At 34.8% G+C, this 111,917-nt stretch overlaps 4 protein-coding genes and 2 long non-coding RNA genes across 7 annotated transcripts; 2 read left to right on the forward strand and 4 right to left on the reverse strand.

Moving 5' to 3' along the window:
• The first annotated feature begins 11,086 nt into the window (after window positions 1–11,086).
• Window positions 11,087–51,632, forward strand: Asator (tau-tubulin kinase asator). Its single transcript, XM_090118467.1, is given in 31 exon segments — window positions 11,087–11,230; window positions 19,830–19,897; window positions 21,124–21,209; window positions 21,506–21,564; window positions 24,981–25,116; window positions 26,076–26,226; window positions 26,826–26,967; window positions 27,802–27,874; window positions 29,096–29,225; window positions 29,512–29,651; window positions 31,687–32,016; window positions 33,345–33,419; window positions 36,502–36,597; window positions 37,541–37,627; window positions 38,142–38,229; window positions 39,047–39,124; window positions 39,527–39,595; window positions 40,068–40,156; window positions 40,598–40,699; window positions 41,917–42,171; window positions 42,313–42,493; window positions 42,764–42,927; window positions 43,675–43,794; window positions 43,796–43,943; window positions 45,124–45,217; window positions 45,731–45,805; window positions 46,614–46,671; window positions 47,833–48,019; window positions 49,248–49,359; window positions 49,761–49,987; window positions 50,181–51,632. Coding segments are annotated over 30 exon segments (3,672 nt in total). The 5' UTR covers window positions 11,087–11,174; the 3' UTR covers window positions 49,984–49,987; window positions 50,181–51,632.
• LOC149895855 (uncharacterized) lies at window positions 15,132–15,771 on the reverse strand. Of its 2 annotated transcripts, none has more exons than XR_016458437.1 (2): window positions 15,589–15,771; window positions 15,132–15,416 (listed from the first exon to the last, which is right to left on the reverse strand). It is a non-coding gene; the product is annotated as an uncharacterized LOC149895855 (long non-coding RNA). The 2 variants fall into 2 exon arrangements; XR_016458438.1 differs by having other exon boundaries at window positions 15,487–15,771.
• LOC149895856 (uncharacterized) lies at window positions 22,956–23,428 on the reverse strand. The gene is made up of 2 exons (XR_016458417.1): window positions 23,249–23,428; window positions 22,956–23,048 (listed from the first exon to the last, which is right to left on the reverse strand). It is a non-coding gene; the product is annotated as an uncharacterized LOC149895856 (long non-coding RNA).
• Window positions 51,633–58,406: 6,774 nt separating the features above from the next.
• Fibp (acidic fibroblast growth factor intracellular-binding protein) lies at window positions 58,407–67,312 on the reverse strand. The gene is made up of 11 exons (XM_090118594.1): window positions 66,956–67,312; window positions 66,329–66,425; window positions 65,727–65,828; window positions 65,154–65,235; window positions 63,970–64,115; window positions 63,536–63,635; window positions 62,155–62,282; window positions 61,254–61,322; window positions 60,962–61,048; window positions 59,679–59,777; window positions 58,407–59,293 (listed from the first exon to the last, which is right to left on the reverse strand). Exons 1-11 carry the CDS (start codon window positions 67,038–67,040, stop codon window positions 59,215–59,217), a joined length of 1,074 nt encoding a protein of 357 aa, XP_089974720.1. The 5' UTR covers window positions 67,041–67,312; the 3' UTR covers window positions 58,407–59,214.
• Window positions 67,313–67,631: 319 nt separating this feature from the next.
• On the forward strand, window positions 67,632–72,040 carry LOC149895858 (uncharacterized). Its single transcript, XM_090118655.1, has 3 exons — window positions 67,632–67,849; window positions 70,092–70,240; window positions 70,551–72,040. The coding sequence occupies exons 2-3, from the start codon at window positions 70,095–70,097 to the stop codon at window positions 71,998–72,000; spliced, it is 1,596 nt and encodes a 531-aa protein (XP_089974781.1). The 5' UTR covers window positions 67,632–67,849; window positions 70,092–70,094; the 3' UTR covers window positions 72,001–72,040.
• Window positions 72,041–77,909: 5,869 nt separating this feature from the next.
• Window positions 77,910–104,623, reverse strand: LOC149895859 (choline/ethanolamine kinase). The gene is made up of 10 exons (XM_090118570.1): window positions 104,499–104,623; window positions 93,848–93,969; window positions 84,047–84,206; window positions 83,464–83,616; window positions 82,600–82,785; window positions 81,814–81,943; window positions 80,914–81,182; window positions 80,529–80,609; window positions 80,075–80,260; window positions 77,910–79,687 (listed from the first exon to the last, which is right to left on the reverse strand). Exons 1-10 carry the CDS (start codon window positions 104,505–104,507, stop codon window positions 79,577–79,579), a joined length of 1,407 nt encoding a protein of 468 aa, XP_089974696.1. The 5' UTR covers window positions 104,508–104,623; the 3' UTR covers window positions 77,910–79,576.
• Between the last annotated feature and the right edge of the window lie 7,294 nt (window positions 104,624–111,917).

Genomic DNA, 111,917 nt, shown 5'->3' on the forward strand with positions numbered 1-111,917 from the left:
CAGTTTTATATTACTAGTAAAGATGTACATATATACTTGCCTATTACAAAATCTTCTGAAAGGGCATATAAACATAATATTGTTGAGCTATTTACGAGATACATAGAGATATACATATAAAATGCATCTACCCCATACAAGGACCATGCTAGCCTGTGGATGGAGGTCATCGACCGCGTATTTATAGTAAATAGGCCAGAGCATATTTATCATTGATTTCTTGTAATGTCGTAATTGACATATTGCCAAAACACCTCGCCTGTTTGACGAGCTTTTCCAGGACACCTGTTTCTTGTGATTTTATGATTTGTTGGTCTGAAGTCTATTATTGTGATTCATATTTTTAGAGGCTAGGGTCTTGTATGAAACTATAGGTAGGTATGTATGTATTTGTAAATATAATTGAATAGTTGAACTTCTTTCGAAAAAATATAAATATACCTAAGTACAGCTTCTATGTAAAATCAGGAAATATTTTATGTATTTCTTATTGAGTTCAAAAAAACTTTCATAAATAGTTCGATATAAATAAATCAAAATTGATTTAAATTCGAACCAATAGAAACAAAAAAGTGCACTTCTAAATTCAAACAATTTTTTCATAGACAATTATAGAAGGTGGCATTTTGAGAGACCGAAAATTTGTAATTTAAATTGCAAACGCTCGTAAGTTGGTAAGTATAAATTATTATATAAAATATAGTTAATTTATAGATTAAAATTCAAATTTTATATGTTTTGTGTACCTACACAAGGAGGAAACTAAATTGCGTCAACGCTACGAGTTAAATTGGAATCATGGTTCTTTAATAATAGGTAATATGAATATTGTAACAATCTTAAATATATTATTACTATATATAATATATCCAACTAAATTTGTCGTTTTGCTTATTAATATACCTAAATTGTGCTCTCAAATGGTGCTTTATTTCTCTGATGGGCATATAAATATAGAATTCGGAATTACATTTTCTGTACAATTGTTTTCCGGTTTACGTTTTTAACGTCACGAGTATCAACGGCCATGCTGAATGTAGAACAATGAAATCGGAGCGAGTGAAGTCACATCAAATGTGTCGTCGACCGCGGAAGTTGCACCTGGATTTAGTGCGGGAGCTTCGAACTCAAACTCAAAGTCATACTCACACTTTAACTCAAACTTAAACTAAAATTGAAATTCGTTAAGCTCGAACTCAAGCTTACTTATTAATTCAAGTGAATTTTTCCCATAATAGTCATTTAAAAATAACCATACCACAGAGTAATAACTAGTAGCTAGCTAACCATACTCCATTTGTGCCGATTTTTTTACAGATACACTGTTTTTACACGAGACTAACAAACATACATCTGATCATGCATTTACAAAAACACTGAACGAATTTTGATGATACTAGGTAGTTGTAGCATATGTACCAGAACAACATTAGGTATAATCTATAGAAATACTTTCTTTTACCGTCGGGTTCGTCTGCAGGTCACACCGCACAGCACAGCTAGGTATTATAAAATACTAGCTGTATTCGGCGGTTTCACCCGCAGTGCACCGCTCCTGTTGATCTTAGCGAGATGATAATATATAGCCTATAGCCTTCCTCGATAAATGGGCTATCTAACGCCGAAATAATTTTTCAAATCGGACTAGTAGTTCCCGAGATTAGCGCGTTCAAACAAACAAAAAACAAAAAAATATTAGTAAGTATAGATAACTTTATTAGTAAGTATAGATAACTTACTGTTTAGTAACGTGGAAATACCACAGATTAGTAAATAGTTACTATCGACCGTAGTACAGTGACCGTAGTACGTAGACATGCGTCGAAAATCATTTCTACCTTGAATGCAAAGGGCCAGCGCTGCATTGCCAAAGGGCGCTATAGGCGCCACTGAGCTAGGGGCGCCAAAATGATAAAACACATCAGGAATAATATAACCTATATTTTCTAAGACGTAGTACATATTATACGTTATTCAGTAATTTAAATTTTATTATGATCATGTGTATGCTAGTATATCGTATTAAATACGGTTGAATATAAAAATGAAGTACCTACAGTGTCCTTCAAATAGACAGTGTTTTAATTTCATACCTGAACCTTATCTACTTACGAAGGAATTATCATTTAAAATCTCCCATCCCATTGCAAATATACTTACAAGCAACAAGTTAACAGTTTCTTCTATCGTTGAGACATCCTTTTAAGCATGAAGAAAACAGATTATCTTGCTCTTCCTTAGACATGAAATTAATTATTATTATCCAAAGGTTAAAAACTATCTAGGCATATAATGACGGAAAGTTGAAGAATAGCGATAAAAGCGGGTACAACAGGTGATGTTTTTCATAGTTTTCGCCTGCGAAAAGTTAGTACTCTATATTCTATACTTTCAGCTCAAGATCAATGATAAATAAAAATAGTTTTTATTTATATAACTCTGATTTATATAAGCGATCGCTTGAAGGTTGTGCAATATATCTTTCAGTGCCCCGTCTGTTTTCATTTATCAATTAATTTATTTTGCAAATGATTTTATGTTCTGATAGCGATATATTTATTTATTCTGCTATATGACCTTGGTACAATAGGGAACGTGAAAGAGGTTCTGGGTTTGATACCTACATGGGGATAGCAAAAAATGATCTATCTTATAAAGAAAAATTTGCACCTTGTCTTCACGAAGAACATCGATAGCGAATCAAAATATCAATGATATTATTTGTATTAACAAAATATAATATCATTGATATTTTGATTACTTATTACTTAGTTACCTATGCAAGCAGTTTGAATCGTAAAAATCAAACAAAAAAATTTAACTATCTTGAAAGCAATGAAAAATATTTCAAAGTTCATCACATTCGGTTCAACGGTTTGACCATGAGTGTAACAAACAAACAGATAGTTATTTTCGTATGCTACAATAATACTAACCTATTTTCTAAACAAAGACTTACCTACATCAGGTTTCGTTTCAGCTGAAGTGAGTGAATGAACTGAAGTATTATTTGGAACGAAGCCAGATGTATAATATGCTAGCTTTGTGCCATTATTCATAATTGTAACTATTAATTAATGTTTGAAAAAAGTTGTCTATAAATAGACGATTATTTTTGTACTTGTCTGTCTGTCTATACTACACTACAGATTACAGAAATATACCGTAGGTACTTACGTACTTACCATTATCTATACAGCTATTTACTAAAAACTTAACTAATCAATTAAAGGTAATTAATCTATCTGCAGGTTATTTCGCAGTAGATCTTGAGTGAAACAGTAACTGATCATCATCATAACCAAACTTTCGGTATAAATAAGTATTAAATTGTTATTTGGTCTTATAATAATTGAAAATATCGATTAGGAAACAAAGTATATCTACTTTATAAAAATAAGTTGGGTTTTCCTTCCTGACGCTATAACTCCAGAACGCACGAGCCGATTTCCACGGTTTTGCATTTGTTGGAAAGGTCTCGGGCTCCGTGAGGTTTATAGCAAAGAAAAGGTGTCTCTGGTGCTGAAAAGGAGTTCGCCCGGTTTGCTAGTCTCCTATAAATACATATTTTGAAACTTTAATATTCACACAATTCATTTATCAAGATCGGTTCTATAGTTTCTTCGAAATTGTTTTCAAACTTTTCAATAATTTACCTTCTGCTTCCATTACTATCATTTATACAAACCTATAGTATTATACTATCTGTAAAACGTAGGAAATGCTGCATCAGACTCCGGCCCTGTCAAAACGACGGATATTCGTGTAGGTATTTATGTGAGTTGTATTTAAGAAATCGTGTATTTATCACAAAAATAGCCGTCAGTTTATCTGTTGCCAACAACTTTACCTGCGTAATGATTTTTGTTTCCCTTAAAACGATGCCAAATATACAGATACTAGCTAAACCATACAAGTTTGTTCGCTCTAAAAATTAATATTTTTTTCGCGTATTTTCAACAATTTTCATTGCTGGTCCACATCTTATCGTATGATGATAATTTATATTCAACTTAAAACCTGACTGAACCTAAATGAACATTGCAATAGGGAGTTTATTCAATTCGAACCAGTAGTTTCTGATATCTAGAAATAAGTTTGATTAAACAAAAATATCATCTTTGTCATAATAATAGTATCTAAATAGATAATAGAAGCACTTGAATTGGGTTTTCCTCAAAATTAGAAGTAAATCATCATTGTTCATTTTGATAACCACGACACATTTCTACTCTCACGCTCACGCTGCTGCATCTGCTGCTGAACTTTATAGTTTATAGTCATCGAGATAATATATACTAAGTACATACTATCTCTATGTTTATAGTACTAATTTTCTTATGAAAAAATCCTAATCCTATAGGACTCTACAATGAAGTTTGGTATGTAGGTAGTTGAAGACCCAGAATAAGACATAGGCTACCTTTTATGATTTTACCGGAAAGCCCATCGGAACGGGAACTATGCGGGCTTTTCTCTCTAAATCTCTGCGGGAAATCTTGTTTAACATATTATTATTATTATAATCAAAATCGGTTCAGTGGATTAGGCGATAAAGCGGTACAAATAGACACAGTTACCGTCGCATTTATATTATTTGAAAGGCAGTGGTGATGATATTATCTTATATAGCATTAACCCAACTAATTTTCTAAAGATGTAAATTGTAATGTTATAATAGAAATAAAAAATGCAAGAAATATAAAAATATAAATTTTAATAAGTACGCATATACTTTTAGAAAAATGTGGGCTTATTACTAAAATGCAATTTTCATTGCCATAAATAAAAATCAAACAACAAAATAAGGCTAAAATATATTATAGTTCACGTGATTTCTCTAGGTCCTACGAAGCAGCGTAGGCGTCAAAATAGCGTTTTATTCAAACAGATAATATATTTTAATCAAAACAAAATTCCGCAAACCCTAGTCTTTGTTGTATATTTATGCGGAAGACTTCACGTGCACTGCAAGTTATTTTTAAGTTTTATTTATAGATTCGCTTACAAATATTTCGCACCTATTGAAGTCGAGATTGTTATTGCCATGGATAAAAAAGAAAAATAAATAGAGAAACATTATAAAGATTTAAGTACACAATATTTCTGAAAACTTAAATAAATTAAAATATGAGAATTAAATCCAAAAGCAGACCTTAATCATGGGTTGAAAGAAATAAAGGAGACAGTAATAATACGTATTCTGGACATACGAAATAAACTGGCATTTTTTCTTTTGCATATACATACATATTTTCTACACAAACGACCTTCAATGAAAATATCAGTCACTACATTAACAAGGAAGCCTCTGCATCATAATTTAACATATAATCCAATAATCTAAAGCACTCGTATTTATCTAAATGGCCATTATACTTGATGCTATGAATTACATAAGCCGGTGCGAGTATCCGAACGTCCACTTTTGACATTTGGCGGCATTCCAAAAAGGCGCGAGTGTTTCGCATTTAATTCTCAAAGTTTTGAAGTTGTATTGGATAGTAAAATATTTATAATAATTAGTTTGATGCGTGATTGATGAATGTTTATTACCTTTTCTTAACAAAGTACTTGAAATTTATTAATGAAACTTTTCATCTAATAGTATGCATCTTACGATAATATGTACTTCATAACCAAAGCTCTTTTATGGAAAAAGGAACTAAGAATTTTTATTAAGTACATGTTAAGTACAACACTTTTATGAAGATTCCTAATATGTAAATTTTTGTAAACCTTTTAGTTTTTAATGCATATGCACGGACATCGGTTTTAAACTTAATTTTCTTGCCGGTATATTGTATAAGTCTAATTTACAATAAATATTAACACAATTACCTATAATATACTAGCTTTCTGCCCGCGGCTTCGCCCGCGTTTTCAAGGAAAAACCCTTTCCCGTAGGATTTCCAGGATAAAACCTATCCTATGTCCTTTCTCGGGTATCAAAATATCTATATGTATACCAAATTTCATGCAAATTGGTTCAGTAGTTAAGGCGTGATTGAGTAACAGACAGACAGACAGAGTTACTTTCGCATTTATAATATTAGTATGGATTAGGTATTTAATATACTTTTAAATTAATAAATCTCGTCTTTCGTCTCGTTTACTTAAAATAGTTAAATTTTTAGTGCTAGAATAACCAATCTATAATATCTTTGCCAAACATCCCGATGCGATCTGATCAACCATTTTAGCATATATCATCTTTTACTCTATTTTAATTATTTTCTTAATTTATTGAAGTGAAACTTCTTTATCGGGGTTGGAAAAAAATTTAGTGTAACATTTTTTCGTTACGCGTGACATTTTACCGTTACGCGCCATCTTTTTCTTGTCCCTACCACGCGTGATTCGACGTATATACTATGTAGTAACATAACAACTTATCTCTGTCTGTACTAAAAACTTGCATTACTTTATACATAATAGATTAAAAACGTTATTACTGTGCGTGTAACATTATTTTACACCATAAAAGTTTGAGAAACACTGGCGTTACAAAATAGTTTATTTTCATTGTAATGTATACTCACGCTGAGTGCAAAACTCTGTCGTTACGTTTGAGCGATGTTCACACTTCACACTACAAATAAATGAAATCGAAGTGCCTGTTTGTAATACTAGAATAAAAAAATTTAATTGAATGCACATGAATTATGTACGAGTTGTCGTTGAAAAAAAAATATGCACATTGAAAAAATTGGCGCCAAAATCTTCTTTCTTTTTTTTTGTTGTTGTATTGCCAGTATCGCAATCAGTAGGTATCACAATAAATTTAACGATATCTTTCAAGCTAAATCCATCAAAAGTCAAAACGTTTACGCTACTAAAAAATATATGGGTACATGCACTCGACAATAAAATAACGTCTTTTTTGCACAGTCAAAAATTCATAAATGCAAAACACATAGGTATACTTAGGTATTTCCTTGCAAACCTGATTTATTTATTTTAATAGAATCGTGGGTGTATTTGTATAGTTTAGTTTGAACGTATCGTTTTATCCGATGTTTGGATTTGGTAATCACAACAGATTCTACTGATATCTAACTGAGATGTGCTGTGAATTGTGATGTAAGCTATGGGAATTTCTTTGCCCGCGAGTGAAACCGCGCGGCGCAGCATCATATTAATATAATATTTATTTACGTAAAAGAAAATTCAGCAAAGAACGTGAGGTACTTCTTTGATCTCGATACATTTGCTTATAATATTATTACGATTAATGTCGGTTTTATGGCGCTACCGAGAAACGAGCGCATCAGATGTATTGAACATTTAAATGTTTAGAAGTTTATTGACCTTATCAATTACTAGCGGTCCGCCCCGGCTTCGCCCGTGGTACATATTTCGCAATAAAAGGTAGCCTTTGTTCTTTCTCAGGGTCTAAAGATTATCTGTGCCAAATTTCATCAAAATCGGTCCAGTAGTTTATGCGTGAAAACCATACATACATACCTACAAACCTTTCCTCTTTATAATATTAATATAGAAGTATAGATAAGAACAAAATTTAAGGATGAACTTTTACCTTGTTGCTTCAAAATACACTACTAGAAAAATTGATAGAAAGCACAAAACAATACCTTTTTCTTTAAACTACCTACATTTTAGTTTTTTATGTAATATGTTTACGTGTTTAATATTGTTCCAGTTTTCAAAATAACACCGAAGTTGGTTCATTTGCAACTTTATAAAAGACACTCCTAGGAGTGCGTTAGCTGTGTGGTTAGCTGCTTCTTCTTTTTCAACTCGAATCTCGATAATTGTATAATATGTAGCATGTATGTAGCTTATAAGACTTTTACACAAAAGTTTCAAATAATATTTTAACCGCGGCGTTTCTACCACAGACAAATATTATAATACCATAGATAATATAATTTACTAGTCTAATATTATATTATCTGTGTTAATAGACCGTAGGTAATATCCGTGGTAGATATTTTTCTAAATTTGGAACTAGATGACACTGCGTACGTATCAAACCAAAGTATCAAGAATTCATGGAATTTTAAATATAAAAAAATACAAAGCATACTAAATTAAAAGCTTCTAAGTATCTAACTGCTAACATATTACGTCTTATCGTCTATGATAAATTTTTGTACTGAATTTTTTTTATTTTCATCGCTTCTAGAAGAAACTATAGATGGCGTTATGGTCCGGGAGCCAGCAGCAGATTTTATGACCAAGTTCCTCTCAAGCGGTAATTAGTAAAATGCATCAAAGTATAGTATTATGAAGCCTCGTGAACGTCAGCTGGAGCTCGGTTGGGGGGAAGAGCGGTTGTAGCCTCCCGTATCAGCTGACGGTTTTTCCACCAAGATACAGCCAGCTGACATATATATTTATCCACAGTTACATATAAGCTATCATCAGGTAAATTTTTGTTTGAGAGGAAATAACGGAAAATAAATTTTTCTTTAAATTTAACTTTCATGTTCGAGACACCAGCTGACGTATAATACACCATGTTGTAACCAGCTGACTATTTTTTTTCGTTGAGATATTGGGTTAGCTACAATTTGACAAATTTTTAGCTGAGAGGAAATGAATGAATGAATGTATTTTTTTTCCTATGTGCGTGGGAGGCTCACCCCCCAACCGAGCGCCAGCTGACGTTCACGAGGCTTTATAATACTATACTCTCATGCGTCTGACGAATTATCTCTTGAGAGGAAATAGTTAACCAAATTTGCACCTGGCTCCCTAACCATTACGTGAAGGCATATTATGTATTTGAAATTGAAATTAAAACAGTTCGTTAAAAAATTATAAATAGACTGTGAATTGTGATTTAAACATAGTCTTTGATAATTTACATAATCAATATCTATAAACATTCATAGATAACAAAATTGTACAATTCGTATGCTAAGAATCGATAACCGCGGTTATTCTAAGATATTTTAAACCCGGGTTAAAATCAACGCGGGTTTAAAATTACCTTAGACCTGTAAAGAATCAAAAGTTAATATCAGCTATTAACTGACAGACAGGCAATAAATAACATTTATTTAGTAACTGAGCTATAAGCGTTGTTGTAAACAAAACACGCAGAGCATTCTTTAACAGCTATTTTTAGAAACTACGGATTAAAAGAAAATCAGTGAATTTTGCACGCCTCTCGTTTGTATATTCAATCATACATATTTATAAATAACATGATTTCCGATTTAAATGTGATATAATGAAAACCACTATAATACTATAAGCAAAATCGCGATTAAAGCCGCGGGTAAAAGTTGCTTAACTATTTTGAAAATTTAAAGAAAACTACCAATCGGTCTAGACCATTGAGTTACTAATTGAGTATTTGAATAAAAAAAAATTATTGATTTTTTTTATGTATTTTGAAACTTTATTATTAATAATATTGATATTTAATGCAAATAACTTACAAAAATTTTTTTTTCCGTTAATTATAAGCAATTAAAAATTGATGAAATTTAAGTTAGAATCACGTGACTAAAAACGCGCCATGACTGTTCACCACAGTTGTGACGTCATAATGTTATAGCTATTATTAACTGCAGTACATAGCGTTTACATACGATTTGTTAGTTGGTCCCGAATTAGTTAGTTAGTTACGAATAATATTCTTGATGTTGATATATTTATGATCACCGATTTTTGTCAGGAGTTGCCTTTGTAGTATTCGTACATAATGGTAAAAAACGATAACTTTTGAGGTTCGCCATTTTTAATATAAATTTAAATAATATAATTAACAATTAATATAATTAATATGTAATTTAATAATGACAACAAAATTAAATAGATCAAAACACTGTATTTATTATTAACACGCTTTTATTAGCTTCACCTGTATGTTTGTATGTAACCGACTCCTTTCGAAGTTTCGACTCGATTTTGACCCACTTAAAACCGACGGATTTTGTTCAAATTTTGAACACTTATCAAGGTCTGATGACAATACAATAATATCATAAATTTATCCTGATAAGGATCGCCAGGATCAGCTTAAAACATATGTTTGTATGTAACCAATTCTCCTTTCGATTCGATTTAGACCCACTATAAACCGACGGATTTAATTTAAATTTTGTATACTTATAAAAACCCGGTAACAATACAATAATTTCATGAATTTATCTTTTTATCCTGTTTATAGTTTTTCAAACTATGTATATTTAATTTTCTATCAACTGCAATGAGTGAAAACTAACATTATGACGTCACACGCGCTCGGGTGACGCTTCGGGAGTTGTCGGCGTGTCTTCGGTACTGGATTCAAAGACTAATTTTTATTTTGAAATAACTTTTGAATTATTGCAAAAAAAATAAAAATAAAAACAGTTTTGTTATAAAACTAATATATAATCTTTCCATTTATCACAAAAAAAAAATTAATTCAAATACTCAATTATGTACTACGTACTAGAGAGGACATCGCTACTACCCTATTTGTAACACGAGTTATAAATATTTTTTAATAAGATAAACAATATTTATTTGTTACATTGATTGGTTTTAATTTATAAGTAATAAGAGGCAAAATATCTACAAAGTGTATGACTCACTAGCCGGCCCGCGCCGCGCCGCCGCGCTTGTTGCACAGATTTTGTTCGTGGTGTCCTCTCCATAATAATACCTCAATGGTCTAGAGTCTAGACCAAGGTCTAGACTATCTGATAATTTAAACCGTGAAAGCGTTACTTACATAGGCTTTTGTTTTTAAGATAAATTAGTACCTATTTTATAAGTTTGAATTTCCAATCTGTGTATATTATTGCAATGTTCATTACACTACACATATTAATTATTAACTAACAATTATTAAGTGAGTACTTACCTATTTTTATTTTGTTTCAGGTGGAAATCAACAACCAATATCTTCTAAAGTAGAGAACATCAAAAAGTCCCTTATATTTATTTCACTTACGAAATAAATAAATTATTAAATGAAGTATTTTCTAATATCGAAAATTTCTACTTGCTCAAAAATACTCTAGAAATAAAATCAAATACAACTCAAAATTTATTATGTCCTTTTTCATAAGCTATACATCGTTTTTGTATATAAATAAACAAATGTATAAAACTGCCAATACAATTTATTATTAGTAAATCGAATTGTTCAGTTATTGAAAAGAGATAGCTATACATATATACCTATAGTGGCTGAGGGAAAGAAAGAGATGTCGCTAGTGGCACCGCGAAGGGTCCAGCTAGACTGGGCCCACTCTATACCATGGTAAGTAATTTGTTTAGAACTTTAGATTATTTAATACATTAATTTGTGCTTTTCCACCATTAGGTAACGTGCGAGTATGTGTAGCTAGGAATGTGTAAAAATTCACTCATAATTAAATATAATATTATTATCTGTGGACTATTTTTTTTTACTAGCTCCGTGGTCTTTTAGAAATTCCACGGGAAGATCATTAATTATTGAATTGTGATTTGAATCAGTCCAAAATTTACAAATTCCGATAGATGGCGTTATATAATGTGATCACATTATGGTGATCACAGACATAATCAGCTTGAAGGTAGCTACAAATTAATTTTTATTACACGCATTTTATATTAGTAAGTAGGTACCTACTTCCATATTCTTATCAACCAAAATATTTTTTGTTAATTATTATAGTTCATAAGCATAAAAATAGCCTCTATTTCATAAATGAAAATTGCTAATATAAGTACCTATTAAAATTTTAATTTTTTCATTAATTTATGATTAATAATTAATAATAAGTATACAATCAAAATATTCAATGCTAATGCACAAAAATGCACAACTACATTAGGTACAATGGGTGTTATTCACCCTCCATCAAACTCGGCTACGTTATAAGGGGTAGAAACTATTATCATGGCAAAAGCGTATCGTAGCCTCGTAGGGGCAAAGGTTTATTAATTTTCAATACAGTAATCGATGCAGAACATGGAAATACCATTTTCTAGACTTTTAGTGTTATATATTTTCTACTTTTTATTTCATAATCGATCATCAAATAGGTACCACAATTTAAAAATACGCTTGAGAAATAGTTAAAGGCAAATACCTAAGTCTATTCTACATGAAAGAAAATATTATTTAGTTTATAAACATTTTACTTTACGGCATAAAATGCTAAATAAATCAATTCTGTGAAAAAGAAAGTAACGTTACTTACCTAATCTTTTATCAACAAAAAAAAGTATCAAGAAAAAGTGATCCGCTAAGGTCGTTACCCTTTATCATACAAACTTCACTTGACATAACGAAAAATCAGGTTCCGTCAGCTGAGCGAACGCAGCCAACTTCACAATAGTGAAAATATCTGTCATGGTTTCCCGATCGATGTGTCTCCCGTGCAAAAATCGCGAAAAATGCGAATAATATGTCGCATTCAGAGGTAAAACACGCCATTAACACAGTGCGAGTGCTCTCAAGCGTAAGACAATAAAAATTAGCGGAGTTGATTTCTAGTGCAGTGTATTTTGAGTGAGATTTCAACGTATCTAAATTTATTCACGGAGCGACCGACTAACTCAATTTTCTCGGTGAGTTTTGTATTTTCTTTTCGCTCGCTGTCCATTAGCGTGTTCATAAATCACGCTTTTTAATTAACTGCGTAATTTTATATTGTTTTATCGAGAATTTTCACTGTGAATTACTAAAAATCGATTGGATGTGGGTGGGATAGGACGGGCTATGGCCATCTCGCTCGCGTATAACCCGGTCATGTTAGAAAGTGACGTAATACAAGCGCAGTGCATAATGTCATAGTGTTGAAAATTCGGTCGGTTTTTATGTTTTTTCTCTTTCTAACGTGGCCCACAATTTTCCTATTTAGTATTGAAGATATTTTTATTTTCCGACGATTGCAGAAAAATCTATTGGGAAATAATATTATGGTCGATAAATTGGGTTACAGTATGCACGAAACTATATTACCAATAATTCGCGATATAGAGTATTATTTATATTATTTTATTAATTAAAAACATAGCAATATACTTACAAATAGTTATATTCAATAATTTTATTGATCTACACACCGTTACACGTAATAATTGGAACATTATTTCAATTTGTGGTACAAATCACGTAGTGCGAAATAATCACGATTAACGATTCAACAAATTAATAACACCAAAAGAAATATAATTTCACACCATTATAGAAAAATTTTATTGGTCTGAGCTTAGAGGGTCTGAGGTAGGTAATCTGAAAATTATAATTTATTTTATTATATTTGTTCAGTTAATTTATGCAAAAAAAATTAATAAATAATTATAAAATTTTATAAAGAAATAAGCATACATGGGTTCAGAGAAAACGACTTTGCTCTATAGTGTGTAGTGATTCGATAAGCAACATACTTTCCAATTAAAAAAGCTTCCCCCTTTACTGTTTCTTTTTCTATGCAACCTTACTTTTGCTTTAAAAAGAATATTAAAAACATGAATTGATTGAGTGGTTCTCGAGTTTTACGCTTTGCAACACATTTAGTATTTTCAGTAAGAAGAAAAATTTAGTATTTTCAGTAAGAAGAAAAGAATATTCTTTTCTATCAATGGTTATATAAATTTATAATTTAAACACTTTTTTATTGAGATCAGATGCCAATTGCCACACTCGCTATTGTATAAGAATTTATAAGATAATATGATACCAGCCCCCCTAGTCAAGTGGCTTTCTGTTAGCGTAGCGTTCAATCGAATAGACTACGAATGTATGAGATTGACGTAGGCTGTAGATAAACGTATCTACAGGTTACGTCAATCTCATACATTCGTAGTCTATTCTATTGAACGCTACGCTAACAGAAAGCCACTTGACTAGGGGGGCTGATGCATTAAGGCTTAAGCTATAATATTACTTAATATATTATATTACTATTGTTTTAAGTATTATTAGCGGACCTACAAAATCTTTGGTCTGCCAGAACACCCTAGAAAGTTTACCACTTATTATCAAATGTATGGAATATACACAATAATAACAGAAACTGGTTAATCTTTTCTGGAGATGTATTGTCTGGCTAACGAAAGATGAGACTGGAAAAAGGCGGCAAATTCAAAAAATCAACATATGGCAACTTAGGTTATAGTTGGAAATATAGTTTTAATACTTTTATTTATTACTAGCAATGCCCTGCGGTTTCACCCGCATAGATAGCGATATCGTTACAGTGAAAAGTCTACTATAGGTCGGACTATAGGTTTAATTTTTAATCACATGAAAATCACCTTTACCCCGTCCCGCACTACGGCCTTTTTTTTTTGTTTTAGTGGGGAAATCTTTCATAGATACCCACGGCCTCCGGGGGAGGGGCCGTGGGTTATGTCGGATTCCTACCGACCAAAACCCCACTGTGTTCCGTCAAGACACATATTGGTAGAATTCCTCCGTGACCCCCGCACTACGGCCTGCTCGAACAGTATACCTACTATTTTCTGTAGATTGACACTTTTAAAAATTCGTTATATCTTTTGAATGGAATATCCAATTCTTTTCATTTAAAAAGTATTTTGCTGGTATTGTCTATAATAAAACATCATTTAATGGGATAAGGATTAATATATGTGTAATGTGTATGGATAACATGGTTTGATTACTGTCGGCACTTCTATTTACTTTGAAAACGTAAAAAAGTTGTTGTAGTAACATAACTAATGAAGATGGACATATGAAATCGCGGACTTTCTTGTAGATATCGATCCATTCTATAATACCGTAGAACATTTTTTTGTTCTATCTTTAATAGATTCCGCAGCGCACGCGATGACAGAAGTTTTATTGAGGATTTTTTTACACCTTGGGTTACATTATTGCATTTTTGGTAAGGATCTCTAATTTTTTTGAAAATGCAATATAGCCTATGTTGCTCAGTAAAGATGCAGCTTTCTAATGGTGAAAGAATTTTTGAAATCGGTCCAGTAGTTTATGCGTGAAAACCATACATACATACATACATACATACATACTTACAAACTTTTCCTCTTTATAATATTAGTATAGATTTTCCCTTACGAGCAAAAAAAAACAACAAACTCTTCATCTTTATAATATTGTTTTATGTAATATACGTAGTACAGTTAAGTGATACAGATAGACAAAAAAGAACACCGAATGAAAGCAAGAAAAAACACAATAAAAATACAATTAAAGTTTGTTTAATCAATCTAAAAATTCAACCGCGAGTGAATAGTAAGAATCACTATCATTATCTCTGACTCTTATTATGAACCCTTCCATTTCTGCAGTTATTCCATCTCGTTTTTTATACTATCTTCAACACGAATAACATGGTCCGGTCATAGAAGAAATCTCCACAAGATACTGATTTTGTGTCTTTAAACATTTTGAACGAAACAGATCATTCAATTTTTTTTATTGTTGCTTGAATAGTTTATAACTGGACTATTGGTATCATCCATGTTACCTGCAAAATAATAAATATTAAACAATGCAATCAAAATGAATAGTATCAAAATATCAAAGTCACACTTAACAATGCATTGAGATATTTCACGTAAACACTCTTGTTTTTCCTTGAAAACTACATCTCTTTCAACTTGTTTCTTTTCAAATTTACTAATCATAGTAAAAAGAACCTTTTTTAAGTCGCATTTCAATGTTTTCGTCTCGTTTTCAATTAGAAATCACTAAAATCGCGGAAATAATTTTCACTTTGACACATCAACAACTCAGGTTTTAATGACAATTACGTAATTATAAGTGTTGCCATATAAATTTTCGAAATAAAAAGCCAGTCTCATCTTTCGTTAGCCAAACTCTATATAACAGTAACTGTAACATAAGAGACTAACTAACTAACCCAAATATTTATTTATTCAACTACACTTGCTTAGGAAGCACTTTGAATAGTCAAAATTCAAAAATTCAAAATTCAAAATTGAAAATTATTTACTACTGGTGCGGAAAACAGTTTTTACAAATCATTGTTATGCCTCCTCTACACTACTCGCGAAGTTCCTCGGCGAAGTACTCGGCCGAAGTCCGCGGTGCTACACTACACACTCGTTCAACTTCGCGAGAGCGCATACATTTATATTCAGAACGAACTTCAGGTAACTTCGTGCCCTTTGACTCGGGCGCAAAAACCGACAACAAACGGAAGTCGGCCGAGGCGAGGTAAAGTTGGACGAAGTAAGCCGAAGTGCCTCTCTACATTATTCTATTCGTCTAACCTCGTTCAACTTCGCGAGTAGTGTAGAGGGGGTGTTAGACTGGGGTAGAAGCCTTTGAAAATAATGAAAAGATAAAAAAAATCGCAGTCGGATGAAACCCATTAGAAAAGGAGGGGAATATGATAAAAATGTAAGGAAAAATAAATTACGGTCAATCCGAGTTCGGGAAGCGGGAGGGGGGAGCTTTTAAGAGAAAAAAATAGTTTCTCTCGATTTCCGACAAAACTACAAGTCCTATAAAAAAAAGTTCAATGGCAAAGTTGTAGGTAATTAAAAGTTCTACAACTTTGGATTCACAATTTTTTCACATAACCTAAAAATTTAGGTGAAAAATTCAAAAAACCAAGTTTTTGGTCTTTTATTTCTATCTACTTCAAAATTTATTTTTTTTCTACAAAATTTGGTGGAAACTTACTTTATTATGTCCCAAATACACTGTAATTTATTTGATTGAAAATATTTATTTTTTCGCCTTATTTTGAATTAATACCAAAAAAACAACCTAATTTTCAATCGAAAAGTCACCCGTCAAAATATTAGTTTTTTTCAAAAACTTGGGGTGCCTTTTATTTATTGAAATCTCTACTTTCATATGGTGTAAAAAAAAATAAACACCACTATAGTAAATGTTCTCAGGAAATGCATACAAACAGTGTGATAATGAGCTTTTACTAAATCAGGCACACTTCTTGAACTCTATATCTTCTCTTGTATCGGCTTTTCGGTAATATTTCAAAAGAAAAATAATTATCTGTTCTAAGTTTAATATTTTACAGCATATTCAAAAGCAAAATGATGTCGATAAAAACATTTCAGGTAGTTCGAGAAGTGTGCCTGATTTAGTAAAAGCTAATTTTCAGACTGTTTGTATGCATTTCCTGAGAACATTTACTATGGTGGTGTTTATTTTTTTTACACCATATGAAAGTAGAGATTTCAATGAATAAAAGGCACCCCAAGTTTTTGAAAAAAGCTGATATTTTGACGGGTGACTTTTCGATTGAAAATTAGGTTGTTTTTTTGGTATTAATTCAAAATAAGGCGAAAAAATAAATATTTTCAATCAAATAAATTACAGTGTATTTGGGACATAATGAAGTAAGTTTCCACCAAATTTCGTACAAAAAAAAATAAATTTTGAAGTAGATAGAAATAAAAGACCAAAAACTTGGTTTTTTGAATTTTTCACCTAAATTTTTAGGTTATGTGAAAAAATTGTGAATACAAAAGTTGTAGAACTTTTAATTACCTACACTTTTGCCATTGAACTTTTTTCTATAGGACTTATAGTTTTGTCGGAAATCGAGAGAAACCATTTTTTTCTCTTAAAAGCTCCCCCCTCCCGCTTCCCGAACTCGGATTGACCGTAATTTATTTTTCCTTACATTTTTATCATATTCCCCTCCTTTTCTAATGGGTTTCATCCGACTGCGATTTTTTTTTGTTTCAAAAATTATCTACTCTAGTCTATGTATCAACTAGTGATGAACTCACTTGTTAATGATTCTACATACTAGCTGTTCGCCCTGTCTCCGCCTGAGTATCTGTTTCTATCTATAGTTTTTCCAATTTTAGTATCCAATTAGAGAAACCAAATATCATTAACAATTACACTTAAACTACTATGGGCCGAGCAATGTGGGTAAAACTGCAGGACACATCTAGTTCATATACAGAATAAGACTTTTACAATATAACTATGAATACAAATGTGTATACTGTATAGTCTCTCATATCAATTGGTTTGATTGGACGTTTATTGACCAGAGAATTCTTGGAACTGTCAATTTATTATCTTCTAGCAATTTATTATTTGCAATTGTTGTATGTTTATATTGTTGTAAGTTAATATTCTTTAAACTGTTGTCAGATTAGTATAATATACCTCAAGTGTTGAGTTTCCAGTGCCTTGATTATTATTTGACATACTTTTACTATAAATCCACTAAAAATGTATAAATGTTGAGTTTTCTAATAAGACTTTCCACAATTACTGGATTATTTATAAAAAAAAACTTTATTATATTAGTAAGGATATAGTGAAATTGCAAGGTCGGTAATGGCAATACCGTCACGTCATGGAGGCGACGAGGTTGGTATCAAAGAAGTTTCACTTCTGACACCTGTGCTCCGCACACACGCTCTTTTTTTTGCGACACTAGTGCGATCAAATGTTTGCTGCAGTAGCATGTCACAAGCCAACAAAGTTAATTCGAATTATCGAATATCGATAGAACATAAACATTGACTAAGATGCTATCGCTCCCCCCGCGTACCGTCAGCACGATAGATAAGATTTATTGTTTATTTATACACGATTATTGCTTGTTTACAGTTGTTTTGTCGATATCACGATGTGTTTACGACTTTGGGAAGATTTTAAAATTACATAGTCTCAACATTATTTGGCCGTGCTGAAGTAAGGCGCAAGTCAATGCGTAAAACGTAAAATAGCGACTGGACAAGACATATAAAAAACCTATAAAAAAATTAAGTGATCAAATTTTTTGCGAGCTTAAACGTACTGTATAAAATTTATGTGGCAGTCATCTGGTTGAATCTTCTACTTTTTTGAATGACTAGCGCGTTCATTGAATGACGACATTTAATTGAAAGTCATAGAAAAACCCGCATAGTTCTTATATAATAAAACCCAAAAACCTAATCTATGTCCTTTTTCAAGTGTCATTCTATCTGTGAACCACATTTCATCCGAATCAGATAGCTTAGGCGTGTAAAAGAAACAAATAGATGGACAGATTATTAGGGATTAATTTCTGTAAAAAACAGATACGTACATAATCCAGTGGTGGGCTCTTGCACTATTTCGGTATAAGGGGGCTTTTTCACCAATAAAGGATGTGTAGAGAGGAATGTGTTTGAAATAACCAATCATATCGCTTGTTTGAAGTTTGAAGTTAGAAGTTTGAATCGATACTAACTATTGGTTATTTACAAACACATGGCTCGCTACACATCCTCGCACATTATTATCGGTGGAAAAGCACCATAACGCGGTAACCGTTTATTGAATTTGTCATGTTCCCGAGCTCTGACATTTTATAATTGTATTACGTTGATTAAAATGTTACGAGCGTAATATTATGAATAATATAAACTGCGACGTTACGGGTCAGCCGGGTTTTTAAGGTGAATCTATGTTGATATTATGGAAGAGTTCGTTTGTTTGATCGAGATAATCTCGGTAACTGCTGAATGCTGAAAAAGGGAGATCAATAACTTTATTGACGCATTTAGAAGTTAATATAAGCCTTTTAAATTGTAATACTCAATAACTAATTATTTAAAAGAAAGGAAGAAAAAAACATTTATTTCAAAGACTCAATATAATTTGCAGAACATATTTTTTAGGTTTTTATTACAATTACAGCAATCTCTATTCCTTTCCAGTTTCCACATAAAGATTTAAACTACAGGAGATAATTAATTAAGCATTAGATAAGGATCTCAATAAAACGTCTAATAAAATGTGTAATAAAGAAAGCTAGAGCTTTTATAGTTTAAGAGACAGTGTACAATATTATAGAATGTAATGATTTTACAAAACAACTATTTTATTATTATTATCATTTACCTAGATCTATTTAAAAGGGTATAAAAGTAATAAATTGTAATGTTTACAGGGAGCAGGCGGGGTGCGAACCATCGTACGGCGATATAGCGCCGCGCCCTACGCATCGATCTAGTAAGGGTTTGTTTTATTATATTTAGATATAGAAATGTATGAAATTGTTGGTAAAATTATTAAAAAGACACTGTTAACGAAATACGTCTTACGGTGCATATCAAACTAACATAGAGCTAGAGCGAGAGCATTCTTTCGTGATCTTTTAGTGTAAACGAAAGCTCGTATTCAGAGTTGTTCAGTATTATAACATTGCATACAAATTTTCGAACGCACTAAGAACAACGAAAGAATGCTCCACGCCTGTTTACACTAAAAGAATTTGACATATATAGTGGGGTTAGAATGTGCAATCGCTCGTTTGATGTAAATGCACCGTTAAAACATGATGAGTATGGTATATGATAAACTAGTGGTCCGCCCCGGCTTCGCCCGTGGTACATATTTCGCAATAAAAGGTAGCCTATGTCCTTTCTCGGGTATCAAAATATCTCCATACCAAATTTCATGCAAATTGGTTCAGTAGTGTAGGCGTGATTGAGTAACAGACAGACAGACAGAGTTACTTTCGCATTTATAATATTAGTATGGATTTTTCATAATTATATGTAACCTTTTAACGTATTTGTATGATGAGTACTTATTTAATAAAAATTGATAATTTTGACTACCAAAAAATAATCAAAAAACAGCTACATAATCTTACTACAATATAAAAGTGATTACAAATTAATACTACGATACTTTTCTAGTTATATTCGGCCTGTTTTCCTTGCTCTATAATATCCCGATTTTTCGGTTGATTTCATTTTATACCTGAGCTGCGGTCTCCAATATACTACCCTTTCAGAGACCCTCAGTCAAAGCATATCTATAAATAACGTTGTAATAAATTATGCTTCAATAATTTTACTTTTATTGAGAGGCACATATCTTTAATGTAAATCACGTTATGATCATAATAATGTCTCTATTTATAATTTTCTACCATTTAAGCCTGTCTGTTACGATTTTACAACACCAATTTGCTCGACATTTTCATACAAATAGATCATAGTTTTTTGAAACATCATATAAAGTAGATACCTAAGTAAATAAAAAATACAAAAAATACGCTAATACATCCATTGAATATAGACCCATTCAAGTAATAGATCATAATTTACTTGCTATACAAAAAAATTGCGCCCTAGAGATCAGGGTAAAATATTGTCCATTCTTTTCACAGGTTGTAGGTACTTTGCTCTAACTTCATAAAGCCTATTTCTAATGCTCTCGTCATCTCGTTGCAGAATCTTCGTCGTCGTCAGCGGACACAGCATCCCAGGGCTCAGAGTCTGCGGAGCAAGCGCCGAAACAGAAGAAAAATGAACAGCAGGTAATTATTATTCGATTATTGTTGTGTCAGTTAAAAAAAATTAAAAAAGGCTTCTTAATGTTTAAATTATTGATTAATAATTTTTCTTTCTTATATGAAATTTGAATAAAATTGAGATTTCAAAGTTCTAATTCAATTGAAAAAATATCTATATTCCGTCAGTCCTCGGATCACAGACACAATAGAAAATCTATTGTGTCTCGGCCCGATCGGGCCGCTCGGTGGTCAATGGGATATAAATCACTTTTATTTATATATTTATTATAATATTTAATATTATTTATGTAATTTTACAGAGAGAGGTGCGTCGGCCGCAGCCGGCAGCGCCCCGCGTTCAGACCAACCCATTGTTGAGGTGAGATGCCATTTTAATCTGATTCATTCTATCTACCAGACAAATAAATTAGTGAAACTTAAAAATAAATATTCTTAGGTTGGTAACTGGTAACTGGTTCTGTAAAACGATAAACATGTAAATTGTTTGTTTATATAATTGTAGACATAATAATATAATGAGTGTTTGACATAACATGTAAATACTCTGATTAGAGAGCAAAATCTTTTTCCAGTACCTCAGATAGATTATATTCTCTCTGGGTTAACGATCAGAGACACTAACCATTGTATTAATGAATCTTTTTATTATTTTAATCCTAGAATAAACTTTAGAAAAAGAGGAAACATTTTGAATGACATGGAAAAAATTGTAGTCTTGAAAAGTAGAAAGATACGTTAATAGATTATATTATTTACAATAAACCTATGATATAAAAAAATTTCAAGTCCATATTCCTTTTTATTACCTACTAGCAATGCCCTGCGGTTTCACCCGCATAGATAGCGATATCGTGACAGTGAAAAGTCTAATATAGGTCGGACTATAGGTTTAATTTTTAATCACATGAAAATCACCTTTACCCCGTCCCGCACTACGGCCTGCTCGAACAGTATACCTACTATTTTCTGTAGATTGACACTTTTAAAAATTCGTTATATCTTTTGAATGGAATATCCAATTCTTTTCATTTAAAAAGTATTTTGCTGGCATTGAAACAGTCTATAATAAAACATCATTTAATGGGATAAGGATTAATATATGTGTATGGATAACATGGTTTGAATACTGTCGGCACTTCTATTTACTTTGAAAACGTAAAAAAGTTGTTGTAGTAACATAACTACTGAAGATGGACTGTACGGGCTAGCCGTACATCCTGACTCAGCGCTTTCCACGATCCTATTTCATTATGGTGACAAGAACATCTTCACCCAGTTTGTCTGCGCTCGCGGCTCGTGTAAAGCGCTCGGGGTGTACGCGCTATATCAATTAATCTCATTATCAATCATCAACTATCAAATATATCAATATATCAATCATATCATATTATAGGTAAACCAGAATCTGATGGCAAATAGGGAAATCAAAATTTTGAGTGTGCAACCCTAGGGAAAATGGACTGAACGATCTTGATACTGTGTATTTTTTATTTTGTCCTCAATATCATTAGTCACATTACACAAGTGGATAATACTTTATTTAATATTGAGATATCTGCGTAATAATTATTATGTAGGTACTTATTACATGTATAATATACATATTACTTTTCTAAAGGTAATACATAATATTATGTATTTACACATACCTATATTTGACATGTGAAAATATGGATGTAATGATAATGCAGATCAAAACTTATTTATATTTAACGAGTATTTATATTTTTTTATAAAATAAAACAATAATAAAATAAAATCATGTTTATTTTCGTAAGTATTAACACATTATAAAATTGACTTGTACACCTTGGACTTGACAAATAGCCGAATTGGAAACTCCTGTAATAAGTTTTCATAAAATTATATTTTAATCAACAAACAATATTATAGTTACCTATTTATAACATTTTTAATTTAAAGTATCAAAACGGGTAAGTCCAATTTAGCAATATAATCTTTCACGCGCTTTAAAATTGAAAATTGTGATGTGTTTGACCCTTCTTCATCGAATATTTTTCTATGCACATTGTAAACAACACCTCTTGCTTGTGATCGCAGCGGTTTTATCGACATTTCGAAGATTTTGAAGACAAAATCCTAAAAATTAATCATCAACACAAATAATTTGACAACCAATTTGATAGTTGTCAAATAAAGTTGCCACATGAAAATCTTTTATTTTTTAAATATAAATATGCCATCAGATTCTGGTAGACCTATATCATCATTAGTTTATAGCAATCAACAATAAAGTGATCAAAGGCAATAACTTGTTTTACATCATCAAACTATCAAACTATCAATTTATCAGCTAAAGGAGTGTATGGGATATCATATCATATCAATCAGCAGCCCATACATGGACATATTATGGTATCGCGGACTTTCTTGTAGATATTGATCCATTCTATAATACCGTAGAACATTTTTTTGTTCTATCTTCCGTAGATTCCGCAGCGCACGCGATGACAGAACTTTTATTGAGGATTTTTTTACACCTTGGGTTACATTATTGCATTTTTGGTAAGGATCTCTATTTTTTTTCAAAATGCAATATAGCCTATGTTGCTCAGTGAAGATGCAGCTTTCTAATGGTGAAAGAATTTTTGAAATCGGTCCAGTAGTTTATGCGTGAATACCATACATACATACATACATAATTACAAACTTTTCCTCTTTATAATATTAGTATAGACAAAGATCTATCTGTCATTCTGTTTGTTTATAATGCATTAATATGCATTATAAACAAACAGCTATCGTAATTAATTACAATCAAAGCTAACAGCGCGCGGTCACTTAGCCTTGATGTAACTCAATACTTTGCAGATTGATTTCATATATCTTGTTGTGGTTGAGTCGCTTGGTGTAAATTAAACCTTATTAAATTACTAGCTGTGCCGCGCGGTTTGTTTCTGTACTTCTACAAATCTCCTCTATATTTGACATTTGTATCTATTGGTACCTATGTTTCCATCAACAATTTTATCTCTGAATATGTCTGTACCTATATCTTTGATACGTTAGTTAATATGTAAATGTTTTCATCGACATCTTTGTTTCGATCTGTATTATTTATGTCAGAGCAAGCTAAGGGGCACGGTGGGCCTCCTGGTGTTAAGTGGTGGACAGTGGCGACTTTGCTTTGCCTGCCTTTTAAGTAAAGTTTATGAGGACAGATGGGTGGATCGATGTTTGTTACTCTTTCACGCAAATGCTTCTGAACCGATTGCAATGAAATTTTATTCTGGGTCTTCTACCTATGTAGGTACCCGGAATAATACATAGGCTATCCCGTAAATAGCACAGGAACGTTAACTATCTTCTTAATATATATAAATCTCGTGTCACAATGTTTGTCCTCAATGGACTCCTAAACCACTTAACCGATTATAATAAAATTCGCACACCATGTGCAGTTCGATCCAACTTGAGAGATAGGATAGTTTAAACATGTAGGTACCACGGGCGAAGCCGGGGCGGACCACTAGTCTATACATCTATACATCTATACATCTATACATCTATACAAATATTATAAAGAGGAAAGGTTTGATTTTTTTGTTTGTTTGTATGAATTGAATAGGCTCCGAAACTACTTGGCAGATTTGAAAAATTCTTTCACTGTTGGAAAGCTACATCATTTCTGAGTGACATAGGCTAGGTTTTATCCCGGAAATCCCACGGGAACGGGAACTATGCGGGTTTTTTTTTGAAAACGCGGGCGAAGCCGCAGGCGGAAAGCTAGTAGATCTATAAGTTAACCTGCAGGTCCCGCACGCTCCCGAACTTCGGCAACCGCTCGAAGGAGGCGTCCCGCTGCGACACGTCGCGGCGCGCGCACCACATCACCATGGCGACGGAGGACCTGCTGCAGCCCGGACACGTGGTCAAGGAGCGGTGGAAGGTATGTGCAGATTGGTGGTGGATAGTATAATATAAATGTAAAGAGGGAAATTTATTTATTTTTATTTTAGGAGAATCTACACCTGTATTCTTAAAAATAGTCTCATGATACAATCACAATAAGCCATTTACAGATTGTCAAGGATAGAAAAACATTACGATTTTCTATGTAAAATATAACTGCATAGGATTTTTAGAAATTCTTAGCCAGGTATCGAACTCAATGATTTTTATAAAAAGAACACTATTATTGCATCAGTAGAGATGTCGTCAATAAATACGATTATTTTATTATAGGTTGATCAATTATTTCATTAATATAAGTTAAAAACAATAGTGGCCCCAATACATTGCCTTGAGGTACACCAAAATTCTTAATAATATAGTCAAATTGATATGCTTAGTTTTTATGAAATTTGTTGCTTTTTATGATTGTAGCACATTGTTAACTGTGAACATACGATTGAAACCAATCCACAATGTCTAACATTCCATATTTTTTTGATTTATTCAATAGTGGTACACAGTCAAATGCTTTAGACTTGTCAAAAAATATCAAAGTCGTATTTTTTTATCATCAAATCATATTAGGATATAATTTATAAATAGTAATGTATATGGGAGTAGGATTTGTTTTTCTGTAAAGCATATTGCTTTATAAATGACAAAAGTTTGTTAAAATTAATTCAAGTGTAACTACACACATTTTCTAATACTTTTGCTAATATCGGTACAAATGTAATATCTAAAGATGCATTTCTTACCATTCATGTTGGTAAAAATCTGTGCTGTTAATTCTCGGTTCTACTACTACTGCTAGTCGTCTATATGACCAAATAATTAAATTTAAGTTTTATACATATAAATTTCCAACTTATGTATTCAACTTAAAGTTACATACATAAATTAAAGAAAATTACACGTTCGAATACTTCAGAGGTAAGTTATTTCAACTTCCAGGTAATAAAGAAGATAGGCGGCGGTGGTTTCGGCGAGATATACGAAGGTCTAGACTTGGTGACGCAGGAACAGGTCGCGCTGAAGGTGGAATCTGCGCGGCAAGCGAAGCAGGTGCTGAAGATGGAAGTGGCCGTGCTGAAGAAGCTGCAGGGTGAGTTGGGGGTTGTAGTGGTTGGCAGTGTGGGGTGATATGGTGGTAGTGAATGGAGATACAATTTTATGACATTCAAGAATTTCTTACATTGCGGAATCTGAGACAATGAAGAATTAGTTTGGTGACGTCTAAGAATTTGTGACAAATAAATGTAATTTGAATTTTAATTTGCATTGTTGAGGGTTTTGGACGTGCAAGATTTGATGTGGTTTTCGATTTATTAAAAAATTTTATAATTTATGATGCTTTGATTGAGAAAATAATGGAAATGGTATTCGACGACTTATGTCACCTGATAAAATGTAGAGTTGTGGTCTAAACTGTCGTCGAAGACCTTTTAGCTGCTCTGGGAACAAAATTGACTGATGATGACGATAAGTTTGTTTTTGGTTCCACATCTCAGCTTACCATCAGGCGAGACCGTGGCCAAGCGCTCCCCTATTGCAGCGTAAAAAAAAAACATTGGTAGATACGCAATTTGTGGTCGATTCGATTGTAACTGCACTTTTTACACGTTTCTTGCTGTTATCCTTTCTTTACGCCCTTCCATAATTGAAATTGTGGTTTTATTCATTAATTCCATCGTCGGTCGTCAGGCAAGGAGCACGTGTGCCGGTTCATAGGGTGCGGTCGGAACGCGCGGTTCAACTACGTGGTGATGCAGCTGCAGGGCCGCAACCTCGCCGAGCTGCGGCGCGCGCAGCCGCGCGGCGCCTTCTCGCTCTCCACCACGCTAAGGTGAGACACACACACGCAAATATAAATTCAAACTTACACACACATGTATGTACATACACACGCACGTACGCACACATTAACGCACGCGCATACACACATTCACACAATGACATGAATGAAATGAGCTGTTAGCTCACTAGTATACGTGAGACAATGTATATGTCTATTTCATAGATACACTAAATATACAAAAACACGTAGCACACACACGTCCAACACGTACACGCCGACCATGTGACGTTTTTAACAGATTGAAACAAATTCGCACACTTTAAACACGAAAAAGTCATCTGAAGATTATGATAGAAATATACTCACACTTGCACATAAAATGATAAAAATTAGGGATGTAACCATACCGATACCGATATATCGGCCGATATAATCGACAAGCCGTTAAATCGGTATCGCCGATTATAAAACAACCGATACCGATATCAAACAATTCAAAAAACCGCGCCCAATGAACGATGCGGGAGGCCGCCCGCGCGTGCGCACTTTGTTTTTTGAAAAAACTCTACCAATAGTAAACTTTTATTAGGAACTGATTGTATGTGCATAACTTAAAGTTTTACTGACTTTGCAAAATAATAATACTAAAATAAATGGTTTTCTTGTTTTTTGATTTTTCATTGTTATTTAAAATAATACGATTTACAGTTGAGTCTCTTTTAAATGTTGGTAACTTTTATGCATAATTCACTATTTATTTTTCTACCAAGCCATCGATATCGGTATCGCCGATATTTGATTACAAATATCGGTATCGGTATCGTATCGGCAAAATCATGTATCGTTACATCCCTAATAATTTTTTTTTTCTTTTTGTTCCAGATTGGGTATTCAAATTTTAAAAGCAATAGATTCAATACATTCGGTGGGATTCCTGCACCGAGATATAAAACCTGTAAGTACAACGTCTAATTTAATAAAAAAATTATTCATGCGTGTTTAAGTAAAATCTTATTTACAAAACTAGATAGACTACAGGCCCATGTTGAAAAAATTATGGGTCATTTGACCCACCACCTGACCTATCTAGAATGATATAAGAGCATAAAATAATAAAATTCAGCACTATGACGACACTCGTAAGCTGTCCACCTGAGTGCAGATGAGAATTCGAAGGTTCAGGTAGAGATTTTCTCCCCTTGTCTCCATGATTTTTGTACGGCGTTGCGGAATAATGGCTTAAAAGCAGTATAGAAATAGTATGACACAGATGCCGTACAAAAATGGTGGTCCACAAAGTCGGAATTTATTTTTATTTTTCGACAGTTGCCAGGGTAAATTTGGTCATTTGATTTTGTACGGCATCTGTGTCATACTATTTCTATACTATATATATTTAATCAATTATTCCGCAACGCCGTACAAAAATCATGGAGACAAGGGGAGCAAATCTCTACCTGAACCTTCGAATTCTCATCTGCACTCAGGTGGACAGCTTACAAGTGATGTCATAGTGCTGAATCTTATTATTTTATGCTCTTATATCGTTCTAGATAGGTCACCTGGTGGGTCAAATGACCCATAATTTTTTCAACACGGGCCTGTAGTCTAAGAGCTATTTCGCAATAGCTCTAGTTTTGTAACGATATCGCTATCGTTAGCATTCAAATAGAAAAGGAAATTAAAATTTCTATAAACGAAATTCGTTATTCAAAATACTTTTCGGGTTTCTGTATTATACGAAATTCTTTATTCGAAATTAGACATTTGAAATTCTATTTCAAAGTTTAACATTCGAGTTTTGACATTGCAAATTCGAGATTTGAAATTCTACATTTATAGTTTGACATTGGAAATTCTTTAATCGAATTTTGACGTTAGAAATTCTTTATTCTAAATTTGGCATTTGAAATTCTGTTTTAGAAGTTCAACATTGGATATTATTTATAAAATAATTGACGTACCAAATTTAATATTAGAAACTCTTGTGAATAAACGTCCGTTTGACATTCGAAATTCTTTATTATAAATGTTCTTATTCGAAGTTCGACAACCGTCATTCGCCATTAAAATACTTTATTCCAAGTTCGATATTAGAAATTTGAAATTAGTTGTTCGAAATTCGACATTCTTTGTTCGAAATTCGAAATTCTTTATTCGAATCTTCCGTGCCTAGAGCAACTTCAGCATCGGCCGTCACCCATCCAACTGCCGGCGCGTGTACATGCTCGACTTCGGGCTCGCGCGCCAGTACACCACCAGCACGGGGGCCGTGCGCCCGCCGCGAGCTGCCGCTGGGTTCAGAGGTGCGTACAGACAGACTGACGAACATATTACGTGTGCAGATATATGCAGACACATGCAAACGCACACATCAAGCTCACAGCTTCACAGCATCGAGCTTGATGTATCTAGAAAATAAACAACTGTTTTATCTGTTATATCCTGACGAATATGATGAAATGATGCAAGAGAATTAAAAATGATGAAAAAGAAGAAAAAAAAAATTCGAAGAGGATAGAAATTTATAGTGTTCAAATTTCAAAATAATATAAAAAAGGCATGATATAAATTTCTCTTCAATAATTCCAGGCACAGTTCGCTACGCGTCAATAAACGCCCACAAAAACAAGGAAATGGGAAGACATGATGATCTGTGGTCCTTGTTCTACATGCTCGTCGAGTTTGTGAACGGACAGCTGCCGTGGAGGAAGATAAAGGATAAGGAACAGGTTTGTGGAGATCATTTTTTTGTTCCAGATTTTTATATTGTCTATATTGAATATTTGCAACAAGTTTGTAATATTGTAAAACTTGAAAAAAAAAACGTTTATCCCTCATAGTCTAGTTATGACTATTTGGTATTGTTTGCTATAAATGTGTTTTCACTTGCCTTGGGCACTATTAAATACGTGGTTATTGCATATAAGAATTCTAATTATTTATGTTATGATTTTTGTGGAAAAATAGATTATTCGAATGCTTATTAAATCCTTTTCCATCGGAATCCGGCTCGAAGGACCATTATTACAGAATCCGCAATGTAATGTGTGTAATAAAAATTTGTCACTTGCATGCTGTATTGAACTATTTTCGACTGTTTAGTTAGCTAAAAAGTGCGTGTATGCCGAGCACACGGGTCAGAAGTCAAACTTCTTTGGCAAATTTCAAAGATACCAAACTCGTTGCCTTACTGACGATATTGTCATGACGTGACCTTGAAATTTTACTCAAAGTACCCACTTCAATTAAAAGTATATTTATATACATACTGCTCTGTTTTCTAAACTAGGTTATTTGCTATTCATTGCTGAAAATTTGATATTTCCCTTCCTTAAGATATTATTTAATAAATGGTTATTGCATGCATGAATGTGAAAGAATATGGGTGCAATTCGGATTGCTTTTCATTATTGATTTTTTAAAGAAACCGGCTCGAAGGACCATTTGTACAGAATCCGCAATTTGCTTGAGTCGTGTTAACAGTGTTTGATGACACGTTTTTGTTCGATGTTTTGCATTATAAGAAAAATTGCGTCACTTTCGCGTTGTATTGAATTATTTTCGACCGTTGCGTTAATTAAATATAAGTTTGTGTGATTAAAAAAAAAACAATTATTTTAATGAAACTTTTTTTACCTTATAGGATGTTAGTTGATCTTTTGAAATAACAATAAATTAATGAATAATCGCAATATAACATATAATAACAAACTGTCTGATCCGTTTAAGCCAGAGAAGGAATTTGTTAAATGGTCCTTCGAGCCGGATTATTTTCAAGTGTTTATGTTAATTATGGTAGTAGTGTTTATTTTTGTCAATGCTTATTTGGTACATTGTTTAAACAGACTTCATAACACGCCGAGCGCAAGGTTAGAAAGAAAACACAGCGCTAGGTGGGTGTGACATACCCAGATAGTGATTACGTATTTTTAAAGGAATTTTATTTTAAATACTTATTTCCGCGAATGCCAAACCGATATTAACTTCTTTGTGAACTAATTAAAAGTGAAGTCCCGTGTCCCCGTAGTGGGGTAGGGGGCAGATGCATTATTCATACATCTGTTTCACTGATCGATTTTTCTTTAGGGACAAGTAGGTGATCAGCCTTCTGTGTCCTGCCAGACCGAGACATTTTTTTTTTCGTCTCCACCGGGAATCGAACCCAGGACCCCTCGGTTCTACGCTCACGCGTCAACCACTGTACCGAGGAGGCGGTCAAACGAAACGAACTTGTGAACTAATTAATGTAAAGAATTAGTTAAAAAAGTTATGACTGATATTTATTTATGAATATACATTGCGGAGTCTGTGACAAGGAAGAATTAGTCACGTTTAACTATTGTGACGCGAAGAATTAGTGTTGTGTAATTTAACTTATTTCCATTTAAATATTTGCACACCCAGATAGTGGGTAGAATGTATAGCGCCTTAACATTGTAATAACACCTTTTTTGTAACTACATTCTTGTAAATAAATGTAATTTGAATTTGAATAAAAAAAATTAACAATTCGAACATACATTTATTATTGAAGGCAAGTGTTTGTCACTTCTTGTCAAAATTCGATCGAGTCGGTTGTCGTATATTCGTAGGTCTGGGTGTATCACACCCAACCTTGCGCTCGCCGGGTTAAAATTGTCATTTGTTGTTATTATGTTATAATAACGTGTCGCATTCTTTCTATCAGCTATATCACATCTATTTTGCCGCGGGTTAATCCCGTACACTTTTGGTAATACGTAACGGTGGTGATTGCGCGTGCAGGTCGGGCTCATGAAAGAGAAGTACGACCACCGTCTCTTACTCAAGCACCTGCCGTCCGAGCTGCGGCAGTTCCTCGAGCACGTGCAGGCGCTCGAGTACGCGGACGCGCCGGACTACGCGCTGCTCGGCGCGCTGCTCGAGCGCTGCTGCCGGCGGCGCGGCGTGCGGGACGCCGACCCGTACGACTGGGAGAAGGACGCGCCGGTGGGTCGCACACACCGCACACACACACACACACACACACTACGCGCTGCTCGGCGCGCTGCTCGAGCGCTGCTGCCGGCGGCGCGGCGTGCGGGACGCCGACCCGTACGACTGGGAGAAGGACGCGCCGGTGGGTCGCACACACCCGCACAAACACACACACACACGCGCGCACACACACACACACACAACAAACAAAAACAATTAAACGCAAAAACTCATGTCGAAATTCTTCACCACACGACTCTACATGTAACAACACTCGCCATCAAACACTACAACACATAAAACACGTCAGAACACGCTACAAGACGTCATCATACGATAAAACACGTTAATTGACGCAATCACACGCTATCACAGCCCACAAAGTTACAACATTGCATTGGCATTGAAATTCTTCAGTGACATTAATTTATTTATACAAAAACTAAATTTCCGCCCGCGGCTTCGCCCGCGTTTTCAAAGGAAAACCCGCATAGTTCTCTTTCCCGTGGGATTTCCGGGATAAACCGTATCCTATGTGTTAATCCAAGTGACTCTCTATATGTGTGCTAAATTTAATTGTAATCGGTTCAGTAGTATTTGCGGGAAAGAGTAACAAACACATTTACACACACACACATCCTCGCAAACTTTCGCATTTATAATATTAGTATAAACATATAAGTGCTAAGTGTGTTTCACAAAAGCCTATTTACAAACATTGAAATATACATAATATGGTGACGACACCGCCTACATCACATATGTTCCGCTCAACATAAGCCATATGGCTTAATTGCACTCAGTCGCTTTAGTGCGATGGTCGCGTTCATGTCTTGTTTGTTTTAAAGCAAAAAACCAAGAAACTCATCAAATATGCCCTCGAGTGTGTTGCGATATTGCACTTATAATTCAAGTAATGCGGCAAAGTGCAAAGAAATAACTTTTCATCGGTAATTAATAAGATAATCATTGTTAAAACTTGGTTCGAGCAAAATTTTTGGCGGGCGCCATTTTGCGTCATTTGTCATAGACTAAAATTTTAACAAACTGCATTGGGTATGAAAGATCTTTAGATAGTAATATTAGATGACGTAAATTTTTTTAGTGGAAAAAAATAATTTTACACATTTAAAAAATATTGTACTGTGGATATTATTTGAAAAAAAGTTAAATCATGAAAGATGAAAATAAATTACCTTTGTATCAATTTTTTTTTGTCCCATTGATTGTTCTTAATTGATAAGTAATAAGCAAAATATTTACAAAGTTTCGCCTCTATAGCGGTGAGTCGATGACATCGCTTAATCTATGACTCACAAGCCGCCCCGCGCCGCCGCGCTTGCAGCACAGATTTTGTTCGCGGTGTCTCCTCTATACGTAGTAATAATAGCTCAATGTTTACAAACAAGAAAATTCCTATTAAAACTATAGCCCATTAATTTGTATAACTGTTATTCTGTGTGCAGAGTTTGCCGGCGTCCCGCACGCGTGTGGCGCTGCAACCGGCGCCCGAGCCCGCACAGCCCGACGTGCCTGAAGTCGTGAGTTATATTTATATATGCTACAGTCAAAACTCTGAACCAGTCAATAACCTTATTGACCGGTAAAGTTAGTTAATAAGGTTATTGACTAAGGGCGTCGGTCAAAATCCTTATTGACTGATATTATCTGACTATTTATATACTAGTAAAAAGAGCGTGTGTGTCGAGCACACGTGTCAGAAGTGAAACTTTTTTGAATATTCAAAGATAACGTATTGTCGTTAACATGACGTGGTATTGTTATGACGTGACCTTGCGAGTTTACTTTCAACGCGCCTAAGGTAATTTCACTTCAAAAAGTTTTGTGTGATTTTGTGAAACCACGATAAAACACTTTATGAACATTTAACAATATTCCATTAACCCATTGACCACCGTAAGGCCCGATCGGGGCGCGACACAATAGATTTTCTATTGTGTCTGTGATTCCGAGGACTGATGGATTAATATATAATCTTAATACTATTATAAAGGCGAAAGTTTGTAAGGATGTATGGATGTATGGATGTATGGATGTTTGTTACTCTTTTACGTAAAAACTACTGAACCGATTACAATGAAATTTAGCACACATATAGAGGGTATCTTGGATTAACACATAGGATAGTTTTTATCCCGGAAATCCCACGGGATCGAGAACTATGCGGGTTTTCCTTTGCAAACGCGGGCGAAGCCGCGGGCGGAAATCTAGTTATGTTATATAACAATTGCTTTTAGCCCTACTCCGCGGCCGACCGTCGCGCGACATGCAATATTTAGACGAAAAAGTTTGAGATGATACAGTAAAAGTTTCACTTTACAGTTAAATTTACGGTTAACTGTCAACTTTAGTTTAAAGTTACTTTTTTGTATATTTACATACAGTGGTGGACGTTTAATTAGAAACACGTAACACGATGAAGTAGTCATCAAATTTATTTACTTTTGTGTATTAACCTATTAGAGATTAAGCACTATTTCATATGTAATAGAGCACCCGTTTATCTAGTTGTATAAGAAATTGCTTAATTTTAATCAAACGTTAGCTTAAATTAATAAAATTTATTGTTAATACATAAATGTTAAATGAATTTGATGACTACTTCATCGAGTTACGTGTTTCTAATTAAGAAAGAAAGAAAGAAAAAATATTTATTGCCACATGTTACACACACTTAATAACTACTTATATTACTAAAAAAAAAATACACAATAGTTTACATGGCAATCGGGTCAGACTCAGCCATGCTGTCGGGCTTGACCTAACACCTGAACAGCGCTGATTTTCAGTCTGCCCGTAAGTTTTTATTTCCGAGGCTCACTAAGTTTACATGTAAATACAAATACCAACCAAAAAACATTATTTACAGTTCTAAAAATCTTTTGCCTTGTTATTATTGATAATTAATTACAAATACAGGTAAATTAGCTTGGAGAAATTTTTGCGTTTGTAGTAGTGTATGGTCAGCAAATAAAATAAAACAACATTTTATTTTTAGTTTTTATTTTATACAGGGTTACTTGTAAAACACCAGCAACCTCGCAGGACAAGATAGCTAACATCATAAGTAACAACATTTGTTCTACGACTTTTGGCATAACGCAATAAATTATTTTTAAATGATTTTTTAAACTTTTATTGTACTCTCCTTACATTTGTAAGTCTATGTTCTATTAATTATCGGATGGACGACGCGACGCCCCCTTCCCCCTCTCGTTCGCTTTTTGTTTACGTAATTTTTGGGAGGCGTAGAGTTTATAATATTCAGACGGAAAATTAAATGAATATTTATTTTTGTATGAAAATAAAATCTAACAAATTATCAAAAGTCGTAGAACAAATGTTGTTACTTATGATGTTAGCTATCTTGTCCTGCGAGGTTGCCGGTGTTTTACAAGTAACCCTGTATATATAAGGGATTTTAAATTAAACTATATGTGTTTCTCCTCTGAAAAAGATGAGACTTTATTTTAATATTTGCACATTTAACATACATATAACTTTTACATTAACAATGTTACTAAAATGAAAAATTTACTAACCTGAAAAAGAAACGACATTTAAAGTTTAATTCTTTAGTTTGAGAAGTCAAAGGCTTGCCTCGACCATGTTTTAACACTGGAGCCATATTGAATTAACAATATAAAGTTACAACACTTACACACAAATTAAACACTAGTTATGGCCCTGCCTTCATACAAAACTGCTGAATACGCCGTTCGCACGGGAATAGAATGTGGATGCGATTTCCCTTAGTTAGCATCCAAGCTTACGTCTTTATAATTATTAAACTGTATAAATTCATTCTTTAACTCCGGTCTGCATCGTGCAGACATGGGTGTAAAAGTCTCATTTTAGCTATTAAATGTAGTTTTTAAGTACATCTGAGTTTTCATTTGGGGCCTCCGGCTGCGGGACATGTAATTCACTTCAACAAATATTATAACAATAATAACAAATAATAACAACAATCAACAAATACAAAATTTATCAATTAAACTACGTACATAATAATTATAATTTTTGAATGAAATGTGCTTTATGTTCTAACGGTACCAAACGACTGCACGTGGCACCTGCGGACAGCGTAAACTGGTTTATTCTGGTTTTGTGCGTGTTTCCACTTTCCACTATCAAGTGACGATTTATTTATTTGTTTTGTTTCGTAATTATTATGGTCAAATATTAATTATGAAACAAATTATTATGGACACGATATTTTATTGTTTCACGGTAGTCGCCTTGTCGTTTGCTCAAGGACGTAAAATTGAATGATATATTTTTTTTTATAAAGTCAAAACCATTTTCTTTCAAATAAAAACTTGTTTTTATTGAAAACAAAAGTGTTGCTAGGAATAAGTATAAAATTAAATAGTAATGTTAGGATATCGAAACATTTTTGTATAGGCCAGAACGATATAGTGGAAACGCGCTCTAAGATCTGAGTAATATACACACCACTACATATGCAAAAATTTCTCCAAGCTAATTTACCTGTAATATATATTTTAATATACAGGGTGTCACACTATTGTTATTAAACGTCCACCACTGTATATGCATTCAGGAAATATATATATTTCGTTTATTTATTTCCAACAGCAAGCCCGTCGCCGTCTGGAGGCGGAGACAGTAGCGGCGACGGAGACGCACAGCCACGTGCTCGCCGAGCGCAGGCACGCGCAGATCAACGGATATGTGAGTTTGTTTGCTTGTTTACGGTCAAAGTATTATTATTTATTTATTTAAACACACTCTGTGCACACTGCAGCTGTCAATTGTAACTAATTATACACAACAAGTGGTCCGCCCCGGCTTCGCCCGTGGTACATAATATTTAGTATCCTATGTCCTTCTCCTGGCTCTAAACTACCTTCCTGCCAATTTTCAGCTAAATCGGTTCAGCCGTTCTTGAGTTATAAGTGGAGTAACTAACACGACTTTCTTTTATTTATATAGATTTTACATTAATTAAAACATATGTTGCGGTAAAATGCACACAGCGTAGTTGAGAGAAAAAATAAAATAAAAATTACATTATACAATAACATTATTTAGCACAAATTCATAGTTCAAGTAAAATAATTTTAAAACACATGTCGTAAAATAAATAAAATCGTCCACATACATATAAGTAAAAGGTTCCCATTTCCCAATTTTAACCACACAATTTCCATTATCCATGCCGTACAAAAATTGTGTCAAAACAAATGAACAGATCAGATCAGAAAAAAATATCTTTTTCGAATCTTTTCGAACGCTATTAAATATGTTACGTCATTAAATTTATATATATCGTTCAAAATTATAAGAATATATCGAAAAAAATTGGTTGTCTGTAGTTGAACGTGACAACGTCCGATTGTGCTTCTTTGTCACTCGTTCCGCTCTCGCTTGCACTTCAAGCCTTACATGGAACGCCTCAGAGCGAGGTTACGCCGCATGAGTCATGTTTTTTCGTGCGTGCAGCCGGCTCTATCGAATTATAAGACGTTGTCACGTCAAAAAATATTTATAAATACAGAGACATAATATGCAATATTTTCTTAAATAACATCGATAATTTTTTTAATAATGAACAGAAAATGTTCGAATTACATAAAATAACTATTTTTATCTTTAAAACAATATGTTTCCACAGCAATCGACAACAACAGAGAAGCAGGAGAAAGAGAAAGAGCCGGAACAGAGGACTACACCCGCGCCATCGCCTGATAGACATGCTAAGGTAATATTATTTTTTCAACTACCCGCATTTTATATTAATTATTGTATATCGAATTTTTATTGCTTAATCTACCCGCATTTTAAAATAATTATATCGAATTTTTATTGCTTAATCTACCCGCATTTTAAAATAATTATATAGAATATTTATTTCTTGAACTACCCGCATTGTAAAACAAATATTGTAACTGCAATTTTTAATTTATTTTTTCTTGGAATTTGTGCCACGTATAAAGCCGGGGTGGACCGATAGTATTAAATAAATAAAAAAATGTGTGCGTGTACTAGTGTACACACGTAAGAAGTGAAACTTCTTTGTGACCTTATTTTTCAAAAAATAATTTACTATAATATGCAACATTACAGAAATACGTCGAATCACGCGTGGTAGGGATAAGAAAAAGTTGGCCCGTAACGGAATAATGTCACGCGTAACGAAAAAATGTTACACTAAATTTTTTTCCAACCCCGATAAAGAAGTTTCACTTCAATAATAATTGTGTGTATGTTAGCAGGAAACGAGTACCTCAGCGTTGGGCAGCAACACGGCAACGAGACCGGAACGACAGAGCGTGCCGCCCTGCAAGCCCAGACCTAACGCTGGTGAGGTTTTGTGATTTTGTTTATCTATACTAATCCGTACTATAATATTATAAATGCGAAAGTAACTCTGTCTGTCTGTCTGTTACTCAATCACGCCTAGACTACTGAACCAATTTGCATGAAATTTGGTATGGAGATATTTTGATACCCGAGAAAGGACATAGGCTACCTTTTATTGCGAAATACAACGGGCGGGTACCACGGGCGAAGCCGGGGCGGACGGTGAGACGGCGGAGCGGAAAATAAAATTATTGACATTATTCAGTTATATAAAGTGTGTCTGTGTTGAAACTCAAAAATAGTTTAACTGTTAAAAAGCTACATTATTTCCTAGTATTTACTTGAACAATTTTAATTATTAAAATATAACTACTGGTCCGATTTCAAAAAAATATTTCGGTGTTAGATATTTATCGAGGAAGGTTATGGCCGAACAGGAGCGAAGCACTGCGGGTAAAACCGCACAGCACAGCTAGTAAATACTTGTGTTATAAATGCGAAAGTTTGCCAGGATGGATGGATGTTTGTTAGTCTTTCATGCAAATACCACTGACCCAGAATAAGATATAGGATATACTGTCTAATAACTTTATAGTAAAAATAAATGTCCAACTGTAAAACAATTTTCCTAGCACATATTATTATCTTCAAAATTTTACTCCCTATTTTAATAAGTGTAAGGCATACAAATAAATTAAAATTCACTCAAAATTGATAGTAAAAATGTAAATTACATCTTTTCACTTTAATTGTATCACTTTACCTGCACAATATGAACGTGTAAAGTGAAAGTGTAACTTAGACTTTGACTTTACAGGCGGTCCGACGTTGGCACGACTCCGCGTGGTCACAGCGCCGCCCACTTGTGTGCAGGAACTACAACCTTCGCCGGCCGGTGTGTATATTGTTTATTATATTCATAACATTTTATTTAAATATTTATTGTACTGCTTTATTTACGAATGCCAAAAATAATGGATGAATTTTCAATTTAAATCACTTCAACTAACTTCAATTTAAAATTACTTTTAGATTTTTCTGATATAAAGCACTGAATTCACTACCTCCACTTTTTCAATTTATTAAATTAAATTGTTGATCAAAAAACTACGCCCGATTTCGTAACATAATAATTGTCAGGTATAGTAATTTTATAAGATTAAAAGATGATGATATAAAACTAAAACTATAAGAATTTTATAGTTTCAGGAACTGCATTAAATGCTTTATTTCAAAGTATAAATTAAAAATTCATTTTACTAATAATCCATTTAAATTTCTATATTTGTTATTGCAGGCGAATCCAGCAGTCCCCGTATAGTTGCCGATGTGGACAGTGTACACTCCGACACGCACTTCAAACGTGGTAAGTCGCTTTTATTTCATTGTATAAATAATATTGTTTTTTTTTTGTTTCCCGTGTTGTTTATCAAAGACGAAAATTATTGAGAAGATATATGGAGATATGGAAAATGATCTATTTATGTATATGAACTTACAAAATACTTATGTTGTATTGGTATTGATACAAATTCTCCTCATAAACTTGAACGTACGTTACATTCGAGTTAATGAGGAGAATTTTTATTTTATTTGAACATTTACAAATGAAATGAAATGATAATTTATTTGTCAAATGTTTGTGAATATTCCTTTTTTTATCTATAACATTTAATATTTATCATTTTACCTTCACTAAATCACTTTAACACATTACTCTTAACACGAACCACTTTAACTTTACCCGTACACTTTTATTTTACACCTTACACTTTAACTTTACACCTTACACGTTTACTTTACACGTTACACTTTAACTTTACGTTTACACGTTACAGGCGCCCGTCGCGGTCGCGGTGCGCGCGGTGAGCAGAGCTACACACAGTTCGCGGTTATGGACGACGATAATGTCTCCGCTTTGCAACAGGTCAGTATTTTTGTTGTTTATGTGTTTTTCCACCAATCATGTGCGAGGATGTGTTTGTAAATAACCAATAGTATCGCTTCAAACGTTAAACCCTTCTATCTTCAAACTAAATTAAGCGATATTGTTGGTTCTTACAAACACATTGTCTTGTCGTTCAAATTTATTCTCAATTGTTCGATTCCCGGTTGAAGCTAGTGAATTTTCGAAAATCTTTGAATGCAGTTCCATTTATTTTAGAAAATAAAGGATATTTTTTTTTTCTGAAAAATTTGCTATCTCCAATTACTTTCCCTCCAGGGCCCATTGAAAATTTCCACACTGTATATAATATGTTTATCAGCCATTTGGTTTTCATAGCACAAGTGAAAGCTTACTATGGGATCAGATCGTCCCGTGTGTAGAAAATGTCCTGAAATATTTATTTTAAGTTGAATTCTACAGGTGACGCGAGGCGGGGCGCTAACACTAGTGTCGCTGTGGAAGTCGCAGTTCGACGACTCGTCCGATACTACCGATAACGAGTGGAGACATGAACATGCGCAGGTCAGTGGGGCAAAGGGGCAGGGGAAAATATAGAAAAAATGTGATAAGAGATAGGTTTATGATGTAAATTAGTGGAGATATGCGGCAAGGGGAAAAATATAGAAAAAAATCAGACAAATAAATTGTAATTATGATATAAATTTATAGGGAGTGGGGCATGGGCCAGGGAAAAATGGTAAAAAATTTCTTAACATAAAAAATATATTTACAAGCAAAGCGATAAAAGTACATATCCTTTTTTGCAGTATATAAATCGGATATGGTGCAAGGGGCAAAGAAAAAAATATTATATACAATTAATAGGCAAAGAGATTAGTAATAATCTTTGTGTGCAGAATATATGATGGGGCATGGGGCGAAAAGATGATCTATATATACAATATAAAAGCCAATAAATAGATAATAATAAGGCTCTTTTTCCAGTTAATATGATATGATATGAAGGGATAATAGGCAAAGAAAAATTATAGTAAAAAATGCAATATACAGGCAAAGAGATAACAATTAATCTTTGTTTGCAGTGCAGTAAATATAAAATAAAATGATGGTGTCAAGGGAATGTGTTATGTGTTTCGGCATCAGCGCATCTTTATTTTGTACGTAGTGTTGAGTCAGCGCGTAAGAACTGTGCAATAAATAAATAAATTCAGTTTATATTTAATTAATCTTTTATTCGAGTCATAGTAAATCATCCCCAACACGCTCACAATTACTGAAGTCATTATAAAATATATTTACATAGCATCAACTGTCTTTATAAGATAAAAATGAAAATGAGAAATAATATTTTATGCACACAATTTTTAAATGACAGGAAATAGATAAATTATAATTATCAATTAATATCAATACATTAGTATTGGAATTTAGAGAGAGAGAGGAATTTATGAGAAATTTGTTTACTACCACACGTACGTACTACGTACCACATAAAAAATTATAATACATGACACAGGCTATGAACAAGATCGTGTATCAAAAATAACAAACAAGTACATTGTGAGACACCTAATACTCATTCACCATGATCACTCAATACATATAAGAGCTATTTCATATATACTATAACATTCTGTGAAGTAGTTTACTTACATAAAGCAAATTCTACCATCGGAGCCACACATTACCAAATGCTATGACACTGATAACCTTAACATTCAAGCTATCGTAATTTTTATATAGAATCCTCATAAAAGAAATGTTTCGTACATTTCCAGTCTCCAGAACATCGTGCGAACCGCGCGTCCGGCATTTCCTCCAGCTCGAAGGAACCGCGCACTCAACTACCGCTCACATCGCAACAACACACGCAACACACGTCGCTACAACACACGCAACACACGCAACACACGTCGCAACCAACACAGGCGACGCAAGCAACACAACCAACACCGACGCAACACACGCAGATCAGCGTGCACGTGCCGAGCGTCAAGGAGGTGGTCAAGGAACGAGTGTCGCCCGTGCAGCAGGTGGGTTTGTAGTAGTAAAAATAATGAAGTTATAGCTGCAGCAGTAGTAGAAGTGAATGACGCAATAGCTGCAGCAGTAGTAGAAGTGAATGACGCAATAGCTGCAGCAGTTTTGTTTAATCTGTATATTTTGTGTTGCAGGCAGCAGACAGAGACAGCAAGGAGGGCGAGCGGGAGCGGGACGGCACGCGGTCGGCGCGCAGTCGGCCGCGGGACGGCGCGCGGGGCGCACGTGCGCGCTGCTGCGTGCGCGGCGCCGGCGCCGAGCGGTTCGCGCGCGTGCTGCCCGCGCTGCCGCGCAGCTGGTCGCTGCCGGCCATCGGTAAGTGCCGTTAATGCGTGCTACATCAATTCTAAACCACTACAGGAGCTGAGAAAGTGCTAAAAAAGTGACTGACGAGTGCTAGAATCGACATTTCGTATTAATTTAAAATTGATTCAGACGGTCAAAACCTGTCTATCGCGTCATCGTTAATCAAGTAATGATCCAAATGCGTAATCACGCCATTCTTCAATGCCACAATGCATCATTGATTATTAAAAACAAACACAATTTGTGATGCATCTCTTATGTTAACCACACTACCCCCAGGCACCCACATCCGCGCGCTGCAGCCCCCCCTCCTGCAGCAGGCGTCGTTCGACGACGGTGTGGGCGCCCCGCTCCGCTACCGCGTGGACGCGGCGCGCGGGGTCGCGGCGCGCGTGCTAGCGAGCGAGGCGGAGCCCGCACCGCACCGCGCGAGGAGCCTGCCCGTGAGTGCATACACGCATATAGATAATTATACACAATATAGAAAGATACATGGGGCATTTCACGCAAAACGGACACAGATTTCAGCGTCAAGTTTCAGATTTCGGTTATATTTTAATAATATGTTACACCTGTATGTATGCCAAGTATACATACGAAATATTTTTGCATTTAGAAACTTAGTTTTCAAAATATAGGTATTTGAAGATGTCAATAAGCGCGAGGCATGCACGACTTCAAATGTCTTGAAATTAAATAAATTAATATACCCCACTAAATAACACACATACACACACTGATGTATTCATAGAAATAAACTCAGTTGACATACATAAAGGTTATAGAAATAGACACATTTACCGAATTGACATATTTCTTATTTGCCAGGATCAGTTATTAAAAGACACAGTTATAAAAACGGACACAGTTTTAGAAATGGACACAGTTATATAAACGGACACAGTTTAAAAAAAAACAGACGCATTTATAAAAACGGCCACAGTTATAGAAAAATACAGATTTAGAAACGGACACAGTTATAAAAAAACAGACACAGTTATAAAAACGGCCACAGTTATTAAAAATACAGACACAGTTATAAAAACGGCCATAGTTATAAAAACGCACACCATTATAAAAACACGTTCGTTTTTATAAGTATAAATACGAACACAGTTATAACGAACATACCAGACACTCCAAAACAACCACCCAAAATACCCCGTATAACGTCATCATCTCCCCCACAGAGCGTGTCCCGGTCGAGCGGGTCCGGGTCCCCGCCCCGCGCGCCGCCCCCCCGCGAGACCACTGTGTCCAGCCGCCTCGAGATACGCGTGCGCCCCGCGCCCGGCAACGCTGAGCCCACACACTCGGGTACGTACCACACAGAGCGTGTCCCGGTCGAGCGGGTCCGGGTCCCCGCCCCGCGCGCCGCCCCCCCGCGAGACCACTGTGTCCAGCCGCCTCGAGATACGCGTGCGCCCCGCGCCCGGCAACGCTGAGCCCACACACTCGGGTACGTACCACACAGAGCGTGTCCCGGTCGAGCGGGTCCGGGTCCCCGCCCCGCGCGCCGCCCCCCCGCGAGACCACTGTGTCCAGCCGCCTCGAGATACGCGTGCGCCCCGCGCCCGGCAACGCTGAGCCCACACACTCGGGTACGTACCACACAGAGCGTGTCCCGGTCGAGCGGGTCCGGGTCCCCGCCCCGCGCGCCGCCCCCCCGCGAGACCACTGTGTCCAGCCGCCTCGAGATACGCGTGCGCCCCGCGCCCGGCAACGCTGAGCCCACACACTCGGGTACGTACCACACAGAGCGTGTCCCGGTCGAGCGGGTCCGGGTCCCCGCCCCGCGCGCCGCCCCCCCGCGAGACCACTGTGTCCAGCCGCCTCGAGATACGCGTGCGCCCCGCGCCCGGCAACGCTGAGCCCACACACTCGGGTACGTACCACACAGAGCGTGTCCCGGTCGAGCGGGTCCGGGTCCCCGCCCCGCGCGCCGCCCCCCCGCGAGACCACTGTGTCCAGCCGCCTCGAGATACGCGTGCGCCCCGCGCCCGGCAACGCTGAGCCCACACACTCGGGTACGTACCACACAGAGCGTGTCCCGGTCGAGCGGGTCCGGGTCCCCGCCCCGCGCGCCGCCCCCCCGCGAGACCACTGTGTCCAGCCGCCTCGAGATACGCGTGCGCCCCGCGCCCGGCACTACTGAACCTACACACTCGGGTACGTACTAGATAACTCTACAAACAAACATACTTTTCATTTGCCAACGTGAAAAAACAATGTATTTTTTATAAAAAAAAAACTTAAGAGATGGAACGAAGTTACTAAAACTGGCTTGTTTTCTATAAGAGAGACAGATGTATAGCACTATATTTTGACCTTTTTAATGTGTGCGTATGTAGTAAAGTAACACACATAATTTATTTATATGCCTACTAGGCACTATTCTGATTACAGAATTTATGAACTAAAAACGTGCGTTCAACGTCGCTCAGAACTACTTTCCAATTATTCATATTTCATATAAAAAGAGCTTGCTTCTTTGACAAGTTTCAAAGATAACAAAATCGTCACTTACTGCATGACGTGAAAATATTGTCATGACGCAACCTTGAAATTTTCTTCTCAACACGCCTAAAGAAGTTTTAAAAATATCAAGAAGTCATAATAAAACAATGTATAATTGTTAGTGCGCATCCAGTCCGTGGTGAGCGGCGCGGGCGAGGCTCGTGCCGAGGACGCGTCCATTTATTACGACGCGACGGACCACCAGAGGGACAAGCGGTGAGATATATACACACACACAATTATAAATGTCACATTAACATGTACACTTATTATACAAACTTATATAGCTGTGCAAACACACACATACACAGATTTATATTAGGTATATACGCTTTGACATTTACACTAACACTTTGACATGCACAATTATATGTTAACATGTACACTTATACATTATATACACACTTACACTTTGACATAATTAATATGTACACTTTCACATGCGAGCTTATAGTTTGACATGTAAACTTTCACTTAACATGTACATGTACACTTCGACGTGTATATTTACACTTTGACATCAAATATTTAGTACTAATTTTATAAAGAGTACTACTACTTTTAAAATTCTCCACCGTCTTTTTACTGCCATAGACAGCACGACTAAAATCTATTCATATTAAATTCTGTGTTATATACAATTTTGTATTAATAGAACATAAGAATACAAGTCACATTGAGATTTAAATAACATTTTTTTATACATATAAATATATAACATTGATGCAGTTCATCGACTCGCAGTGTGGAAAAGAGCCACAGCCCGGCCGTAGAGAGAACCAGACTTGATGCTATACAAGATAGGTGAGTTTTATTCGTTAATATCTATAAAATAATAAATAATATTCCCCAATACGTACTCGAGCACCTACTGGAGAATAATGTTGCTTCAAAATCAGTTCAGTAGTTGAATTTGAAAACAATTATGAGTATAGGGACCTTATATAACTAAAGCATGTCAATAATTTTATTTTATGTAATAAAATTCTCATAAATAAATCTTGTATGTTTTTTTTTCTTTTTTCCACTATGATATTATGACGTTGACATTATCTCATATTATACAGAGTGTCCCACTATCGGTATACTAAGCGCGAAGGGACTTGTAGTTTTGCATACACTAATCACGTTAAAAATACCTAAACAACAAAATTATGTCAAAAATTTTTTGCAAAATTTTTTCCTTAAAATCCATGTTTTCTTCTCTAGCTTCGCGCAGCCGACATATACAGCTTCACTAATGTGAGCATTTTGTCTATGAAAACATAATTTTAAACGATAGCTCACGTGTGGGTGTAAAATTAAGGCGGGTTGCTTGTTAGGGGTGTACACAAAGAGTTTTAAGAATTCATCTATTTGAAAAAAAAATGTATCTGGAATTTTTTAAGTATTTTTACGTACTCAGCGTATGCAAAACTATAACCTCCTTTGAGCTTAGTATACCGACGGTGGGACACCCTGTATAGTAATGATATAATGTCATTGATCATGCAAGTGTACAACTATTTTTCTCTACACATTATTGTTGTTTGATAATATTGTATTTATAACTTTCATTAGCACATAAAAACATATTTTTAAGTACTATAATATGATTAATTGTATATTTCAGAAGCAGTTCATTACGACGCGACGGCAGCGCCGCGGGAGATGCGTCGAGTCTCAGAGATGTGAGTATTTTGTTGTAATTTTTTTATCTTTAGTCATTTTACATCTCTTTATATAAAAATGTAATCTATTGGTTAGGGAGCCAGGTGCAAATTTGGTTAACTATTTCCTCTCAAGAGATAATTCGTCAGACGCATGAGAGTATAGTATTATAAAGCCTCGTGAACGTCAGCTGGCGCTCGGTTGGGGGGGTGAGCGGTTGTAGCCTCCCACGCACATAGGAAAAAAAAATACATTCATTCATTCATTTCCTCTCAGCTAAAAATTTGTCAAATTGTAGCTAACCCAATATCTCAACGAAAAAAAATAGTCAGCTGGTTACAACATGGTGTATTATACGTCAGCTGGTGTCTCGAACATGAAAGTTAAATTTAAAGAAAAATTTATTTTCCGTTATTTCCTCTCAAACAAAAATTTACCTGATGATAGCTTATATGTAACTGTGGATAAATATATATGTCAGCTGGCTGTATCTTGGTGGAAAAACCGTCAGCTGATACGGGAGGCTACAACCGCTCTTCCCCCCAACCGAGCTCCAGCTGACGTTCACGAGGCTTCATAATACTATACTTTGATGCATTTTACTAATTACCGCTTGAGAGGAACTTGGTCATAAAATCTGCTGCTGGCTCCCGGACCATATTAATTTTTGATTTTCGAATATTTTTCAAACTATGATGAAATTTAATAATAAATGTTATGGTGACGTAAAAAAAGGACATCAATTATTTTCATACATTTTGTATAACGGTTGTATGACTTGAAATATGTTTTCAAGAATTTTATTGTGTGCTAGTGTTATTTTGGCAAGAAAAAAAAAATTGATTTTAATAAGGATTTCAATCCTATCATAAAAATATCAAGACGTAACATACATATCAATTGTTTAAAAACGACTTATGTCACATCACACATACTTGTCCGTAATGAAAATGGAACAGTGAAACATAATTCATTTATTTTATTTTTATTTTTATTTTATTTATCTTTGGGAAACAAACAATACAATATATCTTATAAATAAAAGATAACAAACGATACACATATCAGTAAAGTTTCCACTAAAAGTTTAATTCTTAAAAAAAAAATACACATTCATTAGTCCCTTACCGCACTAGGGACACGGGACTTCCCCCTCTTTCATGTATTATACTGATTCACAGCGCTCATCGGGCAGCGGCTCCCGTATACCAGTAGCGCGTGGTACCGGTACCACTGGGACTGGTACCACTGGTATCGGTACCGGTGGGAGTGGGGGTAGTGGGGGTGAGAACAGACTGGCCAAGTGTGCGTCGTGGGCTGGGGCACCACATGGTGGGGATAGCCATAGAGTGGACGATCTGACGCCCGGTGAGTTTCATGTAATAATAATAATTGTTATTGACATGAGTTTGAGGAAAAGCACTCTTATTCGTCTTTATCAAATAAAATAGGCAGAAATAGCATATGAGTAAATAAATATTAATAATAAAATTCTTACCTATTTTAATAGATTGGTTACGAATAAAATAAAATTTATTTACTTACCTATTGGAATCTTTTTGATGATTCAATTATTATATACAAAATACAAAAAAATACAAAAATCTTTATTGTTGCATAAACATTTTGTAGATAATACAATGCACTAATCTCCACACTAGGATTCCCTGTGTTGTGGAGAATAGTCTCTTCCAGCTTACGTCTATTTACACAGTTTATACAGAGGTAAATTCTTAACTACGAAAATACATGCAATATGCTAGTTGAATAAATTTCTGAGAGTGAATGAGATAGGATGGATGTCTTGAGTGAGTTTGTAGAATTATTTTAATGGTCTGAGGAAGTTTTCGGTGTGTTCGTAGTCCAAACCACAAAGGAAATTTTTTATATGTTTTTTGCATTGCCTCTTGGTCAGGGGTAGGAGGTTAGTTGCTAAATTTAGTTTTTCGTAAATAAAAGGACCCATGTATAGATATGATTTTTTGCCAAAATTTAGTTTAGTTTTAGGTCTATTCCATTTTCTACATCTTTGGGAACGAGAAGTGACATACATATTTGATGGTGCAGTTTTGTGAATATATATATATTTGCATCATGTTTTTCCTTAAATATAATATACAAAGTTGCAACTGAAAATACAATCGGCCATGACATTGTTCAACTGGCAAACTGTCAGTTGTCGTGACGTGTCGATTTTTTTTATTATGACCCACAAAATGAAAATATTTTTTTTAGGTTTGGAATTGTAAATATGTACATTTAGAAATATTTGATTGTCGTCATATTATAGAATCCAAACCTGAAATAAATATATATTACTACTAGATTTCTGCCCGCGGCTTCGCCCGCGTTTTCAAAGAAAAACTTGCATAGTTCCAATTCCCGTGGGATTATGTGTTAATCCAAGTTACCCTCTATATGTGTGCTAAATTTCAATGTAATCGGTTCAGTAGTAAAGAGTAACAAACACGCACACACATCCTCACAAACTTTCGCATTTATAATATTAGTAGGATAACGCAACATATTCACCATACATTACCAACCACATACACAAAAAAAACAATTTTCCTCATGCTTTCCTATACATTGTCAGCACTACGTCGTCGGCGGCAGAACGCGGACAAGTACGCGGTGGATCCGGCGAGAGAACTCAACTTGCGGTTCGCGAGACCGAGACACAGACAGACCGCACACGCGCAGAATACGTGAGCATTTTATATATATTTTATAACTGGGGTATTATAAATAGTGGGGTATATTGATTTGGTATTTAAGTAATGTCAACATTTAGTAAAAACTATGACATTTGTTTGCGTTATGTCATGGAATCACATGTCAGGACTTTTTACTTAAAAATTACGTTATGTGTACGCAATTATGCTGTAAAACATAATGTTAATCAAGTAAATTATAAGAAATAATATAACTCAATACAAATTCTGCTAAAGTTGTTGAAAATTTATTGTCATACTCTTACACATTTACTTTCTAGTACCATCGGAATTTTAAACAAGATTTATCCTACATAATGATCACATTATCATTATCCCTTGTACACACGATTCAAATAAATAATTTAGCCTAAATAAACAATAATGATTTGCAGCACGAGCCGCGCGAACAGCGCCCCCCGCGAGCCCGCCCCCTCCCGCTCCGACTCGTCGTCCTCCCCCTCGCCCCCGCCGCCCCCCGCCAACGGGGGGACTGGGGCCAGTGGGGGCAGTGGGGCGAGTGGGGCAGGCGCGGTGCCCCCCGCCCCGGGGGCAGCCCCGCCGGCACACAACGCGGCGAGGGCCCGGCGGTTCCGACCGCTGTCTATTGCGCCCTAGCTCAGTGAGTATAGCTTGTATTGGGGCAAGTGGGGGCAATGGGGCAAGTGGGCCATTCAGTTAGGTAAATCTAAATAATTCTATTCAATATTTCTAAATGTAAATCAACAATTTAGTACAAACGATTTAACTAACATTAATTATTATATCAAAAAAATATACAAAAATATATATAACTTTAAAATTTTGTTTCACAGGATCTGACGAGCAAGTGTGACGGCGAAACATACGTACCTCAATGTGTAATATGTAACTATACATATTGTTACACCTGACTATATCCATACTTTTCCCTTACTATTTGTGTACAGTGTACAAATGACGTCACGATTTTCTTAACGTTTGTCATAGATGTCAAAGTGATTACGCATGTCAAAGTGGAATTGTTTGACATAAAAATGTCATGGCGTCTGTTAAATTATGAAAGTTTCAGATGTTGTTTCTAATATGATTTTAAATGTAAAATTTCTGGATAGTGGTTTAAAAATATTTTACATTTACGTAAAATGAATTGTTTTATACTTTTTATGAAGGATTATTTGTGATTAAAGAAGAATAATTTGGTTGTGAATACAAATTGGTGGTCTTTAGTTAATGGCGGTTAACGGTAGTGCACAAATAAGTAGATGTTATTTTGAAATTACATATATTTTTTATAATTTTTTAATTTGGAAGACCTCGCGGGATAATACTTTTCGCTTTTTCGTAAGAAATTGAGGGGTTTTGGATTTGATTGCAAAAATTATTTTAATTAAAATGTGTCGTGACGTCATTTGACATTAATCTCGGTACTATTTTTGGTAAAATTTTAATTTTAATAATAATTGTATTGCTATTGAGAGGCTTTTGTTTCGGGAATTCTAAAATGTTTAAGATATTTATTTTTCTATATTATGTAATGTTTAGAGTTATGCAATTTTAAATCTTTATTTGAATAACATAAGAACGGATGTAGCTTGATAAAATAAGAATTTATAGTTACTTGAAATAATAAATACAAAAAATTATTGTACTAAAGCAAAAATACCATCTTTTTTGGCACAACATGACATTTATCTTTCTTATAGTGTTTCAAGTAATTATAAATTCTGTGTCTAAATTTAAACTCCTAGAAGCTATATCTTAAGGCTACACCATTGCTAAGAGTTACAAAATATATCCTCGAAAGTGACATGTTTGGAAAATAATGAAATGTTTTCAATACGTATACTATTACCTCGTTTTGACAGATAATAAAAAGTATCCACGTTTTTAAAATGTAAACAAAATATGATTAGTGCTCTGGTTTTTTTTTAATATTTTATCTATAATAACTGTGTTGTAACCTTTAAAATCTTTAGATTACATGATTAGTGAAACAGCACGGCAGGACGCAAAATTGTGCAAAATGGAGGACATATTTGATTTGACAGATTTGATTGTCTTAGTGCATTTATGTGTGTCAATAAATTCAATATAGCTAACTATAAGATGGTTTACATTGTGTCAAATCGATTCATACCGTTTGACATTGATTTATCCGTCGTGTCAAATCGATTCATACCGTTTGACATTGATTTATCTGTCGTGTCAAATCGATTCATACCGTTTGACATTATTTGACATTATCTCAGACACTTTGACATGTAATTTTAATACCTAGATCTCTTAGATAGTAGTCCGGGATACATCGCCCATTTTTGCAAGTGATTACTATCAAGCTAATTTTTCGTGAGTAGCTTTATTTTGATGAGATGCCCAATAATTTCATGTACAAAACTCTCGATTGTGGTAGCTACCAGAGGAAACAAGGATAAAATATTTTGGTATGATGGTTCTCAAATATTAATTACTAACTGAATGTTTTTTTTTGTTCAATCTCAAGATAATTATCTAAATTATTCGAAAAAATATTTGTCCTACAAAATCTATGGTTTGATCAAAGAGTCCCCCTTTCCAATGTGTATCGATAACGAAGTCATCATAAATGATTACTAACCAGCTGATTTTTTTATTTTCACTTATTTAATACTTAAATAATTCAACAGACATATTGTCCTACAAATTGCGTAATAAATATTTGAGAACCGTCAAATCAAAAATTTTTATCCTTGTTACCTCTGTAAGCTACCACAATCGAGAGTTGCGTACATGAAATTATTGGGCATCTCATCAAAATAAAGCTACTCATGAAAAATTAGCTTGATAGTAATCACTTGCAAAAATGGGCGATGTATCCCGGACTATAGGACATTCGCCTTCGCTATCGTTAGGTAAGAACTGTTGATCGGTTTGTGAGCTTCGTTTAATAATAAAGAAAAATTATTAAAATGTAAAAAATATTACGATTTTTTCGGTGCATAATGTATTGGCGAGTTTTTGAACGATTCTCAATCCCATGTGCTAAAAATATCAATTATGAGACAAATAAACTTATTAATCATTTTTATGACGTAAAACAGTTTCTGTAACTACTACTTACATAAGAAAAAAAACAAACATTAAGAATAAAAAAATAATTTGTAGGTATCACATCTCAAAAACTCGCTAATACACGGATCCGAGTATGTTAAGCTTATCTTCTGAAATTATACGGACTTATTTATAGAATAGGACAATTATAAAAACAAAAATATATCTTTATTATAACATTATTTTACAATTTTGCGGCGTGTGATTTAAATAATAATACGGATTCGTCTAAATTTGGTGTTAATTTTTAATTTTGGATTATTAAAATTTAGTTTTTATGGTTTTATTTTGATGACGCGCGGTAGATTAAATATATTTAAGACGCCAATGATCCAATTTTTAATTTATATTAATTATTTTGAAGACTTAAACGCTCACTATTTTAGTTTCTCCTTAATATATTTATAATTTAATTACTCTAAGGCTCGAATTCAGCGAAAGAAACATACTCAAATGAAAAATATAAAAAAAGTAATTGCCTCGAAATTTTTATGGATTGAAAAATAATTATAAAAAAATATAGATACAAGAAATGGTGCGTTAGAATGCTATAGATTATTTTCCAAGCTTTCCGCTAACGCTGATATTTTTATTAGATTCCATCGAATTTTTAACGTAAATCATCAAAAATTGGTGATTTAATATACCTTCATATCAATGTTTTCCTTCGGGTTAGTATTTTAAAGAGTCACGTACGATATAGAGAGAAAAATAAATAAAAAAAAAGCATTTCCTTAATGTTGTAATGACGCGTGAAATATTTGCGTTCGGTGCGTTTTTGAGATTTTAGTGATGTGTCCCTTTGAATGTTTCGAATGAATAATTCTTTATCTATAATATTTTTTTATGGTAAACTAAAAACCCATATTAATACATCTTTTACAGTTAAATATTCAGAAAATAATTCATATTCTTACAAATAATGACATATTGTGATCATGAGTACATTAATTAGATTATTTTGATAAAAAATTCCCGGTAACTTTTCTAATATAGAATTTAATACAAAGAACGGTTTATTAATATGGGTTGTCTTAGATTTAACGCATTTTTTAAAAAAGGTCGCTAGGATTGACTGAAATGAAAAAAATGTCATTTGTGTTGACATTTTATGACATGATTGTATTGGATTGTAATTTCATGTCATTGGCTGCATTTGTAAATCGTTTCTCGATTAGCAAGTGCGTCAAACCCGTTTATTCGTGCAGGCGATGACATAAAGCTGCGTGCACACTGCGCCACTAATATCTTCAGTGTTCACATTTTAAATATATTTATCGCGGAAATAATTTTGGTGGCGTAGTGTGTACGCGGCTTTTAATTTTTAATGTGAAGGAAACGCTTGTAAGGTAATTTGCAAGCGTTTTTGAGGGCACAAGTAGAAGGTACTTCGGTGTCTCTTGAAGTATATTGACTGTATGCGAGGTTGGACTGAGACTCCAAGGTGTAAAATTTTTAATATTTAATTATTATTAATCTGTTTTCTTAATTATTATTAGTGTTGCACGGGAATCTCGACGATATTAGAATATTTATTTTGCGGCGACATTCGACAACGATGGTTCATACGTTTCATTTTATATCCCCGATAGTCTAATATCTTCGAGTTCTATACATATGTATAAATTATATTATTATTATATTATATATATACGTTACGTAGACGCCATTCAACTCTAGTCTCCGCTGCTTAGAATAGAGAAATGTATGTAATAATTAAAAAGTATCTAGCGGTAAGGTTTATTGGTAATTTTTGGGCGGTTTCTGTGACTGTCAGGCGCGAGTCTGACAGCTGTCAGCGAGTGTGACGTCTGTCAGCGATCTGACGGCTGTCAGCGATCTGACGGCTGTCAGCGATCTGACGGCTGTCAGCGTTGCGTCTGACGGAGGTGAGCTGATACATCGCTTGGAACGTGGGTTCCGGAACACATTCTAGTCTACGAACAGCTTCCGTCTCATAGTTATATCGGTGACAGATTAAAAAAGTCGAGAAAATTATTTTTGACAAATAAAAATTATGTATAAAGTTGTTGTTATATTATACTTAGGCCCTTTTTTAAATGAGCATGTTGAGGCGATGCGCTGAATTTGTCTTATGTTACAAGGATGCACGCTCGGTTACGTTTTGTTTTGCGATATTTTTTTTTATATTTACCGAAATATGCACAATGAAATTTAAATAAAAGGTATTTGTCCTTATATTGTTGTTTTATTTTACTGGCCATCAAAATGATACTGGTCGCTATCCTTAATCCTAACTACCACTGAAAAATTATTATTAGCAAACGTTGTCCTGAAAACACCTTTATCACATAGAAGTATAAAAAATTGTTTTCGAAATCAGATTTACGAATACACAGCTACACATAGAAATTCATACAGATAGGTCAAGTCGTCAACTACATCAATTTCTATTCATTTACTATTGGAAAGAAATTAAATTAAAGCTATCATTATAAATTAAAGATTTTAAACGCGATTTATTCATTATATTATTTTCCCAGCGTTTCGCACATTTTGCAGCGAGCGTGTGCGAAACGTCTTAAAATCCGTTAAAATCTTTAATGTAAAATACTCGCTTAAAATCAAAAACTAGAAAATACTTTATACTACCTAAGTTTTTATAGTAGTTACATAACAACTAGTTATTTAAGATGAATCTAACATTTCTCAAGCTAACATCCATCAAGCTGTTAAAGAGCGTATGAAAAAACCTACATACATATTTTCGATTACAATTTATATACCTACTTATATCGACGGTACGTTCATCACATACATTCGAAAATCGTAGATTCCGAGGGCCGAGGCATAGGTAATTATTAGGTTATTATTAGTTACGAAATCAGCATTTGAAACCAGCAACCTTTTCAGTAAGTAGGTTACTTCCATTTCTAATCCAGTCTAGAAAATTTGACAATTTGACACCTATTTTAGGCATATTATAATTATGTTCCTATATCCTAAGTATGTAGGAACATTTATCCATGATTTTGAAAATCCTAAATAATTTAACACGCTTTTTTCATTCGAAATTATTTTTCCTCTATATTGTTTATTGTAATGAACTTACAAAATAATGATCATAAAATCCTATAAATGTTTAAATAACTGATATCTATTTAAAACAGAAATTTTGTTTCCGTACTTTTTTCGCTCCTCAACTTTCAACCTCTCTGGAGCCTTAGTCTATAATATCTTTTTCCGAAAGCCGAAAACGAAAACTTAACTTTGGGCTAAACGTAGTATAAATCTAGATAGAATATCTATAGACTTCAAGTTTATTTCAGAATAGAAATGTTTGCTTTCTATTATGGAAGTAGGTTTCATGTGATTTCGGAATTATGCATGATGGCACAGACTAATAACAACGGGTCACCATGAAATTTGACTTTGATTGCAAAGCATTAAATTTCGTAGTTTAGGTCGTAATTAGACGGAAAAAAAATATATGGCATGAAAAACTTTGCTTTTGTGCTTAGAAGACTGATTGAAGGAAATTTTTAAAAATCTCGGATTTTAATTTTTTATTGAAAATAAAACTATTGAAATAAAAATGTTTATTATTTTTATTAAGTTTTACTATCAAATTAGCTTACAGAGAAGTGGAAAATAACTTAAAAGTGCACACTTTTACTTTTTCTTTTATGTTCATAGCTACTTTCTCTCTATAAACCCCAAATATAGTCGCCCATCATGTTTTCATTGTATTGGCCTTGATAGCGTTGTTCAAAATTCATGATGTCCTGATGGAAACGTTCTCTTTGCTCTTCGGAATAGGCTCCCATATTGTTTTTAAATTTATCCAAATGAGCATGCAGCATATGTACTTTTAATGACATCCTGCAGCCCATGGCCTTAAAATTTGTAATTGGAATTTGCCTTTCCTTCCAAACACCTTTTACAATATCTACAAGCAACATGTGGAGCCCATGGCTTATCTTGATTCCGTACAGGACAGTCAAAATATGCTTCATAGGCTTCACAGAGAACGTGAGATGTCTTTAGTTCATATTTCACGTCTCGAACTTTAATAAATTGACCACATATAAAACAAAATGCATCAGAATCGTATTTGCACTTTCGTGACGACATTTTAAGTTATTCTGGGCTTGTAAATAATACCTGATGGTTGTTTACCACTCGGGTGCCATCTAGCGGCACAGTGTAAACGTTAATATCCCACTCTCACCGCGCGGTCTTTTTAAAAAATTAAAATTTATGAAAAAATTGAAAAATTAGTATTATTATTATAACTATCACAAAAGCAAACTTTATACCGAAAAAAGGTATTTTCTTTTCGTTTTTGTGCATAACTAACTGGAAAATAATAGTATAAACTTTAGGACAAAGAACGAAAATTTTTTTGTCGAGTCGTGTAATAATATACTACGTATACAAATGATGGTAAAATTTAAAAATTCGGACAATATGTACTCATGTGTCCAACAAATCTTTCAACAGATTATTTAAATTTATCTTACAACCATATAAAGATTTCCGTAACCCCTTATATTTTAAGTCGCATAGTTATAGGTACACGTAGCAAACTTGAATAATAATTAAGTATGAATTTAGATTTTCCATCCGAATTCCGCATCATAAATTCCATACAAAAGATTTTTTTAGTTCCACAACGCATCGAAATCGAATAGCAAATCGGGCACGAATTTCGCAGCCTTTTCATAACAACATTAACAGTATCTTTTACTGTAGTCACAATGCGTTTTGAGCAATTTATTCGCTATAATCTATATATGAGCGGTCTTTGAGCATATAATCAGTACTTGAGTATTTTATTCATACTAGTTTAAAGTTTTACTTGTAAGTACCTACTTTTTGTATGCATCATATTGCAAACAATAGAAATAAAAAAATGATCTTAAGTCGGGATTAGATTCTACTATTTTTTGGTTTTATGTGCCTATTCTTGAAACATGTATGTTTGTCGTGGCAATATCGTAGATTTGCTCACTTCATGAAATGATAAACCAGAAGCGAATAGCTTTCAGAAAACAAATAATATAGTAGAATATATAAATATAGTTATAGGATTTTAGACACATTTATTCTTGAACATAAGATATCCGCAGTTTCCACAGTACTCGTACTTCGTCGTAAATTCTTTGCTATGACCAGCTAGGTATGACTTTCTTCAATGTAATTGAACGATTTATGAAGTTTTTTACTGCGAGAAATAAAATTTTCGCCTGCGCCATCTTCACACATAAACACAGCGCTTGCATCGCCTCTACCAATAATTACTGTAACTACTTTAGGATTGCACATTTCATGAAAAAATCGCGTGTTTAGTTGCCCATATCGAGAAACGATTTCTTATCATTGATATGCTCAAACCAAATCATGTTGTGGCCGATAGACATTCAGCCATGTCAGCCATGTCAGCCATGTCAGCAAGAAATGCGGCCATTTCATGAAGTGAGCAAATCTTCGATATGGCCACGACATGTATATGTGTGTAAAATCCAATATAGACCACGATCTACATAGTATAAATTGGTGCTATATATACTGACTATTTGTATAACTAGCAACCCGCCCGCGGCTTCGCCTGCTTTGTTTAAACCCCTTAATGGAAACCTCTGTCGAGAATCACTATATCTAATAAAAAAACCGCACCAAAATCGGTTGCTTAATTTTGTAAGATTTAAGCACATGTAGAGATATAAGGCCAGGGAAAGCGACTTAGTTTTATACTATGTAGTGATTAATGAGACATCTTTCTGCAACGTGATCAAAAACGTTCAGCTGTTAAGACTACAACGACGAGTAGAAAGAAATGCCTACCTGCAGAAAATTACACTACTACTACATGGATAATTATGTAGCAGTCAATCTAATAATTCATTGTTGAAATTTAATGTGTAAACGTAACTAGTTTTAAAAATTTCTAAGGTTGAGAAATGACAGAGGAAATAAAACAACATTATAAACAATCAAAATATATTTTTAATAGGAACACAATAAATAATTATTACAATCCACAAAAACCACATTATCTTATACATTTTAAAAGATTTAATTTTATTAGAATTTTAAAAGCTTAAACTACTTGGCTTATTTACACAGTATAGGTAGTCTAGGTATTATATAGTATAAAATAATATAAGAAAATCTTTATAAGTAGTTTAGATGGAAAATATTAAGATTAATTTAAATTCATCGACATCAGAACTAATAAAATCGGTAAGTTTTATTATAAACTAGCGATCCGGCCCGACTTCGCCCGTAGTACATGTTTACGTTTTCTCTACATAAGAACCGTCCTCGTACTACAAAAACAAGTATCGAAATCGGTCCACCCGTTCACGCGTGATGCCGTGACCAAGGAAAACGGGTTTCATTTTTATATTTTATTATAAATTTTATTGCTCATTGAACATTATTGACGTAATGGTCATCACATGTAGGCGATTATGATAGTGATGTTTATTACAAAAAGATAGGTGATACTAAAAATACTTCCAATAACATTTTTAACCAAACCGAACCTAACAATAACATTGAAATTATTGACTGTCAATTGTCTGTCAACCTATTGACTGTCAATAGTCATGAGACATACTTATTTTAAATAATTTTTCATAATCTATTTTTCAACGTTTAATGTAAATAAACATATTTTCTTGCTATTTCGTTGTTTTCGTTAGGTTCGGTCAATGAAATTCACAACAAAATCATCCATACACGCGACACAAATACAAACCACACAAATCCATTACTTTACACCTGTCTGTCTGTCTGTCTGTGTATTTAACACTACGAGTGATACATCGTGAGTAAGCACTGACTCACTACACGCATGTAACGCTCCCACACCGACTTCAGGTCTGCTTCCCTGGTGACATATATATTTGTTAAAAACCTTATGTTAGATCCAATGTGATTTTTTAATACAAATCCATCCATAAACGACTTGCTGATAAATGATAATGTCTTAGGTTATAAATCAATGTTTTCATATTCGAGATATTTTGATAATTGTAAAAATTTCATCGTCAAACAGGATTAGAATTTGCGTCTTTCGAAAAAACATGTCTTTAATAAATCATAATGTGTAAAACAGTGGGGTTAATTACTTCCCTTATAATTCAAGAGCGACACAAGAGATTTTAATGATATTTGGTAGTTTTGTCTCCACGTGCATTGGCATACAAGAAACACCTCCTACTATGCAGACGACCCTAAATAAAAGAATAATAATTAATACACTATCTACATACCTAAGCACATCCATCTGCAGAGCGCACTGTTCGTACGCGCAGAGGAACTGCGCCAGGTCGGTCTTCGGCCAACTGCCCAGACGCAGCGGCTCTATGCATCTGTTATTGTATTGTACATTTTATTTATTTCCATAGTATTAAATGAATTTTTAAATAAACGACCAGTGTTTTATTTTTTAATTATTTTTTGTTGTATTGTTTAAGATAGATGGAAAGATAAGCGTTTTTTTTTCATGACTACAAAGGAAAACATTAATACAAACAAAAATCAAACCAATTAAACCAATAAAAATATATAAAAATTAAAATATTCTTGTGACAACTATTCGTGAGTGAAAATGCTTTTTCAGGCTACTACGGAACAGATTAGATAAAAATTAGAGATGAAACGGATATCCGGTAACTATCCGGTATCCGGCCGCCATAATACTATCCGGCCGAATACCAGGTAGCTACATTTACCTTTACAGATTAAAAAAAATAGCTGGATAAAAGAAACATATTTTTGAGTAATTTTTGCTTTATTTAGCAAGAATCACATTTCCCCGAAATCAATAATTATTGAATATGTTACGAAACTTGCAAGATATTATTTTACTTTATAATAATAATAATTCATTTATTTATTCAAGTAACCAGGACTCATTTTGTTAGTAACAATTATTATCTTAAAAATTATGTTAGTAAAAAATAAAACTTACTTTATAGGTATGTATTAAAATTATTGCAATTAGATTATTTATTATTAGATACATTACCTGCTTTTTTCGCTTCGCCGCCACGAGAAATATTAACATTGCATAATAAACAAAGAGCTAACTTTTTATTTTCACTGCTTATGTCAAAGTATTCCCATAAAGACGATCTTTTCTTCACCGATGCCATTTCTCGTTGCTAAATCTTTTAGACCTATGTATATATGTATGTACTTAAAATAATAAGAGCACAAATAAAATTATAACCTAAAAACGATCACGCACGTGTCTGCCCTGCATGCAATCAACACAATAATAAAATTGTACAATTGTTAGATTCACTCATCAACGAAAAGAACCGAATCGAACCGAGTCCATCCTATCGTTCGCGCGACGCCTACGCAAACGGCTAAGTTTCGCCGGATATTCGGCGGCCGGATATTCGGCTATCCGGCCATTTGGTCGGCCGAATATCCGGTATCCGGTATCCGGCCAAACTGCTATCCGTTTCATCTCTAATAAAAATCCGCTAAATTATTGTTTGGAATAAAATAACTTATCCATTTAAACTTATATTGACTGACTCACCTCTCAAGCAAGTCCACAAACAGCGAGCGCAGTTCCCTCGCGCGATGCAAGTTCACCGCAACACCCACCAGTGCGCGTGTGTACAATCTGTTAAACACAATTTATTATACAGGGTGTCCCTAGAAGTAGTGATATACTGAAGTTGGGATGTAGAGCGATTTGTCGTATTTTCGGAGTTATGACGCTTTTTTTAATTTTTCATCTATCGCCGAGTACGATGAGATTTTTACTCATGGTTATTGCGGTAGATGCTTGATTTCTGTATATATGATAATTATTAACATAATGTTACCTAAAATTAAGTTCGAGTTCCTGGTATGACTTTTCCAACAGCTTCGGTTTCAACCGCATGCAGATTAAACTGAAAATTACAAATATATGTTTAGAGGTTTACTATAGTGTCTGGTTTAAAAAAAAATATAAAATACATTTAGTTTAATTATTTTTACTAACATGCTGACTTGGGGACCAAAACATCATGCATTTATGAATTTTGTAAACGTTGCTATTGTAATCAATGATCATAACTTATATTCATTTTCTATTCTATTAGTTCTGTCGACTGTCACTATTCTATTCGTCAGTCAGTCAGTCAGTCAGTCGGTCAGTCAGTGAGCGGCACGTACTGCTTGTGCTCCTTCTCCTTGTCGAGCAGTATGCGCAGGTCGCGCAGCTCGAGCAGGAACTCGCGGTCCATCTCCGTGTCGTAGTACTCCGGGCTCGTGCAACTGTACGTCCAGCTGCCCATTATCGCCTGTTTACCAAGATGCCAGTCAGTCAGTCAGTCAGTCGGTCAGTGAGTGAGTGGTACGTACTGCTTGTGCTCCTTCTCCTTGTCGAGCAGTATGCGCAGGTCTCGCAGCTCGAGCAGGAACTCGCGGTCCATCTCCGTGTCGTAGTACTCCGGGCCCGTGCAACTGTACGTCCAGCTGCCCATTATCGCCTGTTTACCAAGATGCCAGTCAGTCAGTCAGTCAGTCGGTCAGTGAGTGAGTGGTACGTACTGCTTGTGCTCCTTCTCCTTGTCGAGCAGTATGCGCAGGTCTCGCAGCTCGAGCAGGAACTCGCGGTCCATCTCCGTGTCGTAGTACTCCGGGCTCGTGCAACTGTACGTCCAGCTGCCCATTATCGCCTGTTTACCAAGATGCCAGTCAGTCAGTCAGTCAGTCGGTCAGTGAGTGAGTGGTACGTACTGCTTGTGCTCCTTCTCCTTGTCGAGCAGTATGCGCAGGTCTCGCAGCTCGAGCAGGAACTCGCGGTCCATCTCCGTGTCGTAGTACTCCGGGCCCGTGCAACTGTACGTCCAGCTGCCCATTATCGCCTGTTTACGTTATTTTTTAGATAAAATATGCGATAAAAATAATAATACGAATGTCAAATTTCATTTGAGTAAGTGTAAGCGCAAACGGGCCACGGACCACGGCTACTGGTGACCGAAAACATATGAAAAAATTAGTCAAGTGGCTGTCGCTGGCCACTAGTAAACGATTCAATGGCTACTAAAATACTTTTTAAATGTTAACATTAAGATTGAGATCATAGCAAATTACGAACGCAATGTACATGTAACATACAATATAATCAATATTCATTATTCAGTTAGATTTTAAACAAGTAACCAGAGGCGGCTCGCCCTAAGGAGCGCTGGTGCAGTGAACTCCCATAAATAATTATAATAAAATCATACTCCTTAATTTCATTATACTAATATTAATTATTACTATTTAAAATCAATCGTAATCGTAAAAATCTACTGTCAATACCAATGAATATATTATGCATCATTCCATCATTCCATACACTTGAATAATACTGTATTTATACAGTAACGCGCGAAGGGGAGCGCTCACGATTGCGCTCCAATGAAAAAATATTTAGTACATTTCCTAATACGAAATCCAATAGGAGTGAAAGAGATGGTTTGCCAGTGCCCTGCGCGCGTGAAACAGAAGATTTTCTATGGAAAGATAGCAAAATTCGGTGCGCCGCTCCCGCAAACGTTGCCGGTTCGTTTTTACCGCCGCGCGCGACATTGCCACTCTCTATATTATAAACAAACACTCGACTCTCGAGTCAACTTCAATGCACGCGCGCGAATGCAAATTCGGGAATTTTCTAATTAAAATCATAAGATACGTGTTGAAATAGTCTGTAGTTATCAGTATTACTTGTGAGTGTGAAAATGAAAATTATAATGTGGCGTTCATTAAAAAGTGTGTTAAAACATTACAAATTCGGCTTGAATTGAAAGCAGGGACTGCCACGGCCTGAACTTGACCTTACGCAAAAATGTACGACAAAAACGAAAACATATACGCGTGTGTTTAAATCCGAACAATATTATGTGAAAACACCGTGGTTGTGTGGTTGTGATGAAAGCAACAACAGACATTTACGAATGTCTTGTCGCTTTAAGTTATAGATATTTTTGCACACCAAAAAGAAAGACGTATGTATTTCCTTTATAAGTAATTTTTTGATAAATGTACTGCTTTACACCATGTATTTTCAGTGTTTTATTTCAAGTGAACACCCATAAAATTTTGTCACGAGCCGCCTCTGCAAGTAACTAACCTGTGCACAATGGAAGAAATCGTTGAAGGACAAATACTGCAGTTTCCTCTTGGTCGTCTCGAAGCGCATACACGCCAGGAACACCACGGCGCCGTACTTTCTGCACACGTTTTATATATCCATGTAATATTAATGGTAATATTTCTATTGTTATGCGCGGTCGAGTAACAGACAGATAAACAGTTATTTCAAAGCATAATATTAAGGTTGTGTTGATTTGACATTTTTTTACTATACAGTCCTCGTTGATACATAAGGCTATAAAGTATAAAGCTGTTAACACATCTTTTTTGGCTTTTAGTTGTTGTATATATAAATGAATGTGTGTGCGTCTGCCATCTGTACGTGTTGTATTGTATGTATGTGTATGTGTGCGGCACCTAGAGTGTGTTAGCGTGCGTGCGTGTGTCTGTGTGTGTGTGTGTGTGTGTCACCTGGCGAGCGGCTCCGATATAAGGAAGGTGGCTCGCACGTTGGCGACGACGCTGCCGGGCATCTCCTCGACCGCCTTGAACACGCGCCGCACGTTGTCGAACTGCCGCCGGCAGCAGCGCAGCGGCGCGCCAGAACGGTCCGATACCTACGCGCGAGTTTGTTGCTTTTTATTTTACTTTTACGTGTTACGACTTTGCAATCAGTGTCATACATTTTATACTGCAAGCATTTAAATGCCTTAAGGATGTATTAATAACTAGAAAAACTTTAAAATAAAATGGTTAGTGATTTTTTTATACGTGGTATAGTATGTACTGTAGGGCGATATACCCAGCGGTGGGCTATGTGGCTAGTGTTGGAGGGATTTGTTGTAAAATCAAACTAAAATTTACACTAATTAATTTATTTCTAAAATCACTGCTATTATAACACTTTTACACTGTTATATAATTGTAACACTGTTACCGGCTAATGTTTAACTGTTAATGCTATTGTTAATAATTGTTATATTATATGTTAATTATTCTGTTAAATAAATGTTATGTTATGTTATATGTTTAATGTTAAAATGTTACGCGTCGCGACGGTAATATGTTATTTTAATAAATAATAAAAATATGAATTTAGTTTCAATATTGGCAGTCAGCTCCTAGTTATTTTGAAATGATTAGATTACACCATCGGCTGTAAAAACATCTCCGATTTTCATTCGATATTGCAATATTCATAGATAAATGTCATAATTGCACCGAAAAACCGTTGTAATGATATATCATGAAAATATATGAAATATTAAAATTGACCTAGAACAGAACCTGTGGGACACCCATTTGTAAAACTGTACCCGGCGAGGTTTGTTCTTCAAATAAAACCTTTGAATTCGGTTGGGTAAATAAGAGGCTATTGGATCTTGAGAATTACTATAGCTACCATAAAAATATAAGTTACTCAATAATTATTTAAGTTCTACTTAATCGAAAGCTTTAAACAGATCTGTTTAATCATTATTATGTAAATGATAGAAATAATATAACAAAATTCAATACAGCTAATTAAAACATTTTGTATGTACATATTTACTAAAATACATATTTAGTAATCTGTGTGGTACAAAAATTGTTAAATAAATAAATGAACATTTACAAAAGGAATAAACAACACTATAAAACTAAATTCCGCTCACCTCGTCTAAATCCTTTCTGTGCCGCGACGATAGCTTCCTTCCGAGCAGTTCTCGTATCACAGCATCGTCCAATTCATAGTATCTGGAAATTCATACAATAAAATGGATTATAAAAATAATAGATTTGAGCCCGCCGCTTTGCCCGCGTTTTTAAAGGAAAACCCGCATAGTTACCGTTCCCGTGAGATTTCCGGGACCTATCCTATGTGTTAAATTGTTAATCCAAGTTACCTCTCTCTCTCTCTCTCTCTCTATATGTGTGCTAAATTTCATTACAATCATTTCAGTAGAATTTGCGTGAAAGAGTAACAAACACACACACACATCCTCACAAATTGGGAATCATCCTGTCGATCACAAAGACGTTGCGTCTAAAGTATCTTCTGAATAATCCGAAGCTAGTCCTAAACTGGGTTTAAAAAAATTATTGCATTTTATACATTCCATACAGGTAAGTATTGCCATAGCAACATCTCGAGTAAGAGAACACCTCTTACTTGCGAAGTAGGAATAAAGGGAAGACTGCATTCCAATATCTCATTTATATATTTTTCAACTATTATTATAACTTACTTCTCAATAAGCATCTGTTTGGTTGGCTCGTCTATCTGGAAGATCATCTGCTCTGACAGTTTCGAAGGTACTGTGAGTAGACGCTCCATCAACGCAAATGTTCTGTGAACAATAAATTTGTATAAGTATTCAAAAATCAAGATTTTAACTAAATTAGATATTGCTGTTTGTTACCAAAACTCTATGACAGTTTTTGCATTGTAATTCTTTAAAAGTATGTCTTAGTAACATGGTAAGATTTGAACCCAATAAATTCAGATATTTTTGAGTATTTCAACTGATTATCACTACATAGTATTAAACAAAGTCGCTTTCTCTGTCCCTATGTATGTTTAAATCTTTAAAACTATGCAACGGATTTTGATGCGTTTTTTAATAGATAGATTCAAGAGGATGGTTTTCGTATATAATTTATTATAAGACATAGTGGGCGAAGCCACGGGTGGAAAGCTAGTAAATTATAAACTATAAAAAATTACCATACACTTACTCAACTGTGGAAAAATGTTTCAAAATGAGTATTTAATCACACAAATATAATTGTTATAGTACAGTACAATAGATTTCATCAAACCACAAATTCATTAGTCTCGTACACATACCTATAATGGTCAAGCACATCGCTAGCTATAAGCTCCACTGTGGCGCCGGTCTGCTTCGCCGCGGCGCGCTGGTGGAGCGTCGACACTGCTTCACTTGCTGCAAATTACATTATTATACATGTTATCAGGACTTTATATGTCAAGCTATGTACATAATATACAGTTTAAGATTCATAATTTATAATAAAGGTATGAAAATAAAACAAGTTTAAGTAGGCTATGGACTATGGTCAAATAAGTTTATTTTATTTTATTTTATTTATTTGGTCAACCAACATTTGTTTACAATGATTCTTAAATATAAATTTTACATAACATATTATAGTTCTTGCGATAAAGTAACAAATAATTAGAGGTTGACACAGCATGCGCCAATTATACAGAGTTAGTTCTTAAAAATAGGATACTAATAATATATATAATAGGAAGTTTGAGAATCTCTGTCCTATTGCAAAGATATTTAATATTTATCTACTAATAATAACATTGTATTGAATTAAGATCTAGCAAATAAATCTATTTCAATCGAGTGATTGATAAATCTTTGAATACAAATAAGAATATCATTACGAAAGTTAAGTTAATTGCAACTTATCTTTATAAGATAAAATCTGAAAAATAACTTACATGAACATCCCTCTATCCACAATTGATATATCTCTGGGTCTATAAGTGTGTAGTTCGACACAAAAACATCCACTTCGGTATACATTTTATATTATTTCTCTTTTTATTTATTCCAGATTTATTTATTTACAATTGAGCAGTGAGCAATAAAATTGACAACAGACTTATCACTCATAACAGCTGTTCCGCTTTGTTGACATTTGAAAAATGATACAGATACAGATTACAGATAATTTATCTAATAATATTATACATATTGTTTCGATAGGTAATTCGCACCTTTTATTTTATAAATTGAATTGCAATCTAGAATATAATTTAATTACTATCAAATAATCTGTACATTATGTTTAAAGCAAATTCTAACCACAATTTTTATGAACTGAAATTTTATACATTTTGACATATTTTTGACATTTGCGAAGATGTGTTCCTGAGTGTGTTCCAATTTCGGATAAAGTGTCGGAAATTTCAACACATCCCGCTCAAAATATATATTTATTCTCTCAAAGTAAACGAAATTAAATATATTATTAATATCACAGTTATCATATATTTTTCTTTTTATTAATTACAAAAATATAATTGATGACATATAAACAAAAATAATATAGTGTTTGTAATCCACTCAATGGTCATCATTCAGAACGCATCATAGCTATGATTGATTTTTTTCACAAAATAAATTCATTGGAATTTGAGTGGGAATCTACATTATCTACCTACTTTTATCTTTTTGTTTTGTAAATAACCTATAGATGAAGCTTTTTATTTTGCGTGGTTGTATCTCAAACGTCTGCCAACGAATTGGGAAACCAAAAAACACCTTGAAACGACTCAGTTGATGGATAAATGTTACGATAAAATTATTTAGTTTACGCCGACTGTAGACAGGTAATTTCATAAACATAATAAAGATATTCAAAATTAAGATTCAGCATGCTTATTAGATATAACAATTTATTCAAATTCGTCCTTCACTACGCTCAAGTTACAGAAATTCATTGAAATAACAAAGCAACCAATTTATCAAATAGGTATCCTATAATATGAAAATATTATAGGAATTACTAAGTACATACTTAAATACTTCATAATCGGCACTGGTATAAGTATCTACACTCTACAGTATTTTAAAGCACAAATAATATATGTAAAAGTATATAATTCCTGGATGTCTATATAAGTTAACTTTGTTATTATAAATAAGGTAAAAATGTACTTTAAGGGCCGTTGAGGGAGGGGGGTAAAGGGGGGGAGGAGGTGAGGAGGGGGGGAGAGGAACCCCCTCTGTGAAGGGGGAGGTGCGGAACCCCCCCCCCCTTTTCGAGAAAAATGCAAAACAATTTTTGAGGTTATGTTACGAAATGTAATAGGAAAAAGGGGGTAATGGAGAGGAGATTTGGCAGGGAGGGTTGGAAAAAGGAGGGGGGATAAGAATACAACATAAAATACAGTAATTTTTGACATTTTTTTTAATGGTTTCGGGAGAAAATGTAAACTTTTTTAAGGAGGGGGAAACGAGTGGGCTTCGCCAGAAGACTCACTTCGTCGCCCCCTCGCTTTACAAAAACACTCTAGTTGTGTGACAGACAAGACCACGTGGGATCGGGGTGCTCCGATTCGGATCTGCTACTCGAAGTGACCTAACTCGACTCAAGTCGGGGTGCTCTGATCCAGATCTGCTACTCAAAGTGACCTAATTTGACTCAAGTCAGGGTGCTCCGATTCAGATCTGCTACTCAAAGCGGGCTAACCCAATTGGTGTGCTCGATCTCAAATCGACTTTCGATTTTTTCTTTTATGGTAAAAAAAAATATTTAGAATTAACTGAATGTACTCACAATATTATCGAATTCCCTGAACTAAAAAAAATTCCTGATTTTACTGATAAGAGATCCCAGAGATTGTTTATTATGGTACCATTCTTGGGCTACATAAAAATGGATTTATATTTACATTGCAAATACAAATTTGAAAAAAATCGATTTTTCAGAAATCGATTTTTATATTGTGTCAGACACTGCCTTAGCTCCGGCGCTACGGGAAGTGCAGCCCTTCCGCCCTTGCGTGACAAAGCACGGTCGCCCGTACTCCGCACGGCTCCCGAGCTTTGTCACGGCGGGCGAGGGCTGCTCTCCCTCCGCGCCTCCGGCTTTTTACATACACTCTAGGGGTAGGGCAGACAAGACCACGTGGAATTCGGGGTTGACAGCTTCGGTTCTGTGGCAAGTCTAATGATAATGCAATGCTTATTTTAGCGTAACGTTTTTTAGCTAGATTCGGACTTTCGCAGCTTAATATTGAATACATAATATTCCATCATTGAAAAAAATTACATTTTACAAGAATTGTACTTGCAAAAACGAAACGCAACAAAAAAAACAAATGTCAAGATGGTTGCTCGAAATTGTATGAAAAATTATGAAACTTTGATAATTAATATCTAAAAAACTATAAATCTCCGCCGGTTAAGATTTTACGGGTCAGTTACTCAGGCATAGACCTTTCTCCAAAAAAATTTTGGTTGCCCAACTCGATGGCCCTTAAGGTACATTTTAGCCGTGATTTCTTTCATACTTTCTTCAATACTTACTCCTTAGAGCTTTTTATCTACAAGGTCACATTACTTTATCTGTAAAATAAAATCATGCTCACAATAATAATGACCTACACAAAACCAGATTCTATGATGTTATACTAGAAGTTTGAACAAGTTTCTCAGATGTTGAAAAGAATTATCATTCTTACTGGATTTTAATGTATACTTGATTATTTTCTCTACAGCATTAGATGTAGGTTCAAATCCTACTTCACAATCAATGTTTTTCAAATATTTGTAAATTCTTAACTAATAATAATTGTAATCCATTTACATAAGAAAACATCTCTACATTTTTTTATTAAGCTATTGCATAGCTTCTATTGCGGGCCTTGAGCGCGGGGACCGAATCGAGAAATTCCGTAACGAAAAAACCTCACGCTCCCTACTCCGAAAGGCTCGGAGGTGTGGCTTGAGGCATGCTATGCAATAGCTTTACCGCGGCAGTCCCCGAGTGCCACACGTCTTTTTTTAAACAATGTAACATTCATGTTTTCTTTCACAATTTCCAATAAAATTCATCTATTGTTCCAGAAAATGTCAGATTGTGATGAGCATAACCTCATAACAAGTGAGCCAGAGGGGGGGGTCACCAACATGTTTGCGAGTGTGTGGGTGAAGGTGGAGGTGGGGGAGGGGGAGGGGGGGCAGTCGAGCGCCGAGAACCATGCAGAGCCTGTTGTGTGAGTACGCTACTGATTATGAACTTTATTTTGGGGGTAAATTCATAGGGCCAGTAGGCCACTAGTCTTGTTTACAATAATTTCAAAAACTATATGCACCGCTGCTTATTGCAAACTTTATTAGATTGTGATTACTTATCGTATTCTTTTTATCCATTCCTAGTATGTATTATAAATTTTGATGTGAAAATTTATTAAAATCATTTTAAAACCGTTACATGTAATCCATTCAAATATTGGTCCTTATAGCTATTATTGAATATTTTTAATTTAAAGAATAATTAATAATGAAACACTATTTCATTTTCAGGAAGGTAAAGAAGCGATCCAAAAAGAATAAAAAGCAACTATTATCATGTGAAGAATGTGACTACACAACGCAACATAAAAACTGTCTGAAATTTCACATAATAAGTCACAGAGACGAAAACCCTCTCAGTTGTGATCACTGCGGTTACACCACGAAATACCCTACAGCACTTAACCGACATCGTAAAATGAGGCACCAACTATCTGCCGAAGAGAAACGTGCCATAGCCACATACAAGTGTGATTTCGAAGATTGTGAATATGTTACATTTTACCGATGGAATTTAAATGCACATAAACGTAAGCACAAGCTCGAGAAACAGCACAAATGTCCCAAGTGTGACTATCAGACAGCGTACAGGCATAACTTCATAAAGCATGGGAAAATACACAACGAAGGCATTTACTTCAAGTGTGATAAGTGTCCCTTTGTTACAAAGTTCGAGGGACACATTACAAGGCACTTAGCAAAAATACATAATGAAGTATCAGAAGGTGCTAATAAATGTGATTTGTGCGATTTTTCAACTAAGATAAAGTGGCGGTTGAACACGCACAAGCAGAGGAGCTTGCAGAATGACATAATAAAGTGTGATTACTGTGAATTCGAAACTATGTACATGTGCGAATCGAAGAAACACAGACAGAGGCATTTCGGTGAGATCTATAAAAACAAGTCGCTACAAATCGAACAAGAAACGCCTAAAGCTCCGCCTCACACTGAAATCGACCATGAAATGCCATACCAAGAAGACCACGAAACCTCGAAGGACCAGTATTTAATAGATCCCAACTGTCTCGACTGGAACAGCATTCAAGTGTTAGAGTCAGATGATAAAGAGCGGCCATTCATGTGCTTAATGTGTAACTATACGTCCAAATTCAAAGCAGCTGTCCAACGTCACTTTCAACGACATCACACGGGCAGTCAGAACCGTCCATACAAGTGTTGTAACTGTGATTTTTCCACCAAAACTAAGGACCAAATCGCTCTTCACAACAAAAGAAGTAAATCGGATAAAGTATTAACGTGTACCGCATGTGATTTTGTTACGTTCTTCAAGTGCCAACACGCCATGCACCAGAAATGCCACTACACGTTCAAATGCTCCATGTGTACATACTCTTGCAAGCAAAAGTACGACTTACAGAAGCATTATTCAGTAATGCACATGGGTAAAGGCTTGAAATGCAGTTACTGTGATTATAAAGCTGCGAGGAAAGAAAGTTTATTGTGCCACGAAGCGATACATACAGGGAATAAACCTTTCAAGTGTGCATATTGCAAATATATGTCGGTGAGACGCTCGTTACTCGATATTCATGTGAAACGGTACCACAGTGAAATTAAAACTGATGTGACTATTGTTAGTGATGACAAAATTGAATCGTTGAAAGTTCCCTTGCCGATGTTACTGGACACAATTAAAATGAGTGAGAATTTGCAGTGACGAGTGGGGTGTACGTAGCATTGTAAATATTATATAGAAATTTATAAGCAATATGTTGAATATTAGTTTATGTTGCTACATGAAATAAATTGCTCTCTAATTGAAAAAAATATACTGAAAGTCGCATTTTCGTTCATTACCAGTTTATTTGTTGCTTTTCACATGTTTGGTTTTATATTTTATATTCACTTTGGTATAACAACAATTATTTTTGATACGAAATCGCGAAAATAACAAAATAATTGTAATGAAGAGATATGAAAATATACCACATATCCCTCTAAGAGCGAGCGCGCACGAGCAACTTTGTCTCCGCAACTATTTTGTCTCTCCACCCATGGGCTAGTATGAAAGTGCGCGCACGTAGCGACGCAACTCCCCATACAAATTGATGGGAGAGACAAAATAGTTGCGGAGACAAAGTTGCTTGTGCGCGCTGGCTCTAAATTTACTCTTTTATGCAATGAAGTCAAACTCATCCATATTTTTACGAAGTCATAATTTTAACCGACAAAACTTATATTTAGTTTTATAGTTGATTTAATTTTTATTGTGATCTATAATTTAAATAAAGCCATGCTGTTACTGTTTGATCATACAGTGTAAAAACGAAATACAAAGTCGAAAGTAGGTATATAATTAATTTTAATATTAAAGCTGTGAGTGATTCATTGTACATAATAGACAATAAATATATTATGTAAAAAAAAATGTTGTGTGGTTTTATGAAACCACGGTAAAAGTGAAACTGTTCGAACGGTTCCGAACACTGCTTTGTGTAGCGCATGTCGCGTGACGGTCGGCTGCCGAGTAGGTATACACGCGACATGCGCTACACAGACCAAAAAGTTTGAGACGATGTAATAAAAGTTTCACTTTAAAAATCTTTAATTTGGCGCTATATATAGCCCAAATTAAAGGTATAAGTACCTCCTATACAATCTTTGTGTTATTTTATGTTTAAAACTTTAAAAAGAAAAGGTAAAAACAACGTAATTTTAATATTCTCTTATTGAGTATTGTTTTATTTCTCATCACATTTATTTTTTGTTTAAAAATTATTAATTGTTGCCATTTTATATTTTTAACTCATTACAATGTGTAATTTGTAAATAAATAACATAGAAAGTATGTTTTGTGTAAATAATAAAATTTTACTTAAAACTGGTTATTTTTATTGTACACCCATTGTTCATATTATAACATTAGTAGCCATTAATTTTTATGTTTCGATCTCTCTGTCTGTCTTTCTAAAAGCACTTAAAATATTCATCATTGACATTTAGTTTTAGGGTGCACTCACACACATCAGTCACCGTCACGGCACGTCACCGGACAGGATTAAAAAAAAATATGTATCAATAGTTCTAGTATGACTCTGTTCCCACACGACAGTCGCCGGCACGAAATCTATCAGTGACGTCACCGGTCAGGCACGTCAAATAATCTTTCCATACATGTATCATACTTTTATCCCCACTCACCCGGTGCCGTCACGTCTCAGTTCAGTCAGCGTCGTGCTACCGTCAATTGCTACATGTTCTCTAGCGTGACACACGTCTAATCACTGACTAACCTGATGTATGTGTTCAATGATTCAGTCAAACCGGCGACGTGACTGACGGACAACATGACGGTGACTGGTGTTTGTGGATACGTACACGAACCGTCACCGATCAGTCATCGGTGACTTGACGGTGACTGATGTGTGTGAGTGCACCCTTATAGCATTCAAACCTGTGATTCAAACGCTTTAGAAATGTTTTGGGGTGTCCCTTATAAAACCGAATGAGTAAAATAAATCCAATTGCTCTGACACGTCAACACGTGTGCTCGGCACACGCCTTTTTTTATTGTTGTAACTTTAAATTTATGCTTACAATAATTTTCCTTTACGTGTGCTGACGTTACTTTTTAGCAAATTTCAAGCTATTTATTTATTTATCTTTGACTTCCATTTCATGAAATGCGACCATTTCGTGAAATGATCAATTATTTGTAATCATTTCATGAAATGAGCGAATCTAAGATATTATGGCCACGACAAATCCATTCCAACCATCCCCGTAAGGCCGTAACATACAAGGACGGATATAAGTAGGGATATATCCATACATCTTCCGGAAAAGGCATCTTGAAAATTTGCGTTGAATTTTCTCTAAACTAACCATAAACTAACGTGTAATTTTTTTCATGTGGGCTCCACACGATAGCATTATTCGAGCTTACTTACTACGTACAATACAAATGCATAATAAAGGCTAAATAAATCCGAGAGCTTTATATGCATTCTGGCGTATTTATCATTTATATGCTCATTACAACTTAAGAAGACTCTCTAGCTACAATCTTACCCGAAACTTTATATATCTATAAAGATGTGGGGATTTACTTACTCCTAGTAAAAGGTCATTACATTTTGCCTCATTAACATCTAAACGGTTAATTTACTCAATTCGCAGACGCTATTTATATCGTTTTGTAATGCCTGACAATCCTCAATACTTCCTATAGCCATGTATAATTTTCGATCGTCGGCAAACATAAGACACTGGGAAGAACTAATAACATCTGGAAGATCGTTGATCATTACCAGAAATTGAGTAGGACCGAGGGAACTGCCTTGACTGATACCTACCAGAATTGATTGCATATGGATCTGAACGATAACTTGTACAAATGTCCACGGGAAGTACTCTGTACCTTTTAATTTCCTTGCTTATGTTGAAATTTGCGAAAATTTACAGTAAATGGCTGTATCATTTGATTGCGTTGGTTTATAAGAGTGATTTTTCACAGCTATATAAGCAGCTATGAAAGGGACTTGACCGACAGATAGACGGACAAGGAAGGGTTCCTTTTAGGGTTCGGAATCTTTAAAAACAATTGTTTTTTTACAGGGAGTCTCAGGGTATTTCTGTCGTAGTATAGATGATAATCTTAGAAATGAAACATCATTAGGTAATTTAAAACAATTTATTATATTCCATAACTTATACAAAAGTCGCGTCTCACAAACTATCACAAACATAAGTACTCTGTACAGTCACTTCTCAACACTATATTTATTACTTCATCATGATTTACAAGTACATATTATATTATGTATAAATTATTGCATTAAAAGTAAAATTTCAAAATGTAGGTAGGTACGTATTCTTTACTAAATAAAATAAATAATAATTCATCCATCTAGTAACAAAATTAAGAGACAGACAATTATTATTTTAATAAAAATGTACTATGATTATGGTTGAAAAAATAATCTTAAGTAGGTATAAAATATTGCAGAATATCAAAACATACACGATTAAATTGTTACAATTTTAACATATATATTTTATATTCAAAAATAATACGCCATTTCAATAAGGGGTATTACCACAGTATTACCATTATTTCCTACAGTAGTGCGACGAATGTACTTGTGCAGAGAAACGGAGGGGAACTGGCGGGGGTCGGGCGACGCGGGCCGCGTAAAGCAAACACGCTTAGTTTGCTTTACCTAGCGCGAAAGGATGACGCAGTCGTATTTTTTGTGTAATAATTTTATTATACATAGGTACTTACATATTCTATTATGGCGCGCACAAACTGTTCGGTTTACGGATGTAAATCTACATTGAAATCCCAGAAGGAAACAATATTTCAGAAAGATTGTATTAATTGTATCTGTTGAATTAAAATCAAATCTATGTATATATGTTGTCCTCATTATTTTCTAATCAGATTGTACATCCCAGTGCGAATGCATTACTTAGTTAAATGTTATAAATTATAATATACAATTAAAAACATCCAAAAATAAAGTGTCCACGTAAATAATATTTAGCAGTGCAATATCTGTAATTATATATTTATGAACAAATAATTACATCAGATTTAATAATCGCAATTATTTTGAATGTACATATGAATACAGATTTCATCATAATATTAATAATCACAATTGTTTTATTTCCCATTTGTTGTAACCCTAGCGTATTTTCGTGTGGCAGCGTCATTACCTACGCTGGCGGCGGCATCGCGCGACATCAAAGGCGATTCCTTACTGTAGGAAATAATGGTAATACTGTGGTATTACTCAGAGATTGAGAAATAACCTTTTTTTAATTAAAAATACACTATTAAGTATTGGGCTTCTATAGTTATTATTACATTTTTCCACACACAAACGACAACTTTTGGAAACACATTCTCGACGAAAATTTACGAATAGAGTATTGTCACTAAACTTAAAAAATATTTAATTCATAATATAGGAAAACTCTAATTAGGTAATAATAATAATCTAACGTAGGGTTGACACCAATTGGAACAAAAATCGCTATAAATATAATGACATAATAATTTAATATAAAATACTATATTCTCGTACATTGTAAAATACATAATATGTAAACAAATATATTAAGCACAAATTGACAACCCTCTTTGGAAAACCAACACCATTGTTAAATAAATAGCTGCTTCTAAATAAGTACTAATGACTAAAATGCGGACGCAAATATAAACAAATTTAAGCCAAATAAAAAAAAAAAATATAACGCCTTTTTATAAGTCTAAATAATTTCATGTTCATTGAAACAAAATATGTTTTTAATTTGTCAAGTATTATTATTGTAGAGATATATTTTTCTTCTAATTAATGCGGTTATTTTTTAATATTATCGTAATATTGTGATGTTGGCGCCAATAATTTTAAAATGGCCGCACGACATGATGCGAGCGAGATAGCATGCGACCTACCGCCTACGTGCAAGCGAGACGAATGCAGGCCTCCGAATTTTAACGTTTTTGGCGCTAGTCTAGGTTTGTAATTGAAAATTTTCATTCGATTATAATAAATGCTGCTAATTGAAATTATGGCTAATCCGCAAAATATGTTTATCATATTGTACCGTAGCTTATATAATCTATTTTTCCAAGCAGGTTAGCTATTAGGGGATATTAAAAATTTGTACAAACTATTAAAAAAGCGAATAACTATATACCTATAATATTACAATTACTATTTAGTTACCTAACTATCTTCACTCGACTTTTTGGCAAACATTTCATTTTCAATAAATAATCGAGATTACACAACAAATAGAATTTGCGGAAGCTATTCGAGGTCTAAATGTTTTTACGAGAAATCTATGGTTTATAAAATTGATGTCTTCAATAATTTCAAGGTATTCCTTCATACAGAGTGAAATGTCGTAAGATATAGTGTGTAAAGCGAGAGATTAAATAATAAGCAATAGACTATACTTCTGGACGCATAGATAAACTTGATTGTTGAACTTGGACAAAATAAATTGTCTATGGTCTTTACTTGTCTACATTTTTGTATACTTTTTGTATGAAGTAAATATGCGTCCAGCGTAAAAAATGATTTGTAGATAAACCGTATTTATAGTAGAGCCATTTTAATAGGCGACATTTGACAGTTCAACAAAATTCAACAACGTAACCTAGTAACGACGACATAGAATAACATGATATTTCGTTTTGTTAGAACTGCACATTTGCTTAACTTTTTTTCAATTACGATTACATATTTATAACAATAATGACCGATACAAGTAATTTTAGGATTTGATTTTACTGATAAACCATTCTAAACATAATAAACAATTTCTGATTTAAAGATCTGACGTCGCTACAATTTTGTGTCATTAAACGTTTTTTCTATTTAAATACCAGAGACGTTACTCTAAAAATCGAAAACTGACATCTAGAATCGAATGCATTGATTACTTGGGAATAAAAATCATCATAAATTATTATTGACATGTGTTTCAAGTTCGATTGACAAATATTTCAATTCCGTATCGATTAATTCACTTTAATCGATGTTTTTAAGCAGGTTAGGTATTGATAGACGTCAAATGTTGCCTATTAAATTGGCTCAACAATAGTTCTACCTAACTACTTTACGTCATCTATTATTAATTCCACCCAAAGGCACTCATTTCTCTCCCGCGTATAAAGGTTAAAAACAGTCGTTCTGAAATCATGCCTTCCCGCTCTATCCAAGGCGCTTATACATAAGCGAGAGCGAGACAAATAGACAATCACAAGGAATGTTTGTGCGAATACTGAAGCAGTGAGATTTTAAAACGAGTTCTCACACAAAACTCGATCGCGATATTTTTACATTTATTATTTTAACGTTACATATACGAGCTTAATTTATTTCCCAGACTCTTCCATATTGGTCACTTACAACATTTTTTTTAAATAAAAAAAAATTATCGAAATCAGCTCCCTGAGTCAGAAATAACACACCAAAAAATATAAAGTCTACTAGAGAACCTACTTTTTTCCAAAGCTTTTAAAAATGTCCATTGATTTCGAAGTGACATTGCAAACATATACTGTCGAATAATTATAAATACATATTATGTACAAGGTGTTATATAACATAACAACTTACATATTTTACTATTTACAGTATATCTCTCTTATTGGAGATATAGCCGTCTCTGTCTAACTCGCAACGCTAGAGCGAGACGAATGTACAAAATTACGAAAAGCTGTGATGTGCCGTCCTTGTCTACCGTATGGAGTTAGACAGAGACAGCTGTAAGGCGATTGACTTCCTACAAATCTATTTGAACAAACAGCACAAGGAAGTTTTTATTTTTGTGATTTTTTTTGTATTTTATTTTTATACAGATGCGTGAGGAATTTATGTATTAAAATTTTAAAACGAGATATTTTTATAGTCCGTGAAATTTATTTACAAATAAATACAACCAGTAGTATTTTGACTGTTTGGCAGTAATTGGAAAAAAAAGAGTGATAAAAAACTTTCAATAATCACTGATAACTAATTTTTGTCAAAAAATGACAAATGAAACACACTGTATATCGTGTGAGTACAGACAATATCCGACTCTCGTGACCAAAACATAAAGCTCAAAATTATTGCTTGACTATAACATAAACTATTTTTTTTAATATTTTTTAAATGCGTCAAAAGCAGTTCACCAATTCACTGACATTCGAAAGAACACAAAATGATATAAATAATTTTAAATCACATTAAATAATTTTCAATAGTTCAATTAATACTGAAACCAACAAATTATGTTTATCATATTTAGATAATATTTGGTTTTGTAATAATATTTTAGGTACATCGAGGAACAGACAGATTTCTATACATAGTTGAGACAAAAATACTTACACAGTATACTATGTACACAGCACAGTACAGTGCACTATATACAGTATAGTATATTACACTATAGATTACAATACTACATAACAATGTAATCTACTACAGTGGCATATAGTGCAGCATACTACAGCACATTGAACTGCTCTGTTCATTATATTATAGCACAGTACAGTACAATATACAGTACAGTATCTCACACTATGCAAAGGTGCTTACCTTATACACCGCAGAACACCATACAGTACAGTAAGTAACACTAGAGTACGTCGCACTGCAGTACCTCCCACTATACAGAACATTACCCTATACACCGTAGTACAGTACATACACTACGCTGCAGTACACTACAGTACACTACACTATACAGTACAGTACACACCGCAGTGCTCAGTCGCTCGCGGCTCAAATGTCCACTTCGCAGATTTTCCTCTTCTGCGGGAAACCGTACTTGTCCTTCTTGATCAGCTCCTGTTTTAGACGCAAGTACGTTTCCAGGCGCGATAGACCGTATTCCTGGAAAAATTAACATGACGAGATTAATAAATAAACGGTCTTCTTTCGGTAAAACAAAGTCAAATAAACATAAACATAACTTAACCCATTGAGCCCCGGACGGCCCGATCGGTCCACGACACAATAGATTTTCTATTGTGTGTGGTTCCGGGGCCTGAGTTAATAAAGGGTATATCTAATTGTTTGGGAAAGAAATTACAACATTCAACATAATAATATTGAATATGTATATGAATAAGAGGCAAATTCGCTTCAAAACACAAAAAAATGCAACATAAATTTTCGCAACATGACTGTTTCACGCCAGTTATTTATCTATGACAAAATACCCAAAATCTTTTTTATTATATTATTTTTTAAAATTATTTATTGATATGTATGGCTCACCCAATAACCGAAGGGTATCTGGCTCTTGCTGGCGTTGACGATGGACCACAGGCTCCAGAACAGATGGCTGGCGAGCGCAAACGCGTCGATCTCGTCTAACAGCCGGTTGATCTCGTCGATGCTGTCCGCGCCCGCGCCTTGCGCGTCGCCGCTCACGTGCTTCAGGTACTCCTTGATGAAGATCTCCTGCGGTCGCCATGGCAACGCGTCAATATACTACTTTATCAACACAATGCAAAGAGCCGTAATAAAGAGATTCTATGGTCACTCCAAAGTAATTTTGTGATAGAACCTACCAATTTAGTAACAAAGATAAAAATTAATTTCACTTCGAGTTCACCTGAATGAGAATACATATTTGTAACTTCAATATTATTTTTTAAGTCTAATATAACTATAACTAATTACGTAAACATATCAATATCATTAACCAAATAAATTACGAAAAACTCACTTTCTGCTCGAGCGTGGGCGCGTTCTCGTAGTTCTCGTAGTAGAACGGGTGCTCCGGGTTCGTGTAGTCGTAGCACCACTCCTGCAAGCCATTCAGTGTTTATACATGATGTACACATATTAAATAAAATAAAATCAAATATCTTATATTGCTCGTATATGGCTAGTTAGGTGTTAGGTTACAATATTTTTTCATATATACTGTCATTTTAAATCGCGTACAATATTTTTTTTACAAATTAATATATATAACAATAGAACAATTAATATGGATTAAGTTGATGTACTATCCGACTAAATTACCTAGACTCAATACAAAACTTATTAAATAACACAATTAATTAAAAATACAAATATTTATCAACAAATTCACCATTCCCACTAACCTGCAAGTGATTAGCAATATCGAAGGCCCTATAATTGTACGCGCAGTACTCAAAGTCGATGAGCACTAGTCTCGGCTCGCCCAGCTCAGCGGAGGACACCGAGGCCGAGTCCGCCTCCTTGTACGCGTACTCCCCCCCCACCCCCTCCCCGTCCTCCCCCTCCTCCCCGACCCCCGCGCCGACCCCCCCGACCCCCTCCACCCCGGAGCTCTCCACACCGGACCCCTCGCCGCCCGTTTCTACTTCGTCTTCAAAGATGAGGATGTTTCCTGGAATTGAATATAACATAATTAGGTAATGAAATATGATTTATTGAAAATTTGTAAGTAAAAATTGCTTTTTATATGCGAATGTAATAGAGACTATTCAAATGCGGAAATTGTAAAAACCTAATAGCAGAAATACAGCTAATAGCGCGCAATGACAACGACGCAATTGCAAATTGAATTTTAGAAATATTTACAATCTGTCGCGCGTTTGTGCGTTATATGCAAATGCGTGGTGTGTTTGTTTATGTTTTTATTAGCGCTTGTGCGCGTATGCGTGTCTATGTGTCATGTATTCGCATGTTTATCTGTGCGTACGTGCGTGTGGCGCATATTTGCCTTTTCAATGGGTATCTACATTTGTGCGTGTGTGTCCGCATGTGAATCTGTGTGCGTGTGTGTTATGTATCCGCATGTTATTTACGTGTATGTGTACATGTGTGTGTGTATGTCTGTGAGTGCGAGTGTTATATCCGTATGTGTGTGTTGTGTCCGCATGTGTATCTATTTGCGTGCATGTGTACATGTGTGTGTGTATGTCTGTGCGTGCGAGTGTTATATCCGTATGTGTGTGTTGTGTCCGCATGTGTATCTATTAGCGTGCATGTGTACATGCGTGTGTGTCTGTGCGTACCCTCCTGCATGTCGTTGTGGCAGAAGACGACGGGCGAGGCGAGTGCAGCGGTGAGCCGCTTGAGCCACTCGATCTCCGCCTCCCACTGCACCGCGCGCAAGCGTTCCGCCACCTGACGCTCTTCGTCACGCTGCAAATAATAAATAAATAAATAATAAATAAATATTATAGGACATTATTACACAAATCGACCTAGTCCCACAGTAAGCTCAATTAAGGCTTGTGTTGTGGGTATTAGGCGACGATAAATATAATATTATTTTAATAAATACATATATATAGATAATAACACCCAGACCACCAGAGGGTGGAAACAACACTTACAGCTTATATAAAGCTCTACGTCGAGTTCTAAACATAGCCCTTAACTTAATTCGATTTCACACCCGCCAAGTATTTAGTTTAACACGCAAGAATCTGTTAATTTCACACGCGTCAGTCAACTGGAATCACACACGTCAGACAGTTAATTCTTCATGCGTTAGTAGCCAGCTTTCACAAGAGTCGCTTAGTTACTTATAAACGTCAGTCGTTTAGTTTTACACGCGTCTGTCACCCAGTTTCACATGCATCAGTCACCAAGTTTTACATACGACATTCAAACCCGTGTCCATCAACTTGTTTCACACGCGTCAGTCAGCTAGTTTCACAAAATATAAATGAGTCAATTTCACAGACGCTAGTCATCCAATATCACACGCGACAGTCACTATGTATTACACACATCAGTCAACATGTTTTCCACCGTTAGCCATGTTGGTCAGGTTAGTCCCGTGAGTGACTCACCATGTCGTGGGGCAAGGCAGCCAGGCGCTCCTCCTTGACGGTGCGCAGCCACTTGGCCATGGTCTTCCACAGCCAGTTGGGCTCCTTGGACAGCGGCACGTCCATCGAGTGTATGGCGGCCATCTTCTCCGCGATCTTCATCGACATCGCCGGCTCCGACAGCTCCTTTGTGAGCAGCGGCCGCGCCTGGAGGTTTATACAGACTCATTTTATATGTAGATAAATAAGTTTTTTTTTGTAAATTTCTATTTATTACAGTCTGTTATTAATTGCTTACAATTTATATTTATGTAAAACCTACATTCATTTCTATGCGCACTGTGCGGTCTGCGGTAGCCGCATCGCAGTGCGCATAGAAATGAATATTACGTACATAATTGTGCTTGCGGTCAGCCGGACGGCTACCCGCAATGCGGCTACCCGCATAGTGCGTATACGCTCTAAGGCTCGTAGATAGTGGTCCTTCGAGCCGGATCTGTAAGCGAACGTGTGATGTAGCAGTGTTACCGGTATGTACTGCTCGATGCGTCCGCCGGAGAACACGCCGTGCAGCTTGGGCCCGAGGCGCCGCTCCGACAGCAGCGTGAAGATCACCGACTCCGTCACGTGTGATGTAGCAGTGTTACCGGTATGTACTGCTCGATGCGTCCGCCGGAGAACACGCCGTGCAGCTTGGGCCCGAGGCGCCGCTCCGACAGCAGCGTGAAGATCACCGACTCCGTCACGTGTGATGTAGCAGTGTTACCGGTATGTACTGCTCGATGCGTCCGCCGGAGAACACGCCGTGCAGCTTGGGCCCGAGGCGCCGCTCCGACAGCAGCGTGAAGATCACCGACTCCGTCACGTGTGATGTAGCAGTGTTACCGGTATGTACTGCTCGATGCGTCCGCCGGAGAACACGCCGTGCAGCTTGGGCCCGAGGCGCCGCTCCGACAGCAGCGTGAAGATCACCGACTCCGTCACGATGGCGTCCATCGCTCGCTCGCCGTGCACCTGCCCGTAGATGCGCAGTAAAACCTGCACATAAACATTCATCAAATTATACAAATTTAGAAATTCAAAAGCTCGCTCAACTAATCTTCTACTTATAAAAGTGAATCCCCATTTCACTTGGTCACGACATCACGTGTGAACGACTGGACGGATTTCGATAATTCTTATTTTGATGTGTTCGTTATTGTCAGGAGAAGGATCTTATGAAAGAGAATATCAAGAAATTTGTGCCAAAAACTTAAGAAAATGCGCAAACATAGCGGCCATATAAATTTCAAGCGTTCCACAATTTGCGCGAAGACAGGACAGCGTCAGTCGGGTCGGCTAGTATAGTATAATAAAACTCATTAAAGTTTATTCTATTTTATTCTCCTTTGCCAACCCTATTAAAATAGTTAAGTTAGAAGCTTAGTCTCTGTTCGTTCCCATATTAGAGTTTCCTCTTATAGCATACCTTCTTGGGCTCATCTAGTGAGAAGGAGTGCGCGCTGAGCATCTGCTTCTTGAGCTTGTGGTCCTGCTCGGCGTCCGGCGAGCTCTCGCGCCGGAAGCCGCCCAGCTTGGCCGGGTCCGACGGCAGCGCCACGTAGTACAGGAAGTTGGAGAGCCCACCGCTGGAGTACGACCAAATAGTGTGTTAGTAGGAATGTGCACAAAATGAAAAGTTCAGGAGTGAAAGTTCGCAAATTCCGTGTATGACATAGTGATTTTGAAGCTAAACAAGTATGATATTTTTGCTTAATTGTTACACGTAAAATATTTAGTTTTTAAATTACAAATAGGGTGTAGGACACATCGAAATTCGAATGCAATAATATTTTCCTACATTGACTGGGACAACAAACATACGAAATGAACCTTTCTATTTACCACAAAAATTCTGCTCTGCATTTAATTATAACCAGAGTAAAACCGTTTCATCATAATATGGACATCTAAAATTTGAAGATTTATTTCAGTCGTTTTCCAGACAATTTTACAGTAGTAAAGTTCTAAGTGATAACTATTTTCCTTAAATTGTGAGCCCAAACTATGCGTGCGAGTGGCAAAATAATTGCCACCTACAAAAAAGAACTTGACTGCTACGGATTGATGCCTCCAGCTTTTATGTGTTCAATCACGAGTAAATCTCATACATTCTATTGTATCTACTTACAATCACAAAAAGCAAGATCGATTTTGTATAGAAATGCTCAACAAAGTAGTAAAAAACCGGCCAAGTGCGAGTCGGACTCGCGCACCGAGGGTTCCGTACAAATAAGTTTAAAATTATTTAAAAAAATATAATATTATTAGTCCATTGAATGAGTCCCTCCAAGGGGGGTCTAGAGTGCGTGAGTTAGTAACGTAAGATGTTTCTTCGGAAACATGTCAAGAGTCCCTAGGTAATAAAAATACTAAAACCCCGGGACACTAGGAGGAGCCCCGGAGTGGGGGGAGGGGGGAAATGGGTCCATTTTTTCATTTTTCGCTTAAATCTCAAAAACGGTACATGTTAGAGAAAAACTTTCAAGGAAAAGTTGAAAGGCCATTAAATTATCTACAAGTTGTACCTGAATCATTTTTTCCTATATCCTACCGTTTCTGAGTTATACGCAGTAAAAAATGATTTTGGCTCAAACGATTTCCCCATACTACACATCAATCGATCAAAAAATATTTCTTTCTTCAAAAAACTCAAATGTGCAACTTGTGACCGGTACTGATAGATTGCTCATTATTAGGTCTATAATTGGTAAAATAAACACATTCCTCCATGGAAGCCTTTAGGAGGAATCGATTGTCAAAATATTATATTAGGGTAGTTTGAGCTACTGAACTTGATCTTTTTATTTTTTTCTTCCGAAAAACTCAAAAGTGCAACTTGTGACCGGTACAGATAAATTGCTCATAATTAGGTCTATTATTGATAAAAATACTAGATTCCACCACGGAGGCGTTTACGGGGAATTGAATTTTATTAGGGTAGTTACGATACTTGAACTTTTTATTTTTTTTCTTCGAAAAAACTCAAAAGTGCAACTTGTGACCGATACCGATAGATTGCTCATAATTAGGTCTATCATTGATAAAAAAACCAGATTCCACCATGGAGGCGTTTAGGAGGTATTGAATTTTATTAGGGTAGTTACGATACTTGAACTTTTTAACTAACTACACTAATAAAATTCAATTCCCCGTAAACGCCTCCATGGTGGAATCTGGTTTTTTTATCAATGATAGACCTAATTATGAGCAATCTATCGAAACCGGTCACAAGTTGCACTTTTGAGTTTTTTGGAAGAAAAAAAATAAAAAGTTCAAGTATCGTAACTACCCTAATAAAATGCAATTCCCCGTAAACGCCTCCGTGGTGGAATCTAGTATTTTTATCAATGATAGACCTAATTATGAGCAATCTATCTGTAACGGTCACAAGTTGCACTTTTGAGTTTTTTGGAAGAAAAAAATAAAAAGATCAAGTTCAGTAACTCAAACTGCCCTAATATAATATTTTGACAATCGATTCCTCCTAAAGGCTTCCATGGAGGAATGTGTTTATTTTACCAATTATAGACCTAATTAAGAGCAATCTATCAGTACCGGTCACAAGTTGCACTTTTGAGTTTTTTGGAAGAAAAAAATAAAAAGATCAAGTTCAGTAACTCAAACTACCCTAATATAATATTTTAACAATCGATTCCTCCTAAAGGCTTCCATGGAGAAATGTGTTTATTTTACCAATTATAGACCTAATTAAGAGTAATCTATCAGTACCGGTCACAAGTTGCACTTTTGAGGTTTTTGGAAGAAAAAAATAAAAAGATCAAGTTCAGTAACTACCCTAATCAAAATTCAATTCCCCGTAAACGCCTCCGTCGTGGAATGTGGTATTTTTATCAATGATAGACCTAATTATGTGCAATCTATCTGTACCGGTCACAAGTTGCACTTTTGAGTTTTTTGGAAGAAAAAAATAAAAAGATCAAGTTCAGTAACTCAAACTACGCTAATATAATATTTTGACAATCGATTCTTCCTAAAGGCTTCCATGGAGGAATGTGTTTATTTTACCAATTATAGACCTAATTAAGAGCAATCTATCAGTACCGGTCACTAGTTGCACATTTGAGTTTTTTGGAAGAAAGAAATATTTTTTGATCGATTGATGTGTAGTATGGGGAAATTGTTTGAGCCAAAATCATTTTTTACTGCGTATAACTCAGAAACGGTAGGATATAGGAAAAAATGATTTAGGTACAACCTGTAGATACTTTTATGGCCTTTCAACTTTTCCTTGAAAGTTTTTCTCTAACATGTACCGTTTTTGAGATTTAAGCGAAAAATGAAAAAATGGTCCCATTTCCCCCCTCCCCCCACTCCGGGGCTCCTCCTAGTGTCCCGGGGTTTTAGTATGTTTATTACCTAGGGACTCTTGACATGTTTCCGAAAAAACATCTTACGTTACTAACTCACGCACTCTAGAACTTTTTATTCAATGGACTATATGTGATGTAACTAAAAATTTATGGTTTTCGTAATTTTTCTTTATCTATGCTATAAGACGTTGCTTCGTACCAAATTTCAAGATTCTGAGTTCACGGGAAGCACCCTGTAGGTTTTGATTCCCTTGCAAGTGTCGAAAATTTGCGGCATAAACGGCTGTATCTTTTGATTGCGTTGGCTTAGAAGTTTGATTTTTTCACAGCTTCAAGGGACAGTAGACCTGAGCAATTGATATAAATTTCAGCTTCATACCTCCACGCGTTCCTGAGAAAAAGGGTCTTGACAGACGGACGGACAGACGGACAACAAAGTGATCCTATAAGGGTTCCGTTTTTTCCTTTTGAGGTACGGAACCCTAAAAATGAAGTAATCCTTAAAAAAGTACCTTCGCGTGTTCCATAAGGACACGAAGAGACAAAAACTAAGCAATTGTGTGAAAAGTAAAAAACTCAGCAAGGTGATGTGACGTCATCGCGTCGCAAATAAGGCCATTACTATGCGGTGGCTCTGAATGGAAATCTATATTATTCTATTAAAATTAATTACGTTTCATGATCTATTTTTAGCGCTAAGCAAAGGAAAAATATGAACAAAGTATTATATTAGTTTGTGGCGTTTTGTATTATGTAACATAATTGCATTTATTTCCCGTAGTTCGCATCCATTCAGTAATGTTTCCTTAGCATCGAGTTCTTATGTCTATAATTAATTAAATGACGCATAAAAAACTAAACACAATCATCGGATTATAAATCAGCCGTGGTATACTTATGTTATATAAATATTAATCCATAATTATAATATTGTAATTAATGCGAATGTTTGTTTTTCTTTATTTCACGTGGAAACAGCGCTATTTTATGGTATGATTTTTATGACTGGCAAAGTACGGGAGACGGAAAGATAGTTTAATTTATAAGTGACAGATAGTAATTAACCCATGGATAGATATAGTTGACTATAATCAAAAAGACAATTTTAATGAAATGTAAATAAATACAATAGTTGATTGTAGCGAGCCACATTATTCATTATGCTCACACAGAATAAACGAAATCTTTACATTGTTATGCCTTTATGAGTTAATAAAGATAACCATAAAACTTGGTGATGTATTGACAGCGGTTAGAGTTGCCAATCAGTTTGTAAATAAATAAATACAATGTATATAAAGTCGAGTGTGAAGAAAAACAATTTATAAATCTCAAATTAAAGCAAACTATCGAAATGAGAACATAAATAGAAAACATAAATTTATATTCTTCCTCAAAATGCGCATATATAATGCTCTAAAATCTGGATTAACCCAATAGGTGGCAAGAAAATATAATATAATAATAAATATTAAGTACAATGGCAAAGTATTGGTACCTAAATATATTTGGAGAATTAATTCTCACAAAAAATGTATATTAAAAATAACAGAAAAATTGTAATACAAATTTGATTGATAATCCGTAATTATCATTGCATCGGCGATGAAGTTCGCTTAAAAAAGGAAATACAGAATACTTACTTCCTAATTCTATTACATAATATATGTATTACCTACTTGGTTATTATTTGAGTTATTTGAATTATTTGAGCCTAAATCGAATAGATCATGAATAAACCACAGGAATTTTCCTTAAAGCATATTTGTGCTGTTTTTGTGCTGAAAAACCAACAAATCATAACTTTATCAATCGCTAAGCTCCGGCCATTCACGTATTTGTTTTGTTTCTTATCACAAGCGATTCCATTGAACAGCCACAATCAAACGAATGTAGGCCATCGGAAAACTACGCTCGATAAGTGTACTCCAATACCTTTACTGTTTGACCTTTGATAATCGAGTCAATACGCAGCAACATTCTTTTGGAGGTAGTCGAACAAGATCCCATATAATATAGACATACATACTGAAATGGGGTAGTGATAAAATCCAGGGGGTAACCATGATGTAATCTTTAAGCAGTATTCATTCCAGGGTGGAAAAATGACAGCGACATCTCCTTCTCAAACTGGAAATATGTATTACTGCTTTATGACATCATGGTAATGCCCCTGAATGCTTACAATTTAAAAAGTAAATGCGGGTAGTTTAGTTTACATTAAGCTAACTATTTAGTGGGCTTATTTTATCAACGAAAATGATAATAGCAATTTATGAAAAAGAGCTGTTAAAAAATAAAAATAATACAGTCGAGTTGAGTACCTCTTTCTTTTAAAGTCGGTTGAATATTCGTACATTCTGGTCATAGAAATAAATAAAAGCTTCTTTACCAGCATCTTTATAAATTTAATGATAAGTCAATATATTATCAACGTTTTTATATCTCGTTACAATAAAATCCTCTTCATTCCTGTAAACGCAACCGGCGATAGACATTGAAGACAGACCCTCAAAGCGACCCTCGCAAATACGCAGGACATTTAACAATAACGAGGGAAAAATCAATAATTCCCCCTACAGACTTTATCGAATAATTGCAGAAGAAAAGAAAACCCCGCTTACGAGAATACATATTTATAAAAAATCTGCAATTTGAAAAAATTAGACCAAATTTTAATAGGACCAATCGGGAGACGCTGCGCAAGTTTTCAAATAAAAATATAAAAAAAGAACTAATCAAAATCGGTGAACCCAATCGAAAGTTCTGGGGTAACAAACACAAAAAAAACTAAGAAAAAAACGGTCGCATTGAAAACCTCCTTTTTTGAAGTTTGAAAATGTAAAATATCTTTAAATTTGCAAATATTTTGATATATTATGTAACCTATTTTGTAAATGTGTATTATTTAGTAATCTGTGGAATTATGTACAAAAAAATAACAAATACTAAATGTCTATTTCTATTCTTTATAAATTTATATTTATAAAGCATTTGAATGCCATAAAACCAAAAATATAAATTCAACAAAAAAGGTCGTGAAACTGAAAAGTGCTTCATATTGGTTGAAATGGTTGTTAATCATCTCAATAGATGGCGCGCGGTGTGTCCCTTCAGACACATAAAACTGAAAGAATAGAATAAATTCGATTGCTCTGGCGGGTCACGAGTGGCTGAGTTGGTCAGGCATCCGCCCCGGAATGGCGCGAAAGGATGCGGATTCGAGTCCGCCTCGTGATCGATTTTTTCTATTCTTTATAAATTTATATAAATAACAAATAAACAACCTAGACGACGCGACGCGCGTCGGTCAGACTTAAAACCATAAAACATCGGAAATGGAAATGAACTGAAACTGCGTATCCATTAAATTCGACGCACATCAAACTTGTTTATAAACAAAAACAACATTATTTCGGTTCTCGTGAATCGTAATTATAATAATGTGCGTCATTTAAATTATATTTAAGCGATGTTTTGCGCCCATCGCACAAAAACCTGTTTGTCAACAGAGATTCAAAAATATTTTATTTTTAAATTTATCTTTCCATTCGAAAGCTATATACATTTTATCTGACTAACATTTAATTTTTCGCAAGGCTGAAGGCAAAGAAATTCCAATTCCACAGGGCATGCACATACATAGAATTTTCGTATCGACTGAACTGTTTAGTCGATGAAGGTGCGTATACAATCGATTTCAGTCTACATATTTATATCCCGAACAAATCTAACAGTCTTCTGTAGGCTTGTGCTTTACATACGGTTTAAAAGAATAGCAAAATTCGAATCCAAAGCTAAAGCAAGACTGAACGGTCGCGGATCAACTGTTTAGTCGATTTTATGCGCACTTCAATACGTTGCAAATTGCAATACACAATGAGCGCGTGATCGATTATTGTCCAAATATTTTAATCAAAAGCGAATCGATACAGCTCTTTGACTTTTTTATCGATCAACTATCGAGTTGATAGTATGCACGCGTTCATATATTGCTATATACTTACGAGACCCAACAAAATAGTTGTTCAACTAAAAGTTGTATATATGCGCTAAACCAAGATGATTACACGTATTCCACAATAATCTTATTTAGTGCAGAATAAAACTTAAAACAAATATCAAGCAATAAATATAAATATGTAGAGCCTATTCAAATAAGTCATACATTCTTTGTAGCCAATTTTACATTATACATTCAGCTAAAATTTATTAAAAAATTCTAAAAACACATATCACAAAGCAGGAAGCGTGAATCTTTTAAACTATAATTCTTCTTTTCTCATAAGTTCATAACATACATATTCAAATGCATAGGTACATAAGTTATGTATTAAAAAAATACACGAGTAATATAATGATCGTTCTTAAAGTTTACAAAAGTTCTTTTTGAATGACAAATACGCGATAATTAGCGAAGATATTAAAGCACAAAAGAAACATTATTTTTGCAAGAAAAGAGAATTTTAGCAAAAAACTTTAGACAGGGTTTAACTTTAAGCGCGGGGTCTATTTAATCTGGTTTTTTCGTATTCACATTTATATCGTATTTAACTATTAAAGTGACAGATCCCTGGTTTAAAGTTGTGTTCAAAATTGTTTTCTGGTAAGTCTAAATAAAACCCGCATTCTATAGGTCAGAACTTGTAAAAGTTAAATGGCACCAACCGGGAGGCAATAGCTTTCAAATGAAAAAAAAATCATCAAATTCGGTTCACCCATACAAAACAACTGAGGTGACAAACTCAAAAAAAATACAGTCAAATTAAGAACCTCCTTTTTTAAGTCGGTTAAAAAGGCACTTAAAGCACCCATTCTCCTATCTCGAGAGAATGTATCCAGTAAGGAAAAGAGCAAAAAGCAGTATAAAAATGCAACAATAGAGATGTTTTTACATTCCGCTTACTGTGGCCATAAAAAACGTAAACACCCTGTGTCCTTGACGGCCGGCCGGAGTGGCATGCGGCGCAACTGATAGCCATAGTTTATTTACTTCGAGTTTCTAGACAAATGGGTACGTGTGGCGGATTATGGTACAAAATATTTAATAATTCAAGTACCACTAAAATCAACAATACAAATCTGTTTTTATTAGAGGTACATAATACAATATAATATACTCTGCAAAAAATAACAAGCCTATATTAATTAATACATATTATGTTTCACAAGATACAGCTCTGCAATTAATAGAAATGCCGTCGCATTTTCGTAAGTTTTTACTTATAACTTAACATGTGACAAATGCCCACCATCCATTCTATACAAAAACCATACAAATGTATGCTCTTTTTTGTATTTAATGAATTTCTATCTACATATCTACATAATAAATACATATTGTATTTATAAAAAGGTCGCAGAAAACCATATCTAGGCAACTAATCAAAGCATTAATGCTATGCTTGCAATTTAAATATAACTATAGGGCTGATTTTTCAATCATTGGTTAAAATTTATCCGTCCAATAAAGTATTACACGAACATTTTAAAATAGCACCTGTATACTGTCAAATACGGACAATTAGAATACATTTTTGAAATGGTAGTTTAATATGTTATTCGATGAATTTATAAGTTTTAACCAACGATTGAAAAATCAGCCCTTAATAAAATAGAATCACGTATTTCGGAACAGCGTAGTAATAGAATCCGATCTAATTTACAAACAAAAAAAGGGGAACAATAACATTAATTAAAGTTCTATTCATGAAATTCACTCATTACATAATCTATCCGTAACGTCACGACCTAATGAAACCGATCACCGTAAAAGATAATCGCATTTCACAAAAACCAATCGATTTGTTGACGAAAACACTTGCTATTGTTCATTTCACAAAAACTTGTGGTTTTGCCGAGTTTCGTATTTATATAGTTTACGTGTTTTTTGGGTCTACAAGTCTCGAGTCCTTTGCACACTTTTTACTTATCTCGACATGGACCAGTAGGTAATTGTCACAAAATATGTATTGTATAACTTACAGAAGGTGTAATACCGTGTAATATATATCTAGAGGACATAAAACTTCAATATAATGTATAACATTGAAACCCAAATTATTAATTAAATGAGCAATAGACAGCATGACTAAAAAAATATTTTATGCATTGACAATGGTCCCTGGAAGTTCACCAAAATAATATAAACGACATTGGAACGCATAAAAACAATGTTATGAAATCACGCGATCCGATCTGAACTGATCCAACAAGGAAAACATTATCGATGTTACAATTCAACTAACTTTATATAATTTGTTGTGATGTTGAGGTCGCGAGGTCTACAGGGTCGCACGACATTTTATGCATCATCCCTGTATCCAAGCGCTAAACAGTTTAATATATTATTCATCTTATTTTTTCTATCTTTCCTAAAAAAGTATTTATGGCATGGTACCACTGATTTGTAAATAGTTACTAATGGTACTCTACAATATAAATAACCATTTATTTGCAGTTCATCCAAAACGGTCTGCTATAGGTAACTAAATACTGTTATTCCTTTGTTTATCAATAAAACTAGTTATTGACAAACACTAGAATCAAACAAAAACAAAGCACATGAGAAATTAAGATAAACATAATATACTTGACAATGGCAAAACAATACCGACAGATTTGTTTACTATATTTTCTCTTTACAATGTTAATTATATTGACAGAATCGTATATCAACTACCCTCCTACATCCTAAATAAGTCGGTTAAACGATGATATAGGTAAAAAGGTATAGATCAGATACTAGTGCTCCAGGAGATGTGACTAATTAGCCACAATTTACTTCAGTTGCCTCTTTTCGCTAACGATAATTGAACCTTGCCATCTCACTGTGACGTCTAATCGTGTGTGCGTTAGTGTGCCGTTTTCGAAGATCGACTGTTGTGGTATCTCACCTGATCCTCTTGAAGTCCAGATCTCTTGGGTCTGTGGTCTTCCATGCTCCATGGAGGTAGTTCCTGCAGATACGGCCCGCCACTTCTCGCATCTCCTCCTCCGTGCCGCACATCTGGAGCTTCTGTAACGGAGATACATGTCTCTCAGTATTCAGTACTTTCATAAGTCATTTATAGTTTAGTTATTGCATATGACGTTGTTCGACCGCTTTGGAGTAGCTTGAACAATGGATGCGGATAGGTATCGTTATTCTTAAGTTTAACGTAACATATGCATATAGTCACCTACAGTATATTTATTGAATGGTGAAATAATTATTAAATGCTTCTGAACTGCGCTAGTAGATTAAGGTCGACTAAATACGAGTACCTAAATAGAAGAATAAACGCAATTAGAAAGTTGAATGCGCAGATTTAAACACAATTAGAGAGTGACATGTTAGATCAAATAAGATTTTTAAATGCGGCACGGGAAAAGGGTATACTAAAATAAAATTATTATTTCGCAATAGTAAAACCCTTTCCGTATCACTCAAATAAAAATAAAAAGTTAATGCAAACAGTAGAGCCATAAGCATTAAGCACCCTCTCGTCAACTTCGCTCAAGTTTCAAGATATGTTTTCAAATGACTTGTTCTAGATAAACTTACGCAACCGCAAACTTCCGAATTTGCCCTAATTTTTATCTTGCCATATAAATTGGCACAGAAACCGCTAGAATATACTTCCTCATATTATAATGAAGACTTAAAAGTTACCTAAGAATATAAACCGTAATTAAGTTAGGCGTATAATTAGGCTAAAATTTGATAATCTAGAGCTTAACTTATGACGTAATTGTATCGACTACATATGATCTACATATGGTAGCCGGTAGACCCGACCATGACCCAGCGTTTGACTGTCTATAGTCTATACAACCCACTAATTAAAGTTCCTATATAGACTAGTATTCAGTACGAATATTTATCAGTATCAGAAGTACGGAGAAGATAAACTAATAGGATTTGAAGTACAAGTTAAACAGGCCTGCTTATCTTTTAGATCTAATGTATGTATCTGATAGCAGATAGTGTTTGTATTTCGCTTTGATTCATATGTTCAACTATTGTATGAGAAATATTCCAAACATTTCACAAGGTGCTCTCGTCTTTTACTGAGCAAATATCAACACTGATATCTAGATAATTGATATAAATACATTCATATCATAATATTATGTATTTGAATATCTACTACGTAATAAAAACGTCGTTAACAGAATACATTTCCAAAGTGTGTAACATCAAACTGCGACGCAACCCAATGACTAACTACAACACCGATCGAATTCCAAAGTAAAGTCTATTATTAGTCAAAGATTCTACTTTACAATACTGGATACTATATAGTATTATCCTAATGACCTAATCTACATTGTGTGCTTACAATATTATATAATGGCAGGTGCGTTATGACATAGCTATTTTGTCGCGAATTAGCGGCTTTGCCAAATTTGGACCAACTCACGATGTTTACTCCGATCCAACCATGCTTAGATATCACTAATCTTTTATCTTACCAAATCATTTGGCTATTAAATGTTAATCTGGAGTTGAGCTAACGTTGTATAATTAACTTTTTCCTTAGTGCGACTCTGCTCTCATATCACCAAGGAAAACCTCATCTAAAGACTTAAAGAGCAAGGGATGCTTACAAAGTGCTAGAATGTGCCGAACACATGCAGGCTATCTAATAAGGTTTTACCCTCTTAAAAATAATACATTTTTCAACAGTAGGTAGTCTTTTTTGCATTTTTTATTCCACGATCGAACACATATTTGAATATTCTTGTTTTATAGAGTACTGTTTTTATGAACCTTCATCACCTGATATGTGGAAAATGGCCCATTGACCAAGCTAGCGGGTAGGCGTACGATGGTAGCACATACTAACACTACCCAATCGTCCACATTTCATCCGTCAGAAAATAGGTGAGGTCTGGCGGCCCTGGGATCTTGTACTATTTCATTTGTATGTAAAGTTTGATAGATGTGACACAAACACTAATAGGGAAAGTAATGCATTGCCTCCATGGCATTTCATTATTTTATGTACTGAAACAAATAACATGTCTTTCTTTGGACAATAGTAAAACGTAGATTAGATTTCACATGCTATCCATGGCTACATTAAATGATTTGTTTAAAGAATACCAAACAATTAAGATAAAACTTATTACAGTGTTTCATATCTGTAATAACTCCTCTTAATTGGCACATTAAAACGATACCATATCTGGTCTCAAATTGATATTTAATTAAATATTCGGGAAATCTATGAGGCCGAGTTATATTGGGCAGATTCCATAAATAGATATTTTATCGAACAGTTTTGACTGAAGAGCTCTAAAGCCCTTTGCTTTGCTAATACGCCTGTATTTTCTGCTTTGGTTATTTTTATTTGATAACTCCGTGGGTTTTCAGAGGATTGACGTGATCCTTTTTGTGTCTGTGTCGGTGACCTTTTTTGTAGAAAAGATTACTGTTCCCATTGGATGTACTTATCTACATAATATTATATTCTCTTCTTAAACAACAGTCCCATTTATGTGATAGAAAACTGAAGACTTTGTTGTTTGTTTATTATGACAGATTCTCAATAACAAACTGTATTATCATTTCTGTGTGGGTGTATGAACAATCAGCTGGATTCTAGCCCAACAATTGCGCTAAATCTATAAGCATACCTATACTTTACTCGATTCATAAAATTACATATAAGGTAATGAACCCTGCTTTGGTGCAATCGGTGCAATAAGCAGATAATGGTTGTAAATTATAATTGAGATGTTACGAGTTCAATGTTTCTTTTAATTTCAGGTAAACAACATTTGCGTATAGTAAGTACTTCACAAACTTATTAGAAATAGAAATAGTTAATTTCGTTTCAAAATTTTACCCAATATGGAGTAGTAGGCCGTGGGGAGCATTAGCCGGCCTAAAGTTGGCATTACAGTCATCTTGCTCATTAAAGTAGTTATTATTACTGTAGTATACGAGATATTTTACGTTGCACGCATCCACTCGCGCCTACCACCGACTGGTCAATTTTTTTGAGATACCTACACCTGATGAAACCCTAAATAAAGATCCATGGGAGTTAACGTGACGTCTTATAGCATGATTATTACCAGTGTGTCAAAATGACAGAGCGCCATCGCCATCATCTAGCGGCATCACTTTCCTGCTGTGGAAACAATACTGCTTAAAGATATCATGGTAACCCCCCTCTATTTGCCTAGTTATATTCTTTTGAACAGCCGCAACTCCTACCAAGTGATATGATACTACAGACCTTTAGCACAGTAAAGAGTGTTTACAACTGCTTGCACTCGACCGATAGCGCTATCTGGTATGTGATAAGTGGTGACTCTCCTGCGTTATCTCTTTCCGTTGATGACGACGCGGACGTTCTCTTGTTGCTTTATATTATGTGCATACAAGACACGTCATTTGACATTAACATACAGGAATATCTATAGACCTTATTATTTTGTATTCATCCATGCTACAAATGCAAATGTGTGTAGGTATGTCTCGATAAGTCTGTTTTTATTATTTTTTTCGATTTTACACTGGTTCTCTACTGCATCAGTAAGTAGTATAAAAACTGGTCGCTTTCCGCCTAATGTGTGTGTCTGTATGCTTAGATCTTTAAAACTACGCAACGGATTTTGATGCGGTTTTTTTTTAATCGATAGAGTAGTTCTCGAGGAAGGTTTTAGGTTTTATAGACGCCGGCGGAAAATTAGTATTTCATAATTTGAAGGTAGCTGTTAAAAACAACGGGTTCTGAATTACCATTTGAAACAAATTTCTTACAGTAATTAACATTGATTTTATGACGTATGCCGTAGCTGCACGAAATATTCGATACTCGCGTAGCTCTTTTAAACTCAAATAACCTAGGTTTCACTAATGGATTACTTCAACAGAATAACCTTGGTAGCTTGTACTAGAGTTAACGCTAAGGTTGTACACATGCACACATATATATATATTAATAGAGTATAACTTTTAAAGTCTCTGGGTGAACACAATACCTAGCTAATGAAGATTATAATTTAGCCAACTGCGGCAAATTAGGGGAGGGTTATATGCCCTAATAACTTCAAACTACAGCCTACAGGGTGGCTACAACTTGTCATGGAAATATCTAATGTCTGAAAAGGCAATATATAAAGGCAATATGTAATGAATAAAGCACATTTTGAAAAGCCATAAACATCGCTTATTACATCAAATGGAACTGCAATGGTCGATTATCATTAAAACGAACCTACCATTAGAACCAATTTTTAAACAAATTACATTCCAAAGTGCCATGCCACATTAATAATATTGTGAACATGAAGCGAAAATTATCAATGTATATGTACATAACTATACATTCTTCATATATAATTCTCGTGTCACAGTGTTTGTAAACAAGCAGTGAATAAATCAAATCAAATATAATATGTATTGCTATTATTATACAAAAAAACAATCAGATGTAAAATATGTTCAAAGAACTAGTACTACATATAAGGTATTCTATGCTAGGGTGATGTGTGATGGCAGAACATGCTTTGCCGGATGAGCTAAAAATATTCTAATTTTTCATTATTTTCCTAATTTTATGGCATTATTAGAACATGATTGTTTGTTGGAACATGATTCATCGTCCTCAATATATTATTATTTTATATTTTACAACACAATACATTATCGAAGGCCTATAACATAGTATCAGTGTTTCTGTGGCATTTTCCAACGAGCCTAAATCTTAGATACGCTATTGCTAGGCATTTATCTGCTTGCGGCACGTGCCGGGCTCGTAATCCTCACGATAAGGACTCATTACTTATGTGCAATTGATGTATTTCAGGGCTTACATCTTATTATTGTTTTATCACTCCTTGATAAGAGCGGCATTGTTCTTTAGTTGCGAGCGACGACAATAATTACTCCTACAAGGTAATATGTTACGAGTAAGAAGACATTACCAAAAGGTAGAAGATGCCTGGGGATGATGTTAAACTAAATGCAAAAAAGAACTAGAGCCCATACAACTTTGCAATAAATTCTCTAGAAATCTACCTTTGTTATTTTAATCATCATCAGCAAGTTTGGTCTTCCAGAAAAACAGGTCTCATAAGAGTTTCAGGTTATATCATTCACTAAGTATCATTCACTAAGTACCTATGGTTTGACAGATGAACAGACTAGAAAAATTGCAGAAACGGTTTTACGAGAAAAAAGATACTGAATTTGGCTTTAGTATATTCTGGTTTGAGTAATCGTATTTAATTATTATTAATATTATTTATGTATATGTATATACATATATGTATTTAATCATAGTATGTTTGTGATTAAAAATTGTCTTATCACTACATAGTATAAAAAAAAGTCGCTTTCCCTGTCCCTATGTCCCTTTGTACGCTTAAATCTTTGAAACTACGCAACGGATTTTGATGCGGTTTTTTTTAATAGATAGAGTGATTCAAGAGGAAGGTTTATAATTTATATGTATAATAACATCCATTAAATAGTGGAGAAGTACTGTTATTTTTGAGGTTTCTAATGTGATGTCGTAAAAAATTACATTTTTTCCGCTTACATTGCAAACGCAGGCTGAACCCTACGAGTTTTATCAAAATAATGTACTAAGTATTATACACATTGAAAAGGTCTACAGAAAAGTCCGCGATGGTATATATGTCTATCTCTTATGGATAACCCACAATAACTTTTTTTTGTCATTTACTTTTTACGACAAATAATGGCTAATTTTCGATGCGATTTTAACCAATACAGCATTAATCCTTAACCAATAAAATACCTTGAATACATTGTTAATTTAATATAGATCTATATGGCCCTCACCGTATGATTTAAATTTTAAGTGAATATTTTCGAAGATATTACAGATTTAAAAATTGCGCGACGTAGCGTTTGCGGCGGTACCGGCGCGGCTGGCCGGCAGCGGGCCGCTATGTTTTTTTTATACAACGTTCACAGTTTTTCTGTAGGTAGTGTATTTAGTATCAGCATTGCACCCGTGCGAAGCCGGGGCGGGTCGCTAGTAATCTATATTTCTGTTGTAAATTCTGAAATACAGTGAGAAAATAAAATATCTAAGAAATGTTAATATGCTTTACACAATCTTACTGGTAAAGGATTTTCTAACTTTTTTATTCTTATTTAAGTAAATATTATTACTTAAGAACATTTTTTATTCCGTAACGGTTGAATTTAATTCAATTATGAAAATTCAGTACATAATGATAAATAATGGGTATCATTTAAGCTATCACCAATTTAATTAGTTTTGTGTTTCTTAAATAAAAAGGGTTTGTCCTCAAAATAGTAGATCTGTCACCAAAATGTAGTCACCAAACAATGCAAAATCAGTTCCACAATAAATCACCTAAAATCCTGAGATATAAGGTCTAGTACCAAATAAATGTTTTTGTATGTATTATAATAAAAAATAAAAAAAAGTGAAGTCCCGTGTCCCCTAGTGGGGTAAGGGGCAGATGCATTATTCATACATCTGTTTCACTGATCGATTTTCTTTAGGGACAAGTAGGTGATCATCCTTCTGTGTCCTGCCAGACTGAGACATTTTTTTTTCTTCGTCTCCACCGGGAATCGAACCCAGGACCCCTCGGTTCTACGCTCACGCGTCAACCACTGTACCAAGGATGCGGTCAAGTCAATGGTCAATGTATTATAATAGGTGTGTCCTAATAAGTATTTAAGTAAACTAATTTAAAGAGATCAGCAATAAATCATATTATTATGTTACTAGAAAATTGCATTAAGTTCAAATAAAAAATTAGGGTTGTCATCATCGTTTCAACCAAAATATTCTGCTACTTAACTAGACTCCCAAGGTTCTAAATTTCCACTGGTAGTATAAATTATATTTAAATAAAATTTTTAGCAGATTATTAGATAAAACACTTACTTAATTAAAGTTAAAATAATCAATATTTATTCTTAAAAATAATAACCACTGAATAATCAGCTTGTCGCGCCAATTTGTCTACGTCCCTTAGATCATTTCTCCATTAAAATTATAAATTGATGTATTAAATTAGTAACAAATACTATTAATTTAATATCTGAACGAAATAAAATGTTACTACTGTATTGGTGACAAAATATCAATTAAAAAGGAGTCGCAGTCAGGGATCGATAATCGATTTATTTGGTGACAGATCTACCATTCTGAGCACAGAGCTATTATTTAAGTAACAAAACTGTTATTACACGCTTTATATTAGCTTCACCTGTATGTTTGTATGTTTGTAACCGACTTCTATGGGCGCGATTTTGACCCACTTAAAACGGTCAGATTTCGTTCAAACTTTGTAGATTTATTGAGGACCGATGACAATACACTAATTTGATAAAATTTTCTATTTTTTAGTTCGGTTTTCTATAAAAAGCGTGTTTTTTAGTTTTTTTAAACTATTATTATTTTTATAAGAACGAAGTTTATATTCATGTAATGCAATATAATTCTATTGGTTATCGATCTCTTATTTTACACATATATTAACATTAATTTGATAATTCATACCTGGGAACAATTTCTGTTTATCTGAGAACGAAAATATTTCGTGGTGATAGATCTATTTATTAGGTGATACAACTTGATGACAAATATAAATTTTGGTGATAGAAAACATAGTTCCCATAAATAATTATAATCTGAATCATCTAAGTTACAAATGACCGCTGATTCCAGACAATTCCATAAGATAATGAACAACAACAGTGCAATATCAATCAGACGTGAGACAACATCAATTAGCCAATTTACTGCACTCAACTCTGATTTAGTTGCCACATTCATTTGTGACAATTAATTCCTATGACGCCATGTTCATTCACCGGGAATTTTCCTGAGCATTTTATTAATTAATATCACAATGCACAGTAATCTAAATGTGACAATTAAAAGCTTTTCATTTTTATTGTTATTTTTATTGGTCGCCTCTTTAGTACAGTGGTTAACGCGTGAGCGTTGAATCAAAGTATCCCGGAACCGATTCTTGGGTATTAGCTTATATTGATATGTAGCCTCCTCGATAGATGGACTATCTAACAGTGAAATTACTTTACAAATCAGACCTGTGGTTCAGCTTTATTATTATATTAGCTTACGGCCCGCAGCTTCGCCTGCTTTGACAAAACCTGACATTAAGGACTAACATTACATACAGTTACTTATTGATCTCAAATACAAATATATATTAATTCAGCTAGACTTCCCTCAGAAAAGCTTTTCAATCTTATAAATAAAAATGAATCGCAAAATGTGTTGGTAAGCGCATAACTCGAGAACGGCTGAACCGATTTCGATAATTCTTTTTTTATTATATTCCTTGAAGCACGAGGGTGGTTCTTATGTAGAGAAAACGTAAATATTATGTACCACGGGCGAAGCCGGGGCGGACCGCTAGTTATCACATAATTTCAACTAGCAGTCTGTAATATAAATATCACCGATTGGAAAAGCAGCTTCTGTTTTTACAGACTAATATCACACTAATATTATTTACAATAGTTTTATCAATATAATGCCTACTTGCACAGAGTTTGGGAAATTGATCTATAATTATTACTCAAGAATTGCATAAACATATTATAAAATAATGCCAGTCTAGAATGAAAAATTTGCTCTTAAATAATTGCATCAGAAAAATCCAGATGAAATGGTTTTAGTAAATTTTTTTTTTTTTTTTTTTTTTTTTTTTTTTTTTTTTATAATAAATAGGTAGACGTTTGACCGCTATCCTGCCTGATGTGAAGCAGTGATGCGATCTATTTAGGAGCACGCCTACCTAGAAGAAGCCTATTCACTCTAGACTTGAAGAGCTGGATATTGTAGTCCACCGGAAACACCGACGGTGGAAGAGAGTTCCATTCCTTCGCAGTACGGATGAAAAAAGAATTTGCATAACGCTGTGTACGTACATGAGGAATGTCGACTGTGAAGGGATGGAATCCCATTCCTCGTCTAGATGTGCGGTGAAGAAATGGAGAAGATGGAACCAGGTGGTGGAGTTCATTTCCACATTCACCAAAATGAATTCTGTAGAAAACCGATAGGCATGCTACTTGCCGGCGGTGGTCAAGACTTTGGAGGCTACGATGAATTAACGAGGGATCGCCAATGATTCTGCAAGCACGTCTCTCCATTGATTCCAAAGCACCAAGGTGAGTTTTGGCGGAACCCGCCCAAAGATGACTACAATACTCCACACACGACCGAATTTGTGCTTGGTAGAGTTGAAGGAGCTGTGCCGGTGTGAAGAAATGTCTCACTTTTGCTAATATGCCAAGCTTTTTGGCAGCTACTTGGGCTTTGTAAATAATTTATTCAAATATTATGCAAGTAAATACAGTGTCAATGCAATCACTGATTACTGACTGATTAGCCATGAAATAAACAAGTCAGAGTAATCAGAATCAGTCAGTTTTATTTAGAAAACACAATATTAGCGCAAGGATGGATTCAACTATCTCGTTTGCATTAGAGAGGAATATATTTATACTAATGCAATTTATATTAACTCGTTGTGACGTCATTCATACTGTAATCTAACCTTTTACAACCACGATAAGTGTATCATTGTCATTTTATAAGTATAAATGAAAAACTATTCTGCAAAAATTATCCATGTACAACTTGTTGTACCTATTTGAATTAAAACACTGATGATATGATTCGTTGCTAAGAGCGTGCGTATGAATTTGATATCAAAAAGTGCGAACAGAAAATAGTAAACGATAAACCGTGTTAAACTAATTAGGTAAAGGAAACATACCCAATAACTGCTGCGATTCATCTCTACACAACGCCGGTAACGAGATCGCACACGAACTAACACGTTTTTGATTGAAGAAAACATTGATATTTCGTTTATAAACCACAAAGTGCACCACACTTATAACACTGCATTTATTTACTATTTTGAATTTTGACATTTAACTTATTTTATACGTCCGCTCATCACTTTCGTAACCCCCAGTTGCTATTGATTTTTTGACATTGACAATCGATATGTTGCCCTAAATATACCAAATAAATTCCCGAAATCAACCTTAAATATTAATTGCTGTAATAATGTTAATGCTAATACTAATAAGATTATTTGATTCATAGTCTACTTTAACCGTTAGTCGTGATTTACTGCAAAAATATTTTATTTTATTTTAAGTTTCCATCTCGAACCAAACGATATCGATACATTTAAATATGTATTTTATTATGTAATAAATAAAATATCCAATAACAATTATTATTAACATCCGTGAGTGTTATCAGTCTAAAAAGTAAATGAGAATGTTAGTACGAAGTATTCTTAGCTAGAAACTTGTAGAAGTAATTTCTATTAATGATAAAACATTACAGCCTATATTATTATTTAACATGTACTTACTGGACTCCATTGAAAAAATTTTCATAAATTAAAGATCTTCATGATTAAAGTTTCGTATCTCAAATACATACGTCACAGGGTGGTATGATGTTCGATGCAAAAATGTTTCTTTTTGAAAACAATGTAAAATAAAATATGAAATATTACCGGAACTAAACTGTTTACCTTCGCCATTGTTCTTTTTATTGTCTTCTTTTAAAATAGTCGTATAAATCAGTTTTTTTAATTCAATTACAAAAATACACCGTGGTTACTTTACATTAATCACGTCCTTACTCCGCAAGCTAAAAATACAAACTGACATTTCATATGACAGAATTGACAGGTATTATGTCGACAGAAGTGAGAGAGAGAGGTCCGCACTGGAAATTCAATAGCTCTCTTGGCATGATTTGTACGAGAAAGAAAGAGACAGACTATTTTATATTTACACGAAACTTTGCGAATATTGACGATGTGCATTTTTTGTTGTCCAACGTGTCTACAACGTCATTATAATACTACCAAAATTGAAAGCAGATATTCCCCTTGCAAAGATTAACAGAAAACATGTAATTTAATTTATCCAAGTTGTGGCATATTTATCCAAATAAAATGTTTATCTCAGTTACCTTACTGTTTTATTTGCACAATGACATCTTTTATGGTACCTAAATTATTATTGCATTAGAAACGAACGATAGTAGGTATCTACTTAGGTTATTAACTCTACCTAAGTAGTGCCTACACTCTACAGTGTAAACACTAATCAACTAGGTACCTAGGTATCTTCTTTAATTAAATTATGTTTTACCTTAGAGTAATAATGTATTAGCGTTTTACCTAGTGCGTAGTATTTTTGTTTTCGTAGAATTATTGTAATACGTAAGTTCTACTGCCTGTATTACTCATAGAGATTTAATCTATAAATAAGAAGAAAACGATAATTATTAATATTATGTTTAAACTTTAAAGATAATTTTAATGAAACATCTTAATAGTCACTTTAATATATAAGTAGATACCTATACTGCGGTAATATACCTAACTTAATTTACTTAGGTATTCAAAAATATATTTTCTAAAGAAAAATGTTTAAAACATGGTATTCTAATCTATTTCAACGTAGGTACCTAGCCTACGAAGTAAAATAAAGTATGTAGACATAAAGACATTTATAGACCTATAAATTTTCAGCTTATTAATATTTTAGGTAATAGGTAGGTAAGTACCTAACAATTAATATTTTTGTTAATCATTAGTTAGACAATTAGAAAATTACCAAATGGAAAATTCCTTGATTGTACATTAACACTTTAATTCTTATCAGTGTTAGTTTATAGTCAACATTCCGTCTTTATCACAGAAAGCGAAAAGTAGGTATATCGTTTGTATTTGTATACCAACAATTACTACAGACTACTATAATAATAATATATCAATGAACAGAATACCTACGTATCTGACTCAATTTTAGGGAGGCCGTCGCGTAGGTATCACTTTTTTTAAATAATAAAGTAGTTGTGCCCCGCGGTTTACCCGCAGGTCGCTTTGATCCGCTCCTATTGGTCAGCGTGATAATATATAATATAAATCCTACTAATATCACAGACTAATAATAATATACTACGTATACAACTAATATTATGTACTAGCACAGTATTACAATTTTATTATTATAGATATTGTAATACTGTGGTACTAGTATTATAATATTATCTGTGCTTTCATAAATACGATTCAAGTTTGTGAGGATGGATGCTTGTTACTCTATCACGCAAATATGTACATACTTACTAGGTACTGAATTGATTACAATGAAATTTGGTTTATATGGAAGCTAAAGAAGCCCAGCCCCCCTAGTCAAGTGGCTTTCTGTTAGCGTAGCGTTCAATAGAATAGAATACGAATGTATGAGATTGACGTAAGCTGTAGATACGTTTATCCACAGCCTACGTCAATCTCATACATTCGTAGTCTATTCTATTGAACGCTACGCTAACAGTAAGCCACTTGACTAGGGGGGCAGAATAAGACAGGCTATCCCGGAAATCCCACAGGAATCCTCGCAAAATTTAGCATTTATAATACCTATTAGTATTATTTGTATACGTAGTATATTATTATTAGTCTGTGGTATTATCTTACACGGTAACAACAGTAGTCTTTGGCAACAACTTGTAGGTATTGGTGAAGATGTAGCTTTATTTTTCTACTAGGTAATTAGGTATGTATAATAGGTACATAATGCTTGACATCGGCGCGGCGAGTGGTTTTTGTTGTTGTAAAAGGTACCTATTATGCTTTTGTCGGTTCTTTCCAGCCGATTCAGTAACGAATTAATAAAAAAAAAGACGGGATTGATATTTTGGAATGGTATCCGTCTTAACGCATGGAATATAAGGGCTAAAAAAAATACATCCGTCTTACGCTTTTTCGATCAGGTCAGATTTTATACCTACCCAACGCCGCTAAAGAAGTTTTCACTTCAAAAAACTAAAAGTTCGCGCCACAAGGTTTTTCTTATAACGACTAGGTACCTAGATTAAATAGTAATTAAAATGAATTCTACTTTATTACCTTTGCGTCTTGTTTCATCTTATGTGACAATCTCTGATTTTTCTGTATGATGGCAGAGTAATTTTTCTCAGTCTGTCAAACAAAGATAAATATAAATTAAACAGATGCAAATTATTTTGAAATTGTATTCATATATTTGAAAAAATATATATTCCAAAATTTCATCTGATTCGTTGCAATGGTTTAGACGTGCAAGCGAAATAGATAAATAGACACACTATAGGATCAGATCAGCACAACCAATAACCATCCTCGCCGCGTTACTAGATATTACTGGTGGAAAAGCAGCCGAGTAGGATTGAAGAGCTCACCGTCTGCACCTGCCGCTGCTCGAGGCTCTGCAGGCGGCGCTCCATGAAGCTCACTCGCTTTTGGAAGTCCTCCGCGATGCAGCGGCACAGCCCCACCGACTCGCCGAACACGCGCGCCTTGCACTGCAGCTGCTCGAAGTCCGAGCGAAACCTAATGTACAAACATGTACCTATTTAACATGAACATTAACTCTTCGAAAGCGTAGATGTATGCAAAAATGTGAATTTTTTCGAAATTCTGTATATGTACGGTTCTATTTTATTAAAATATGTAATAAGTCAATTTTTTTCCTCCGTCCCTTCATGCCGTACTCCAAGGACCAAGAACTCTCTCTTTATCGAAGAGAAATTGTTTTTACTAAGTCTTCTAAAAACAAGTTATATTATTAAAGCGGAGCATCAAAGATAAAATATGTAAAAAAACATATTGCATGAAATTCACTTGTGTCCGTACCTATGTATCGAAGAAGTGAGCGAGCCCTTGGAAGGGCTGGTGCGGGCGTCCGCCGAGCTGGTGGAGGCGCTGGCGTCGGGGCGCAGGCGCGGCGCCGGCCCCGCCTCGCTGCTCGACGACGAGCCCTCCGCCAGGTGCCGTATGCCGCGACGCATCCTCTTTCCCAGTTACATCATTTAAACCGAATAAATAGCGAAAATATTCAAAACTTCGTTGCTTACACTCCACTCATAAATTTTGACATCTACCGACAGCTGTATGCACGTCCGACATTCCAGTCATTTCTAGTTAAGGCAAAAAGGTGACATATATATGTATAATATACCAGTCCAGTCAATAAATGTCTTGTCGCTTTAGGCTTCGAATTGGGTTTCGATGAACGTAATACAATGATATGAAATAAATACTAATACATAATAAATATGTATAGATAAATTAAACTATCTTATTATGATGAATAATAAATACATACGAATTATTACGATGAATCTAAATCTCTGAACGTGTGTCCCAAAAAGTAGTGATATACTGAAGCTAAGATGTAGAGGACCTAGAGGGCTATCCGAATCACCCCCATCTATGTTATGCGATTTTTCGTATTTTCGGAGTTATAAGTTTTTTTTTCAATTTTTCACCTATCGCCGAGTACCTACGATGTGATTTTTACTCATGGTGATGTGACTTATTGCGGTAGATGCTTGATTTTTTTTTGTGTGCTTAGTGCTAAGCTGAAAAATAACCAGTTCAGTATGGTAACGTTAATTACTATATCGTTAGATCGTTTAATGGAATAAAAAAAAATTAAATGCCAAGAAAGATAAAGTTACCCAGTATGTTCACAACTTCAAGAGACCGTAAAAAAATAAAATCACATTAAAAGAATTCCGTTTGGCTTTTAAAAACTTGCTCTATCTATCAGGTAGCTACTCTGAAAATTTCATTTTGTTATTCACCCGGCTTCGCCCGTGGTACATATTTCGCAATAAAAAGTAGCCTTATGTTCTTTCTCAGGGTCTTAAGATTATCTGTACCAAATTTCATCAAAATCGGTCAAGTAGTTTATGCGTGAAAACCATACATACATACATACATACAAACCTTTCCTCTTTATAATATTAGTATAGATAGGGCTTTAATCGAAAAATTGGAATCTAAATGTGGTAAGTGCAAAATTTTAATTTACTTATGATTAATAAAAACAACGTAAAACCAATAAAAAGGTTTTTAATTACAAGAAATGTTTACTGTTCATGATACATAGGCAAGGTTTATTCATATTATAATGCATCATGTCATATTTAAGTACTTAGTACTCAAATTATTTATTTATTTATTTATTTACTCACACACATATCAATGTGTCAATTACCTTCGTCGACGCCATCTTGGATTTAAGTTTTGACCTCATATTGGTTAAAAGCTACCCCAAAAACCATGAAAATGACACCCGTGACGAAAAGATGTAAAATTTTCGTCGGCGCCAGCTTGGATTTTAGTTTTGACCTCATATTGGTTAATGGCTACCCCAAAAACCATGAAAATGACACCCGTGACGAAAAGATGTAAAATTTTCGTCGGCGCCATCTTGGATTTTAGTTTTGACCTCATATTGGTTAATAGATACCCGAATAACCATGAAAATGACACCCATGACGAAAATATGTAAAATTTTCGTCGGCGCCATCTTGGATCTTAGTTTTACCTCATATTGGGTAATAGCTACCCTAAAAAAATATGGAAATGACACCTATGACGAAAATTTGTTAATTTTTCGTCAGCGCCATCTTGAATTTTAGTTTTGACCTCATATTGGTTAATAGCTACCCCAATAACCATGAAAATGACACCCATGACGAAAAGATGTAAAATTTTCGTCTGCGCCATCTTGGATTTTAGTTTTGACCCCATATTTGTCATACTCATACAGATCGACTAACATCATAATAGTCTTCCTACTAGTCTACTTCAAAACTTTGCCGCTTTTCCTACCCATCCAAATCCTAATCTTACTAAGAACTGCTTTACCCCACCAATCTATTCAACATCCCATAAAAAAGAGGATCTCAGGCAAGGTAATTTTTAAAACATTAATCAATATTTCATTTTATAGCGGACGCATCACGCAATCCTAAGTTCGCCGCCCCATATATGAGGTTGCATCCTCTTTTTTCGAGTCATCTTGTAAGCTCCGATGCTATATATATTATTATATTTAATAAATAATTCCATAGTTTACGCCTTACGGCCACTACGGCAAAGGCACAGTCACAGAACTTTAAAATTTGTTTTTACTGTTCTGTTTTTTTTTACAGTCTTACAAATAAATGGAAACATAACTTTGCGATGGACGCTATTTTATTTTAGTCTAAAATAAAATACTAAATGGCGTCTATCCATTGTTCTAGAATGCTCGGTCTAAACTCTAAACTCAATAATTTAGACCGAGCATCCAAAAACAAGTAACAAACAACTTATTACTTAACCGATTACCGAACAACCCAACGACCCAACAACCGAACAACCGAACAACCGAACAACCGAACAACCGAACAACCGAACAACCGAACAACCGAACAACCGAACAACCGAACAACCATAAAACCAACCCATGAAGGGTAATTTTAGTCATACTGACCCTACAATATAGGTTAGGTTAGGTTAGGTAGGTTAGGTTAGGTTAGGTTAGGTTAGGTTAGGTTAGGTTAGGTTAGGTTAGTTAGTTAGGTTAGGTTAGGTTAGGTTAGGTTAGGTTAGGTTAGGTTAGGTTAGGTTAGGTTTAGGTTAGGTTAGGTTAGGTTAGGTTAGGTTAGGTTAGGTTAGGTTAGGTTAGGTTAGGTTAGGTTAGGTTAGGTTTGGTTAGGTTAGGTTAGGTTAGGTTAGGTTAGGTTAGGTTAGGTTAGGTTAGGTTAGGTTAGGTTAGGTTAGGGTTAGGTTAGGTTAGGTTAGGTTAGGTTAGGTTAGGTTAGGTTAGGTTAGGTTAGGTTAGGTTAGGTTAGGTTAGGTTAGGTTAGGTTAGGTTAGGTTAGGTTAGGTTAGGTTAGGTTAGGTTTGGTTAGGTTAGGTTAGGTTAGGTTAGGTTAGGTTAGGTTAGGTTGTTAGGTTAGGTTAGGTTAGGTTAGGTTAGGTTAGGTTAGGTTAGGTTAGGTTAGGTTAGGTTAGGTTAGGTTAGGTTAGGTTAGGTTAGGTTAGGTTAGGTTAGGTTAGGTTAGGTTAGGTTAGGTTAGGTTAGGTTAGGTTAGGTTAGGTTAGGTTAGGTTTGGTAGGTTAGGTTAGGTTAGGTTAGGTTAGGTTAGGTTAGGTTAGGTTAGGTTAGGTTAGGTTAGGTTTGGTTAGGTTAGGTTAGGTTAGTTAGTTAGGTTAGGTTAGGTTAGGTTAGGTTAGGTTGGTTAGGTTAGGTTAGGGTTAGGTTAGGTTAGGTTAGGTTAGGTTAGGTTTGGTTAGGTTAGGTTAGGTTAGGTTAGTTAGGTTAGGTTAGGTTAGGTTAGGTTAGGTTAGGTTAGGTTAGGTTAGGTAGGTTAGGTTAGGTTAGGTTTGGTTAGGTTAGGTTAGGTTAGGTTAGGTTAGGTTAGGTTAGGTTAGGTTAGGTTAGGTTAGGTTAGGTTAGGTATTAGGTTAGGTTAGGTTAGGTTAGGTTAGGTGTAGGTTAGGTTAGGTTAGGTTAGGTTAGGTTAGGTTAGGTTAGGTTAGGTTAGGTAGGTTTGGGTAGGGTAGGTTTGGTTAGGGTAGGTTAGGGTAGGTTAGGGTAGGTTAGGGTAGGTTGGGGCTGGTTAGGGAGGTGAGGGGTGGGTGGGGTGGTGAGGGTAGGTGAGGGTAGGGTAGGTTAGGGTTTGGTTAGGGTTGGGGTAGGGTGTGGGGGTGAGGGTAGGGGTAGGGGAGGGTTGGGGAGGTGTGGGTAGGGTAGGGTAGGGGGTGGTAGGGGTGGGTGGGTTGGTGGGTTGGGGTAGGTTGGGGAGGGGTTGGGTAGGGGTGGGGAGGGGTGGGGTGGGTTAGGGGGGTGGGTGAGGGGTGGTGAGGGTAGGTTTGGGGGGGAGGGGAGGTGAGGTGGGAGGGTAGGGGTGGTTTGAGGGTGGGGTGGGGTAGGTGTGGGGTAGGGGGGGAGGGGTGGGGTGGGGTGGGGTGGGGTGGGGAGGGGTGCGGGTGGTGTAAGTTAAGTTAAGTGTGTTAAGTTAGTTAAGTTAAGTTAAGTTAAGTTAAGTTTTCAGTTAAGTTACGTAAGTTAAGTTAAGTTCAGTTACAGTTAAGTTACAGTTAAGTTAAGTT

The sequence above is a fragment of the Colias eurytheme genome, chromosome 30, assembly GCF_061535395.1.
Source record: "Colias eurytheme isolate Ceu_HAF_F1 chromosome 30, ilColEury1 Martin Lab GWU primary, whole genome shotgun sequence".
Classification (NCBI taxonomy): Eukaryota; Metazoa; Arthropoda; class Insecta; order Lepidoptera; family Pieridae; genus Colias; species Colias eurytheme.

Excerpts from the sequence above, each read along its gene's own strand:
- Fibp (XM_090118594.1), bottom strand. The coding sequence starts at position 67,040 with ATGTATACCGAAGTGGATGTTTTTGTGTCGAACTACACACTTATAGAC. Across the intron at positions 61,323-62,154 it reads AAGGAGAAGGAGCACAAGCA|TTTAATCTGCATGCGGTTGA; the intron begins GTACGTACCACT and ends TGTAATTTTCAG. Across the intron at positions 59,778-60,961 it reads TTTGTGGACTTGCTTGAGAG|ATGCATAGAGCCGCTGCGTC; the intron begins GTGAGTCAGTCA and ends ATACAATAACAG.
- LOC149895858 (XM_090118655.1), top strand. The coding sequence starts at position 70,095 with ATGTCAGATTGTGATGAGCATAACCTCATAACAAGTGAGCCAGAGGGG. Across the intron at positions 70,241-70,550 it reads AACCATGCAGAGCCTGTTGT|GAAGGTAAAGAAGCGATCCA; the intron begins GTGAGTACGCTA and ends TTTCATTTTCAG.
- LOC149895859 (XM_090118570.1), bottom strand. Across the intron at positions 81,944-82,599 it reads CTGCCTTGCCCCACGACATG|CGTGACGAAGAGCGTCAGGT; the intron begins GTGAGTCACTCA and ends TATTATTTGCAG. Across the intron at positions 80,610-80,913 it reads ATATTGCTAATCACTTGCAG|GAGTGGTGCTACGACTACAC; the intron begins GTTAGTGGGAAT and ends AATGGCTTGCAG.